Here is a 144179-nt window from a genome sequence, read left to right on the forward strand (position 1 = left end):
ATTCTTTCTTCAATCTGGTTCACTAGTTTGTGAGCCATTCTACATGCCTGTTGTATGGAGGCGGGCTCGTGTGAACTTATATCTTCTTGGATTCTTTCCGGTAATCCTTTCACAAACGCGTCGATCTTCTCTTCCTCATCTTCGAATGCTCCCGGACACAATAGGCACAATTCTGTGAATCGTCTTTCGTACGTGGTAATATCAAATCCTTGGGTTCGTAACCCTCTAAGTTCTGTCTTGAGCTTATTGACCTCGGTTCTGGGACGGTACTTCTCGTTCATCAAGTGCTTGAATGCTGACCACGGTAGTGCGTACGCATCGTCTTGTCCCACTTGCTCTAGATAGGTATTCCACCATGTTAATGCAGAACTTGTGAAGGTATGCGTAGCGTACTTCACTTTGTCCTCTTCAGTACACTTACTTATGGCAAACACCGATTCGACCTTCTCGGTCCACCATTTCAATCCGATCGGTCCTTCGGTTCCATCAAATTCCAAAGGTTTGCAGGCAGTGAATTCTTTGTAGGTGCATCCTACACGATTTCCTGTACTGCTAGATCCAAGGTTATTGTTGGTATGTAGCGCAGCCTGTACAGCGGCTATGTTTGAAGCTAGAAAAGTACGGAATTCCTCTTCATTCATATTCACGGTGTGTCGAGTAGTCGGTGCCATTTCCTTCAAAATAGTCAAATGGAACAAGTTAATCATACAGAATATTAAGAGTAGTTAATAGTATTTCGTAGCATAATATGAACTCATTTATAAAAGCTTTTTCTTCATATTAGCGTTTTATAAGTTTAAATTCGGGTAGTACCTACCCGTTAAGTTCATACTTAGTAGCTAATATACAATTCAACTACTACAATTCTATATGAAAAACTGATTATAATAATATTTCGCGTTCAAACTTTTACACAATATTTTACAAACTTACAATACCGCTTATTTTACATATAGCATGAAATATAGCACACAATAAATTTGATACAAGATGGTTGTGAAGATAATTCTAGCTAGTACACAAGTCGTTCAGCAAAGGCAATAAAGACACGTAATTCATACGTCCAGAAACAAGTCATGCATTCTGGTTTTACTAGGATTACTTCCCATCCTTGATCATGTGGAACATAACCGTTATGGCCGTTGATAAGACAGCGTGTTGTAACATCGTCAAAGGGACGAGGGTTACGTAATGACCAACAGTCTCGTAATAACCTAAAAACCTCATTTCTTACCCCAATTACCGACTCCGTCACTTGTGGGAACGTTTTGTTTAATAGTTGTAGCCCGATGTTCTTGTTCTCACTTTGGTGAGAAGCGAACATTACTAACCCGTAAGCATAACATGCTTCTTTATGTTGCATGTTAGCCGCTTTTTCTAAATCACGAAGTCCTATATTCGGATATACTGAGTCAAAATAATTTCTTAACCCGTTGCGTAAAATAGCATTTGGGTTCCCCGCAATATATGCGTCAAAGTAAACACATCGTAACTTATGGATTTCCCAATGTGATATCCCCCATCTTTCGAACGAAAGCCTTTTATAAACCAAGGCATTCTTGGAATGTTCTTCGAATGTCTTACAAACTGATCTCGCCTTAAATAGTTGTGCCGAGGAATTCTGACCGACTCTAGACAAGATTTCATCAATCATGTCTCCGGGTAGGTCTCTTAAAATATTGGGTTGTCTATCCATTTTGTGTTTTTATACTGTAAAATAGACAAGGGTTAGATTCATAAAAAAAATACTTATTAATACAAGCAATTTTTACATATATCATAAAGCATAAGCACACTATATTACATATATTACACCACACGAATACAACTATCTTATTCCGACTCGCTCGTTTCTTCTTGTTCGGTTTTGGTTCGTTTTGCCAAGTTTATAGGGATATATGATGTTCCCCTAATACGAGCCGTCGTTGTCCACATTGGTTTAGAAAAACCTGGTGGTTTAGAGGTTCCCGGGTCATTGTTACAACTTAAGGACTTCGGGGGTTGACGATACATATAAAGTTCATCGGGGTTGGAATTAGATCTCTCTATTTTTATGCCCTTTCCCTTATTATTTTCTATTGCCTTTTTAAATTCAGTTGGGGTAATTTCTATAACATCATCGGAATTCTCGTCGGAATCCGATTCATCGGAGAATTGGTAATCCTCCCAATATTTTGCTTCCTTGGCGGAAACACCATTGACCATAATTAACCTTGGTCGGTTGGTTGAGGATTCTCTTTTACTTAACCGTTTTATTATTTCCCCCACCGGTTCTATTTCTTCTTCCAGTTTCGATTCTTCTTCCGGTTCCGATTCTTCTTCCGGTTCCGATTCTTCTTCCGGTTCCTCTTCGGGAACTTGTGAATCAGTCCACGAATCATTCCAATTTACATTTGACTCTTCATTATTATTAGGTGAGTCAATGGGACTTGTTCTAGAGGTAGACATCTATCACATAATATCAAACACGTTAAGAGATTAATCTATCACATAATATTCATATGTTAAAAATATATAGTTTCCAACAAAAATGTTAAGCAATCATTTTTAAAGAAAACACGGTCGAAGTCCAGACTCACTAATGCATCCTAACAAACTCGAAAAGACACACTAATGCAAATTTTCTGGTTCTCTAAGACCAACGCTCTGATACCAACTGAAATGTCCCGTTCTTATTGATTAAAAACGTTCCATATTAATTGATTTCGTTGCGAGGTTTTGACCTCTATATGAGACGTTTTTCAAAGACTGCATTCATTTTAAAACAAACCATAACCTTTATTTCATCAATAAAGGTTTAAAAAACTTTACGTAGATTATCAAATAATGATAATCTAAAATATCCTGTTTACACACGACCATTACATAATGGTTTATAATACAAATATGTTACAACAAAATAAGTTTCTTGAATGCAGTTTTTACACAATATCATACAAACATGGACTCCAAATCTCGTCCTTATTTAAGTATGCGACAGCGGAAGCTCTTAATAATCACCTGAGAATAAACATGCTTAAAACGTCAACAAAAATGTTGGTGAGTTATAGGTTTAACCTATATATATCAAATCATAATAATAGACCACAAGATTTCATATTTCAATACACATCCCATACATAGAGATAAAAGTCATTCATATGGTGAACACCTGGTAACCGACATTAACAAGATGCATATATAAGAATATCCCCATCATTCCGGGACACCCTTCGGATATGATATAAATTTCGAAGTACTAAAGCATCTGGTACTTTGGATGGGGTTTGTTAGGCCCAATAGATCTATCTTTAGGATTCGCGTCAATTAGGGTGTCTGTTCCCTAATTCTTAGATTACCAGACTTAATAAAAAGGGGCATATTCGATTTCGATAATTCAACCATAGAATGTAGTTTCACGTACTTGTGTCTATTTTGTAAATCATTTATAAAACCTGCATGTATTCTCATCCCAAAAATATTAGATTTTAAAAGTGGGACTATAACTCACTTTCACAGATTTTTACTTCGTCGGGAAGTAAGACTTGGCCACTGGTTGATTCACGAACCTATAACAATATATACATATATATCAAAGTATGTTCAAAATATATTTACAACACTTTTAATATATTTTGATGTTTTAAGTTTATTAAGTCAGCTGTCCTCGTTAGTAACCTACAACTAGTTGTCCACAATTAGATGTACAGAAATAAATCGATAAATATTATCTTGAATCAATCCACGACCCAGTATATACGTATCTCAGTATTGATCACAACTCAAACTATATATATTTTGGAATCAACCTCAACCCTGTATAGCTAACTCCAACATTCACATATAGAGTGTCTATGGTTGTTCCGAAATATATATAGATGTGTCGACATGATAGGTCGAAACATTGTATACGTGTCTATGGTATCTCAAGATTACATAATATACAATACAAGTTGATTAAGTTATGGTTGGAATAGATTTGTTACCAATTTTCACGTAGCTAAAATGAGAAAAATTATCCAATCTTGTTTTACCCATAACTTCTTCATTTTAAATCCGTTTTGAGTGAATCAAATTGCTATGGTTTCATATTGAACTCTATTTTATGAATCTAAACAGAAAAAGTATAGGTTTATAGTCGGAAAAATAAGTTACAAGTCGTTTTTGTAAAGGTAGTCATTTCAGTCGAAAGAACGACGTCTAGATGACCATTTTAGAAAACATACTTCCACTTTGAGTTTAACCATAATTTTTGGATATAGTTTCATGTTCATAATAAAAATCATTTTCTCAGAATTACAACTTTTAAATCAAAGTTTATCATAGTTTTTAATTAACTAACCCAAAACAGCCCGTGGTGTTACTACGACGGTGTAAATCCGGTTTTACGGTGTTTTTCGTGTTTCCAGGTTTTAAATCATTAAGTTAGCATATCATATAGATATAGAACATGTGTTTAGTTGATTTTAAAAGTCAAGTTAGAAGGATTAACTTTTGTTTGCGAACAAGTTTAGAATTAACTAAACTATGTTCTAGTGATTACAAGTTTAAACCTTCGAATAAGATAGCTTTATATGTATGAATCGAATGATGTTATGAACATCATTACTAAATTAAGTTCCTTGGATAAACCTACTAGAAAAGAGAAAAATGAATCTAGCTTCAACGGATCCTTGGATGGCTCGAAGTTCTTGAAGCAGAATCATGACACGAAAACAAGTTCAAGTAAGATCATCACTTGAAATTAGATTGTTATAGTTATAGAAATTGAACCAAAGTTTGAATATGATTATTACCTTGTATTAGAATGATAACCTACTGTAAGAAACAAAGATTTCTTGAGGTTGGATGATCACCTTACAAGATTGGAAGTGAGCTAGCAAACTTGAAAGTATTCTTGATTTTATGTAACTAGAACTTGTAAAATATATGAAGAACACTTAGAACTTGAAGATAGAACTTGAGAGAGATCAATTAGATGAAGAAAATTGAAGAATGAAAGTGTTTGTAGGTGTTTTTGGTCATTGGTGTATGGATTAGATATAAAGGATATGTAATTTTGTTTTCATGTAAATAAGTCATGAATGATTACTCATATTTTTGTAATTTTATGAGATATTTCATGCTAGTTGCCAAATGATGGTTCCCACATGTGTTAGGTGACTCACATGGGCTGCTAATAGCTGATCATTGGAGTGTATATACCAATAGTACATACATCTAAAAGCTGTGTATTGTACGAGTACGAATACGGTGCATACGAGTAGAATTGTTGATGAAACTGAACGAGGATGTAATTGTAAGCATTTTTGTTAAGTAGAAGTATTTTGATAAGTGTCTTGAAGTCTTTCAAAAGTGTATGAATACATATTAAAACACTACATGTATATACATTTTAACTGAGTCGTTAAGTCATCGTTAGTCGTTACATGTAAATGTTGTTTTGAAACCTTTAGGTTAACGATCTTGTTGAATGTTGTTAACCCATTGTTTATTATAACAAATGAGATGTTAAATTATTATATTATCATGATATTATGATATATAATATATCTTAGTATGATGTATATACAGTTAAATGTCGTTACAACGATAATCGTTACATATATGTCTCGTTTCGAAATCATTAAGTTAGTAGTCTTATTTTTACATATGTATTTCATTGTTAATACACTTAATAATATATTTACTTATCATTTAACATAATTAACCAAGTGTATCAATATCTTAATATGATTCATATGTACCTAGTAAGACGTTGTTATAACGATAATCGTTATATATATCGTTTTCGAGTTTCTTAAATTAATAGTCTCATTTTTATGTATATAACTCATTGTTAAAATACCTAATGAGATACATACTTATAATAAAAACATGTTAACTATATATATAACCATATATATGTCATCGTATAGTTTTTACAAGTTTTAACGTTCGTGAATCACCGGTCAACTTGGGTGGTCAATTGTATATATGAAACATATTTCAATTAATCAAGTCTTAACAAGTTTGATTGCTTAACATGTTGGAAACATTTAATCATGTAAATATCAATCTCAATTAATATATATAAACATGGAAAAGTTCGGGTCACTACAACAAGTGATTAAAATTATATATTCTACGTTGAGTTGTACCACTGGCATATCTCCCTGTAACTTGGTAACTACTATTTACATGCGGTATTGTAAACGCGAATCCTGTTGATGGATCTATCGGGCCTGACAACCCCAACAGGACTGGATGACCAGTATTCAACGGTTGCACAGTACTTCGTTTCGGTGACTACACTTGGTACGGTGTAGTAAGATTTCATAATAAAGGGAATATGCGACGTTGATTAAATGTTAAGTATGGTTATCAAGTGCTCAACAACTTAGAATATTTTTATTAAAACGTTTATATATGAAATCTTGTGGTCTATATTCATAACACTGCTGGCATTAAACCTATATCTCACCAACTTTATGTTGACGTTTTAAGCATGTTTATTCTCAGGTGATAACTAAAAGCTTCCGCTGCAACATGTTTAATTTAAGCAAGATCTTGAGTATGCATATTTGTGTCAAAAATAAAACTACATATCGGAGGATTTGTAATGTAAAATATGTTGGAAGTCGTATTGTTATTATCACATGTAAAGTTTGTAAGTCTAAGATTATCGCTAAACGATAATCATTATTATCTTGTTTAAACCTTGTATTTGTAATAAAAGTTATGGTTTGTATTGTAAAAACGAATGCAGTTTTTGAAAAACGTCGCATATAGAGGTCAATACCTCGTGATGAAATCATATGTTATTGTATTCGTCCTTATGGTTAAGGTCGGGTTATGACAGATCACTCCTCCAACAATAACAACGACCACAACAACAACAATCAAGGGGCCGGTAACTCAAGCGAAGGGTGCTCCTACAAAGCCTTCATGGGGTGCAAACCTCATACTTTTGATGGGACCGGCGGACCGGTTACTCTCACTCGATGGTTCGAACAAACGGAGGCCGTCTTTAGCATAAGCGGTTGTCGGGACCAAGATAAGGTCAAATACTCCACTCACACTTTCGCCGGTGTCGCTCTCACATGGTGGAACACCTATGTACAATCGGTGGGTACCGATAAAGCTCACGCCCTATCTTGGGCCGACTTGAGAGAAAAGATGATTGTCGAATATTTCCCTCGTGAAGAAACCCGAAGTCTCGAACAAGAGCTAAGAACTTTGAAGGCGGTCGGAGATGATCTCAAGGCTTATAATCAACGATTTTCCGAACTAGCCTTGATGTGCCCAAATCTTGTGAACCCCGAAGCTTTAAGGGTTGAACTTTATATGGATGGTCTTCCAAAGAGCATCAAACACGGAGTAATGTCATCCAAACCCACTAATCATCAAGAAGCTTTGAACATAGCCCGCAAATTGATAGAAACGGTGGACGAAATTGTTGTGCCGGCACCTAAAGCCGAGGATAAGTTGGGTAACAACAAAATAAAGTGGGAAGCCCCCCAACCAAGCAACAACAACTTTGCTAAGAAGCCTTACACCTCCGACGGCAAGAAGGGTTATGCCGGGAACCTACCTCTTTGCAACAAATGCAACAAACATCACTTTTTTGAATGTGGAAAGTTAATTTGCCATCGGTACCAAGGAGTTGGTCATAAGGCCAATGAATGTAAAAGTGTTGCCCCCATCGCTCGAAAGGGGCCCAATGCACCAAAAATGGGCACTTGTTATGAATGTGGCCAAACGGGCCATTATAGAAATGCATGCCCGAAGAGGAAAGATAACCCCAATACGCACGGCCGATCTTTCAACATCAACACCGAGGAAGCCCGAGATGACAATGAATTAGTCACGGGTACGTTTCTTCTCATCAACACTTATGTTACTTGTTTATTCGATTCGGGTGCCGATAAATGCTTTGTATCCAAGACTTTGATTCATTCTTTTAGCACTCCATCACTCCCACTAGATACCACTTATACCATTGAAGTGGCCAACGGGAAACTATTGAGTGCCGACACATATTACCGGGGGTGCACATTAAACATTTTGGGTAATGAGTTCGAAATTGACTTGATACCCATGGAACTAGGAAGCTTTGATGTAATAATCGGTATGAATAGGTTAGCCAAAACGAAATCTCACATCCTTTGTGATCTTAACGCAATCCGAATTCCTATCGAGAATGGTGAACTTTTGATTGTTTATGGTGATAAGAGTTGCACCGGACTCAACCTCGTTTCGTGCCTTAAAGTTAGAAAACTACTCCGTAAGGGTTGTTTTGCGATCCTTGCTCATGTTAAGAAAGTCGAGTCCGATGAGAAGCACATCGATGATGTGCCAGTTGTTAGTGACTATTCCGATGTATTTCCCGACGAATTGCCGGGTCTTCCACCTCATCGACCAGTTGAATTCCAAATCGATCTTATTCCGGGAGTCGCACCCGTAGCACGTGCACTATATAGACTCACTCCATCCGAAATGCAAGAATTGCAAAGTCAAATCCAAGAACTACTTGATCGTGATTTTATCCAACCTAGCCATTCACCATGGGGCGCTCCTGTGACGACCCGGGAATTTCCGACAAAATTTAAACTTAAACTTTATATGATTTCGAAATGATAAGCAAAGCCTATTAGGTTGAGTCTCAAAAATTTTGAACTGTTTTCATATGTGCAATTACCCTTCGACTATTTTCGACGATTCACGTGAAATGTCCCGTTCTTATTGATTAAAAACGTTCCATATTAATTGATTTCATTGCGAGGTTTTAACCTCTATATGAGACGTTTTTCAAAGACTGCATTCATTTTAAAACAAACCATAACCTTTATTTCATCAATAAAGGTTTAAAAAGCTTTACGTAGATTATCAAATAATGATAATCTAAAATATCCTGTTTACACACGACCATTACATAATGGTTTACAATACAAGTATGTTACAACAAAATAAGTTTCTTGAGTGCAGTTTTTACACAATATCATACAAGCATGGACTCCAAATCTCATCCTTATTTAAGTATGCGACAGCGGAAGCTCTTAATAATCACCTGAGAATAAACATGCTTAAAACGTGAACAAAAATGTTGGTGAGTTATAGGTTTAACCTATATATATCAAATCATAATAATAAACCACAAGATTTCATATTTCAATACACATCCCATACATAGAGATAAAAATCATTCATATGGTGAACACCTGGTAACCGACATTAACAAGATGCATATATAAGAATATCCCCATCATTCCGGGACACCCTTCGGATATGATATAAATTTCGAAGTACTAAAGCATCCGGTACTTTGGATGGGGTTTGTTAGGCCCAATAGATCTATCTTTAGGATTCGCGTCAATTAGGGTGTCTGTTCCCTAATTCTTAGATTACCAGACTTAATAAAAAGGGGCATATTCGATTTTGATAATTCAACCATAGAATGTAGTTTCACGTACTCGTGTCTATTTTGTAAATCATTTATAAAACCTGCATGTATTCTCATCCAAAAAATATTAGATTTTAAAAGTGGGACTATAACTCACTTTCACAGATTTTTTACTTCGTCGAGAAGTAAGACTTGGCCACTGTTGATTCACAAACCTATAACAACATATACATATATATTAAAGTATGTTCAAAATATATTTACAACACTTTTAATATATTTTGATGTTTTAAGTTTATTAAGTCAGCTGTCCTCGTTAGTAACCTACAACTAGTTGTCCACAGTTAGATGTACAGAAATAAATCGATAAATATTATTTTGAATCAATCCACGACCCAGTGTATACGTATCTCAGTATTGATCACAACTCAAACTATATATATTTTGGAATCAACCTCAACCCTGTATAGCTAACTCCAACATTCACATATAGAGTGTCTATGGTTGTTCCGAAATATATATAGATGTGTTGACATGATAGGTCGAAACATTATATACGTGTCTATGGTATCTCAAGATTACATAATATACAATACAAGTTAATTAAGTTATGGTTGGAATAGATTTGTTACCAATTTTCACGTAGCTAAAATGAGAAAAATTATCCAATCTTGTTTTACCCATAACTTCTTCATTTTAAATCCGTTTTGAGTGAATCAAATTGCTATGGTTTCATATTGAACCCTATTTTATGAATCTAAACAGAAAAAGTATAGGTTTATAGTCAGAAAAATAAGTTACAAGTCGTTTTTGTAAAGGTAGTCATTTCAGTCGAAAGAACGACGTCTAGATGACCATTTTAGAAAACATACTTCCACTTTGAGTTTAACCATAATTTTTGGATATAGTTTCATGTTCATAATAAAAATCATTTTCTCAGAATAACAACTTTTAAATCAAAGTTTATCATAGTTTTTAATTAACTAACCTAAAACAGCCCGCGGTGTTACTACGACGGCGTAAATTCGATTTTACGGTGTTTTTCGTGTTTCCAGGTTTTAAATCATTAAGTTAGCATATCATATAGATATAGAACATGTGTGTAGTTAATTTTAAAAGTCAAGTTAGAAGGATTAACTTTTGTTTGTGAACAAGTTTAGAATTAACTAAACTATGTTCTAGTGATTACGAGTTTAAACCTTCGAATAAGATAGTTTTATATATATGAATCGAATGATGTTATGAACATCATTACTACCTCAAGTTTAGTAGGTAAACCTACTAGAAGTGACAAGAAATGCTCTAGCTTCAAAGGATCTTGGATGGCTTGAAAGTTCTTGAAGTAGGATCATGACACAAAAACAAGTTCAAGTAAGATTTTTACTCGAATTAAGATAGTTTATAGTTATAGAAATTGAATCAAAGTTTGAATATGAATATTACCTTGAATAAGAAAGATAACCTACTGTATATAACAAAGGTTTCTTGATCTTAGATGATTACTTGGAATGGATTAGAAAGCTTGGAAGTAAATTAGTAAACTTGAAGGGATTTTTGAAGTGTTCTTGAAGTGTTCTTCCTATGATGATTATAGCTTGATTCTTGAAGTGATTTTTGATGAAGATGATGATTAACTACTAGAAAAATACGTTCATAATAGTGTGTGTGTGTTGAGAGAGAATTAGAAAGAGAATTGGAAGTGAAATGGAGTGAATGATGAGTGGTAATTGGTGAGTGGTGAGTGGGGTTAAAAGGAGTTCTAGTTAGTTAACTAGCTCATGGTAGAAGTTAAAATTGATTAGTCATACATGACATAATCAAGAGTGGAATCCCATGCTAGTTCCTATTGGTATATACCCATAGTAAGTACGTTTTGAAGCTGTGTATAATACGGGTAATAATACGACTAGAATTCTTGATGAAAGAAAAGAATGGGAAAGTAACTGTAACCATTTTCGTTAAGTATGAGTGTTTTGATATATGTCTTGAAGTCTTCCAAAAGTATTTTAATACATCTAAATACACTACATGTATATACATTTTAACTGAGTCGCTAAGTCATCGTTAGTCGTTACATGTAAGTGTTGTTTTGAAACCTTTAAGTTAACGATCTCAATTAATGTTGTTAACCCATTGTTTATTATATTTAATGAGATGTTAAATTATTATATTATCATGATATTATGATATATTAATATATCTTAATATGATATATATACATTTAAATGTCGTTACAACGATAATCGTTACATATATGTCTCGTTTCGAAATCCTTAAGTTAGTAGTCTTATTTATATGTATATAACTCATTGTTAATATACTTATGGAGATACTTACTTATCATAATCTCATGTTAACCATATGTATATCCATATATATATCGTCATGTCATTTTTACAAGTTTTAACGTTCGTGAATCGCCGGTCAACTTGGGTGGTCAATTGTCTATATGAAACATATTTCAATTAATCAAGTCTTAACAAGTTTGATTGCTTAACATGTTGGAAACATTTAATCATGTAAATATCAATATCAATTAATATATATAAACATGGAAAAGTTCGGGTCAATACATCACGAACCTCTATTCGTAAATAGATACACATATATAATATAGATTGAAATAATGTATGATTTAAATGTAAGAATTAAGTTGTAAAATAACAAACGATATAATTAAGTTGTTATTAAATGAATATATACACTTAATTTAGAATTATAGATTTTATACGTAGACTTTTATCTGTAACTAAAACAATGGAGCACGATATATTACTCCATGAAAACTGTCAGTAGATAAACTGGACTTATTTAATCATTTTCTTTAGGCATATTTTAAGAATTCAATTATGCAAAGAGTGTTACTGTGTTTTTGGTCCCATCATACTTTACACATACATCATGCATATATTAAAAAACATATATGTTTACAATTCGTATTTTATCGTCATATTAGATACTATCCATCTCATATCCCTTTAGATATATTTGCATTATTTTCTTTCTAACATACCTACATGGAGCTACCCCACACACTAACTTAACATTACCACTATCCGAGTACTGTGTTCGATATTATCAATTTAATGAATGATATTATATATATATATATATTATACGTATACTTGTATGAATAAAAAGATCACAAAACCCACTTGATTGACATTACACTCACTTTCTGTTTTCAATCACATCCCTTCTCTATTAAATTATTCTTGAACAACTGGATAGTCATTACTTTATGATGCAATTGTTTCATCTTTTTGGATTTACATACATATGTACATACAAGTGAACACGGACTTAGTAAACTACAAAATAAATGTGATTTGTTTTGATTTTGGACCCACCCTTAACTTTTACACCTTCATGGATGATACATGCATCGATATATCACCCAACAAATGCAGAAGTGTTACAAATTTTCACTATTATATATACATTCATATCATATATCCTCACCAATGTATCTATCTTCTGCACTAACTATCATCACCATTGACTCACTTTTAAGTCTATCATCAAACACTCCATCAATCACCAAAGGCCACCATACACCACCATTGTTGCAAACATTTTGAAGAACCCAACACCCATGTTTCCAAGAATCAATTGCAATTTTTCTTACTTAAACTCTTGTCTCAGTTGAAGCTAAACTCGACCCTCAGCTAGAACCACCACCATGCCACACTCGTCCCCTGCTACTACTACTACTATAACAGCATGCATGTTTCAACCATCATTAAAGAACAACCCTGCAACTTCATCTTTTAACTGCTGAGGACTGCTGCTCCTGGTTACCTGTTCCTGTTTAAGTGAAACTCCCATAACCACCATCAATAATCTTAAATATCAAAGGTATTCCACTATTACTCTTCTAAAATTTTCTTTTCTCTTCAATTCAAAAACAATTAACATTTAAAGTTAAGATAAAACTACGCAGTATAACGAATACACTATAACTAAATACCTAATAACAACATTACCAATTTCATGATTTAGACTATAGACAATTCGATCAACTTAGTTCCAATTTACTCACCATCATTTTGTTTCCAGTTGATTCATCGGTTACCACAACCACCAAAACATAAACTCTTTTGTTACTGCTACATTTGAACTGCTCGTTCTCATTGCGACTATGTTTGATGAAATCCATCACCATTATCGAAACTGCTGCAACCAGTTGGCTTTTTTTTTTTGTTCGAGTGATACTACTGATAAGGCTAAAAAGGAACATATATTTCATAGCAATATCCCTCCTAAATAATAGGTTTTCATATGTAATTGTATTATATTTTCATTGTAATTGTTTAAATAAATAAGTGCGAAGACAAAAGGCGAAAACGAAGATTTGAAGACGCAAACGTCCAAAAAAGCTCAAATGTACAAGATACAATCCAAGTGGTTCAAATTATTGATGAGAAACGTCTAAAAATGATAAGAGTACAAGTTACAAAACGCAAAGTACAAGATATTAAATTGTACGCAAGGACGTTCGAAAATCCGAAACCGGTACCCGAGCCAACTATCAACGCTCGACGCAACGGAGCTGAAAGTACAAGTCAACTATGCACAAGAATATAATATAATATTTAAATAATTCATAATAAGAATAATAATAAATAATAAAAAGTTGTTAATTGAGCATAGTTAAGGGGTCATAAGTGAAAATTTCAAATCAACATTTGCCTATAAAATGGAATTCACGTAGTAATGAAAATGTACACCTTTTTCCAATCTTCTTTCTTTCTTATGTAATTTATATTTATATTTATAATATTAAGTTTAATTTAAGATTAATAATAATTGGGTTATTGTAAGAAATGTTTTACGGGTTTTAAAGTAGGAACTCTGTCCGTGTAACGCTACGCGATTAATAATCACTGTAAGTTATGTTCTTCCTTTTTAAATTAATGTCTCGTAACTAAATTATTATTATGCTTATTTAAGCCAAAGTAATCGTGATGTTTGACTAAATATTAAGACGGGGTTATTGAATTTTGTACCATAATTAAGGTTTGGGCAAAAGACCGACACTTGTGGAAATTGGACTATTGACTATTAATAGATGGGGGGTATTGTCTAATTGAGTGACAACTCATTGGAGTCTGTCGAACCTATCTTCAAATTAATTATCCTAATAATTAATAATGATTATGGTTGTCCTATTTAGTGACGTTCATATGGAATCTATTATAATCATTTAATTAATTATTCGGGTTGGGTAATTGATTATTCAAACTGATCAAGTGGGTAAATTAATATTCATATCTAATCAAAACAGGGGTAGATTACATACAGTGATAACTGGTGTAATTGTTGACAGAAGTGATAACTGCGTCACAGTTTAAATCCTTAATTAGTTGGAATATTTGACTTCGGGTATAAGGGTAATTTGACGAGGACACTCGCACTTTATATTTATGACCGATGGACTATTATGGATAAAAACCAGATAGGTATCAAATAAACCATGACAAAGGACAATTAACCCGAGTAACAATTAATTAAAATCAAAACGTTAAACATCATGATTACGGAAGTTTAAATAAGCATAATTCTTTTATTATATTTCTCATCGTATCTTTATTTACTGTCATTTTATTACTCGCAATTTTATTTACTGTCATTTTATTTATTGTCATTATTTTACGCACTTTAATTATCGTCATTTATCTTTACGCTTAAAATATAGAATCGACAAACCGGTCATTAAACGGTAAAACCCCCCTTTTATAATAATATTACTACTTATATAATTATATATATTTTATATAAATATAGTTAAAAATATAGTAAGTATCACCAGCTCCCTGTGGAACGAACCGGACTTACTAAAAACTACACTACTCTACGATTAGGTACACTGCCTATAGTGTTGTAGCAAGGTTTAGGTATATCCCATCCGTAAATTAATAAAACTTGTGTCATATTTTGTAGTATTTTGTATTAAAAATAATACTATTTCGTACCCTCACGCTACATCATCAAGTTTTTGGCGCCGCTGCCGGGGAGCGCTAAAACGCTATATTTTTAATTATAATAATATTGAAATAAAATATAATAATATAATAATATTGAAATAGAATATAATAATATAATAATATTGAAATAGAATATAATAATATAATAATATTTTAGAATATATTTTGAATCGTAAAAGTTTTAAAAAGTCGTATTTATTAAATACTTCAGGGGTATATTATGTAAATTGTAATTAATAATTTCTATCATGTCGCTTTCATGTGAATAGTAAATTAATTAATTTCTTTTCATTTACTATTCATGAATAGTAAATGAATTAAAAAAAAAAGTTTTGAAAAAAAAATAATAATTATAAAAAAAAAGTATTAATTTGTAAAAAAATCATTTTTTTTTAAAAAAAAAAATTGTAAAAAAAAAAACGTTTTTTTTTAGAAAAAAAAATTCGTTTTAAAAAAAAAAAAAAAAAAAAAATTGTAAAAAAAAAAAACGTTTTTTTTTAGAAAAAAAAATTCGTTTTTAAAAAAAAAAACGTAAAAAAAAAAAAAACTTAAAAAAAAAAAAAAAAAAAACTTAAAAAAAAAAAACAAAAAAATTATTAAAAAAAATATATATATTTTTTAAGATTTTGTCTATAAAAAAAATTTTTGTTTTTTTTTAGTTTTATTACCTTTAGATTTTTAGACTATAGTCGCAACTTTTAGTATTAAGTTTAGTTTTGCCATAGTTATTTTTACTTCTAGAATTTTTAGGCTTTGCCGTAAAATCCCTTAAGTGCTTATTCCTTAGATTAAGTTTTAGGTGCTTTAGAATTTTACGACGCCGTATTTCGCACTACTTTCTTATTTTTATTTTTCGACCTTTTTATTTTTCGACCTTTTTCGACGCGCAATCTTTTTCTTTCTTATTTCTCGCCATTCTAGTTTTTAGGACTTAGATTTTTTTCTACTTCTTCTCTAAATTTCTTAAAATTACGAAAATTTATTTTAAGTGGTTAAATTGATAGACATCAAAATTTTCTGGTTCGTAGTAATAGTTGGATTTGTACGTAGACCGGGTTATTGGAGCCAAACAGTACTCAATTATATTGAGACCAAACGAATCCTGCCCCTCTGCTGCATCTTTTGGCTATTCGAAACGTGGGCAAAATCAGAAAAGTCTATTGATTGGACAACTTATATAAGTTTTTCTTATTTTTATAACTAATAGGATATTCTGTGAATGCACCGAGCAAAACGTTCACCACCTTTCATACGTTCACCACCTGTAACTCGATCAAGACATCTAGCAAATATTGTCGCCGTTGATTTTTCTTTAGAATCGTCATCTAGTCGAACAAGAACTCCAACTCAAATTTCCGATAATCCATCTTTTGAACCCGACTTCACAATTAAGAACCCGGAGCATATTCAAGGACAATTCCAAGATCCTGAACCACTAATTATTCCTCCTGAGCCACAAACCATTAAATCAGAATCCTCTAGTGATTCGTATTCAACAAATTCAATTATGGAAGTAACGGAACCTCTAAGTATGGAAGATCGAATGAGAGCCACACGCACGGGCCAAGGTCACGCCATTATTAAGCCAGAAGTTAATGCGCCAGATTATGAAATCAAAGGACAAATTCTACACATGGTAACTAACCAATGCCAATTCAGTGGTGCACCGAATGAAGATCCTAACGAACACCTTCGTACGTTTAAAAGAATTTGTACACTATTCAAAATCCGAGAAGTGGAAGATGTGCAGATCTATCTCATGTTGTTTCCCTGGACTTTAAAGGGAGAAGCCAAAGATTGGTTAGAATCGTTACCTGAAGGGGCGATTGACACATGGGATGTTTTAGTTGAAAAATTTCTTAAACAATTCTTTCCGGCATCCAAAGCCGTGAGACTTCAAGGAGAAATTGTTACGTTCGCGCAAAAGCCAAATGAAACATTATATGAGGCGTGGACAAGATTCGGAAGGATGTTGAGAGGATGTCCTCAACACGGATTAGATACTTTTCAAATAGTACAAATATTCTACCAAGGCGTAGACGTTGCTACACGAAAAGACATCGACATAACAGCTGGTGGTTCCATTATGAAGAAAACCGCAACTGAAGCTTACAAAATTATTGATAACACAGCCTCCCACTCTCATGAGTGGCATCAAGAAAAAGATATTTTTCGTTCATCTAAAGCGGCTAGAGCCGATTCTAGCCATGACTTTGATTCCGTTTCCGCAAAAATAGATGCTTTCGAAAGACGAATGGAAAAGATGAATAAAGATATTCACGCAATACGAATCAGTTGTGAGCTATGCGGTGGACCACACTTAATGAAAGATTGTAATGTTGAACCAACCATGGAACAACGAGAGAATGTTTCCTATATGAACCAAAGGCCTGGAAATAATTATCAAAATAATTATCAACCGCCAAAGTTAAACTTCAATCGAAATCAAAACATTCTTTACAATCCAAACGGACCCAACAACAACTCGTACAACCAACAAGGTCCGAATAACCAACCAACTCAAAACAACACTTTCAATCAACAAAGACCTAGCTTGTATAAAACACCACAACAACCCGAAGAGAAAAAGCCAAATCTAGAAGAAATGATGGCAAAGCTGATTGAATCTCAAACACAATTCATTACATCTCAAACCCAAACGAACGAAAGGTTTGATCAGTCATTAAGAACTCAACAAGCTTCCATTTTGAATCTTGAAAAACACGTAGGTACTTTTGCTAGCATGATGAGTGAGAGGGAACAAGGAAATCTACCGAGTAATACTGAAGTAAATCCTCGGAATGAGAATGTTAACATGGTGTCAACAAATTCTGAAAAACCAGCTCCAGAAGTTGGGAAGGTTTTAGATGTGAGTAACAATGAAGAAGTTACACCACCACCACCAGAGTATGTAAAGCCAGTGGTGGCACCATATAAACCACCCATCCCGTTTCCAAGAAAAGGAGTTGAGTATGAGCAAGTAATAGGTAATAAAGTTGGTGATACCATTGGAAAGAAGAAGAAGAAGAAGTATAAGAAAGTGCAAGAAACAAAAACCGTAGAAGTAAACCCGGTGAAGACAGTTCCACCAAAACCTCCACCTAGGGTAGGTGATCCGGGTGAATTTATTGTTCCTTTTCTACTTAGTGATTGTGTCATGTATGATGCACTAGCAGATTTAGGTGCAAGTGTGAGTGTTATGCCTCTTTCATTATATAAGAGATTAGGTGTAGGTGAGTTAAGTCCAACAGATATGAGTGTTCGACTCTTTGATCAAACCATTAAGCACCCAGTTGGAATTGCTGACAACCTACCCGTTCAATTAGGTAATTTAACCTTTCTAGTCGAATTTATTGTCATTGACATAGAAGAGGACCCAAACATTCCTCTAATTTTAGGTCGGCCATTCTTAGCGTCCACCAAGGCGTTATTTGATGTAGGAAATGGAAGAATGACACTTAAAAGTGGTGACAAATTGATCACCTTTATGATTCGAAAGTCTAAATCTCCACCAGCCAAAACCGTTGAACCAGTAAAAGCAATTGGTAAGAACCATGTGCTTTTACCAACTCCAACGGTAATACTTAGCAATAATGAAACGCCTAAGTGTGGGGAAAATGAAGTAACACCTAATGATGACATGATAACAAAGAACCCCGTTGTTGATACGAAATTAAATGATCCCGTTATTAATAGTTCAATGAAGAAACTTATTAAACGGATTCGCGATGCTAAAACCAAGGGGAACTTTAAGTTATGTAACCGGTTAGTATCCAATCTATCACCTAAAGAAAAGGAGAAACTAGTTGAAATTGTGGATATTACACAGGAATCCGACCAATGGCTTAAAGAAAAAGTCACGGATATGCAAGTTGATTATGGACCAAGAGAAATTAACGATGAAGTTAATCACAATTTTGACACCACGGCTACCTAAGTGTGGGGAGATTCAAATGTTCTAAAAAGAAAATGCTATCTAGAGTTAATTGTTCTGTTCTCGTGTAGTTCCGAGAATGGAATCCGATTGGTCTTTTCCGCTAGCAGACACTAAAGAACTAGTTTTCTCCCTCCATTCTGAATTTTTGTTTTGTAGGTCTTATATGAAATTAATATGCTTTTAAGTTTTGTGTGATATTTAAAAACAAAATTTACTTTAATTCATTAAGTTGAAAAAATGATTTCTAAAATTCGTCGTGAGTTGAAGACTAGGTCATTAAACTGAAATTACTTTACCCGAGGGCGGGGCGACAAATTTTGTTATCATTATTTTTAATTTTATTGATTTAAAGTATGCCAAAAATATTATACTTTATAAATTTTTGAAAAGTGGGGTTATAAACCAAACTTCAAAAATATATATATATATATATATATATATATATATATATATATATATATATATATATATATATATATATATGTTTGTATTTTATCTTATGTACAAAACAGGGTAAAACAATGCACTTTCAAAGACTGTCATTAAAGTTAAGCAAAAGGTACTAATTTTGACGACAAGACGCAAAACAACAAATATGATATAACAAATGAAGGAATGAACGATGAGGCGCCATCTATCATTCGACGAGCTTTGTAATTACAAACTCGGTATTTTTAATCACTTTTCTACGCTAATCACCCTCATGAATTATAGTCTGATTTCATGCAAATGAGGGCATTGCATGATCTTAAGTGTGGGGAAGGGTTATAAATTCTCTCAGGTTTATACTTGGTTTATTTGCCAAATTTTGTGAAAATTTGAAAAATTTTCAATTAAATGAAGTCAAAATCATGTTTATACATATTTATGAACGGTGAAAACTAGGTGTTAATACCGAAATTATCGTTACCTCGAAAAGGACATAAATTGAGAAACAACTTAAAACGCTTGAATTCATTTAAAATGGAATAAAGGAGAATAAAAAGGCAAAGAAAGAAACTAAGTGTGGGGAGAATGTACCAAGTTATTCAATTAAAAACTATCTATCACATATTTTTGTACAAGATTATTGCAGGTACTTTTGTTTTGGATAATACTAATCAGTTTTACCCGATTTACTATAATGTATTTGAAAGAAAGATGGATCTACACGATGAATCAATTCCATCATTAAAAGGAAGTAAAGTCTTCCGAAAAATACACGCGCTTCTTGATTTAGGTCATGAAGTTGTCGTCCAGACCAGCTGTAGGTTGACGAAAAATCTAGAAAAGTCATCACTAAAATCAGCAGGAAATCCACGGACCTCAGCATCAAACAGGGTTGCCAAGTGGTCAGATTTATCCTAACCATGAGAAGGATTTATCTCGTACAATGGGGAGGCACCGTGCAAATTAGCTTGATAAGACTAATGAATCAGATCCCCAGAAAAGGATAATCTCCTTAAAGATTAAAAATCAGCTTTTAAGACTGATAATACTCAATCCTAGAGAATGACCTTAAAGATTGAGAATTCAAACTCATGGAATTCGATGATATCTAAACTCGAGCTTGAACGAGAAAATATTTTGATCAAAACTACAAACTGATTTGTTTTCTGAAAACCCATTTTCAATGCGTTCATTACCATTGAACGTAAAATCCTAAGAAATTCACCTGGAATTCATTAGGTCACCTGAACCAAATCGGGTGTCAACCGTAAGAACGGTGGTTGCATAGCATGGTCGGAGACAGGACCTTGTGCCAGACCAAAAAATTATAGGATGATCTTTACTATCGCTCCTACCAAGGATAGTTCTAGCATCCAACACGTTAATAAGACCATAATCATCTGCATGTCACGGGACATTGCCTTAACAGTTTCTTGTTCATCGCTTTCCTTTACAACCGGACGGTAGTTTGCCGAAAGGTAATATACGGGACAAGTAAACTGGACGTGTTGCTTTCCTAATACAAGGTTAGCAAGTGGGTAACACAAAACCACAAGTGTTGAGCTAAAATTTTCAAATCTGAAACCCACACAACCCACAAAAATATTTTGCAAACACCGGTGAAGGGTTATTCCGGAAAACTTATCTAGGGTAAAAGCTAGATTAAATTTTCAAAAAGATCAAATGTTTTCATAAAGATTCAATTTCCTTAAGGATCTACATTTTAATAGTCATGTGGGACTGTAAACCACCTTTCAAATGTGCACTTTGCTTTGGAAACCGAAAGTAAATCGGCTATTTGATTGCAAGTGTCGTTGACCTAAACCCGAGGCAACTGTGGATGACACACCCACCTTTAACCATCATTACTGTCATTGTTTATACCGCTATATCAAAATCACTGATGTACAAAGTGTGATGAATAAAAAAGTGATTCATGTATGTTTTTATTTCAAGTTCTGTATTGCTTGAGGACAAGCAACGCTCAAGTGTGGGGATATTTGATAAGGCTAAAAAGGAACATATATTTCATAGCAATATCCCTCCTAAATAATAGGTTTTCATATATAATTGTATTATATTTTCATTGTAATTGTTTAAATAAATAAGTGCGAAGACAAAAGGCGAAAACGAAGATTTGAAGACGCAAACGTCCAAAAAAGCTCAAATGTACAAGATACAATCCAAGTGGTTCAAATTATTGATGAGAAACGTCTAAAAATGATAAGAGTACAAGTTACAAAACGCAAAGTACAAGATATTAAATTGTACGCAAGGACGTTCGAAAATCCGAAACCGGTACCCGAGCCAACTATTAACGCTCGACGCAACGGAGCTGAAAGTACAAGTCAACTATGCACAAGAATATAATATAATATTTAAATAATTCATAATAAGAATAATAATAAATAATAAAAAGTTGTTAATTGAGCATAGTTAAGGGGTCATAAGTGAAAATTTCAAATCAACATTTGCCTATAAAATGGAATTCACGTAGTAATGAAAATGTACACCTTTTTCCAATCTTCTTTCTTTCTTATGTAATTTATATTTATATTTATAATATTAAGTTTAATTTAAGATTAATAATAATTGGGTTATTGTAAGAAATGTTTTACGGGTTTTAAAGTAGGAACTCTGTCCGTGTAACGCTACGCGATTAATAATCACTGTAAGTTATGTTCTTCCTTTTTAAATTAATGTCTCGTAACTAAATTATTATTATGCTTATTTAAGCCAAAGTAATCGTGATGTTTGACTAAATATTAAGACGGGGTTATTGAATTTTGTACCATAATTAAGGTTTGGGCAAAAGACCGACACTTGTGGAAATTGGACTATTGACTATTAATAGATGGGGGTATTGTCTAATTGAGTGACAACTCATTGGAGTCTGTCGAACCTATCTTCAAATTAATTATCCTAATAATTAATAATGATTATGGTTGTCCTATTTAGTGACGTTCATATGGAATCTATTATAATCATTTAATTAATTATTCGGGTTGGGTAATTGATTATTCAAACTGATCAAGTGGGTAAATTAATATTCATATCTAATCAAAACAGGGGTAGATTACATACAGTGATAACTGGTGTAATTGTTGACAGAAGTGATAACTGCGTCACAGTTTAAATCCTTAATTAGTTGGAATATTTGACTTCGGGTATAAGGGTAATTTGACGAGGACACTCGCACTTTATATTTATGACCGATGGACTATTATGGATAAAAACCAGATAGGTATCAAATAAACCATGACAAAGGACAATTAACCCGAGTAACAATTAATTAAAATCAAAACGTTAAACATCATGATTACGGAAGTTTAAATAAGCATAATTCTTTTATTATATTTCTCATCGTATCTTTATTTACTGTCATTTTATTACTCGCAATTTTATTTACTGTCATTTTATTTATTGTCATTATTTTACGCACTTTAATTATCGTCATTTATCTTTACGCTTAAAATATAGAATCGACAAACCGGTCATTAAACGGTAAAACCCCCCTTTTATAATAATATTACTACTTATATAATTATATATATTTTATATAAATATAGTTAAAAATATAGTAAGTATCACCAGCTCCCTGTGGAACGAACCGGACTTACTAAAAACTACACTACTCTACGATTAGGTACACTGCCTATAGTGTTGTAGCAAGGTTTAGGTATATCCCATCCGTAAATTAATAAAACTTGTGTCATATTTTGTAGTATTTTGTATTAAAAATAATACTATTTCGTACCCTCACGCTACATCATCAACTACTCAGCCTGAAACCATCACACTCAACCACCTGCAAATAATAGTTTGATCTATATGATGGTGCGCTTTCCATTTAGGTTTTAAATAAAAATAGAATAACAATAACAACAACAATAATTATAAAAGAAATAAATAAAGGAACTGAATCAGGCTGCAAATCTAAATTCGTTTTCTACTAAATGATGATATTGTTATGTTCCTGTATTCTGTTGAAACAAGGCCATCAACGATTAATAGAGATCATCAAGAACTGTACCTATATATTTTGATTAATGATTCTGTTTCTGAGATCTATAACCGACCTGTTCCGGATATCAACAATCGTTACCAGACCTACTCTCACATGATTGCTGCTATCCACTTACTGTTTTATTTAGAATTTACGATTCAGTCAAATCTCAATTAATTACCATCACCACCTATTTTGAAACTTTCCTACTATTAATATTCGAATAAATTAAAAAAAAACAAATATACAGAAAGCTTATAGAGGAATGATGAAATTAAAGAATATTAAAGAACAAATTACCTATATCACCAATTATGAATCGGATAATTTAACGATTGATGGAGGATGCCGAAGGACGATGATGATTGGGATTGATGATGATGATTAACGAGGATAATGATGAATCGATGATCTTCTAAACGTTGATGATGGCTGCCTGATCGTGTGTTGATTGAGGAATTAAAGAATCATAGAACCGTTATACTTTTCTTCCTGCGTGTTGATTTTTTTCTCGATCTGTTTTCTCTCGATCTGATCTGTTTTCTCTCGATCTGTTTTCTCTCGATATGTTTAAGCCACCAACAAAAGCATAACCACCCTTTTATAAATATATTATCAAATATTATTATTATTATTATTATTATTATTATTATTATTATTATTATTATTATTATCATAACTTTTTTTGTTTATCATTATTATTATTATTATTATTAAAGTATCATTATTTTCTTTATTGTTATTAAACATTATCATTTTATTATTATTAATAGTATCATTAAAACGATCATATTTTTTTTATCATTATTATTAATTTTATTAACATTATTATTAATTATACGAATATTACTATTATTACTATTATTATCATTTTTATTATTACTAGTACCATTATTATAAAAACCATATTATGTTTAATATCAAAATTTCTACTAATATTATTATTACTATTACAATGAAAAATTAGTCATATTAAAATACACTTAACAAAACTATATTTATATCCGTATTTATTTAAATATATAAAATAAATAGATTTAATTAAGTTATTATTGAAACACATAATTAAGTAACAATTAAAATCACTAAAATTATATATAAATTTTGCTCGATTACAATTATATGTATTAATATATATACTTAATATAGGTTCGTGAATCCGAGGCCAACCTTACACTTATTCAATGTCGTTCTAAGTATTTTTACTACAAAATACAGTATGGTGAGTTTCATTTGCCCTTTTTCTCTCTTTACATTTTTGGGCTGAGAATACATGCAAATGCTTTATTAACTGTTTTACCATATTTACATGCGTGAGTTTCATTTGCTCCCTTTTACTCTTTACATTTTTGGGGCTGAGAATACATGCAAATGCTTTATTAACTGTTTTACAATATTTATATGCGTGAGTTTCATTATTCCCTTTTTAAATGCTTTCGCAATATATATTTTTGGGACTGAGAATACATGCGCTGTTTTTATAACTGTTTTACGAAATAGACACAAGTAATTGAAACTACATTATATGGTTGAATGATCGAAATCGAATATGCCCCTTTTTATTAAGTCTGGTAATCTAAGAATTAGGGAACAGACACCCTAATTGACGCGAACTCTAAAGATAGATCTATCAGGCCCAACAAGCCCCATCCAAAGTACCGGATGCTTTAGTACTTCGAAATTTATATCATGTCCGAAGGAGAATCCCGGAATGATGGGGATATTCTTATATGCACATTGTGAATGTCGGTTACCAGGTGTTCAATCCATATGAATGATATTTTTGTCTCTATGCATGGGACGTATGTTTATGAGAAATTGAAAAATGAAATCTTGTGGTCTATTAAAATATTGAAATGATTCTTTATGATAAACTAATGAACTCACCAACCTTTTGGTTGACAATTGAAAGCATGTTTATTCTCAGGTATGAAAGAAACATTCCGCTGTGCATTTGCTCATTTTAAAGACAGTATTTAGAGTCGATCATCGAAATGGAACCAGTTGTTGGTGACTTCGTCCAGATGGATTAGGACGGGTCCTTTCAGTTTGTATCAGAGCGGTGGTCTTAGCGAACCAGGTCTTGCATTAGTGTGTCTAACTAATAGTTGTTTAGATGCATTAGTGAGTCCGGACTTTGACCGTGTCTGCATGTCAAAAGTTTTGCTTATCATTTCGTGTCGAAAATTATCTGCTTATCATTCTTAGTCTAGACACATCTTACTGCATTGATTGCATGAATCGTGTATAGACAAAATTCATATCTTAGCGTATCTGTTACTGTAGACCTTGCCTGACAGATTCCGTAGAGTCCTCCGTAATTTATGAGATTTTAGTATTTTATATGCATATGTAAATTATGTATTGCAGGATACTAATCTACATCCTATAATCTAATTCTTATCAAAAATCCTTCATCTGATGGTACGAGATGAATTCCTCAACTAGTTCGAGTCCCTCAGATTTCGATAGCTATTCCGATAGTTATTTCGACAGCTATTCCGACATGGATATTCACCTAAGATCCGAAAGCGGTGTCACAAGAATGAATCAATCAATCAACTATCCCCAATTCATTTGATGCATTAGTAGTCGACTTAATCAATGGAGACACGAAGAAGGCGATCCCTTCCATCAACCGAATTCACCTTTTGATGAAGAACCTGAAGCACTTACAGGCGAACCTGTTCGTAACACCATTTTCACCCTCATTTCCCGAATATCTCGCCACGATTATATCATAACTCAGATTCTAAACATTATTCATTCTCCCGTTCTTACAGACAGTCATCCCGGAGCAATAAGTCAACGAACTACGCACCCGAGTTGTAGCGTTGAAAAATATGGTGCAAAATGTACCAGCTTCAGCAACATCAACGGCACCAACAGTACCATCAACATCAATACCAGTACCACCAACTACTCAAGTTCAACATCTCACACCTCAACATCTCATTATGTACCTCAAGCATAATCATCAATCTGCGAATCATACTACATCATTATCTTCGTTCTTCACGGCGATTATGTAATCTCTAATGTTTTAGATATTATGTATTATAGTTCTAACGATAAATCAAATGAGATTAATATCATATTGACTCATTAAAATCCATGATTACATCTGAAGAAAATATATATATGTATATATGTTCTCATAAAGATTGTAATTAAAAATTCTTTTGTACAAATTGTTGATGGTGAAAATATTTTAACGGGTAGGTAATACCCGAGGGATATTTAGATTTCACTTTAATAAGTTACACTGTACATTCTTCAAATCCGACTCAATAGTCATCTACTATCTTACTTACAACCACCGATATACGTATCCTTTCACCGCAGAATAATCATTTTTCATTCAATTTCATATTTGGATTTTGACCTAACAGAATCCAACAAGTGGCATAATGAAGAAAACATTTGACAAAATAAAATTTGTTAGAAACAAACAAATTAACTATGAGAAATTTTGTTAAGAATCCACGCTAACTGTTCCTAGCTAATTGTTCCTAGCTAACTGATTACATTTTATTTATCGCAATTTAATTATCGCAATTTACATTCTCGCAATTTTATTTATCGTCATTTAATTTCTGTTATTTACTTTATGCACTTTATTTATCGTCATTTAATTTCTGTAATTATTTTACGCACTTTAAATATCGGGACACGTATACAAGGTTTTGACATATCATATTGACACATTTATATATATTATTTGGAATAACCATAGACACTCTATATGCAGTAATGATCGAGTTCTCTATACAGGGTTGAGGTTGATTCTACAATAATATATATAATTTGAGTTGTGATCGAGTCTGAGACATGTACACGGGTCACGATACGTATTAATTAATTCAAATATTATAAATTAAACTATATATGAATTATTGGACTGTCAACTGTGGACTATCGACTGTGGACTATAAAGATTGGATAATTTAAAATGAATTAAAATATTGATTATAACATATGAAACTAAACAACTCTTCAAGTTTGCCACTTGATTTCATCTTAAACCTCATTTGTATCTTGACGATTCCAATCTGCGTTCAAACCTTTTGTGATGACCCGGGAATTTCTAATCAAACTTAAACTTAATCTTGATATGATTTCGACACGATGAGCAAAGTCTGTAATGTTGAGTCACAAATATTTTGAACTGTTTCATATATACATTCAACCCGTAACCAATTCCAACGATTCACGAACCATTAAATAATAAATAGAGATGTATATATAAATAACTAGACATGTAAATAATAAAGTAAATATATTAATAAACTATCATATGATTTAGGTTATTATTAAACTTAAACTTGTTATTCAAAATTTCTTATCTAAATATAGAGGGTAGATTGAAATACAAAAATTGTTACATTTGATTTGATAATATCATTATTATTATATTTAGTAGTAAAGTTATAATTTTAATTATATGATTAATATTAGTAATATTATTAAATATTACTATTACCAATTTTAATAAGAATTATTATTATTATTATTATTATTATTATTATTATTATTATTATTATTATTATTATTATAAATTTTAATTATTATCATTATTGTAATTGTGATTATTTTTTTTTATCATTTATTATATTAGAATTTCTATGATTATTATTAATATTATTATTATTATTATTATTATTATTATTATTATTATTATTATTAATTAGAATTATGAATATATTTATATTTATATTAATATTATAAAGAATCTATGTACAGCTAATTACGCGTTGGTTTGTTACAAATCTCTATCACATCTGATGCAATTCCATTAACTAAATTCCACAGACACCATACGAAATTGTTATCAATCATTTTCTAGCTTTATTTTTTTTGTTTTTGTCTGTTTTATGGAATCAACCTACCCCTTTGTGTACTAGTTTCCTTTTTCTATTATCAATCAATTGATTTACGCAAATGCCGAAAGTTTGAATAAAGTTATCGAGTGAGATTGAGATTTCTGCTTTATTTGTTATCCATTCTTTTCACTCATAGGGTCCATCTATCTATCTGTTTCATTTTAATTCACATTTCACATATATCATTATATTACTAATGATATTAGTACAACCATCTCTACCTCTTATATATTATATATGTACATATACATGCTTTTGAATTATGAGAAACCACCATCACTAAACACCTCCTTTTCTTTTCCTTGCCATCAACCGAACCACCTTTCATGCTTTCATGATCTTGTTCGAAGAAAGGACCACCACCATGAACCATCACAAACACCTCTTAAACACCATCGTTAACCACCCAAATAGTCACCATAAACTGCATACTACTTACTGCTATTGTATCTGTCTCTTTTGTTTCTGGTTAACCGAAAGCCATCACTTCAAACTCCCAAACCATCACTTGCACATCAACCTGCTACTACCTCTTTCTGTCATACAACAAACCGCAGCCACACGCTCGATTGTATCTACAATCATTGGGTATTGCTACTATTCTTTGCTGCTACTCGCCAATCCTTCTCTTTATGTTCTCGAAACCACCATCACACAATTCACCAAACTACTGCTACTGCAGCTCGCATACATCTGTTTCGAATCAAGAAAACACCACACAACCTATATATATATATTCGAATCATAGTTGCAAATAATTATACAAGTTGCTTGTGCGTATACCTTTTTCAATTATGGCCGATATATATCTAAAACAATGGTAGCCCCACAACAACCTAGTGCGTCAATTTAAAAAGAAAAGAAAATGGGACGTTTCTTTTCTCCTTGTATGTTAATATTCCCATTTGCAAATAAAACATTCCTTTATAGAATTGCAAAGTCGACTTTTCCTTGGTATGGGTCACCCATGTCTTTAACAAAACCGCACTATGTCTTTTTATATATTATTGAGCTACTTTGTCATACAAGAACCATCCATCAATCCTTGTCGACACAACTCCATTACTTTTCCTAATTCGTTACTTTTAGTCCACAAAAGTAGCTGTTGAATTTTTAATTACAAGAGGAATTGCTAAATTAACTTGGACCGGTTATGATTAAAGGTAATGGATAATGATGATGAATCGGTGAGATGAACGAGTATGTTGGTGAACAGATACGAAAGGGAGAATGATAATCGTAAGATAATTAGGGTAATGGATTATGACATCAAAGGACGAGTGTTGTTTAGCTGTAAAGGCGTATAAAAAAAATATATATATAAATAAATAATAAGCACCGAAACCCTTTTTAGGGTTGGCGACTTCCAGCCTGCTTCGTTTATACCAGGACATCGAAATAGAAATTTAAATTGTCGACTTTAAACTAACTGGTAGGCTCACGAAATTATGGTTGGGCCAAAAATTAGTATTGGGCCGAGGGGTTTGATTATGGGAATGGAAGGGTTAGGCGATGGTTATAGGTTAAATAGATATACATACGGTATTAAGCAAGAAAGTAGAGACGGAGCAAGGGTTAAGGGTGTTAGTAGGGCAGCGGGAGGTCGTGGGTTCGAGTCCTGTCTTGGGCTTTTCTTTTTTGATGGAAGTTTTCAAAGGGTATATATATTTTTATTTCCATTTCCATTTCCATTTCCATTATTATTATTATTATTATTATTATTATTATTATTATTATTATTATTATTATTATTATTATTATTATTATTATTATTATTATTATTATTATTATTATTATTATTATTATTATTATTATTATTATTATTGTTATTATTATTATTATTATTATTATTATTATTATTATTATTATTAGTGTTGTTGTTAATGCTAGTATTATAAGTATTATTATTAATAATATCATATTTACAAGTATTAACAAAGTCATTAACATTAGTATTTTGCGTGTATTATTAAGATTATTATAAACTGTACCCTTTAAATATTATTATTATTATTATTAGGATTATGAATATTATTATTATTACTGTTATGAAAATAATAAAACTTATTAGTATTTTCGTTAATATTAGTATTAATAACATTTTAAAATTATTAGTATTATTAATATTGACGTATGTATTATTATTAATATTAGCGTTTTCGTTAATATAAATATCAATAACAAGTGCTATCATTATTGAAAACTGATATAATTACTACTAAAAGTATCATTTCTTTAAATCTATATTTTATAAAGACTATTATTAATACTATCATTAATATCGTTAGTATTATGAAAATTATTATCATTATCAGTATAATTATTCTAGTGTTATTATAACTAGTATTTAGTAAACAAAAGAGTAATTACATAAAATTATATATTCAATATACATAACTTAACTGTCATAACCCGTCCTTAACCATAAGAACGTGTTAGATAACGTATGATTTCATAGCGAGGTATTGACCTCTATATGCGACATTTTTAAAAGAACAACTGCATATATTTTACATTACAAACCATAATTCTTATTTTTGATACAAGCTTTAGACAATAAAAAGATGATTATCGTTTAGCGATAATCTTAGACTTACAAACTTTACATATGATGATAACAACACGATTTCTAGCATATTTTACAATACAAATCCTCGGATATGCAGTTTTGTTTTTGACACAAATATGAGTACGCAAGATCCTGCTTAAATTCAACATGTTGCAGCGGAAGCTTCTAATTATTACCTGAGAATAAACATGTTTAAAACGTCAACATAAAGTTGGTGAGATATAGGTTTAATGCCGGCAGCAATATATATATATATATATAGACCACAAGATTTCATATATAAACATTTTAATAAAAATATTCTAAGTGGTTGAGCACTTGATAACCATACTTAACATTTAATCACGTCGCATATTCCCTTTATTATGAAATCTTACTACACCGTACCAAGTGTAGTCATGAAACGAAGTACTGTGCAACCGTTGAATACTGGTCGTCCAGTCCGGTTGGGGTTGTCAGGCCCGATAGATCTATCAACAGGATTCGCGTTTACAATACCGCTGTAAATAATAGTTACCAAGCTACAGGGAAGTATGCCAGTGGTACAACTCAACGTAGAATATATTTTTCAGTTACTTGTGTCCATAACGTAAAACATAAAATACATGTATTCTCATCCCGAAATATTTAGAGTTTAAAAGTGGGACTATATACTCACTTTTGTCTTGAAGATATGTAATTTCGACTTGGTCTCCGATTGATATCACGAACCTATCCATATATAATATATCAATACCTTTTCTTTTTAAAACAATCGTCACATATATATACTTATTATACTTTTAATACTTTTAATAATTTCTTAGTCCGTAGTTAGCAGTCCGATGTTAGTAATTCAATTTTAATGGTTCATTTTTAGGTGTTTAATAAACCCCCAATGAAATAAATAAAACCCCCATCGTATATGTATTGGTCGAGATTAATCTTGACCCACGGTACCGGTGTTGTCAAATGACGTGTTGCGTACATAAAGTACCGGTGTTGTCAAATGACGTGTTGCGTACAATCATGGGATCTTATGATTAATCTTCTCGTATTGTTTACGGGTGATCCTGAACCATATAAAATTAAATTATGAGTACATATATATAAAATATCATGTTATTTTAAAAAGATGTGATTTATTTAATTTTCTCCAATTATTTTCGTAGCTAAACTAGTCTTGGATATCCGATTTTGTTTTGGTCGTAGTTTCTTCGTTACAACTCCGTTTTCGTTGGTTCAACTTGCCACTTCCTTGGATCGAGTCCCTCTTTAAGACTATGAACTGTAAATACCTTAGTTTGTATTCGAAATCACAGGTCATAGGTCAAACTTTAGTGAAACTTATGAAGTTAATCATTTTCCATCATGTAAACAACCTTAAATGATTATTTTTCTAAAAATACTTATACTTTGAGTTAAATCATGAAATTTTTATGTGTTATCATATTCATAGTAAAAATTATGTTTCCAGAAAATAAACCTCCAATTCAAAGTTTAAGATGGTTTTTAATTATCCAACCCAAAACAGCCCCCGGTTGCACTCCGACGTCGTAAAAACAGTTTTTAAGATGTTCTTTGAAAAACCAAGTTATACCTTGTTAAATTAGCATATATTTAAGTTATATTACAGGTCTTGAAGTATTTTAAAAGTTAAGTTAGAAGGATCTATTTACTTTGCAAACAAGTTTGAAAACATTCAAACTATGTTCTTGTTGTTAAAATTTTATACCACAAAATAAGATAGCTATATATATATGAATCGAATAAGGTTATGAACAAAGTTACTACCTCAAGTTACTTGGACAAGATTGCTGTAAAAGAGGAGTAAGAACCTAGAACCAAAAGGGTGATGGAATTGGATGAAAGATTGGAAGTAAGTTTGTGTTCTTGGAAGGATTCTTGAAGTGTTTTTGTAAGAGTTTTCTTATGGTGATTAAGTGATGTTTTTATGGCTAGATCTTCATGGATATTAGCTGAATGGTTATGGAGGTTAAGGCTCTTAAAAGTGTGTGTGTTTTAGTTAAAGGAAATGTGTAGTAAAATGAAAATGGAATGGAGTATAAATGGTGGTGTAAAAGGTGTATAAGTTTGTAATTTTGTGAAAAAATCTTTTAATCATGTGAAATTGTCATACTAGATAACAAAAGTAGTTACCTTATACATAAGGCATTGAACAAGGGCTGGTTGGTGGTGATTTGATGTGTATATACCAATAGTAAATACGTATAGAGGTTAGGTATGATACGAGTACATGTACTCTAGATATACGTATAGAAATCTTGTGAAAAATGGAATGAGAATTCAAATATAGCTATCTTTTGTGAATATACTTATATTGTTTTATGTATTTAAGTCCTTAAAAGTGATTAAATACATTACTTATACGATATATGTATAATCATTATAGGTCATAAGTATTTATGTCAAATAACGTTACGTATGGTTATCGTTTTGAAAACTTAGGTTAGTAGTTTCAAAATATACTTGTAACTTATTGTTATTAATACAAAATGAGGTATTAAAACATTCTTAGATCATGTTAAATATGTATATATACATATATATACACAAACGTATAATTATCATATGTTATATAGTTCGTGATATCATCGGTCAAACTAGACGGTCAAACGTTGTGTAAAACTCTTTTCGAAGGCATAAGTCTCAACAATTTGGATTGATTGTCATGTTGGTAAGGTTTAATTTATGTAAATATTAATCTTATAAGTATAGAATGATCGAAAAAGTGCGGGTCATTACAGTACCTACCCGTTAAATAAATTTCGTCCCGAAATTTTAAAATTGTACCTATTTTGCGTCATCGAGAAACAAGTGTGGATACTTTTGTTTCATCTGATCCTCTCTTTCCCAAGTAAACTCGGGACCTCTTCGAGCATTCCAACGAACCTTAACGATCGGTATGCTGCTCTGCTTGAGCCGTTTAACTTCACGATCCATGATTTCGATTGGTTCTTCGATGAATTGTAGTTTCTCGTCGACATGGATTTCTTCAAGAGGAATGGTGAGGTCTTCCTTTGCAAGACACTTCTTAAGGTTTGAGACGTGAAAGGTATTATGTACTCCGGCGAGTTGTTGCGGTAACTCGAGTTGATAAGCTACCGGTCCAATGCGTTCGCTGATCATGAACGGGCCTACATATCTTGGGTTCAGTTTACCTCTTTTACCGAAACGTATTACACCTTTCCATGGTGACACCTTTAACATAACCATGTCACCGATCTGAAACTCTAATGGTTTCCTTCGGACATCGGCGTAGCTCTTTTGGCGACTACGGGCTATTTTCAATCTCTCCTTAATTTGTACTATCTTCTCAGTCGTTTCGTGTATGATCTCGGGACCAGTTAATTGTCGATCTCCTACTTCATTCCAACAAATAGGAGATCTACACTTCCTTCCGTACAATGCTTCGAATGGTGCAGCTTTAATGCTCGCATGATAACTATTATTATACGAGAATTCTGCTAATGGTAGATATTTATCCCATCCGTTTCCAAAATCGATCACACATGCCCTGAGCATGTCTTCAAGAGTCTGAATTGTTCTTTCACTCTGCCCGTCGGTTTGCGGATGATATGCGGTACTCATATCCAAACGAGTTCCTAGTGCCTCCTGTAGTGATTGCCAGAACTTTGAGGTAAATCTACTATCACGATCAGATATAATGGAAATAGGTATTCCATGCCTTGAAACTATTTCCTTTATATATAATCGTAATAATTTCTCCATTCTATCCGTTTCCTTTATAGGCAAGAAATGTGCAGACTTGGTGAGACGATCAACAATCACCCAAATGGTGTCGTATCCCCAGGCAGTCTTTGGTAACTTCGTGATGAAATCCATGGTAATACCATCCCATTTTCATTCTGGGATTTCTGGTTGTTGAAGTAACCCTGACGGCTTCTGGTGTTCTGCTTTGACCTTGGAACAAGTTAAACACTCCCCAACATATGTTGCAACGTCTGTCTTTAAATTAGGCCACCAATAACGTGTCTTAAGATCTTGGTACATCTTTCCAACTCTCGGATGTATCGAGTATCTTGTCTTATGTGCCTCATTCAATATCAACTTCCTTAATCCACCCAACTTCGGTACCCAAATACGGTTTGCAAAATATCGAATTCCGTCTTCCCGTATAACGAGTTGCTTCTCATACTTCTTCATTATTTCATTTCTTATGTTTTCTTTAGTAAGTGCTTCTCGTTGAACTTCTTTGATTTGTGAGTTGAGATTCATACAAATTTTTATGTTCATCGCTCGTACTCGAATTGGTTCTCGTTCCTTTCTGCTTAGTGCGTCAGCCACCACATTCGCTTTCCCTGGATGATAACGAATTTCACAATCATAGTCGTTTATTAACTCGACCCACCTACGTTGCCTCATGTTCAGCTGTTTCTGATCAAAAATATGTTGAAGACTTTTATGATCAGTAAACACAGTGCATTTAACCCCATACAAGTAGTGTCTCCATATCTTTAATGCAAACACGACTGCTCCCAGTTCTAGATCATGCGTCGTATAATTCCGCTCGTGAATCTTCAATTGTCGGGATGCGTATGCAATAACTTTCTTCCATTGCATAAGAACGCAACCAAAACCTTGTCACGAAGCGTCACAATATATTTCAAAATCATCGTTCCCTTCTGGTAACGATAAAATAGGCGCCGTAGTTAACTTCTTCTTTAGTAATTGGAATGCACTCTCCTGCTCAGATGTCCATTCATATTTCTTCCCTTTTTGCGTTAACGCTGTCAACGGCTTAGCTATTCGGGAAAAATCTTGAATAAACCTTCTATAATAACCGGCTAAACCCAAAAATTGGCGTATCTGCGTTGGTGTCTTAGGAGTCTCCCATTTTTCAATGGCTTCAATTTTTGCTGGATCAACCTGAATTCCTTTGCTACTAACAACGTGGCCAAGAAATTGCACTTCTTTCAACCAGAAAGCACATTTATAAAATTTAGCACATAGCTGTTCTTTTCTTAACAACTCTAATATCAACCTTAAATGCTGCTCATGCTCTTCCTCACTCTTGGAATAGATAAGAATATCATCAATGAAAACGATAACAAACTTATCTAGATATGGACTACAAACTCGATTCATGAGGTCCATGAATACAGCTGGCGCATTCGTCAATCCAAACGGCATGACCAAAAATTCGTAATGACCGTAACGTATCCGAAAAGCAGTTTTCGGTATATCTTCTTCTTTGACGCGTAATTGATGATAGCCCGATCTTAGGTCAATTTTCGAGTACACACATGATCCTTGGAGTTGATCAAATAAGTCGTCAATTCTCGGTAGTGGATACCGATTTTTGATAGTTAACTTATTTAATTCACGATAATCTATACACATTCGGAAAGATCCGTCTTTCTTCTTGACGAATAAAATTGGAGCTCCCCACGGTGAAGTACTTGGTCGTATGAATCCACGATCCAGTAATTCTTTTAACTGACTCTGAAGTTCTTTTAACTCGGACGGTGCAAGTCTATATGGAGCACGGGCAACCGGTGCAGCTCCTGGTACAAGATCTATTTGAAATTCTACAGATCTAAATGGAGGTAATCCCGGCAACTCTTCCGGAATACTTCAGGAAAATCTCTTGCCACAGGCACGTCATTGATGCACTTCTCTTTTTCTTTCTTTTCGACTTTATTAACATGTGCTAAGATAGCATAGCACCCTTTCTTCAAGCATTTTTGAGCTTTCAAATAACTAATGAGTTTTAGCTTTGAGTTACCCTTCTCTCCATAAATCATTACTGGCGTTTTATCCTTACGAGGAATGCGAATTGCCTTCTTGGCACACACAACTTCAGCTCCTACTTTGGACATCCAGTCCATGCCGATTATTACATCAAAACTTCCTAATTCTACGGGTATCAAGTCAATTTTAAACGTTTCTCCGGCTAAATTTATTTTACAATCACGACAAATTTTATCGGCTTTAATTAGTTTACCATTAGCTAACTCAATCATGTACTTAGCATCTAGAGGTAATGATGAACAATTCAATTTAGCGTGAAAGTCTCTACACACGTAACTTCTATCAGCACCAGTATCAAATATAATAGATGCGGATAAGTTATTAATGGTAAACGTACCCGTAACAAGCTCCGGGTCTTCACACGCCTCTCTAGCATTAATAACAAATGCTCTCCCTCGTGCAGGTCCGATATTCTTCTATGGATTCGGGAACTGGCTCTTATAATGACCCTGTTTCCCACATCCATAACAAGTAACAGTAGCCAAAGTAGTTCTATTTGCATTAGTGGCAGGAGTCTTGGTACCATTTGTATTTGTAACGAGAGCCCTACAATCTTCAGCAAGATGACCCTTTCGATTACATTTGTTGCATACCACATTACAGTAACCAGAGTGATGTTTGTGGCATCAGTTGCATAAAGGATTTTGTCCTTTATAACCAAAGCTTAAACCACTACCCGCACCTTGCGTGATTTCTTGTTTCTTAAAAGATTGTTGTTGGTTACCTCGATCATAATTTCCATTCCACTTTCTTTTGTTACCTGATACCTTCACATCAGTATTGGATACTTTCTTATCCATGATGACCTGATCCATTAGCTCGTTTGCCATGGTTATAGCTTCATGAATTGTCTTAGGTTTCGATGCTGTAACATTTACCTTGACCTTTTTGGGCAAACCATCTTTGTACATTTCAATCTTCCGTTCTTCGGTTGGAACCAATTCAGGACATAGCAAAACTAATTCCATGAATCGCTGATTGTAGTTGGTGATTTCAGTACCAACAACCTTCAGGCTTCGTAATTCATCTTCCAACTTTCTAACCTCGTTCCTTGGACAATACTCGTTGATTAACATTATTTTGAATTCTTCCCATGGAGTATCATAAGCTACATCTCCTCCTACAGCCTTCACATAATTTTTCCACCACGTGAGTGCACTATCTTGTAAAGTGCACGATGCATACTTGGTCATGTCCTTTTCAACACAACCACTGATTTTAAACACAGTCTCCATCTTTTCTATCCACCGGGTTAAACCGATCGGTCCTTCCGTTCCACTGAATGATGAGGGCTTGCAAGCTTGAAAAGTTTTGTAGGTGCATCCTACACGAGGATTTGGGTTAACTGCAGCAACTCTTGCAGCCTCGACCCATAACATTCTGTCGTTCACTCGCTGATTGATGAGTTCCTGGATTTCTTGTTCCGTCATTCGGTTCAATCGCGCCATAATCTTCAATAAGAATGAGAAAAAAAAAATAATTATTCACATGGAATATTATAGATGTAGTATGTATTTACAGTACATCGTAGCTTATTAATAATATGAACCAGTTATTATTATAAAAGCCTTTTCTTCTTATTAGCATTTTATAATTATATCTAGGGTAGTACCTACCCGTTAAAGTTCATACTTAATAGCTTAGTACGAAAATCAATTACTACCACCCAAATAATACTTAACCATGGAAAATTATTGCATTTCACACTTCACTATTTTACATATCTTATCTTACATCGAACATTAAGCAAACCACACTAATAATATTATACAAAACATTATATGATCCCATGGTTTAATACGGCAGCGCATCGTTTGGTCTATTTTCTAAGACGTTTAGGTTCAAGGAATGGCCTAACGCTTATCCTAGCTGTCTGCCTATATTTTGGCGGTGGGGCTGAAGAACTGGATGCCGGGATAGAACGAATAGGAATAGCGGGAATAGGGGTGGTAGTGTCTAGTGGAGTTGGTGCCACATCATCCTTACTAAACTCAGGATTTGAATTTTCTAATTCATTAGCCTTTCGTTTCTTTCCTAATTCGAACTTGTCTTTCGTAATTTCTTGTATTTCTTCCTCGGGTTCACTTTCCTCCTCGGGTTCACTTTCCTCCTCGGGTTCACTTTCCGGGTTCCCTATAGTTGGTTCATCCGGAATTTGTGAGTCTTCCCCAAAGATATCATTTTCGTCATCGGATAGGTTAATGACTGGAACACCATCTGAAGATTCTGGTTCGGAGTCGCTGAATGTGATAACAAGTTTTGAGCCCGACATCTATCACATAACAACTAACCCATTAGTACTACATAATATTTACATATAAATTTTAACCAACAATGATAAGCAATGGTTTTTAAATCAGACCCGGTCAAAGTCCAGACTTACTAATGTATCCTAACGACTTATTAGTTAGACACACTAATACAAACCTGGTTCGCTAAGACCACCGCTCTGATACCACATGTCATAACCCGTCCTTAACCATAAGAACGTGTTAGATAACGTATGATTTCATAGCGAGGTATTGACCTCTATATGCGACATTTTTAAAAGAACAACTGCATATATTTTACATTACAAACCATAATTCTTATTTTTGATACAAGCTTTAGACAATAAAAAGATGATTATCGTTTAGAGATAATCTTAGACTTACAAACTTTACATATGATGATAACAACATGATTTCTAGCATATTTTACAATACAAATCCTCGGATATGCAGTTTTGTTTTTGACACAAATATGAGTACGCAAGATCCTGCTTAAATTCAACATGTTGCAGCGGAAGCTTCTAATTATTACCTGAGAATAAACATGTTTAAAACGTCAACATAAAGTTGGTGAGATATAGGTTTAATGCCGGCAGCAATATATATATATATAGACCACAAGATTTCATATATAAACATTTTAATAAAAATATTCTAAGTGGTTGAGCACTTGATAACCATACTTAACATTTAATCACGTCGCATATTCCCTTTATTATGAAATCTTACTACACCGTACCAAGTGTAGTCATGAAACGAAGTACTGTGCAACCGTTGAATACTGGTCGTCCAGTCCGGTTGGGGTTGTCAGGCCCGATAGATCTATCAACAGGATTCGCGTTTACAATACCGCTGTAAATAATAGTTACCAAGCTACAGGGAAGTATGCCAGTGGTACAACTCAACGTAGAATATATTTTTCAGTTACTTGTGTCCACAACGTAAAACATAAAATACATGTATTCTCATCCCGAAATATTTAGAGTTTAAAAGTGGGACTATATACTCACTTTTGTCTTGAAGATATGTAATTTCGACTTGGTCTCCGATTGATATCACGAACCTATCCATATATAATATATCAATACCTTTTCTTTTTAAAACAATCGTCACATATATATACTTATTATACTTTTAATACTTTTAATAATTTCTTAGTCCGTAGTTAGCAGTCCGATGTTAGTAATTCAATTTTAATGGTTCATTTTTAGGTGTTTAATAAACCCCCAATGAAATAAATAAAACCCCCATCGTATATGTATTGGTCGAGATTAATCTTGACCCACGGTACCGGTGTTGTCAAATGACGTGTTGCGTACATAAAGTACCGGTGTTGTCAAATGACGTGTTGCGTACAATCATGGGATCTTATGATTAATCTTCTCGTATTGTTTACGGGTGATCCTGAACCATATAAAATTAAATTATGAGTACATATATATAAAATATCATGTTATTTTAAAAAGATGTGATTTATTTAATTTTCTCCAATTATTTTCGTAGCTAAACTAGTCTTGGATATCCGATTTTGTTTTGGTCGTAGTTTCTTCGTTACAACTCCGTTTTCGTTGGTTCAACTTGCCACTTCCTTGGATCGAGTCCCTCTTTAAGACTATGAACTGTAAATACCTTAGTTTGTATTCGAAATCACAGGTCATAGGTCAAACTTTAGTGAAACTTATGAAGTTAATCATTTTCCATCATGTAAACAACCTTAAATGATTATTTTTCTAAAAATACTTATACTTTGAGTTAAATCATGAAATTTTTATGTGTTATCATATTCATAGTAAAAATCATTTTTCCAGAAAATAAACCTCCAATTCAAAGTTTAAGATGGTTTTTAATTATCCAACCCAAAACAGCCCCCGGTTGCACTCCGACGTCGTAAAAACAGTTTTTAAGATGTTCTTTGAAAAACCAAGTTATACCTTGTTAAATTAGCATATATTTAAGTTATATTACAGGTCTTGAAGTATTTTAAAAGTTAAGTTAGAAGGATCTATTTACTTTGCAAACAAGTTTGAAAACATTCAAACTATGTTCTTGTTGTTAAAATTTTATACCACAAAATAAGATAGCTATATATATATGAATCGAATAAGGTTATGAACAAAGTTACTACCTCAAGTTACTTGGACAAGATTGCTGTAAAAGAGGAGTAAGAACCTAGAACCAAAAGGGTGATGGAATTGGATGAAAGATTGGAAGTAAGTTTGTGTTCTTGGAAGGATTCTTGAAGTGTTTTTGTAAGAGTTTTCTTATGGTGATTAAGTGATGTTTTTATGGCTAGATCTTCATGGATATTAGCTGAATGGTTATGGAGGTTAAGGCTCTTAAAAGTGTGTGTGTTTTAGTTAAAGGAAATGTGTAGTAAAATGAAAATGGAATGGAGTATAAATGGTGGTGTAAAAGGTGTATAAGTTTGTAATTTTGTGAAAAAATCTTTTAATCATGTGAAATTGTCATACTAGATAACAAAAGTAGTTACCTTATACATAAGGCATTGAACAAGGGCTGGTTGGTGGTGATTTGATGTGTATATACCAATAGTAAATGCGTATAGAGGTTAGGTATGATACGAGTACATGTACTCTAGATATACGTATAGAAATCTTGTGAAAAATGGAATGAGAATTCAAATATAGCTATCTTTTGTGAATATACTTATATTGTTTTATGTATTTAAGTCCTTAAAAGTGATTAAATACATTACTTATACGATATATGTATAATCATTATAGGTCATAAGTATTTATGTCAAATAACGTTACGTATGGTTATCGTTTTGAAAACTTAGGTTAGTAGTTTCAAAATATACTTGTAACTTATTGTTATTAATACAAAATGAGGTATTAAAACATTCTTAGATCATGTTAAATATGTATATATACATATATATACACAAACGTATAATTATCATATGTTATATAGTTCGTGATATCATCGGTCAAACTAGACGGTCAAACGTTGTGTAAAACTCTTTTCGAAGGCATAAGTCTCAACAATTTGGATTGCTTGTCATGTTGGTAAGGTTTAATTTATGTAAATATTAATCTTTTAAGTATAGAATGATCGAAAAAGTGCGGGTCATTACATTAACTATATTAATATTTTTATATACAAAATGAATACATTTAATTAAATAATGAAATATATATATATATATATATATATATATATATATATATATATATATATATATATATATATAAGTTATTAATATAAAAATTTATCACTAATAATAATATATATATTTATTTGGTTACGTTTATATATATATATATATATATATATATATATATATATATATATATATATATATATATATATTAATGAATACACAAATGATATAGGTTCGTGAATCCGAGGCCAACCTTATACTTGTTCAATGTCGTCATATGTATTTTTACTACAAAATACATTAGGTGAGTTTCATTTGCCCCCTTTTACTCTTTACGTTTTTGGGCTGAGAATACATGCAAATGATTTATTAACTGTTTTACAATATTTATATGCGTGAGTTTCATTTGCTCCCTTTTACTCTTTACGTTTTTGGGCTGAGAATACATGCAAATGATTTATTAACTGTTTTACAATATTTATATGCGTGAGTTTCATTTGCTCCCTTTTTAAATGCTTTTGCAATATATATTTTTGGGACTGGGAATACATGCGCTGCTTTTATAAATGTTTTACGAAATAGACACAAGTACGTGAAACTACATTCTATGGTTGAATTATCGAAATCGAATATGCCCTTTATATTAAGTCTGGTAATCTAAGAATTAGAGAACAGACACCTTAATTGACGTGAACTCTAAAGATAGATCTATCTGGCCCAATAAGCCCCATCCAAAGTACCGGATGCTTTAGTACTTCGAAATTTATATCATGTCCGAAGGAGGATCCCGGAATGATGGGGATATTCTTATATGCATTTTGTGAATGTCGGTTACCAGGTGTTCAATCCATATGAATGATGTTTTGTCTCTATGCATGGGACGTATATTTATGGGAACTGAATATGAAAATCTTGTGGTCTATTAAAATGATGATAATGGTTATTTATGTTAAACTAATGAACTCACCAACCTTTTGGTTGACACTTTAAAGCATGTTTATTCTCAGGTACGAAAGAAATCTTCCGCTGTGCATTTGCTCATTTTAGAAATATTACTTGGAGTCATTCATGGCATATTTCAAAAGACGTTGCATTTGAGTCATTGAGTTCATCAAGATTATTATTAAGTCAATTATGGTTGGATATATTATGAAATGGTTTGTATGCCGTCAACTTTCATTGTAAAGAAAGATTGTCTTTTAAAATTGAATGCAATGTTTGTAAATGTATCATATAGAGGTCATGTACCTCGCGATGTAATCAACTGTTGTGAATCGTTTATAATCGATATGGACTTCGTCCGGATGGATTAGGACGGGTCTTTACAGTTGGTATCAGAGCAGTGGTCTTAGCGAACCAGGTCTTGCATTAGTATGTCTAACTGATAGTTGTTAGGATGCATTCGTGAGTCTGGACTTCGACCGTGTCTGCATGTCAAAAGTTTTGCTTATCATTTTTGTCAAAAATTATCTGCTTATCATCCTTAGGAAATCACTTACTCATTACTCTTAGTCTAGACACGTTTTACTGCATTGACTGCATGAATAGTGTATAGATAAAATTCATATCTTAGCGTATCTGACAATTCATATCTTAGCGTATCTGTTACTGTAGACCTTGCCTGATATCTCTCGTAAATTTCTCCTTAATTTAAGGGATCCTGGTACTATATATATCTATGCAAACTATGCATTGAGAATACCATCCAACTATCAATTTCAGTCAATAAACTCTTCATACCAAAAATCTTTCCTGAGATCGCGTAAGATGGCCTCTACGAATCGACCAAGTTCCTCTGACTCTGAAGACAGCGTGACAGGAGCACACCAACCAATCAACTACCGGGATTACTGGAGAAAATGGGGGTGGGTTCGCGACATACTCACCCTATGGAGAGGGGAAGAAGGTACTCCATATCATGAACCGAATCTACCACCTAACCTTGGAGTACTCGACCCGCTCACCGGCGAACCTGTTCGCAACACCGTGTATACCCTTTTTGCCAGAATTTTTCGTCTTGAGACTACCATTAAAGGAACTAGAGAAGATATCCGATCTCTACCTCACACTGATAACCAACCAGGGTTAGTAGAAGAAGTTAAAGAACTCCGAGCTCGAGTGTTAACTTTAGAGAGCACGGTGCACAATTTGCAAGCACCAGCCGTATCACCAACACCAGTAACATCACCAACCTTAGCACCAACAGCATTAGTACCACCACCAACAACACCCGCATCACCAGCTTCGACATCTCATTTGTAACATCCCGCGTTTTTCCGTTAAAATTATTTTAACACTGTCTTTTTTTTTAAATAATATCTTTCGTTATTTATATTCGTAGATTCCGTTAACAAACGTTCATAATATTCTCGTTATTTAATTATAACATCACTCGTTTACTCGAGCGTTTTTAAAATATTTCGTTTGGTTAATTCCCGCACCCGCTTTGAAACTTGAGGGACCAAAGTTGGCTAGTGGGCAAACTAGTTGACTAGGTCAACTAGTCAACCCACCACTACCACCACACATTCAATCCCACCTTCTTCCTCTTTTCTCTCTACTTCCCTTTCATGAACTCAAACACCAAAATCACAAATTCATCATCTAAATTCGGATCGGGAAGCAAACAACAAAACAAATTACATATTTGGAATCCTCTCTTCATCCTCTACAATTTGATACCAACTTCATCTCGTTTGGGTAACATTTCTAAAACTCTAGATTTCTTTAAATTCGTGTTTTTGACTTGAAATTGTGTTAGTTAGTGTCTATGGCTCGGGTATAACATGAAATTATGTTATGTTTGCTCGATTTGTTGATTGGGAGTAACTAGTATGAACTTTGAAATGGGTGTGCTTAATCTTTGATTTTGGATGATTAAATGTTGTTTAATTGTTAAAGTTCATGTATTAAATGTGTTACTAGCATCATTAGCTTCAATTTGATGTGTAGGTTGATTAAGGAAACTTCAAAAACCCGATTAAGGATTTTGTGATGTTTGACTAGGGTTTGATAGACTTTGAAATGAATTTTTGATGCGTTGAATGCTTGTTAATGTTGTTAGTAAGTGTTTAGATGCAATGTATGCTTAATTACCTTCGAAACGGCATATCGTATGTGTAAATTGGATTCCCGAATCATAAAATACGTTTTACGAACTTGAAACTTTGAAAATAAACCTTTCTTGATCAATTGACGAGTTTTCGGTTATTGTAAATGATGTTTTTGATTGATGATATGTGGTTAGTTGTATTCCTCGTCAAAATACCTTTTCGACGATATATGATAGGCATTATAAGTGTTTGCGGGTCAAGAGTTGGGTTGGAAAATGTTTTGGTTCGTGCATACTTGGAAAAACTGACCAGAAATCTCTGCCCAGATGGTGGCGCGGCGCGCCCCATCCCCGCGCGGCGCGCGGATTGGCCTGGCCAGATTCTGCCTTGTTTGTCACTTTTCACGCGAAATGTTTGACTAGCTATCGACCTCCGATTCACATGAAACTTGTTTTAATATACTTGTATATGAATATTTAGCATAGAAAAATAGTTCGGGACCCGACCCGAACGCGTTGACTTTTTCGTTGACTTTGACCAAGTTTGACCTTTAGTCAAACTTAACCAAACTTTTATACAATCATTCTAACGTGCTTTTATACTTGTTTCTTGTATGAAACTTGACAACGTGATTCACATGCCATACTTAATCGAGTCGTAACGAGCCATAGGACTAATTGAACACATTTCACCCGACTTTGTGTCGTAACCGGTTAATGGATATAACTTACTTGTTTAGGTCAAGGCTAAGCAACTATCATGCACACGTTTACTTTGTGAAGTACTTTTATACTCGTGCACTCGAGGTGAGATCATAGTCCCACCTTTTCAACAACTTTTATACTTTTAAATCGTGGGCTGAGAAAACATTTACTTTGTTACATCTTGTACTGCTTACTTTTATGTTTTGAACACAAGTGTGAAAACAAACATTCCACGTGCGAGTTAGAACAAAAATGCCTCAATTCGATTATCATTAGTTACACTTGCAGGGTGTAAGCGAGAACTTATATTGTGTGGCCATACGGGTTTAACAAACCCTCATTCGGACGGTTCGCTACCGTTATGCGGATGAAATATATTTTTGTGTTTTAGTGTGGGATCTAGCACTGTGTGATGGGGTAACGTTGGTTAAGTCTTGATAATTGGGTGCTCGCGAACAATACTTTTGGAATGCAAACGATTTTGATAATCAACTATGGGAATACTAAATCTTGTGGTTCAAAAACAACGTTTACAAATACATCTATGATTTCACCAACGTTTTTCGTTGACAGTTTTCTATATGTTTCTCAGGTTCATACTTGGCTATTTGATACATGCTTCCGCGTACACTCATACTTGCTTGGGGTCAAGCATACATGCATACACTCTGATTATTTGCTTGGAGTCAAGATACACACATACATACGCTAGTGATAGCACTTTTGGATTCAAACTTTTGTTTACATACTTACGCTATTTATAGCAACTGTGTTTTTCAACTTATATTATGTCGCAAGTTATTTCATTTATACTTTATGACTTTTGTAAACTTAGACTTGTTGTCGAACGGTTTTGTAAACTAAACTTGCAAGTCTTGTACCTTTCAAATGAATGCGACATAATTTTGGTCAAACGAGTCTCATATAGGGACTACGACCACGCAACGGGACCTAAGTTAACGGCGCCGTCAATAACGGTTTTGGTCGGGTCGTTACAAGTAGTATCAGAGTGTTGGTTGTAGGGAACTAGGACGTGCATTAGTGTGTCTAACAGAGTCGTTAGGACGCATTAGTGAGTCTAGACTACAACCGGATAGTTAGCATTTACATTCTGACATACATTTGCTATAGATAGCACTTACTTGACTACTTGTGCATTATACTTGAATCATTCTTAGGAAAACTTTTTAATGGTACCCAACCTTCATCATACGAACTCGTATTCTGCCACTTTGGTTCGGGAACTCTGACTCCTTGATTGTTATTCACCCCGTCTCATCTTACTATCCATGAGTATTGTAAAGTCACTGTCACTACTCTAGGTGAGTATCGTCATCACTATTTATCGCTACGGTTGCGTACTACTCGCTATCATGACTCGTTACTCTTTTCATACCTAACTACGTTATTGTCTGATTCGAACCGCATTGACGTGAACAATCACTTATACACTTCCCTCGGGGAACGCATCTTTAGAGTTGCACTAATTCTTTCGATTCAATACGAATCATGTTTGAGACGTCGTTACATTTTGTTCATTTTAGATTTTCACGATGACGCGAACTTGAACTCATGGAGTGATGTGGGAATGGAGGTATGATTTGGCGTAATATAACGACACTCGATCAACGTGGTTATATTACGGTAAGACATACCAAAGTTCTAGTGACACGTGATGGTGGTTAGACTCGATCAACCTAAACACCACCATGTGCCATGTACATGATTTCATCTATTCATGTTTGGACATCTGAAAACTCCGAGAATATTGATAACAACCATGCCGGGGACACACCTTCGATTTTTGTCGAACTATACTTATGCTTCCGAATGAATTACCGATTCCTTTCGACTTCAACCGTATGTTACACGTGTATACTATCTCGTCCTCGCACAGTCTTATTGACTAACTACATTTTACTTGTTATGCTCGTATCGAGGCGGAAACTTCTCTCGCCTTACACTCGTAATTCTGGTTCAGGAAATCTTTTATTTTAAATTCTCAATGGAGAGAGACTCTTCACGTTATACTAGTATTCGCCTCGAGGGTGAGTAGTCTCGATGAACGTTTTCAGAAACCGATGAGAACTTGCTCCGACAAACGTTTTTGGAAACAGATAAATCTTCCGCGACGCGAATTTTTTTTTTTCTTGAGAAACTTGTCCTAACAAACTTGTTCAAATATACCTTACGGAATGTACTTTGTTTCGGATCGAGATCCTCGTTTCACTTCTAGATTTCGGAGTGCCTTACAAAAAGCCTCGGGACCACGTTTAGACATGAGTACCGCGTACCATCCAAAACCCGACGGACCGAACAAACATACGATTTAAACCTTGGAAACCATAATACAAGTTTGTATTACCAACTTCAAATTTACTTGAGAAAAGTATTTTTCTTTAACCGAATCCTCGTACTACAATGATTTTCATTCGAGTATTGACGCCACGCCTTCGAAACCTTATATGACCGGAAACGTCATTCTCCTTTTGTCGAACCAAGTAAACGATGACCAATTCACCGGGACCGGGATTATTCATGAGCAACCGAGAAAATTTATTCATATTCAGGTAAAAAAAAAAACCTACGCGACTCGTAATCACCAAGAGCTACGCCGATGTTAGATGTAAACATTTCAAATTCCACGTGGGAAACCGCGTCACGTTAAGAGTCGCACCTTGGAAAGGTGCAATCCGTTTCGGGAAAACGTAGGAAGCTAAATCCGCGATATTTTGATCCTTTAAATTCTTGGGGTGTTTTGGACCCGTCGCTAGCCGTTTAGACTTTTCCGACTCATTTTGGGTCTCCGTTTATCCTACATTCGATGTATCAACTCAAAGACGTGTTTTGCGAAACAAGAACTTGTCATTCCTTTTCGATAAGCTTACTATCGACGATAAACTTCATTCCTAGGAGGACCGGTTGAAACCATGAATCGTGAAACAAAAACCTTCAAACAACATACGACCCCGACCTTCAAGTTCGTTGAAATGCCCAAGGACGTACCTTCACTTATCCGTATAATTTACAACGCAAGATCTCGAGGAAGAAACAACAACTACTACTTCCAACTAAATTTCGGGACGAAATTTCTTTTAAGGTGTAGGTAATGTAACATCCCGCGTTTTTCCGTTAAAATTATTTTAACACTGTCTTTTTTTTTAAATAATATCTTTCGTTATTTATATTCGTAGATTCCGTTAACAAACGTTCATAATATTCTCGTTATTTAATTATAACATCACTCGTTTACTCGAGCGTTTTTAAAATATTTCGTTTGGTTAATTCCCGCACCCGCTTTGAAACTTGAGGGACCAAAGTTGGCTAGTGGGCAAACTAGTTGACTAGGTCAACTAGTCAACCCACCACTACCACCACACATTCAATCCCACCTTCTTCCTCTTTTCTCTCTACTTCCCTTTCATGAACTCAAACACCAAAATCACAAATTCATCATCTAAATTCGGATCGGGAAGCAAACAACAAAACAAATTACATATTTGGAATCCTCTCTTCATCCTCTACAATTTGATACCAACTTCATCTCGTTTGGGTAACATTTCTAAAACTCTAGATTTCTTTAAATTCGTGTTTTTGACTTGAAATTGTGTTAGTTAGTGTCTATGGCTCGGGTATAACATGAAATTATGTTTTGTTTGCTCGATTTGTTGATTGGGAGTAACTAGTATGAACTTTGAAATGGGTGTGCTTAATCTTTGATTTTGGATGATTAAATGTTGTTTAATTGTTAAAGTTCATGTATTAAATGTGTTACTAGCATCATTAGCTTCAATTTGATGTGTAGGTTGATTAAGGAAACTTCAAAAACCCGATTAAGGATTTTGTGATGTTTGACTAGGGTTTGATAGACTTTGAAATGAATTTTTGATGCGTTGAATGCTTGTTAATGTTGTTAGTAAGTGTTTAGATGCAATGTATGCTTAATTACCTTCGAAACGACATATCGTATGTGTAAATTGGATTCCCGAATCATAAAATACGTTTTACGAACTTGAAACTTTGAAAATAAACCTTTCTTGATCAATTGACGAGTTTTCGGTTATTGTAAATGATGTTTTTGATTGATGATATGTGGTTAGTTGTATTCCTCGTCAAAATACCTTTTCGACGATATATGATAGGCATTATAAGTGTTTGCGGGTCAAGAGTTGGGTTGGAAAATGTTTTGGTTCGTGCATACTTGGAAAAACTGACCAGAAATCTCTGCCCAGATGGTGGCGCGGCGCGCCCCATCCCCGCGCGGCGCGCGGATTGGCCTGGCCAGATTCTGCCTTGTTTGTCACTTTTTACGCGAAATGTTTGACTAGCTATCGACCTCCGATTCACATGAAACTTGTTTTAATATACTTGTATATGAATATTTAGCATAGAAAAATAGTTCAGGACCCGACCCGAACGCGTTGACTTTTTCGTTGACTTTGACCAAGTTTGACCTTTAGTCAAACTTAACCAAACTTTTATACAATCATTCTAACGTGCTTTTATACTTGTTTCTTGTATGAAACTTGACAACGTGATTCACATGCCATACTTAATCGAGTCGTAACGAGCCATAGGACTAATTGAACACATTTCACCCGACTTTGTGTCGTAACCGGTTAATGGATATAACTTACTTGTTTAGGTCAAGGCTAAGCAACTATCATGCACACGTTTACTTTGTGAAGTACTTTTATACTCGTGCACTCGAGGTGAGATCATAGTCCCACCTTTTCAACAACTTTTATACTTTTAAATCGTGGGCTGAGAAAACATTTACTTTGTTACATCTTGTACTGCTTACTTTTATGTTTTGAACACAAGTGTGAAAACAAACATTCCACGTGCGAGTTAGAACAAAAATGCCTCAATTCGATTATCATTAGTTACACTTGCAGGGTGTAAGCGAGAACTTATATTGTGTGGCCATACGGGTTTAACAAACCCTCATTCGGACGGTTCGCTACCGTTATGCGGATGAAATATATTTTTGTGTTTTAGTGTGGGTTCTAGCACTGTGTGATGGGGTAACGTTGGTTAAGTCTTGATAATTGGGTGCTCGCGAACAATACTTTTGGAATGCAAACGATTTTGATAATCAACTATGGGAATACTAAATCTTGTGGTTCAAAAACAACGTTTACAAATACATCTATGATTTCACCAACGTTTTTCGTTGACAGTTTTCTATATGTTTCTCAGGTTCATACTTGGCTATTTGATACATGCTTCCGCGTACACTCATACTTGCTTGGGGTCAAGCATACATGCATACACTCTGATTATTTGCTTGGAGTCAAGATACACACATACATACGCTAGTGATAGCACTTTTGGATTCAAACTTTTGTTTACATACTTACGCTATTTATAGCAACTGTGTTTTTCAACTTATATTATGTCGCAAGTTATTTCATTTATACTTTATGACTTTTGTAAACTTAGACTTGTTGTCGAACGGTTTTGTAAACTAAACTTGCAAGTCTTGTACCTTTCAAATGAATGCGACATAATTTTGGTCAAACGAGTCTCATATAGGGACTACGACCACGCAACGGGACCTAAGTTAACGGCGCCGTCAATAACGGTTTTGGTCGGGTCGTTACATCATTCTGTACCTCGAGTATATTCATCGTTCTACGTATCGTTCTATCTATGTTATTTTCGTTCGACATGGAGATTATGTAATCTCTAATGTTTTAGAGATTATATATTCTTGTTCTAATGGTAAATCAAATGAGATTAATAGCACATTAACTCATTAAATCTGTGATTATATCTGAAGAAAATATATGTATATATGTTTTCATAAAAATTGTAATTAAAAATTCTTTTGTACAAACTGTTAATGATGAAAATATTTTAACGGGTAGGTAATACCCGAGGAATATTTAGATTTCATATTAATAAGTTACATTGTACATTCTTCGAATCTGATTCAATAATCATTTACTATCCTATTTACAACCACAGATATACGTATCCGTTTACAGCAGAATAACCATTTTCCTTCAATTTCATATTTGGATTTTGACCTATCAGAATCCAACAAATGGCATAATGAAGAAAACATTAGACAAAATAAAATTTGTTAGAAACAAACAAATTAACTATGAGAAATTTTGTTAAGAATCCACGCTAACAAAATCCTAGCTAACTATTCCTAGCTAACTGATTACATTTTATTTATCGCAGTTTATTTATCGCAATTTAATTATCGCAATTTTATTTATCGTCATTTAATTTCTGTTATTTACTTTACGCATTTAATTTATAGTCATTTAAATTCTGTTAATTATTTTACGCACTTTAAATATCGGGACACGTATACAAGGTTTTGACATATCATATCGACGCATCTATATATATTATTTGGAATCACCATAGACAATCTATATGCTGTAATGATCGAGTTCTCTATACAGGGTTGAGGTTGATTCTCAAATAATATATATAATTTGAGTTGTGATCGAGTCTGAGACCTGTACACTGGTCACGATATGTATTAATTAATTCGAATAATATGTATTAAATTATTGAACTGCTGACTGTAGACTATCAACAAAGAACTATCAACATTGGACAATTAAAAATGAATTAAAATATTGATTATAACATATGAAACTAAACAATTTTTCAAGTTGCCACTTGATTTCATCTTAAACCTCATTTGTATCTTCACGATTACATTCTGCGTTCAAACCTTTCATGATTCTTGAAAACACCTCCATAGATAGGATGAACCAACCGCACTTCATCTATTGAAGAAAAGATTTATACATATAGTTATGCACCTGAGAAACTCTCGGCAACTGAGTAAAAGTTTAACACGTAGCCGTGTTAGATCCTTTGGCATTTATTGGCAAAATTAATTTTGCGATCCCTCTTCAAAGTAGCCAATTTTGTCACAGCTCCAGCAAGTCAACTTCGACTTTTCATTCGAAGTAGCCTTACTATAATCCTGATATATATACGATTACCCTTTTGATACCGAAGAATTCTTTTATATCCCACCATATAATCAGTAGACGTACCAACAACCTCGTTGCCCCTTGGCTTAAATCTCTCCAATAAATCACTATATTTATCTATTAAATTCTTATCATATACTCATCTGCATCTTGTAACGAGGACTGCCATACCAATTACCGGGAATCTGCAATCGGTACTTTGAAAACTCGCAGCATATCTACATCAATAGTTATATGTATAACATTCATCTCTTAAGAATTATGATCTTTCATTCTGAAATTCCGAAAAGCACTCAGTCTACAAATCAACACTCTGAATGTTGAAAAAGATGAATGAAGCAGCAGAAACCGTAAATAACTGAAAATGACCTTAATCATCGGAAGTTTGATGATAAAGTATAGTATGTTGGAAAGGCTCAGAAAAGTTAGAACTGGCAAACGGATTGAGTTAACCATGAAGGAGACCAAGGACAAATACAAGGACCCTACCCTATATTCAAAGAATCCAGATAATTCTGGATCCGTTGAAATCTTTAAAGAATATCTTGCTCCGAAGTCAGGTTAAAATCTTGTGGAAAATCTTTCTCCATCAACCATCGAACTTAGAAATTCCAAAATATCATCATCAATATCTTCAATATTTCTGAGGATATTTTCATAAATATTCTCGTCCGAAATTATATACCTCCCCGTGCTTCCTGTGTATTATTATATTGGAAACATTCAATAGAAAATTTAGTACCGAAAAGCAGATTATGCGAAACTATGAAGAAAGCCGTGGACAAATCACAAAGAATAAGTTTGACTTCAAAGAATTCAAATGATTCAATGTCTACTAAAGTCTTTAGTGAATATCTTGCTCTTTACTCTAAACCCTTGCAGACAATAGTTTCTATCATCCTCTGATCTTAGATAATCCTAGATATTATCGTATCTTTCATTATAAATATCCTCCATATTTCTGGAGATATTTTTATAATTATTCTTATCTGAAATCATTAATCTCTTCGTGCTATTAGTATTACATCATATAGAAACTGTTTGTTTCTATATTCTGTAAACTTTCGAGCTTAAAATATGAATGTTATTGAAGTAATGTTGGGAACTGAAGCATGAGTTAGTATAATATAATGACACTTGATCAACGTGATTATATTAAAGTAAGTCATGCTGAGTTTCTAATAGGACGTGATGATTCACAGATCCTAACGTCATCACGTGCCATGTTACATAACACTTTCATTATGCTTAACTTCTGAACATATCAAGAAAGTATATTCTTGATAGTTCTATTCTCAGTGACTCTGGTAATTTGACAAATCAAATCGTGTTAATTACGTTCTTTCTGGTTTAGAACATTATAGTCATTCGAAACTCCATACTTACGAATTCTGGACCATTACAAGAGATGTCCAATCGTAAAAAGAAGAAACGAAGGGACAAAGCTCCAAAAGAAATAGAAATTGGAGTATAAATCGAAGCAAAGAGGAAGGAGTATTAACTGGGGATGACAATGATTAAAGAAGATAGAATCAGGGACTTCGAAATATCAGGGAAGATATACAGCTCAATAACAACACATAAAATACAAACCGTGAATATCAGTGCGTATAGCAATATAAAGACACGGGAGGATTATAAATACAATAATCACTAGAGCATAGTAGAAATAAACAGATTCTTCCGGTGGGAGTAGGAAAAGAAGAACGATCATTACGATAGTCAGAATAAGAACATGGATTAGAACCGGATTAAGCATTGTTATAATCTTTTGGATTTATGAACTGAGAAAGAAGGTATAGAAGTGGTGGAAACTAATGGAACGAAAAAGGTAAATTTATAATGGAAATATCAGACAGAGTAATAGAGGCTGATCACCGCATTTAATTATAGAGATCTTAATTTTCTTATTCACCGAAGAATCAAATCTTTTAGATTTCGAAGATTTTCTTCAAATTCCTTGAATTCCGGAATTCAACAAAGACAACGTCAAAAGTTAAGACGCACCTTACTTTCTAAATTCAACCCTGGCTTCGTCAAAAGTTAAGACGAATCCTTATTTTTCCTATTTCAATCTTTTGTGATAGCTTCATTCGTACTCTTCGAATAATCGAATTATTTTATCCATATTACTCAATGATGATAAAACTCAATTTATCAACTTATATTCGTCATGAAAACATTTTTATTGTTAGCCATGACCACCTTACTCAAATTTCGGGACGAAATTTCTTTAACGGGTAGGTACTGTGATGACCCGGGAATTTCCAATCAAACTTAAACTTAATCTTGATATGATTTCAACACGATGAGCAAAGTCTGTAATGTTGAGTCACAAATATTTTGAACTGTTTCATATATACATTCAACCCGTGACCAATTCCAACGATTCACGAACCATTAAATAATAAATAGAGATGTATATATAAATAACTAGACATGTAAATAATAAAGTAAATATATTAATAAACTATCATATGATTTAGTTTATTATTAAACTTAAACTTGTTATTCAAAATTTCTTATCTAAATATAGAGGGTAGATTGAAATACAAAAATTGTTACATTTGATTTGATAATATCATTATTATTATATTTAGTAGTAAAGTTATAATTTTAATTATATGATTAATATTAGTAATATTATTAAATATTACTATTACCAATTTTAATAAGAATTATTATTATTATTATTATAAATTTTAATTATTATCATTATTGTAATTGTGATTATTTTTTTATCATTTATTATATTAGAATTTCTATGATTATTATTAATATTATTATTATTATTATTATTATTAATTAGAATTATGAATATATTTATATTTATAATAATATTATAAAGAATCTATGTACAGCTAATTACGCGTTGGTTTGTTACAAATCTCTATCACATCTGATGCAATTCCATTAACTAAATTCCACAGACACCATACGAAATTGTTATCAATCATTTTCTAGCTTTATTTTTTTTTTTGTTTTTGTCTGTTTGATGGAATCAACCTACCCCTTTGTGTACTAGTTTCCTTCTTCTATTATCAATCAATTGATTTACGCAAATGCCGGAAGTTTGAATAAAGTTATCGAGTGAGATTGAGATTTCTGCTTTATTTGTTATCCATTCTTTTCACTCATAGGGTCCATCTATCTATCTGTTTCATTTTAATTCACATTTCACATATATCATTATATTACTAATGATATTAGTACAACCATCTCTACCTCTTATATATTATATATGTACATATACATGCTTTTGAATTATGAGAAACCACCATCACTAAACACCTCCTTTTCTTTTCCTTGCCATCAACCGAACCACCTTTCATGCTTTCATGATCTTGTTCGAATAAAGGACCACCACCATGAACCATCACAAACACCTCTTAAACACCATCGTGAACCACCCAAATAGTCACCATAAACTGCATACTACTTACTGCTATTGTATCTGTCTCTTCTGTTTCTGGTTAACCGAAAGCCATCACTTCAAATTCCCAAACCATCACTTGCACATCAACCTGCTACTACCTCTTTCTGTCATACAACAAACCGCAGCCACACGCTCGATTGTATCTACAATCATTGGCTATTGCTACTATTCTTTGCTGCTACTCGCCAATCCTTCTCTTTATGTTCTCGAAACCACCATCACACAATTCACCAAACTACTGCTACTGCAGCTCGCATACATCTGTTTCGAATCAAGAAAACACCACACAACCTATATATATATATATATATTCGAATCATAGTTGCAAATAATTATACAAGTTACTTGTGCGTATACCTTTTTCAATTATGGTCGATATATATCTAAAACAATGGTAGCCCCACAACAACCTAGTGCGTCAATTTAAAAAGAAAAGAAAATGGGACTTTTCTTTTCTCCTTGTATGTTAATATTCCCATTTGCAAATAAAACATTCCTTTATAGAATTGCAAAGTCGACTTTTCCTTGGTATGGGTCACCCATGTCTTTAACAAAACCGCACTATGTCTTTTTATATATTATTGAGCTACTTTGTCATACAAGAACCATCCATCAATCCTTGTCGACACAACTCCATTACTTTTCCTAATTCATTACTTTTAGTCCACAAAAGTAGCTGTTGAATTTCTAATTACAAGAGGAATTGCTAAATTAACTTGGACCGGTTATGATTAAAGGTAATGGATAATGATGATGAATCGGTGAGATGAACGAGTATGTTGGTGAACAGATACGAAAGGGAGAATGATAATCGTAAGATAATTAGGGTAATGGATTATGACATCAAAGGACGAGTGTTGTTTAGCTGTAAAGGCGTATAAAAAATATATATATATATATATATATAAATAAATAATAAGCACCGAAACCCTTTTTAGGGTTGGCGACTTCCAGCCTGCTTCGTTTATACTATGACATCGAAACAGAAATTTAAATTGTGGACTTTAAACTAACTGGTGGGCTCACGAAATTATGGTTGGGCCAAAAATTAGTATTGGGCCGAGGGGTTTGATTATGGGAATGGAAGGGTTAGGCGATGGTTATAGGTTAAATAGATATGCATACGGTATTAAGCAAGAAAGTAGAGATGGAGCAAGGGTTAAGGGTGTTAGTAGGGCAGCGGGAGGTCGTGGGTTCGAGTCCTGTCTTGGGCTTTTCTTTTTTGATGGAAGTTTTCAAAGGGTATATATATTTTTATTTCCATTTCCATTTCCATTATTATTATTATTATTATTATTATTATTATTATTATTATTATTATTATTATTATTATTATTATTATTATTATTATTATTATTATTATTATTATTATTGTTATTATTATTATTATTATTATTATTATAATTAGTGTTGTTGTTAATGCTAGTATTATAAGTATTATTATTAATAATATCATATTTACAAGTATTAACAAAGTCATTAACATTAGTATTTTGCGTGTATTATTAAGATTATTATAAACTGTACCCTTTAAATATTATTATTATTATTATTAGGATTATGAATATTATTATTATTACTGTTATGAAAATAATAAAACTTATTAGTATTTTCGTTAATATTAGTATTAATAACAATAAAATTATTAGTATTATTAATATTGACGTATGTATTATTATTAATATTAGCGTTTTCGTTAATATAAACATCAATAACAAGTGCTATAATTATTGAAAACTGATATAATTACTACTAAAAGTATCATTTCTTTAAATCTATATTTTATAAAGACTATTATTAATACTATCATTAATATCGTTAGTATTATGAAAATTATTATCATTATCAGTATAATTATTCTAGTGTTATTATAACTAGTATTTAGTAAACAAAAGAGTAATTACATAAAATTATATATTCAATATACATAACTTAACTATATTAATATTTTTATATACAAAATGAATACATTTAATTAAATAATAAAATATATATATATATATATATATATATATATATATATATATATATATATATATATATATATATATATATATATATAAGTTATTAATATAAAAACTTTATCACTAATAATAATATATATATTTATTTGGTTACGTTTATATATATATATATATATATTAATGAATACACAAATGATATAGGTTCGTGAATCCGAGGCCAACCTTATACTTGTTCAATGTCGTCATATGTATTTTTACTACTAAATACATTAGGTGAGTTTCATTTTCTCCCTTTTACTCTTTACGTTTTTGGGCTGAGAATACATGCAAATGATTTATTAACTGTTTTACAATATTTATATGTGTGAGTTTCATTTGCTCCCTTTTACTCTTTACGTTTTTGGGCTGAGAATACATGCAATTGATTTATTAACTGTTTTATAATATTTATATGCGTGAGTTTCATTTGCTCCCTTTTTAAATGCTTTTGCAATATATATTTTTGGGACTAGGAATACATGCGCTGCTTTTATAAATGTTTTACGAAATAGACACAAGTACGTGAAACTACATTCTATGGTTGAATTATCGAAATCGAATATGCCCTTTATATTAAGTCTGGTAATCTAAGAATTAGGGAACAGACACCCTAATTGACGCGAACTCTAAAGATAGATCTATCGGGCCCAACAAGCCCCATCCAAAGTACCGGATGCTTTAGTACTTCGAAATTTATATCATGTCCGAAGGAGGATCCCGGAATGATGGGGATATTCTTATATGCGTTTTGTGAATGTCGGTTACCAGGTGTTCAATCCATATGAATGATGTTTTGTCTCTATGCATGGGATGTATATTTATGGGAATTGAATATGAAAATCTTGTGGTCTATTAAAATGATGATAATGGTTATTTATGTTAAACTAATGAACTCACCAACCTTTTGGTTGACACTTTAAAGCATTTTTATTCTCAGGTACGAAAGAAATCTTCCGCTGTGCATTTGCTCATTTTAGAAATATTACTTGGAGTCATTCATGGCATATTTCAAAAGACGTTGCATTTGAGTCGTTGAGTTCATCAAGATAATTATTAAGTCAATTATGGTTGGATATATTATGAAATGGTTTGTATGCCGTCAACTTTCGTTGTAAAGAAAGATTGTCTTTTAAAATTGAATGCAATGTTTGTAAATGTATCATATAGAGGTCATGTACCTCGCGATGTAATCAATTGTTGTGAATCGTTTATAATCGATATGGACTTCATCTGGATGGATTAGGACGGGTCTTTACACCTTTCATGATTCTTGAAAACACCTCGATCAAGAGGATGAAACAACCGCACTTCATCTACGGAAGAAAAGATTGATGCATGTAGATATACACCTGAAAACACTCAGAACCTCAGTAAACGTTTAACACGTATCTATGCTAGTTCCTTTAGCGTTGTTATTACCAAAAAAAAAGCTTTACAATCCCTTTTCAAGTAGCAAATTTTGTCACAGCTCCAGCAAGTCAACTTCGACTTTTCGTTCGAAACAACCTTATTATAACCTTGATATAAATGCGTGCTCTTTTATTGTTGCCAGGGAACCTTTTATATTCCAACATATTAGCAGCAGACGTACCAGCAACCTCGTTAGTTCTTGGCTTAAATCTCTCTGATAAATCATTATATTTATTCATAGAAACCCTATCATATACTCATCCACATCTTGTAACGAGAACTGCCATACCAATTACCGGGAATCAGCAATCAGTACTTTGAAAACTCACAGCATATCTACATCAATAGTTATATGTATAACATTTATCTCTTAGAATTATGATCTTTCATTCTAAAATTCTAAAAAGCATTCAGTCTACAAATCAATACTCTGAATGTTGAAAAAGCTGAATGAAGCAGCAGAAACCGTAGACAACCGTAAAAGACCTTAATCATCGGAAGTTTGATGATAAAGAATAGTATGTTGGTAAAGCTCAGAAAAGTTGGAACTGAAAAACGGATTGAGTTAACCACGAAGGAGACCAAGGTCAAATACAAGGACCATACCCTATATTCAAAGAATCCAGGTAATTTTGGATCCGTTGAAATCTTTAGAGAATATCTTGCTCCGAAGTCATGTTAAAATCTTGCGGAAAATTTTTCTTCATCAACTTTCGAACTTAGAAATCCCAAAATATCATCATAAATATCTTCGATATTTCTGAAGATATTTTTCATAAATATTCTTGTCCAAAATTATCTACCTCTTCGTGTTTTCTATATTCCATTATATAGGAAACTTCTGTAAAATATAAGTGTAAATTATGAATGAATTGTGAGAAGTGTTGGAAATTGAAGCATGGGTTAGTATAATATAATGACGCCCGGCCAACGTGATTATATTACAGTAAGTCATGCTAAGTTTCTAATGAAACGTGATGATGGTTCACAGTAGATAATAACATCATCATGTGCCATGTTACATAGCTCTTTCATTCTGCTTAACTTCTGAACATATTAAGAAAGTATATTCTTGATAGTTCTATTCTCAGTGAATCTGGTAATTTGACAAATCAACTCGTGTTATTACTTTCTTTCTTACTTAGAATATTATGATCATTCAAAACTCCATACCTACGAATTCTGGACCATTATACGCTTGACTAAAAGTCAGGAAGAAGAAACTAAAGCATGAAACTCCGAAATATAAGGAAAAAATATAAAGTCCGATAACAACACATAAATTACAAACCGTGTATATCAATGTTTATCGCAACATAAAGACACGAGAGAACTAAAAACACTATAACCCCAAGGGCGAAGTAGAAGAAAACAAATTCCTCCGATGGAACTGGAAAAGAAGAACGATCATTGCGATAGTAAGGAAAAGAACAATGATCAGAACTGGATTAAGAATTTTCACAATCGTTTGAATTTAGAAATTGAGTATAGAAGTGGCAAAAACTAATGGGACGAAAAAGGTAAATTTATAATGGAAATATCAGACGTGGTAATCGGAACAGATCATCGCATTTAATTATAGAGATTTTAATCTCCTTATTCGTCGAAGAATCAAATCTCCCAGATTTCAAAGATTTTCTTTTAAATCCCTTGAATTTGGAATTCAACCCTGACTACGTCAAAAGCTATGATGAATTTTTACTTCTTTATTTCGCTCTTTTGTGATAACTTCACTCTACTCTTCGAATAATTGAATTATCTTATCCATATTACTCAACAATAATAAACTCTATTTATCAACTCATATTCGTCATGAAAACATTTTTATTGTTAGCCATGACCACCTCACTCAAATTTCGGGACGAAATTTCTTTAACGGGTAGGTACTGTGACGACCCGGGAATTTCCGACAAAATTTAAACTTAAACTTTATATGATTTCGAAATGATAAGCAAAGCCTATTAGGTTGAGTCTCAAAAATTTTGAACTGTTTTCATATGTGCAATTACCCTTCGACTATTTTCGACGATTCACGAACCTCTATTCGTAAATAGATACACATATATAATATAGATTGAAATAATGTATGATTTAATTGTAAGAATTAAGTTGTAAAATAACAAACGATATAATTAAGTTGTTATTAAATGAATATATACACTTAATTTAGAATTATAGATTTTATACGTAGACTTTTATCTGTAACTAAAACAATGGAGCACGATATATTACTCCATGAAAACTGTCAGTAGATAAACTGGACTTATTTAATCGTTTTCTTTAGGCATATTTTAAGAATTCAATTATGCAAAGAGTGTTACTGTGTTTTTGGTCCCATCATACTTTACACATACATCATGCATATATTAAAAAACATATATGTTTACAATTCGTATTTTATCGTCATATTAGATACTATCCATCTCATATCCCTTTAGATATATTTGCATTATTTTCTTTCTAACATAACTACATGGAGCTACCCCACACACTAACTTAACATTACCACTATCCGAGTACTGTGTTCGATATTATCAATTTGATGAATGATATTATATATATATATATATATATATATATATATATATATATATATATATATATATATATATATATATATATATATATATATATATATATATATATATATATATATATATATATTATACGTATACTTGTATGAATAAAAAGATCACAAAACCCACTTGAATGACATTACACTCACTTTCTGTTTTCAATCACATCCCTTCTCTATTAAATTATTCTTGAACAACTGGCTATTCATTACTTTATGATGCAATTGTTTCATCTTTTTGGATTTACATACATATGTACATACAAGTGAACACGGACTTAATAAACTACAAAATAAATGTGATTTGTTTTGATTTTGGACCCACCCTTAATTTTTACACCTTCATGGATGATACATGCATCGATATATCACCCAACAAATGCAGACGTGTTACAAATTTTCACTATTATATATACATTCATATCATATATCCTCACCAATGTATCTATCTTCTGCACTAACTGTCATCACCATTGACTCACTTTTAAGTCTATCATCAAACACTCCATCAATCACCGAAGGCCACCATACACCACCATTGTTGCAAACATTTTGAAGAACCCAACACTCATGTTTCCAAGAATCAATTGCAATTTTTCTTACTTAAACTCTTATCTCGGTTGAAGCTAAACTCGACCCTCAGCTAGAACCACCACCATGCCACACTCGTCCCCTGCTACTACTACTACTATAACCGCATGCCTGTTTCAACCATCATTAAAGAACAACCCTGCAACTTCATCTTTTAACTGCTGAGGACTGCTGCTCCTGGTTACCTGTTCCTGTTTAAGTGAAACTCCCATAACCACCATCAATAATCTTAAATATCAAAGGTATTCCACTATTACTCTTCTAAAATTTTCTTTTCTCTTCAATTCAAAAACAATTAACATTTAAAGTTAAGATAAAACTACGCAGTATAACGAATACACTATAACTAAATACCTAATAACAACATTACCAATTTCATGATTTAGACTATAGACAATTCGATCAACTTAGTTCCAATTTACTCACCATCATTTTGTTTCCAGTTGATTCATCGGTTACCACTACCACCAAAACATAAACTCTTTTGTTACTGCTACATTTGAACTGCTCGTTCTCATTGCGACTATGTTTGATGAAATCCATCACCATTATCGAAACTGCTGCAACCAGTTGGCTTTTTTTTTGTTCGAGTGATACTACTCAGCCTGAAACCATCACACTCAACCACCTGCAAATAATAGTTTGATCTATATGATGGTGTGCTTTCCATTTAGGTTTTAAATAAAAATAGAATAACAATAACAACAACAATAATAATAAAAGAAATAAATAAAGGAACTAAATCAGGCTGCAAATCTAAATTCGTTTTCTACTAAATGATGATATTGTTATGTTCCTGTATTCTGTTGAAACAAGACCATCAACGATTAATAGAGATCATCAAGAACTGTACCTATATATTTAATTAATGATTCTGTTTCTGAGATCTATAACCGACCTGTTCCGGATATCAACAATCATTACCAGACCTACTCTCACATGATTGCTGCTATCCACTTACTGTTTTATTTAGAATTTACGATTCAGTCAAATCTCAATTAATCACCATCACCACCTATTTTGAAACTTTCCTACTATTAATATTCGAATAAATTAAAAAAAAACAAATATACAGAAAGCTTATAGAGGAATGATGAAATTAAAGAATATTAAAGAACAAATTACCTATATCACCAATTATGAATCGAATAATTTAACGATTGATGGAGGATGTCGAAGGACGATGATGATTGGGATTGATGATGATGATTAACGAGGATAATGATGAATCGATGATCTTCTAAACGTTGATGATGGCTGCCTGATTGTGTGTTGATGGAGGAATTAAAGAATCATAGAACCGTTATAATTTTCTTCCTGCGTGTTGATTTTTTTCTCGATCTATTTTTTCTCGATCTGTTTTTTCTCGATCTGATCTGTTTTCTCTCGATCTGTTTTCTCTCGATATGTTTAAGCCACCAACAAAAGCATAACCACCCTTTTATAAATATATTATCAAATATTATTATTATTATTATTATTATTATTATTATTATTATTATTATTATCATTTTTTTTTGTTTATCATTATTATTATTATTATTAAAGTATCATTATTTTCTTTATTGTTATTAAACATTATCATTTTATTATTATTAATAGTATCATTAAAATGATCATATTTTTTTTTATCATTATTATTAATTTTATTAACATTATTATTAATTATACGAATATTACTATTATTACTATTATTATCATTTTTATTATTACTAGTACCATTATTATAAAAACCATATTATGTTTAATATCAAAATTTCTACTAATATTATTATTACTATTACAATGAAAAATTAGTCATATTAAAATACACTTAACAAAACTATATTTATATCCTTATTTATTTAAATATATAAAATAAATACATTTAATTAAGTTATTATTGAAACACATAATTAAGTAACAATTAAAATCACTAAAATTATATATAAATTTTGCTCGATTACAATTATATGTATTAATATATATACTTAATATAGGTTCGTGAATCTGAGGCCAACCTTACACTTATTCAATGTCGTTCTATGTATTTTTACTACAAAATACAGTATGGTGAGTTTCATTTGCCCTTTTTCTCTCTTTACATTTTTGAGCTGAGAATACATGCAAATGCTTTATTAACTGTTTTACCATATTTACATGCGTGAGTTTCATTTGCTCCCTTTTACTCTTTACATTTTTGGGGATGAGAATACATGCAAATGCTTTATTAACTGTTTTACGATATTTATATGCGTGAGTTTCATTATTCCCTTTTTAAATGCTTTCGCAATATATATTTTTGGGACTGAGAATACATGCGCTATTTTTATAACTGTTTTACGAAATAGACACAAGTAATTGAAACTACATTATATGGTTGAATGATCGAAATCGAATATGCCCCTTTTTATTAAGTCTGGTAATCTAAGAATTAGGGAACAGACACCCTAATTGACGCGAACTCTAAAGATAGATCTATCGGGCCCAACAAGCGCCATCTAAAGTACCGGATGCTTTAGTACTTCAAAATTTATATCATGTCCGAAGGAGAATCCCAGAATGATGGGGATATTCTTATATGCATATTGTGAATGTCGGTTACCAGGTGTTCAATCCATATGAATGATATTTTTGTCTCTATGCATGGGACGTATGTTTATGAGAAATTGAAATATGAAATCTTGTGGTCTATTAAAATATTGAAATGATTCTTTATGATAAACTAATGAACTCACCAACCTTTTGGTTGACAATTGAAATCATGTTTATTCTCAGGTATGAAAGAAACATTCTGCTGTGCATTTGCTCATTTTAAAGACAGTATTTGGAGTCGATCATCGCAATGGAACCAGTTGTTGGTGACTTCATCCAGATGGATTAGGACGGGTCCTTTCAGCTCTGATTTTGTTCGTTAAAAAGAAAGACGGATCCCTACGAATGTGCATTGATTATCATGAACTAAACAAATTGACGGTTAAGAACCGATATCCTCTTTCTCGCATCGATGACCTCTTTGATCAATTACAAGGGTCTTGTGTATATTCGAAAATCGATCTCCGCTCGGGTTATCATCAACTAAGGGTTAAGGAGGAAGATGTCTCCAAAACCGCTTTCCGAACTCGTTATGGTAGTTATGAATTTCTTGTTATGCCATTTGGTCTCACTAATGCACCGGCAGTGTTCATGGATCTTATGAACCGCGTGTGCAAACCGTATCTCGATAAATTCATTATTGTGTTCATCGATGACATCTTGGTCTATTCTAAAAGCAAAGAAGAGCACGAACAACATCTCCGACTTGTGCTCGAACTTTTAAGACAAGAACGACTCTATGCCAAATTCTCCAAGTGTGAATTTTGGTTGAAAGAAGTTCAATTTCTTGGTCATGTTGTAAGTGACCAAGGTATTAAAGTCAATCCATCGAAAATCGAAGCCATTAGTAAATGGGAGACTCCTACAACACCTACTCACATTCGTCAATTCTTGAGTCTTGCCGGATACTACCGTAGATTCATCAAGGATTTCTCTTTGGTTGCTCGTCCTCTAACCGCATTAAATCACAAGGGAAATAAATTCATTTGGGCGACCGAACAAGAATCCGCATTTCAAATCTTTAAAACAAAGCTAACCACCGCTCCTATCTTTTAACTTCCCGATGTAGTGACCCGAACTTTTCCATGTTTATATATATTAATTGAGATTGATATTTAGATGATTAAATGTTTCCAACATGTTAAGCAATCAAACTTGTTAAGACTTGATTAATTGAAATATGTTTCATATAGACAATTGACCACCCAAGTTGACCGGTGATTCACGAACGTTAAAACTTGTAAAAACTATATGATGACATATATATGGATATATATATAGTTAACATGATACTATGATAAGTAAACATATCATTAAGTATATTAACAACGAACTACATATGTAAAAACAAGACTACTAATTTAATGATTTTTAAACGAGACATATATGTAACGATTATCGTTGTAAAGACATTTAATGTATATATATCATATTAAGAGATATTCATACATGATAATATCATGATAATATAATAATTTAAAATCTCATTTGATATTATAAACATTGGGTTAACAACATTTAACAAGATCGTTAACCTAAAGGTTTCAAAACAACACTTACATGTAACGACTAACGATGACTTAACGACTCAGTTAAAATGTATATACATGTAGTGTTTTAATATGTATTTATACACTTTTGAAAGACTTCAATACACTTATCAAAATACTTCTACTTAACAAAAATTCTTACAATTACATCCTCGTTCAGTTTCATCAACAATTCTACTCGTATGCACCCGTATTCGTACTCGTACAATACACAGCTTTTAGATGTATGTACTATTGGTATATACACTCCAATGATTAGCTCTTAGCAGCCCATGTGAGTCACCTAACACATGTGGGAACCATCATTTGGCAACTAGCATGAAATATCTCATAAAATTACAAAAATATGAGTAATCATTCATGACTTATTTACATGAAAACAAAATTACATATCCTTTATATCTAATCCATACACCAACGACCAAAAACACCTACAAACACTTTCATTCTTCAATTTTATTCAACTAATTGATCTCTCTCAAGTTCTATCTTCAAGTTCTAAGTGTTCTTCATATATTCTACAAGTTCTAGTTACATAAAATCAAGAATACTTTCAAGTTTGCTAGCTCACTTCCAATCTTGTAAGGTGATCATCCAACCTCAAGAAATCTTTGTTTCTTACAGTAGGTTATCATTCTAATACAAGGTAATAATCATATTCAAACTTTGGTTCAATTTCTATAACTATAACAATCTTATTTCAAGTGATGATCTTACTTGAACTTGTTTTCGTGTCATAATTCTGCTTCAAGAACTTCGAGCCATCCAAGGATCCATTGACGCTAGATCCATTTTTCTCTTTTCCAGTAGGTTTATCCAAGGAACTTAAGGTAGTAATGATGTTCATAACATCATTCGATTCATACATATAAAGCTATCTTATTCGAAGGTTTAAACTTGTAATCACTAGAACATGGTTTAGTTAATTCTAAACTTGTTCGCAAACAAAAGTTAATCCTTCTAACTTGACTTTTAAAATCAACTAAACACATGTTCTATATCTATATGATATGCTAACTTAATGATTTAAAACCTGAAAACACGAAAAACACCGTAAAACCGGATTTACGCCGTCGTAGTAACACCGCGGGCTGTTTTGGGTTAGTTAATTAAAAACTATGATAAACTTTGATTTAAAAGTTGTTATTCTGAGAAAATGGTTTTTATTATGAACATGAAACTATATCCAAAAATTATGGTTAAACTCAAAGTGGAAGTATGTTTTCTAAAATGGTCATCTAGACGTCGTTCTTTCGACTGAAATGACTACCTTTACAAAAACGACTTGTAACTTATTTTTATGACTATAAACCTATACTTTTTCTGTTTAGATTCATAAAATAGAGTTCAATATGAAACCATAGCAATTTGATTCACTCAAAACGGATTTAAAATGAAGAAGTTATTAGTAAAATAAGATTGGATAATTTTTCTCATTTTAGCTACGTGAAAATTGGTAACAAATCTATTCCAACCATAACTTAATCAACTTGTATTGTATATTATGTAATCTTGAGATACCATAGACACGTATACAATGTTTCGACCTATCATGTCGACACATCTATATATATTTCGGAACAACCATAGACACTCTATATGTGAATGTTGGAGTTAGCTATACAGGGTTGAAGTTGATTCCAAAATATATATAGTTTGAGTTGTGATCAATACTGAGATACGTATACACTGGGTCGTGGATTAATTCAAGATAATATTTATCGATTTATTTCTGTACATCTAACTGTGGACAACTAGTTGTAGGTTACTAACGAGGACAGCTGACTTAATAAACTTAAAACATCAAAATATATTAAAAGTGTTGTAAATATATTTTGAACATACTTTGATATATATGTATATATTTTTATAGGTTCGTGAATCAACCAGTGGCCAAGTCTTACTTCCCGACGAAGTAAAAATCTGTGAAAGTGAGTTATAGTCCCACTTTTAAAATCTAATATTTTTGGGATGAGAATACATGAAGGTTTTATAAATGATTTACAAAATAGACACAAGTACGTGAAACTACATTCTATGGTTGAATTATCGAAATCGAATATGCCCCTTTTTATTAAGTCTGGTAATCTAAGAATTAGGGAACAGACACCCTAATTGACGCGAATCCTAAAGATAGATCTATTGGGCCTAACAAACCCCATCCAAAGTACCGGATGCTTTAGTACTTCGAAATTTATATCATATCCGAAGGGTGTCCCGGAATGATGGGGATATTCTTATATATGCATCTTGTTAATGTCGGTTACCAGGTGTTCACCATATGAATGATTTTTATCTCTATGTATGGAATGTGTATTGAAATATGAAATCTTGTGGTCTATTGTTACGATTTGATATATATAGGTTAAACCTATAACTCACCATCATTTTTGTTGACGTTTAAAGCATGTTTATTCTCAGGTGAATATTAAGAGCTTCCGCTGTTGCATACTAAAATAAGGACAAGATTTGGAGTCCATGTTTGTATGATATTGTGTAAAAACTGCATTCAAGAAACTGATTTCGATGTAACATATTTGTATTGTAAACCATTATGTAATGGTCATGTGTAAACAGGATATTTTAGATTATCATTATTTGATAATCTACGTAAAGTTTTTTAAACCTTTATTTATGAAATAAAGGTTATGGTTTGTTTTAAAATGAATGCAGTCTTTGAAAAACGTCTCATATAGAGGTCAAAACCTCGCAACGAAATCAATTAATATGGAACGTTTTTAATCAATAAGAACGGGACATTTCAGTTGGTATCCGAGCGTTGGTCTTAGAGAACCAGAATTTTGCATTAGTGTGTCTTATCGAGTTTGTTAGGATGCATTAGTGAGTCTGGACTTCGACCGTGTTTACTTGAAAAATGATTGCTTAACAAATTTTGTTGGAAACTATATATTTTAACATGTGAATATTATGTGATATATTAATCTCTTAACGCGTTTGATATTATGTGATAGATGTCTACCTCTAGAACAAGTCCCATTGACTCACCTAATAATAATGAAGAGTCAAATGTAAATTGGAATGATTCGTGGACTGATTCACAAGTTCCCGAAGAGGAACCGGAAGAAGAGTCGGAACAGGAAGAAGAATCGGAACCGGAAGAAGAATCGGAACCGGATGAAGAAATAGAACCGGTGGGGGAAATAATAAAACGGTTAAGTAACAGAAAATCCTCAACCAACCGACCAAGGTTAATTATAGTCAATGGTGTTTCCGCCAAGGAAGCAAAATATTGGGAGGATTACCAATTCTCCGATGAATCGGATTCCGACGAGAATTCCGATGATGTTTTAGAAATTACCCCAACTGAATTTAAAAAGGCAAAAGAAAATAATAAGAGAAAGGGCATAAAAATAGAGAAATCTAATTCCAACCCCGATGAACTTTATATGTATCGTCAACCCCCGAAGTCCTTAAGTTGTAACAATGACCCGGGAACCTCTAAACCACCAGGTTTTTCTAAACCAATGTGGAAAATGACTGCTCGTATTAGGGGAACATCGTATATCCCTAGAAACTTGGCAAAACGATCCAAAACCGAAGAAGAAGAAACAAGCGAGTCGGAATAAGATAGTTGTATTCGTGTGGTGTAATATATGTAATATAGTGTGCTTATGCTTTATGATATATGTAAAAATTGCTTGTATTAATAAGTATTTTTTTATGAATCTAACTCTTGTCTATTTTACAGTATAAAAACACAAAATGGATAGACAACCCAATATTTTAAGAGTCCTACCCGGAGACATGATTGATGAAATCTTGTCTAGAGTCGGTCAGAATTCTTTGGCACAACTATTTAAGGCGAGATCAGTTTATAAGACATTCGAAGAACGTTCCATGAATGCCTTGGTTTATAAAAGGCTTTCGTTCGAAAGATGGGGGATATCACATTGGGAAATCCATAAGTTACGATGTGTTTACTTTGACGCATATATTGCGGGGAACCCAAATGCTATTTTACGCAATGGGTTAAGAAATTATTTTGACTCAATATATCCGAATATTGGACTTCGTGATTTAGAAAAAACGGCTAACATGCAACATAAAGAAGCATGTTATGCTTACGGATTAGTAATGTTCGCTTCTCACCAAAGTGAGAACAAGAACATCAGCCTACAACTATTAAACAAAACGTTCCCACAAGTGACGGAGTCGGTAATTGGGGTAAGAAATGAGGTTTTTAGATTGTTACGGGACTGTTGGACATTACGTAACCCTCGTCCCTTTGACGAATTTACAACACGCTGTCTTATCAACGGCCATAACGGTTATGTTCCACAAGACCAAGGATGGGAAGTAATCCTAGTAAAACCAGAATGCATGACTTGTTTCTGGACGTATGAATTACGTGTCTTTATTGCCTTTGCTGAACGACTTGTGTACTAGCTAGAATTATCTTCACAACCATCTTGTATCAAATTTATTGTGTGCTATATTTCATGCTATATGTAAAATAAGCGGTATTGTAAGTTTGTAAAATATTGTGTAAAAGTTTGAACGCGAAATATTATTATAATCAGTTTTTCATATAGAATTGTAGTAGTTGAATTGTATATTAGCTACTAAGTATGAACTTAACGGGTAGGTACTACCCGAATTTAAACTTATAAAACTCTAATATGAAGAAAAAGCTTTTATAAATGAGTTCATATTATGCTACGAAATACTATTAACTACTCTTAATATTCTGTATGATTAACTTGTTCCATTTGACTATTTTGAAGGAAATGGCACCGACTACTCGACACACCGTGAATATGAATGAAGAGGAATTCCGTACTTTTCTAGCTTCAAACATAGCCGCAGTACAGGCTGCGCTACATACCAACAATAACCTTGGATCTAGCAGTACAGGAAATCGTGTAGGATGCACCTACAAAGAATTCACTGCCTACAAACCTTTGGAATTTGATGGAACCGAAGGACCGATCGGATTGAAACGGTGGACCGAGAAGGTCGAATCGGTGTTTGCCATAAGTAAGTGTACTGAAGAGGACAAAGTGAAGTACGCTACGCATACCTTCACAGGTTCTGCGTTAACATGGTGGAATACCTATCTAGAGCAAGTGGGACAAGACGATGCGTACGCACTACTGTGGTCAGCATTCAAGCACTTGATGAACGAGAAGTACCGTCCCAGAACCGAGGTCAATAAGCTCAAGACAGAACTTAGAGGGTTACGAACCCAAGGATTTGATATTACCACGTACGAAAGACGATTCACAGAATTGTGCCTATTGTGTACGGGAGCATTCGAAGATGAGGAAGAGAAGATCGACGCGTTTGTGAAAGGATTACCGGAAAGAATCCAAGAAGATATAAGTTCACACGAGCCCGCCTCCATACAACAGGCATGTAGAATGGCTCACAAACTAGTGAACCAGATTGAAGAAAGAATTAAAGAACAGACTGCTGAAGAGGCCAATGTGAAGCAATTCAAAAGAAAGTGGGAGGAAAACGGTGATAAGAATCACCAATACAACAACAACAGCAATTACAACAATAATCGCAACAATTATCCCAACAATCGCAACATCAATCGCAACTACAACAAACGGCCCAACAACAACAACAACAACAACAGCAACTACAACAATCATCCCAACAACAATAATAACCGCAACAACAACAACAATCAGAAGCAGCTATGCCAAAGGTGTGAAAAGTATCACTCGGGGTTCTGCACCAAATTTTGCAACAAGTGTAAAAGAAATGGTCATGGTGCGGCGAAGTGTGAGGTCTACGGACCAGGGGTTAATAGAACGAAGGGAACAAATGGTGTCGGAACGAGTAATGGCAGAGCAAGTAGTGTCGGAGCAAGTTATGCCAATGTAGTTTGTTATAAATGTGGAAAACCGGGCCACATTATTAGAAATTGCCCGAACCAGGAGAACACGAATGGACAAGGCCGCGGAAGAGTTTTCAATATTAATGCGGCAGAGGCACAGGAAGACCCGGAGCTTGTTACGGGTACGTTTCTTATTGACAATAAATCTGCTTACGTTTTATTTGATTCGGGTGCGGATAGAAGCTATATGAGTAGAGATTTTTGTGCTAAATTAAGTTGTCCATTGACGCTGTTGGATAGTAAATTTTTACTCGAATTAGCAAACGGTAAATTAATTTCAGCAGATAATATATGCTGGAATCGAGAAATTAAACTGGGTAGCGAAATATTTAAGATTGATTTGATACAAGTAGAGTTAGGGAGTTTTGATGTAATAATCGGTATGGACTGGTTGAAAGAAGTAAAAGCAGAGATTGTTTGTTATAAAAATGCAATTCGCATTGTACGAGAAAAAGGAGAACCCTTAATGGTGTACGGAGAAAAGGGCAACACGAAGCTACATCTTATTAGTAATTTGAAGGCACAAAAACTAATAAGAAAAGGTTGCTATGCTATTCAAGCACACGTCGAGAAAGTACAAACTGAAGAAAAGAGCATCAATGATGTTTCCATTGCAAAAGAATTTCCCGATGTATTTTCGAAAGAATTACCGGGATTACCCCCACATCGATCCGTTGAATTTCAAATAGATCTTGTACCAGGAGCTGCACCAATAGCTCGTGCTCCTTACAGACTCGCACCCAGCGAAATGAAAGAACTGCAAAGCCAATTACAAGAACTTTTAGAGCATGGTTTCATTCGACCAAGCACATCACCGTGGGGAGCTCCTGTTTTGTTTGTCAAGAAGAAAGATGGTACATTCAGGTTATGTATCGACTACCGAGAGTTGAACAAACTTACCATCAAGAACCGCTACCCACTACCAAGAATCGATGACTTATTTGATCAACTACAAGGCTCGTCTGTTTATTCAAAGATTGACTTACGTTCCGGGTATCATCAAATGCGGGTGAAAGAAGATGATATTCCAAAGACTGCTTTCAGAACACGTTACGGTCATTACGAGTTTATGGTTATGCCGTTTGGTTTAACTAATGCACCAGCTGTGTTCATGGACCTTATGAACCGAGTGTGTGGACCATACCTTGACAAGTTTGTCATTGTTTTCATTGATGACATACTTATTTACTCAAAGAATGACCAAGAACACGGTGAACATTTGAGAAAGGTGTTAGAAGTATTGAGGAAGGAAGAATTGTACGGTAAGTTTTCAAAGTGTGCATTTTGGTTGGAAGAAGTTCAATTCCTCGGTCACATAGTGAACAAAGAAGGTATTAAGGTGGATCCGGCAAAGATAGACACTATTGAAAAGTGGGAAACCCCGAAAACTCCGAAACACATACGCCAGTTTTTAGGACTAGCTGGTTACTACAGAAGGTTCATCCAAGACTTTTCCAGAATAGCAAAACCCTTGACTGCATTAACGCATAAAGGGAAGAAATTTGAATGGAATGATGAACAAGAGAAAGCGTTTCAGTTATTGAATAAAAAGCTAACTACGGCACCTATATTGTCATTGCCTGAAGGGAATGATGATTTTGTGATTTATTGTGACGCATCAAAGCAAGGTCTCGGTTGTGTATTAATGCAACGAACGAAGGTGATTGCTTATGCGTCTAGACAATTGAAGATTCACGAACAAAATTATACGACGCATGATTTGTAATTAGGCGCGGTTGTTTTTGCATTAAAGACTTGGAGGCACTACTTATATGGGGTCAAAAGTATTATATATACCGACCACAAAAGTCTTCAACACATATTTAATCAGAAACAACTGAATATGAGGCAGCGTATGTGGATTGAATTATTGAATGATTACGACTTTGAGATTCATTACCACCCGGAGAAGGCAAATGTGGTAGCCGATGCCTTGAGCAGGAAGGACAGAGAACCCATTCGAGTAAAATCTATGAATATAATGATTCATAATAACCTTACTACTCAAATAAAGGAGGCGCAACAAGGAGTTTTAAAAGAGGGAAATTTAAAGGATGAAATACCCAAAGGATCAGAGAAGCATCTTAATATTCAGGAAGACGGAACCCGGTATAGGGCTGAAAGGATTTGGGTACCAAAATTTGGAGATATGAGAGAAATGGTACTTAGAGAAGCTCATAAAACCAGATACTCAATACATCCTGGAACGGGGAAGATGTACAAGGATCTCAAGAAACATTTTTGGTGGCCGGGTATGAAAGCCGATGTTGCTAAATACGTAGGAGAATATTTGACGTGTTCTAAGGTCAAAGCTGAGCATCAGAAACTATCAGGTCTACTTCAACAACCCAAAATCCCGGAATGGAAATGGGAAAACATTACCATGGATTTCATCACTAAATTGCCAAGGACTGCAAGTGGTTTTGATACTATTTGGGTAATAGTTGATCGTCTCACCAAATCAGCACATTTCTTGCCAATAAGAGAAGATGACAAGATGGAGAAGTTAGCACGACTGTATTTGAAGAAAGTCGTCTCCAGACATGGAATACCAATCTCTATTATCTCTGATAGGGATGACAGATTTATTTCAAGATTCTGGCAGACATTACAGCAAGCATTAGGAACTCGTCTAGACATGAGTACTGCCTATCATCCACAAACTGATGGGCAGAGCGAAAGGACGGTACAAACGCTTGAAGACATGCTACGAGCATGTGTTATTGATTTCATAAACAGTTGGGATCGACATCTACCGTTAGTAGAATTTTCCTACAACAACAGCTACCATTCAAGCATTGAGATGGCACCGTTTGAAGCACTTTATGGTAGAAAGTGCAGGTCTCCGATTTGTTGGAGTGAAGTGGGGGATAGACAGATTACGGGTCCGAAGATTATACAAGAAACTACCGAGAAGATCATCCAAATTCAACAACGGTTGAAAACCGCCCAAAGTCGACAAAAGAGCTACGCTGACATTAAAAGAAAAGATATAGAATTTGAAATTGGAGAGATGGTCATGCTTAAAGTTGCACCTTGGAAAGGCGTTGTTCGATTTGGTAAACGAGGGAAATTAAATCCAAGGTATATTGGACCATTCAAGATTATTGATCGTGTCGGACCAGTAGCTTACCGACTTGAGTTACCTCAAAAACTCGCGGCTGTACATAACACTTTCCACGTCTCAAATTTGAAGAAATGTTTTGCTAAAGAAGATCTCACTATTCCGTTAGATGAAATCCAAATCAACGAAAAACTTCAATTCATCGAAGAACCCGTCGAAATAATGGATCGTGAGGTTAAAAGACTTAAGCAAAACAAGATACCAATTGTTAAGGTTCGATGGAATGATCGTAGAGTACCCGAGTTCACCTGGGAGTGTGAAGATCAGATGAAGAAGAAATACCCGCATCTATTTCCAGAAGATTCGGCAACACCTTCAACAGCTTAAAATTTCGGGACGAAATTTATTTAACGGGTAGGTACTGTAGTGACCCGAACTTTTCCATGTTTATATATATTAATTGAGATTGATATTTAGATGATTAAATGTTTCCAACATGTTAAGCAATCAAACTTGTTAAGACTTGATTAATTGAAATATGTTTCATATAGACAATTGACCACCCAAGTTGACCGGTGATTCACGAACGTTAAAACTTGTAAAAACTATATGATGACATATATATGGATATATATATAGTTAACATGATACTATGATAAGTAAACATATCATTAAGTATATTAACAACGAACTACATATGTAAAAACAAGACTACTAATTTAATGATTTTTAAACGAGACATATATGTAACGATTATCGTTGTAAAGACATTTAATGTATATATATCATATTAAGAGATATTCATACATGATAATATCATGATAATATAATAATTTAAAATCTCATTTGATATTATAAACATTGGGTTAACAAAATTTAACAAGATCGTTAACCTAAAGGTTTCAAAACAACACTTACATGTAACGACTAACGATGACTTAACGACTCAGTTAAAATGTATATACATGTAGTGTTTTAATATGTATTTATACACTTTTGAAAGACTTCAATACACTTATCAAAATACTTCTACTTAACAAAAATGCTTACAATTACATCCTCGTTCAGTTTCATCAACAATTCTACTCGTATGCACCCGTATTCGTACTCGTACAATACACAGCTTTTAGATGTATGTACTATTGGTATATACACTCCAATGATCAGCTCTTAGCAGCCCATGTGAGTCACCTAACACATGTGGGAACCATCATTTGGCAACTAGCATGAAATATCTCATAAAATTACAAAAATATGAGTAATCATTCATGACTTATTTACATGAAAACCAAATTACATATCCTTTATATCTAATCCATACACCAACGACCAAAAACACCTACAAACACTTTCATTCTTCAATTTTCTTCATCTAATTGATCTCTCTCAAGTTCTATCTTCAAGTTCTAAGTGTTCTTCATATATTCTACAAGTTCTAGTTACATAAAATCAAGAATACTTTCAAGTTTGCTAGCTCACTTCCAATCTTGTAAGGTGATCATCCAACCTAAAGAAATCTTTGTTTCTTACAGTAGGTTATCATTCTAATACAAGGTAATAATCATATTCAAACTTTGGTTCAATTTCTATAACTATAACAATCTTATTTCAAGTGATGATCTTACTTGAACTTGTTTTCGTGTCATGATTCTGCTTCAAGAACTTCGAGCCATCCAAGGATCCGTTGAAGCTAGATCCATTTTTCTCTTTTCCAGTTGGTTTATCCAAGGAACTTAAGGTAGTAATGATGTTCATAATATCATTCGATTCATACATATAAAGCTATCTTATTCGAAGGTTTAAACTTGTAATCACTAGAACATGGTTTAGTTAATTCTAAACTTGTTCGCAAACAAAAGTTAATCCTTCTAACTTAACTTTTAAAATCAACTAAACACATGTTCTATATCTATATGATATGCTAACTTAATGATTTAAAACCTGAAAACACGAAAAACACCGTAAAACCGGATTTACGCCGTCGTAGTAACACCGCGGGCTGTTTTGGGTTAGTTAATTAAAAACTATGATAAACTTTGATTTAAAAGTTGTTATTATGAGAAAATGGTTTTTATTATGAACATGAAACTATATCCAAAAATTATGGTTAAACTCAAAGTGGAAGTATGTTTTCTATAATGGTCATCTAGACGTCGTTCTTTCGACTGAAATGACTACCTTTACAAAAACGACTTGTAACTTATTTTTCCGACTATAAACCTATACTTTTTATGTTTAGATTCATAAAATAGAGTTCAATATGAAACCATAGCAATTTGATTCACTCAAAACGGATTTAAAATGAAGAAGTTATGAGTAAAACAAGATTGGATAATTTTTCTCATTTTAGCTACGTTAAAATTGGTAACAAATCTATTCCAACCATAACTTAATCAACTTGTATTGTATATTATTTAATCTTGAGATACCATAGACACGTATACAATGTTTCGACCTATCATGTCGACACATCTATATATATTTCGGAACAACCATAGACACTCTATATGTGAATGTTGGAGTTAGCTATACAGGGTTGAGGTTGATTCCAAAATATATATAGTTTGAGTTGTGATCAATACTGAGATACGTATACACTGGGTCGTGGATTGATTCAAGATAATATTTATCGATTTATTTATGTACATCTAACTGTGGACAACTAGTTGTAGGTTACTAACGAGGACAGCTGACTTAATAATCTTAAAACATCAAAATATATTAAAAGTGTTGTAAATATATTTTGAACATACTTTGATATATATGTATATATTGTTATAGGTTCGTGAATCAACTAGTGGCCAAGTCTTACTTCCCGACGAAGTAAAAATCTGTGAAAGTGAGTTATAGTCCCACTTTTAAAATCTAATATTTTTGGGATGAGAATACATGAAGGTTTTATAAATGATTTACAAAATAGACACAAGTACGTGAAACTACATTCTATGGTTGAATTATCGAAATCGAATATGCCCCTTTTTATTAAGTCTGGTAATCTAAGAATTAGGGAACAGACACCCTAATTGACGCGAATCCTAAAGATAGATCTATTGGACCTAACAAACCCCATCCAAAGTACCGGATGCTTTAGTACTTCGAAATTTATATCATATCCGAAGGGTGTCCCGGAATGATGGGGATATTCTTATATATGCATCTTGTTAATGTCGGTTACCAGGTGTTCACCATATGCATGATTTTTATCTCTATGTATGGGATGTGTATTGAAATATGAAATCTTGTGGTCTATTGTTACGATTTGATATATATAGGTTAAACCTATAACTCACCAACATTTTTGTTGACGTTTAAAGCATGTTTATTCTCAGGTAAATATTAAGAGCTTCCGCTGTTGCATACTAAAATAAGGACAAGATTTGGAGTCCATGTTTGTATGATATTGTGTAAAAACTGCATTCAAGAAACTGATTTCGATGTAACATATTTGTATTGTAAACCATTATGTAATGGTCATGTGTAAACAGGATATTTTAGATTATCATTATTTGATAATCTACGTAAAGTTTTTTAAACCTTTATTTATGAAATAAAGGTTATGGTTTGTTTTAAAATGAATGCAGTCTTTGAAAAACGTCTCATATAGAGGTCAAAACCTCACAACGAAATCAATTAATATGGAACGTTTTTAATCAATAAGAATGGGACATTTCACCCGAAGGCAATGACGATTTTGTTGTGTATTGCGACGCCTCGAAACATGGTTTTGGGTGTGTGTTGATGCAACGAACGAAAGTCATTTCTTATGCTTCTCGACAACTCAAAATTCATGAACGAAACTACACGACACATGATCTTGAACTCGGAGCCGTTTTCTTTGCACTTAAAATGTGGAGGCACTATCTTTATGGAACCAAGAGTACTATCTTTACCGATCACAAAAGCCTCCAACACATCTTCGATCAAAAGCAACTAAACATGAGACAATGAAGGTGGATTGAAACTTTGAACGATTACGATTGTGAGCTTCGTTACCATACGGAAAAGGCAAATGTAGTAGCCGATGCCTTAAGTCGAAAGGAAAGAGCGGTGCCTCTTCGTGTCCGAGCTTTAAACATCACCATTCACACCAACCTTAATAGCCAAATTCTGGTAGCCCAAGATGAGGCTCTCAAGGATGAAAACGTTTCACACGAGCTCTTGAACATTCTCGTCTCTCGATTCGAAGTTAGGGAGACCGGACTTCGATATTTCGCCGGAAGGATTTGGTTGCCTAGATATGGGGACCTGCGAAGCCTTATTTTAGATGAAGCCCATAAGTCACGATACTAGATTCACCCCGGTGCCAATAAGATGTACCACAACCTTAAACAACAATATTGGTGGCCGAACATCAAAAGGGACGTAGCTACTTATGTTTCCAAGTGTTTGACATGTTCCAAGGTCAAAGCCGAACACCAAAGACCGTCCGGACTACTTCAACAACCCGAGATCCCGCAATGGAAGTGGGAAAGGATAACGATGGATTTTATCATCAAACTACCAAAAACGACGGGCGGATATGATACCATTTGGGTTATTGTTGATCGTCTCACCAAATCCGCACACTTTCTCGCCATGAAGGAGACCGACAAAATGGCGAAACTTGCACAACTTTACATCAAGGAGATCGTAGCCCGACACGGTGTACCTTTATCGATTATCTCTGACCGAGATGGCCGTTTTGTTTCTAGGTTTTGGCGTACCTTGCAAGAAGCGTTGGGAACGCGTTTAGACATGAGCACCGCATATCATCCCCAAATCGATGGGCAAAGCGAATGCACCATTCAAACCTTGGAGGAAATGTTACGAGCTTGCGTGGTTGATTTTGGAAAAGCTTGGGACAAGCACTTACCTCTCGCCGAGTTCTCTTACAACAATAGTTATCACGCGAGTATTAACGCTGCACTATTCGAAGCTTTATATGGTCGAAAATATCGTTCACCTCTTTGTTGGGCCGAAGTAGGAGACACACAAATCACCGGACCCGAACTCATTCATGAAACAACCGAGAAGATCGTTCAAATCCGAGATAGGCTTAGGACAGCCCGAAGTCGTCAAAAGAGCTATACCGATAAACGACGCAACGACCTCGAATTTCAAGTCGGTGACCGGGTAATGTTAAAAGTCGCACCTTGGAAAGGTGTAATCCGTTTTGGGAAACGCGGGAAGCTAAATCCGCGGTATATTGGTCCTTTCGAAATCTTGGAGCGTATTGGAACCGTTGCTTACCGTTTAGATCTTCCGCCTCAATTGAACTTCGTTCATCCTACCTTCCATGTATCTAACTTGAAAAAGTGTCTTGCCGAACCCGATATCGCCATCTCCCTCGAGGAACTTACTATTGATGACAAACTTCATTTTGTGGAGGAACCGGTTGAAATTGTGGACACCTCCGTCAAAACGTTAAAACAAAGCCGAATTCCAATTGTCAAAATCCGTTGGAACGCCAAAAGGGGACCCGAGTTCACTTGGGAAGACAAGATCAAATGCAAAGGAAGTATCCTCATCTATTCGTGAATTCGGAAACGCAAGATCCTAAGGAAGAAACAACGACTACTACGTCTACTTAAATTTCGGGACGAAATTTCTTTTAAGGAGTAGGTAATGTAACATCCCGCTTTTTTCCGTTTACTTTTCCGTTATACTATTTTAAACTCCTTTATATGCTTATAACATCTCCCATTAATACGCGTTTTAAATTATCTCGTTTAGGTAATTCACGCACCCGAACGAAAGTTGAGGGACTAAACTTGACAAGGGATCAAACCCTTGACTAGGTCAAAGGGTCAAACCCCTTTCATCCATTCATTTTCATCCTCATCTTTTACTACTTCCTTTTTCTCTCAAAGAACACCAACAAGAATAATCATCCAAATTCGAGCTAGCGGGTGTTTTGCAAAACAAATTACATTTTTGGAATCCTTGCAACTTCCTCTCCGATTCCATACCAATTTCATTATGAAAGGACTCGTTCATATACATTATAAACGATTCACAATAGTTGATTACATTGCGAGGTATTTGACCTCTATATGATACATTTTACAAACATTGCATTCGTTTTTAAAAGACAATCTTTCTTTACATCGAAAATTGACAGGCATGCATACCATTTCATAATATCCACTATCCAACTATAAATTGATTTAATAATAATCTTTGATGAACTCAATGACTCGAATGCAACGTTCTTCGAAATATGCTATGAAAGACTCCAAGTAATATCTTTAAAATGAGCAAATGCACAGCGGAAGATTTCTTTAACACCTGAGAATAAACATGCTTTAAAGTGTCAACTAAAAGGTTGGTAAGTTCATTAGTTTATCATAATCATTTATTTCCATCATTTTAATAGACCACAAGAATTTCATTTCCAGTTCTCATAAATATACGTCCCATGCATAGAGACAAAAATAATCATTCATATGGTGAACACCTGGTAACCGACATTAACTAGATACATATAAGAATATCCCCTATCATTCCGGGATCCTCCTTCGGACATGATATAAATTTCGAAGTACTAAAGCATCCGGTACTTTGGATAGGGTTTGTTAGGCCCAATAGATCTATCTTTAGGATTCGCGTCAATTAGGGTGTCTGTTCCCTAATTCTTAGATTACCAGACTTTAATAAAAAGGGGCATATTCGATTTTAATAATTCAACCATGGAATGTAGTTTCAATTACTTGTGTCTATTTCGTCAAATATTTATAAAAGCGCATGTATTCTCAGTCCTAAAAATATAAAGGGTAAAAAGGCAAATGAAACTCACCATACTGTATTTCGTAGTAAAAATACATATAACGTCATTGAACAAGTGCAAGGTTGGCCTCGGATTCACGAACCTAAATTAATTATATATATTTATGTGTTGGTCAATATTTGTCTAACAAATTATGTCAAGTCATAGTGTACCACAATCCTAATGCTCGAGACTAATATGCAAAAGTCAACAAAAGTAAATTTGACTCAAAATAATTTCTAAAAATCTATACATGATTAATATATAGTTTAAATATCGTCATTTTATATTTTTAAATATTTTTAAATATTTTTAAAAGATTTATTAGAGTAAATAATATAATTTATTTATTAATAAATAAAATTTTATATTAAATTTATATAATAAAATATACTTTTATATATATTAAGTAATAAAATTTATAGGGTTCATTTAATATTATAAAGATTATATGATAGGTATTATTAAAGTAAGTTATTACACGTAGTAAAATATGTTTGTATCACATATTTATTTGATAAAATAATATCTATAATGATAGTAAGTAAAAGTTGTATTATTTTGTAATAATAATTATTATTATAAAAATATCAATATTACTAAGATGACATTATGATAAAACGATAATTCTAATTATGATAACTTTAATATTTACGATAATTTTTAATATTATCTTTAAAATAATAATTCTATTTAAAATAATAATAATAATGATATTTTATAGTAACAATGACATTTCTATTAAAATGATAATTTTTGTTAAAATGATAGTTTTAATACTAACGATACTTTTAATAATAATAGTAATGATAAAAATAATAAGAACGATAATTTTATCTAAATCAATATCTTATAATATTTTAATTTCATCATGATACTCTTACCCATTATTTCCTAATCGTTTCGTTTAATAGCTTTTAATCTTCTTTTATATCGTGTTCATAATAATGATAATAATAGTAATCAAAATAATTAGGTGTTACAAATATTTGTTTTAATTACACTAATATTAATAATGATAGTTACTATAACATTATTAACGATAATACTAATAATTATCTTAATGATAATATAGTAATAATAATAATAACAATAACAATAACCATTTTTAAATAATGATATATATTAATAATGATAATAATAATAATAATACTAATAATAATAATAATAATAATAATAATAATAATTGGATAATAATAATAATACTAATTATAACTTTAACGATAATAACAATAGTAATAATAATAAAAAAATAACAATTTTTAATGATAAATCCCTTTTATTGATAATGATAATAATAAGATAAAACTATAACGACGATAAAAAATGACGATAATAATAATCATTTTTAATAAAAATATCGAAAATTCAATTGATTATAACTTCTAATCCGCTCATCGAAACCATTCGATATCTAAAGGAAAAGTTCTTAATTTTTCGCTAGCTTTCCAAGGACATGCATATCTTATACCTTATCTCAACCGTAAGTGTAACTAATTCAAGATTCAACCTAACCTGTCTATGGGCAATATCAAAAGTACAAGCATGCATAATCCTAAATACTCGAGCACTAGTCAGGGATACACTATGAGTATGTAAAAGTTAAATTATGAGTACTCACGTATCAATATTGAGATTCAATATTGCAGGAAAGGTACGTAGACGCAACGGAAATGATAAACACTATATTGACCTCACGAGCATACCCATGAACCATACTCAATCACCTCCATAGCTATAACCCATAATTTCCTTAATCCTATGCTACTCGAAAAACAATTTCGAAATCACTCGGACAGCACTCCGTCGTAATATTTTATGTATACTAATAATATCTTGAAATAATACGGAGTAAATATATATATGTAAATCGATTGAGAGAGTTTAGAGAAAAATATTTTCAAGTTTCTATGAAATTATGAAACCTATTGAATTCTATTTATAATAGATTTTTGAATTATTAAAGTGAATTATTAAAGTATGAATTATTAAAGTAAATTATTAAAGTATGAATTATTAAAGTGATTATTAAAGTATGAATTATTAAAGTGAATTATTAAAGTATGAATTATTAAATTGAATTATTAAAGTTAAAGTAAAGTAAAAATAAAGTAAAGGTAAAGTTTAAGTATAGTAAAAATATAAAACTATGTACGTATAATACGCGTATAAATATATATAATATTAATTTAAATTGTTATATATATTTAATAAAATAAAATATAAATATCGTTATCTTTATCGTAATGAGTTGTCAAAAGTGGTTCTAGATATTTATAAAAGTTATATACGTTTTAATAATAAAATTCTTTTTAAACTGAAAACGTTTTTGTACGATTGAAACTAAATAGATCAATCGAGTCTTTATGAGATTCAATCTTCCACTATCCTTTGTCTAGTTCTCAATGATTGACAATTTGTTCTTATTTATAAATCACTTTACCAATTTTCAAATATTGTTAAAATGAAAAGATTTCTCAAATCAACGTGGGCCTTTCAACAGAGACTTGTAATCATAATTCAATATATCTGATAATTCAATCATTTGATCTTATCTTCTAGTTCCATTGATAAACATTTTGAAACAGATATAATCATATAAAGTATTTAATCTAATATTTTGTTTACGTTTCAAGTTATAATATATATACACATATACATATATAATCATATTCGTTTAATGGTTCGTAAATCGTTGGAACTTGGTCGAGGTTGAATGAATGTATGAACATAGTTTAAAATTCTTGAAATTTAACTTAACAAATATTGCTTATCGTGTCGGAAACATATAAAGATTAAAGTTTAACTTTGGTTGGAAATTTCCGGGTTGTCACAGTACCTACCCGTTAAAGAAATTTCGTCCCGAAATTTGAGTGGAAAGGTCGTGAATGATAATAAGTATGTTTTCATGATGCATACGGGCTGAAAATTAGAGTTTTATCATCAGCGAATAATTTGGATAAACTATCCATTTATATGAAGCGTACGAATGAAGCTAACATAGAAGAGTGAAATGAGTAAGTGTAGATTCATCTTATAATTTGACGTAGATATGATTGATTCCCAGATTTCAAGGGATTTGAAGAAAATCTTCTTAATAAGATTTGACTCTCCGGTAATCAAGGGAATTAGGATCCGCTTTAAATGCGATCGTCCATTTTTATTGTTCTGTCAGAGATTTTCTTATAAATTCACCTCCTTCGTTTCCTTACAACTCACACCTTCTGTTGATGCATTTTATACAAGTCCCTAGACATCTACCCACGTCCATTGCAGGTACAACAGTTTACAGGCCACCATGATTGCTCGTTATTATCCTATCCGTGTTTGTATGTGGTTATAGGAACTGCAGGAACGAGATTTAGATGTTTGACTATGTTAGACTTAGTCAGACGTACGAGTGAAGCCTCACTAGTACGGCTGACAGGCTCATACGCACGGTTGATGCTGAGCTAAGTCATAATTACAACCTAAATGAGAAGACACGAGTGAGTGATCATCCATACGGCTGATGAAGCCAACTCGTACGTGTGATGAATGAATCGTATGGGTGAGTCAACAGCAAGGGTATATAAAGTCTTATGTTCTTCATTTTAGGTTAAGCCTCTCATTTGTTACACACACTCAGATCTAGTGAGCTCCTCCGATTCTCTCTTAGTCCAAATCACCCAGGTGGTGAATAATAGCTCTAGGTGTTGATCTAATCACACTTGATTTAGTTGTGGTTTGACTAAATTAATCAAAAAAAACTTAACCTATTCACTAGAGGGTTTGATTCACTTATTCTGCCATTGTGTGAGTTAAATATGTTGATTTCTAAGTTCCTAGTCATGTTTCATCACCTTCTATTCTTTCCCCCTCAACTCATATTTTAAAGTATTTATTAATATGCTCCATCTAGTTCTGATTCTCGATATACTTCTAACTTTCATATCGGTCATTCTTCTTTTTCATCTACCGCCGGAAGAATCTATTTACTTCTACTATACGCTTGGGTTTATAGTGTTTCTAGTTTTCCCGTGTCTTTATATTGCTATATGCATCGATATATATGGTTTATAATTTCTGGTTTGTTATTGGGCTTTATATGTTCCCTTATATTTCAAAGTCTCTGCTTCATCTACCGCCAGAAGAATCTATTTACTTCTACTATAATCTTGGGTTTATAGTGTTTCTAGTTCTCCCGTGTCTTTATATTGCTATATCCATCGATATATATGGTTTATAATTTTTGGTTTGTCGTTGGGCTTTATATGTTCCCTTATATTTCAAAGTCTCTGCTTCTGTCTTCTATAATCATTATCATTCACAGTTAATGCTCTCTTTTATTTGTTGCAATTTATACCCCAATTTCTATTTCGGAGTTTTGTCCTTTCGTTTCTTCTTTTTGCCATTAAGCACCGCTTGTAATGGTCCAGAATTCACAGATATGAATTTTGGAATGAACATTGTTAATGTTCTAGGAAGGAAATTGTGATGGCACGATCTTGACTTGTCAAATTACTAGAATACCTTGGAAAAGGCCGAATCATCAAGAAATATTTTCTTGATATTTTAGAGGTTAAATAGAATACAAGAGTCGTATAACATGGCACATGATGATGTTATGATCTGTGAATCATCACGTTCTATTTAGAAACTCAGCATGACTTACTGTAATATAATCAGGTTGATCAAATGTCATTATATTATACTAATTCATGCTTCAGTTCCCAACACTACTTCAAAATATTCCTATTTTAAACTTGAATGTTTCAGAATTTAGAAATTAAAATAGTTTCTTTTATGATGTAATACAGATAGCGTGAAGAGGTAAATGATTTCAAATAATAAAAATTAAGAAAATATCTTCAGAAATATGGAGGATATTTATAATGAAAGATATGATGATATTTTAGAATTTCTAATATCAGAGGATGATGAAGAATATTGTCCGCATGGGTTTAGAGTCAGGAGCAAGGTATTCGTTAATGACTTCAGCAGGTACTGAATCATTTAGATCTTTTGAAGTCAGGTTCAGTCTTTGTAATTTGTCCATAGCCTCCTTCCTACTTTGCTCAATCCGTTTTCCAGTTCCAAAACTTCTCTTTTTCTGCGCTTTGCCAGCACACTTCATCATTATCATCCAGCTTTTACCGTTTAAAGTAATTTATACTTTTTGCTGCTTCATCAGTATTTTTTTTTCCATTTTCGGAGAACCAATTCGTAGTTCGGAGTGTTTTTCAGAAACTTCACATTCAAATTAACTCTAGAAGATAGACGTTATATAGACATGCTGCGAGATTTCAAAATACTGATTGCTAATTCCCAATGATTCGTATGACAATTCTCATTACAAGATGCGAATGAGTAAATGATGGGGTTTCAATAAATAATTATAATGACTTTTTGGAGAGGCTAAAGTCAAAGGATAATGAAGTTGTTGGTACATCTGCTAATAATGTGGTGGAATGTAAAAGGTTCCCTGGTAACGATGGTGTATATCTCAAGGATATAATAAGGTTAGTCTGACTGAAAAGTCGAAGTTGACTTGCTGGAGCTGTGACAAAACTGGCTACTTTGAATAGGAGTCGCAAAGTTATTTTTGCTAATAAATGCCAAAGAATCTGACGCGGATACGTTGTTTAAACTTTTACTTTGGTTTCAAGAGTTTTTCGGGTACATAACTGTGGGTAACATGTGGTTGGATCATCATCTCGATTGCTCATCATTCGAAGTGTCTTCAGAAATTTTCGAAGGGTTTGAACACAGATTGTAATCGTTAACATACATTTGATGTTCTAACACAGTTTTGAAGTCAAAATATAGCTTGTGAAAGATGTAAGGATCTAAGAGTGATGATTTTGGTCATATCTCGAGTTGAATTTTGAGATTTCAAAATCAGAATATTTAATTAAATTTTGAATGAGTATGGTTGTTTTGATTTCTATAAAAGAATGTATATTGTTGTGAAAGTAGGGAGTATAATGGATGATTTGTTGAATCAGATTAGAAGAATGTAACGGATTATTTGTGAATTTATATATCTCTCGGGTATTACCTACCCGTTAAAAAAAATTTCACAATTAATATTTTGTACAAAAGAATTTTATTACAGTCTTTATGAATATATATATATATATATGTATATTTTCTTCAGACGTAACATAGATTTAATGAGTTAATGTTAAATTAAACTCATTTGATTTACGGTTGAAACTAGAATTGAATAATCTCTAAAGGCTTTAAAAAGTACATAACTTTTACGCAGTATATCTTTAATGACATTGAAATTATGAATCAATACTTCGTTATTTGTTGATGTATGATGTTCGGTTCGTGGAATTCTTGTGAATTTCGCAAAGTACGAATGATGTTATCTGAAAAGTTTCGGGTACATCGATGATGAAAGTGTAAAATCAAATATATACTTGATTTATTATGAATTGGAATTTGTTGAATTGCGACAGAGATTGTAGTTAACGCTGATTAAGTTGCGGCCGAAGGACGTACATTATTGCATATTTGTAATATGAATTAACCGAGTAGTTAAGATTTACACACAATAGCTTAGCACGGAAAGATTTATTTCAAAATATATATATATATATATATATATATATATATATATATATATATATATATATATATATATATATATATATATATATATATATATATATATATATATATAATATATATATAATTTCTTCAGAGGGAATGAGTTAATTCTTCATAACTCGTTGACACAATATACACGTTATTGATTCGTAATGATGTCCACAGTGATTCTTGAACTGACGAAGTTTGTGATGTTATCGGTGTTGTTAATTCGGATGTTGATTGTACTGACGATGCTGGTAACGCTGACGGTACTGTTGATGCTGTTGGTAAAGCAAGTTTAGCTTGTTAATCACACACCATTTTTGTCAGGGTTTCTACTCTTCCTTCTATCATTTTGGTTCGCTTAACTGATTCATGGTTAGGGCGAGATTAGATAATCTCTAAGACTTTAGAGATTACATAATCGCCGCGGAATGTTTCTCCAATGAAGTTATGAATTAATACTTCGTCAGTTATTGTTGTTGGTACTCCTTGGTATCTATGGTGCATATGACGTTGATGCTCGTAGGACAGATTGTGAAGTTGAGGTTTACGACGCGGTTGTGGTTGGAGGTGGTAATGGTACTGTTGGCGTTGATGATGGTGGACCTGGTTATGCTGCTGATGCTGTTGCTGGTGTTTGTAATCTCTGCACCATATTCTCCAAAGCCACTACCCGAGCGCGAAGCTCGTTGACTTCTTCTATTACACCAGGGTGATTGTCGGTTCGGACGAGCGGATAAATAAAATCTAAAATTTGATGTAATATATAATCGTGACGAGATACTCTGGAAATGAGCGAGAACATGGTATTTCGGACAGGTTCGCCGGTATGTGCTTTAGGTTCTTCGTTAAGAAGGCAATGTGGTGGATGGAAGGGATCACCTTCTTCTTGTCTCCAATGATTGAGGAGGCTACGAACCCATCCCCAATTCATCCAGAATAGGTGATGACTAATTGGCTGATCTATTCCGGTCACACTGCTTTCGGAGCTTGAATGGGATTCCATTTCGGAATCTGAGTGACTTGAACTGATGACGAATTCCATTTCGTACGATTGGATAAAAGATTTTTTTTTCTTTTCGATATGAAATGATTTTGGCTAACGGATGGTATTCTAATTACATAGAATATATATATATATATATATATATATATATATATATATATATATATATATATATATATATCAAAAGATTTCGTAGATTACGGAGGACTTTGCGGGATATGTCAGGCAAAGTTTAAAGTAACAGATACGATAAGATATGATTTAGAAGATATGCTAAGATATGAATTTTTGTCTATACACTATTCATGCAATCAATGCAGCAAGACGTGCCTTAGACTAAAAATGATAAGCAGGTAATTTCCTGAGGATGATAAGTAGTTAATTTTCGACACAAAATGATAAGCGAAACTTTTGACATGCAGACACGGTCGAAGTCCAGACTCACTAATGCATCCTATCGACTTATCAGTTAGACACACTAATGCAGACCTGGTTCGCTAAGACCACCGCTCTGATACCAACTGAAAGGACTCGTTCATATACATTATAAACGATTCACAATAGTTGATTACATTACGAGGTATTTGACCTCTATATGATACATTTTACAAACATTGCATTCGTTTTTAAAAGACAATCTTTCTTTACATCAAAAATTGTTAGGCATGCATACCATTTCATAATATCCACTATCCAACTATAAATTGATTTAATAATAATCTTTGATGAACTCAATGACTCGAATGCAACGTTCTTCGAAATATGCTATGAAAGACTCCAAGTAATATCTTTAAAATGAGCAAATGCACAGCGGAAGATTTCTTTAACACCTGAGAATAAACATGCTTTAAAGTGTCAACCAAAAGGTTGATAAGTTCATTAGTTTATCATAATGATTTATTTCCATCATTTTAATAGACCATAAGAATTTCATTTCCAGTTCTCATAAATATACGTCCCATGCATAGAGACAAAAATAATCATTCATATCGTGAACACCTGGTAACCGACATTAACTAGATACATATAAGAATATCCCCTATCATTCCGGGATCCTCCTTCGAACATGATATAAATTTCAAAGTACTAAAGCATCCGGTACTTTGGATAGGGTTTGTTAGGCCCAATAGATCTATCTTTAGGATTCGCGTCAATTAGGGTGTCTGTTCCCTAATTCTTAGATTACCAGACTTTAATAAAAAGGGGCATATTTGATTTCGATAATTCAACCATGGAATGTAGTTTCAATTACTTGTGTCTATTTTGTCAAACATTTATAAAAGCGCATGTATTCTCATTCCAAAAATATAAAGGGTAAAAAGGCAAATGAAACTCACCATACTGTATTTCGTAGTAAAAATACATATAACGTCATTGAACAAGCGCAAGGTTGGCCTCGGATTCACGAACCTAAATTAATTATATATATTTATGTGTTGGTCAATATTTGTCTAACAAATTATGTCAAGTCATAGTGTACCACAATCCTAATGCTCGAGACTAATATGCAAAAGTCAACAAAAGTAAATTTGACTCAAAATAATTTCTAAAAATCTATACATGATTAATATATAGTTTAAATATCGTCGTTTTATATTTTTAAATATTTTTAAAAGATTTATTAGAGTAAATAATATAATTTATTTATTAATAAATAAAATTTTATATTAAATTTATATAATAAAATATACTTTTATATATATTAAGTAATAAAATTTATAGGGTTCATTTAATATTATAAAGATTATATGATAGGTATTATTAAAGTAAGTTATTACACGTAATAAAATATGTTTGTATCACATATTTATTTGATAAAATAATATCTATAATGATAGTAAGTAAAAGTTGTATTATTTTGTAATAATAATAATTATTATAAAAATATCAATATTACTAAGATGACATTATGATAAAACGATAATTCAAATTATGATAACTTTAATATTTACGATAATTTTTAATATTATCTTTAAAATAATAATTCTATTTAAAATAATAATAATAATGATATTTTATAGTAACAATGACATTTCTATTAAAATGATAATTTTTGTTAAAATGATAGTTTTAATACTAACGATACTTTTAATAATAATAGTAATGATAAAAATAATAATAACGATAATTTTATCTAAATCAATATCTTATAATATTTTAATTTCATCATGATACTCTTACCCATTATTTCCTAATCGTTTCGTTTAATAGCTTTTAATCGTCTTTTATATCGTGTTCATAATAATGATAATAATAGTAATCAAAATAATTAGGTGTTACAAATATTTGTTTTAATTACACTAATATTAATAATGATAGTTACTATAATATTATTAACGATAATACTAATAATTATCTTAATGATAATATAGTAATAATAATAATAACAATAACAATAACCATTTTTAAATAATGATATATATTAATAATGATAATAATAATAATAATAATAATAATAATAATAATAATAATAATAATAATAATAATAATAATAATAATAATAATAATAATAATAATAATAATAATAATAATAATAATTGGATAATAATAATAATACTAATTATAACTTTAACGATAATAACAATAGTAATAATAATAAAAAAATAACAATTTTTAATGATAAATCCCTTTTATTGATAATGATAATAATAAGATAAAACTATAACGATGATAAAAAATGACGATAATAATAATCATTTTTAATAAAAATATCGAAAATTCAATTGATTATAACTTCTAATCCGCTCATCGAAACCATTCGATATCTAAAGGAAAAGTTCTTAATTTTTCGCTAGCTTTCCAAGGACATGCATATCTTATACCTTATCTCAACCGTAAGTGTAACTAATTCAAGATTCAACCTAACCTGTCTATGGGCAATATCAAAAGTACAAGCATGCATAATCCTAAATACTCGAGCACTAGTCAGGGATACACTATGAGTATGTAAAAGTTAAATTATGAGTACTCACGTATCAATATTGAGATTCAATATTGCAGGAAAGGTACGTAGACGCAACGGAAATGATAAACACTATATTGACCTCACGAGCATACCCATGAACCATACTCAATCACCTCCATAGCTATAACCCATAATTTCCTTAATCCTATGCTACTCGAAAAACAATTTCGAAATCACTCGGACAGCACTCCGTCGTAATATTTTATGTATACTAATAATATCTTGAAATAATACGGAGTAAATATATATATGTAAATCGATTGAGAGAGTTTAGAGAAAAATATTTTCAAGTTTCTATGAAATTATGAAACCTATTGAATTCTATTTATAATAGATTTTTGAATTATTAAAGTGAATTATTAAAGTATGAATTATTAAAGTAAATTATTAAAGTATGAATTATTAAAGTGAATTATTAAAGTATGAATTATTAAAGTGAATTATTAAAGTATGAATTATTAAAGTGAATTATTAAAGTTAAAGTAAAGTAAAAATAAAGTAAAGGTAATGTTTAAGTATAGTAAAAGTATAAAACTATGTACGTATAATACGCGTATAAATATATATAATATTAATTTAAATCGTTATATATATTTAATAAAATAAAATATAAATATCGTTATCTTTATCATACTAGTTAAGTAATGAGTTGTCAAAAGTGATTCTAGATATTTATAAAAGTTATATACGTTTTAATAATAAAGTTCTTTTTAAACTGAAAACGTTTTTGTACGATTGAAACTAAATAGATCAATCGAGTCTTTATGAGATTCAATCTTCCACTATCCTTTGTGTAGTTCTCAATGATTGACAATTTGTTCTTATTTATAAATCACTTTACCATTTTTCGAATATTGTTAAAATGAAAAGATTTCTCAAATCAACGTGGGTCTTTCAACAGAGACTTGTAATCATAATTCAATATATCTGATAATTCAATCATTTGATCTTATCTTCTAGTTCCATTGATAAACATTTTGAAATAGATACAATCATATAAAGTATTTAATCTAATATTTTGTTTACGTTTCAAGTTATAATATATATACACATATACATATATAATCATATTCGTTTAATGGTTCGTGAATCGTTGGAACTTGGTCGAGGTTGAATGAATGTATGAACATAGTTTAAAATTCTTGAAATTTAACTTAACAAATATTGCTTATCTTGTCGGAAACATATAAAGATTAAAGTTTAAATTTGGTTGGAAATTTCCGGGTTGTCACACATTACATTTGGGTAACTTTCTAAAATCACTAGATTTTGTGTTCTTGATGTTTTTAACTTATAAAGTTGTTAGTTAGTGTCTATGGCTCAAGTCTAACATGAATATATGATTTATATGCTCGATCTCGTTATTTTAGTGTAACTAGAATGAACATGAATAGTGTGTGTTTGATTTTGAGTTTTGGATGATTTAATGTTGTTGTTATGATAAAGTGCAAGTATTAAATGTGTTCCTAGTATCACTAGCTTCAATTTGATGTGTAGGTTGCTTTAGAAAACTTCATGAACTTGATTAGTGATTTTGGTGAAATTGGGTTAGGGTTTGATGAACTTGAAATGGACTTTTGATGCTTGGAATGACATGAAATGTTATTAGTAAGTATTAGGTTGTATTGTATGCTTGATTACCTTCGAGACGGCATATCATTCATGTAAATTGGTTCCCGAATCATTGATTTGCATTTATGAACATGAATGCATTAAATGATTGAACATTCAATGTGATTTGGTTGTTGTAAAGGTAAATGTGATTGATGAAATGCGTTTAGATGTTTTCCTCGTCAAAATACCTTTTCGATGATATAAGATACATGTTTTGGTTGTTTGCGGATCATAAAATGTGATAGTTTGGTTTTTGGTTCGTGCACTTAGGAGTTTTCTGCATCAGACTTGAATACCAATTTGGACGCCGTCCAGATCCTTGGACGCCGTCCCAGATTTAAAAGATGGACGCCGTCCAGATCTTTGGACGCCGTCCCAGCCTTCAAAGCTGGACGCCGTCCAGATACACTGGCAGGCTACTGTCTTCGTTGGTCATTTTACGAAAAATGTTTGCTATGCTATGGAACTACGATTCACATGTAACTTGTTCTAACATGCTCATATATGATTATAAACCTTAGAAAAATAGTTCGGGACACGACCCGAACGTGTTGACTTTTTGTTGACTTTGACCCGACCTAAGTTGACTTTTAATCAAACTTAACCAAATGTTTGTGCAATCGTTCTAACATGCTTTTATACTTGTACCTTGCATGAAACATGACAATTTGATTCACATGCTATTATGATCGAGTCTTAACGAGCCATAGGACTAATTGAACACTTTGACCTATCGTGTTTACCGATATTAATACAAACCTATTTGTTTAGGTCAAGACTAGCATTGTTCTTTGCACACGTTACTTGTTGAAGTACTTATTTTCTCTTGCGCTCAAGGTGAGATCATAGTCCCACTTTTACTCTTTTACACTTACATTTGGGATGAGAAAACATAAACGTTTCTTTTTACTAAGTGAACACAAGTACAGGAAAACAAACATTCTACATACGAGTTTGAACAAAAATCCTCAATTCGATTATCATTAGTTACACTTGCCGGGTGTAAGCGAGAACTTATGTTATATGGCCATATGGGTTTGACAAACCCTCGTTCAAACGGTTCGCTACCGTTTACGAATGAAATATATTTTCGAGAAACAGTGTATGTTCTAACACTATTGTGATGAGGTTCTATGGAAGGAATGTTACGCATTGATAATTGGGTGCTCGTGAAACAAACTTTTGGAATGTATTACTATTATATCAATGTTACAAATCTTGTGGTTCATTAGTACTTACTTACTCAAACCTATGATTTCACCAACATTTTCGTTGACAGATTTCTATGTTTTTCTCAGGTCCTTGAATATTTATGTGATACATACTTCCGCTCATTACTTTTGATAATTGCTTGGATGTCGAGTAAACATGCATACGTGGAGCGTATTTTGGCTACTTTCATTTGTGTCGCATATGTTTAAATTGTACTTTAAACTTTGTTATGTAACTAGTTGTCAAACTACCTTGTAAACCTTGAAACATCTTTACTTTTGGAATGAATGCGACATACTTTTGGTCAAACGTTGTTTTAAAGACTTATGACCATGTAACGGGACCTAAGTAGACGGCGCCGTCAATGACGATTTTGTCGGGTCGCTACAAACTGTAGGTGTATGAACAAATTATTCTAGTATTTATTTTTCAAACTTACAATTAATGCCGATATGCTTCCAAAAACATCATTTTTTCCCTGTAATTCTTCACTCCTTATCTCAATTTCTCTAATATATATTCACACCAATTAAGCTCCTTGATTTTATTTTCATTTTCAATGTTGGACAGAATGTTTGGTTGGCATTTGTGTTTTGGTTTCCTTCAACCATTGTTGTTGTGAACAATACTAAGAAATTTAACTTCCATCCAGCTTCATTTGAGTCCTTTATCATTTCTGCTACATTCGCTGTGGTAATTTTTCTGTCTTTGTATTGATCTCTAAATATCTTAGTCATCTTGTCTCTTTTCCTTACCCTTATGCTTGTTTTTATTTTTTTTCTTCCCATGGATACCCCAAACAACTTGTACAGACTATCCTCTGTTATACTTATATTTCCATTTGGCAACTCAATCTTTCTTGTTTGATAGTTAAATTTTTTGAAACGGAAATATGCTAACTTTGACGGCAATTCACAAAAATCCATTTCTAGCATTTGTCCAAAACCAATTCTTGTAACTGCTTGTCTCTGATCCTCATTCAACGCTTTTATAGTTTCGTAGAAAGATTGTGGAGACATTCTTATTTTTAGTGTTACTTCATTTTTAGTTTGTTTGCTTGCTTCCTTGTATGTTTCATCTCCAAATCCATCTCCAAATCCATCTTTATCTTCTTCGTTGTCTTCTTCTTCGTTGTCTTCTTCTTCTTCTTCTTCTTCTTCTTCTTCTTCTTCTTCTTCTTCTTCTTCTTCTTCTTCTTCTTCTTCTTCTTCTTCCTCCTCCTCAATCTCAATAGGATCCTCTTCTCTTGCTGCTTTTCTTTTCTTTTCATTTTTTTCTTCTCTATTATTGTTTAGATTCTTCAAGCCCTTTTTGTTTGTTATTGGTTCTACTGTAATTGTTATTATTATTTTTTTAATATGTTTTCTTTGTCATATTTCAATAATATAAAAGAAATGAGAAATTCTTAATAACATACATTAAATGTATGTGTTATATAATTGAACAATGCTAAATCTATACATAATTTAACAATTCTAATTTTTTTATTACCTTTATACTGTTTTGATCTCTTTAAATCTCTCAATCTTCTACTCGATCTTGTTGGTAGTCTTTTCCTTGTACCTTTCTTCTCCGAGATAATCGTAATATCATCTGAATCAGATACATTTTCTTCTTCTTCTATATTTACATCACTTTCTGTCATTATAAATGAATAATGAATCATTAACATACACTAAATTAGAAATTCTTAATAACATACATTAAATGTAATTTTCAATATAATTGAACAATTCTAAATCTATACATAGTGTGTTTATTAATAAAATTTATATAATTTTAACAAAAATAATTTTGTATATCTAACCTTGTTTATTCACTTCTTTGGTTGGTTTCTCAGTCGTTCGTATCTGTTCTTCGTCATTTGTTTCATCCACTTGTGTCTTTTCTGTAGCTTTTTTTTTTTCTTATTCCAGATAGTGCATACCTTCTTTTGCTTGATCTAGTACCCGTATCACCAGATTTGTATGATGTGTCCATTGTAGGTTGTTCATCTTTAACATTCATTAACGTATAATCAATACTACTTTTTCAATCTAATTTCATTTTGATTCTAATAGCAGTGAATTTGATTGTACATCAGTTTGTATAATCTATTTGATGTATCTTTATATATAGATACATTTGATGCATGTTTATATAAAATACATTTGATGTTTGATTAATTTTGAACTTAAAGCAGTTTGTAGCTGTCATTTTAGTTTTTGTATATGAATTGTCTATCTATATTTTTGCAGAATATACGAAAATAAAAAACAATGAATCAAGTGAAATTTGTATTTTTATACCTTCAATTTTGCTTCCGTCGTTGTTACTCGACATTTTTCTTCTTTTTTGCGGAGTTTGTCTGAAGTTGTTTTTTTAGGGTTTTCTTAACCTTGAAATGTTTTTTAAAGTGTATACAATCTTTGGGGGGTTTTTGGTTGGTTTTACCGTACTTTAGTGGTGCTTCTTGCGTGAGTTGAATTTTTTTGGGGTTTTTGGGTGTTTTTTTGGGTGGTCATACCGTACTTTAGTGGTGCTTCTTGCGTGAGTTATATTATTTTTTAAATTTTTTGTATTTTTAATGGACAGTCTAATACGAGTAGTATTTTTTTGTTAAATACTATTACTTTTTTTTATAGCATTTTAAACTTTTTTACCGTTTTATTTTTATTTTTTCTAACTCATTTAATTAGATTTAAGAAACTTTTAACAAACATTTGATGTATTATAGTGTTATGCTTTTTTGTACGATTAGTATATACATTCATTTGATGTATCAAAACATTTTCTACATAGAAATATATAAACGCTACAACAAGATATTAAAGATTCATAACATAAACCAACATCAGAATTAACATAACTTTTTTTTTTTTATTAAGGATGCTTTGAAATACAATTTATTCAACAACAAATATTAAGCTTAAAACATCCTTCAAAATACCATACACTTCAACATCAAACTTATTCATTTAACTACAACCTTAGTTATTAGGTTCAAAACAATCACTGACACTGGTTTCCATAATTTCTTTCAAATGGATTATATCGATTTATTTTTCTTTGATCTCTTTCCAAAGTGATTGCATCTTTGCAATGTTTCTGTTTACCTTCTGAAGATGTTCTTTAATGAAAGCCTTGTCTTTTTCTGTTTTTCCAGGGAATGTTGCTGGATGGATGAAGTTTGGTGGTGGTATAATGCTTGAATCCATTCTTTGTTGTTTTTTGACTCGTTTGTTTGTAAAATAAGGTAGTTTTTTTTAGTGGGTTTTTTTTTTCTTTTTTATGTAGTCAATTGAGTGAGTTTTTATATGTGGTTTATTAGGTATGTATATATAGGCAAATGTGGTTGTTAAAAAGACAAAAAAAAAAAATTAAATATAAAAAAATGGAATTTTGTTTATATTTTTTCTATTTGATAGTACAAGCATGCTCTGTAAATATTCGCATCTACAGTTACTCTATCATGCTTTTTCAGTCATAAATGTATTGGGAAAGGAAAAAAAATCTTTTTGTAATGATAACACGTCACATTTTAAATATTTCACCAGTAAAATTAATTAAGTTAGGTAACATACATTTAATGTATATTATTTATTAACAACTTAATTTTATCAATCTTTAACAAACATTCGATGTTTTTTATATTTTATACTTGATCAAGTTATCTTACAGTAATTATTAAACATTTACTTTATTTTTTTTACAACTAAAATACTGAAGATAACAAAATAACAATTTTTTACAACTTTAATACTGAATATAACAAAAGATAACATATATTCATTCATATTTTGTTTTTAAAATGAACATATGTAAAATTTTGAATCCATAGATTCAATTAGCAAAAGATAAAATATAGAATTATGCTAAACCATATCAAAAGATAAAATTCTAGAATAAAAGATCAAATACATGCACATTCATCCAAATTTCTCGATGTATTTCTTGTAATCAACAAGAAATCGGAGTATGTGCTCGTTTTCTTCCTCGAGTTTTTTGTACTTTTGATAAAGTTTTTTGTAGGTATACTTCTCCCTATTTAATTTACCAACATAGTGTGTGAGTCTTTCTCTCTCCGAATTTTGTTCCATGTAATTCGAAAGTCATGGGATGACAACGTAAGGTGATGGCAGGCATGGCAGTAGTGATTCTGGTTGTGGAGGTGGTGCTTGTTACTGTGGTGGTCGCAGTGGTGATACTGATGATGGTAGTGGTTGATATTCTGACTGCCCTGCTGTTGATGGTGAGCCTCTGTTTCTCTTTCTTTTTTGTTGTCCTGAATCGCCTGATGTAAAGACCCGTCCTTATCCATCCGGACGAAATCTTCAACAATTGGTCCCATTGCGATGATCGACTCCAAGTAATGTCCTTAAAATGAGCTAATGCACAGCGGAAGACTTAATTTGTACCTGAGAATAACATGCTTTAAAACGTCAACATAAAGTTGGTGAGATATATAGGTTTGATGCTAGCAGCGTTATAACTATGGACCACAAGATTTCATATATTTAAACATAATATACTCGCAAGTGTATGTAAAAGTAGTTGAGCACTTGGTAACCATACTTAACATTTAAATCATCGCAGCATATTCTTAAAAAATCGCTACACCGTACCAAGTGTAGTATACAGAAACGAAGTACTGTGCAACCGTTGAAAACTGGTCGTCCAGCCCGGTTGGGGTTGTCAGACCCGATAGATCTATCAACAGGATTCGCGTTTACATTCCTCATGTAAATATTAGCTACCAAGTATAAAGAAATATGTCATGGTACAACTCAACATAGAATTTATTTTTAATCACTTGTGTCCATAACGTAAATCATAAAATGCATGTATTCTCATCCCAAAATATTTAGAGTTTAAAAGGGACTATATACTCACCTAATGTATTTTGTAGTAAAAATACATATAACGATATTGCACAAAAGTAGGGTTGGTCTCGGATTCATGAACCTATATCATATATATATATATATATATATATATATATATATATATATATATATATATATATATATATATATATATATATATATATATATATATATATATATATATATATATATATATATATTAACACACATATTAATATTTAAACAAGTTTATGTATTAGTAATATTAGTATAGTTATGTAATAAATATATTTTATATAGATAGTATCTGTTGTGGTAATGATAATAATAGTTTTAATAATTAGGATAGTTGTTAATAATAATGATAATCTTAAAAGAATGTGAATACTTTAATAATAATACTAATAATAATAGTGTTAAAAATAATAATAACGATAATAAGAATGATAATACTTATAATAATAATAAAAAATAATAATTTTAATAAAAATAGTTTTGTTCATAATAATAAATAAAAATATAATTTTAATGATAATGCTAATAATAATACTAACTTTATAATAATAATAATAATAATAATAATAATAATAATAATAATAATAATAATAATAATAATAATAATAATAATAATAATAATAATAATAATAATAATAATAATAATAATAATAATAATAATAATAATAATAATTCTAATACTCATTTTGATAATAATAGTAATAAGTATAGTATTTATATTAACAATAATAATAATTAGTACCTTGGAAGTTTTTCAAAAAAAAAGATGAGAATAAACTGCCTGAAGCGGGACTCGAACCCACGACCTCTAGCTAACCCATAAACACCTTAAACCATTACGCTACACTTCCATTTCTGTTTTAATCTCATTGTTAATTTCTTATAACCATTTTCTATTTGTTTCAATTTCCATCTTCTTCAATTATCATACTACGTATCTTTACCATAATCATATCATAACACTCGGTCCACTAGAAAACATAAACGTCCTTGGCCCAACAGAAAGCCCAAGTATTCGGCCCAACAGGCCCAAGCTTTTAACAAAAATCCAGCGCCTTCTGATATTAAAAAAAATCGTGGGGACTGGGTTCGAACCCAGAACCTCCTGCTTAGCAAGCAACACCTTGAACCATTGAGCTGTTACTTGATTTTCTGAAAATATTCGTATCTTAATTCCATTAAGTCGTTTACCGTTCTCATCTATTTCTTAATTTCATCATCATCGTTAAACCTATATACAGTCATCATCATTATCGAGCATACTTTCTTCATCATGATGATCATCAACTTATCTAACCCTCGTCATCATCATTCAAATCACCTTATGTACCCTCACCGATTCTTATTTTATATATTTTTTTATTTATTTATTATTTTCTTTTTTTTACCATTTTACGGATTCATCATACATATCACTCATCATTATTGTTTTCTTAATCCCGATCATATTACATCTACTTCCACCATCGTTTTACACCTCCATCCTTCCTTCCATCATCGTCATCATCATTGAGCATCATCATGCATCATACCGTTACCTTCGATGTTATAACCGAAATAGAAACTTACGAGTAGAAGCAGTAGAACTAGGAGGGTGGTGATGATGAGTTTACGAGAGAAATAGAGAGAGAGAGAGAGAGAGAGAGGGGGGGGGAGGAAAGGTGGTGGCGGTCAAAGGTGTTAGAAAGTGGTGGTTGTAGGTGATGCTAGGACCGAAGGTGAGGTGGTGGAAGATGATATTGGAATGGCAGGTGAGATGGTGAAGGTGGAGGACTAAGTGATTAGGGAGAAGAAGGTGGTGATGATCGATGCTTCGGTTAAGGTGGCCGAAGATAGTGATCGAATGATTATAGGATGGCGGTATTAGCAGCTCGATTAGAAGATAGTAGCTTGTAGTTGTGATGGTTGTAGAAAAGGAAAAAAAAATTGCTCTTGGTGTGTCTTAATGACTTAGTATTAGTATTAGTTTAGTAGGAAGAACAAAGAAAGTTGGGGTGAATAATATCTTATATAAATATATATATAGATATATATGTGTTACATGTGTGTCCTTATGTTGACAGCAAACCACGAGAATATATATATACATATAATTGGAATTGTGAATAATCATACTACTTTAACTAATTTAATGGCATCCAGCTCACAAAAAGTAAGCCTTAGTTAAATCCGTGATTTATATCTTAAATTTTACCTGCCGACAGTTCAACACATGTGACTATATTGTGTCCATTGCTAAACAGTTAGTGTATAAAATTGTTCCTAAAAATTCCAAATTTTTAGATTAAGTGTGTTTAATTATTCCACTCATTAACTGTTTGAAACCTACTCAAAAAGGTTCAATAATTATATATTTTCTGTTCCGATTTATGTGTACGGAGTACTAAAACTTAACTCAGGGTATGTACTTATATCTTTAACAAACTTAAAATTGATAAAACTTAATCATGGACCAACGTGTAATTTCAACTTCTCATAATTTCGAGTTCAAACTCATTTCATATCGATCATAAAAATTGACCTGTCATGCGAGCTTAATCCCAACTCAAAATTAAATATTTTTAAAATTAATCAAATAGATTCTAAATATACTTTTAATAAAGCTAAAATTTATATAACTCTTTTTATTATATCATAAGTTGTTTACATATTAAATTTTATTAATTAAATCTTATATCACAATATTATATATATATATATATATATATATATATATATATATATATATATATATATATATATATATATATATATATATATATATATATATATATATACTTTTATATTTATTTTTATATGCTTATTTATATCTAAATACAAATAGTTATTCGTGAATCGTCGGAAATAGTCGAAGGGTAATTGATTATCCGAATATAGATTTCAAACTTTCTAGACTCAACATTAAGGTTTTTGCTTATCGTGTCGGAAACCTATAGAGATTAGAGTTTAAATTTGGTCAGAAATTTCCGGGTTATTACACCGGATGATGATGATGATGTCAAGTAAATACTCATCTTTTTGGGTTTTTTAGGTTCTAGGGTTTTCTTATTTGATAGAGAGAGATTGGTAAAAAAAAAAGTAATGTGTGACTTTACACCTTTAATCGCCTCTTTAAATAGAACGTGTCTTGGTGTATTTGTTGGGATTTGTTAACAAAATAATATAATATGTAATGTAATGTAATTCTAAATTCTATTTCTAATTCTAACCTTTTTCGTTTTATTATATAAATATGTTATGTTTTTGACATTCGTTGTTTTTTAAGATAAACTGGATGTATCTTAATGTTTTCTTTTGTTTTTTTAATGAATTTTTTTTATAATTCTAAATAAAAAAATAAAAAATAAAAAACGTTACACATAATTCATAACATTTAACATTAAGTTAAACTAGATTCATAACATACTAGCTTTTTATAATAAAATATGCACACATTTATTTCATTTTTAAACATGGATGTATTTTTTCCAACATAATATGATGAACTTCATCATCAAAGTTTATCCATTAAACTTCAAACTAAACTACTTTTTTGAAATACTAGAAATGATTTTTTTTTCAACATATTCCTCCATTTTTGGATATTCCAATAGTGGTAGTTCATATCCCTCCAAATTTTTTCCATTTCTTCAATGTTGTTGTTAACTTTCTGAACATATATTTCAATGAAAGCTTCATCTAGGCCAGTTTTTGCAAAGTGTTCATTTAGTTGAATCTTTCCTGGTGGTGGTGGGATGCTTGAATCCATGAATTCTTTTTTACTTGTTGTTTTCTTCTTGTATGCATCAATAATTTTCATCATTTCTTCATTTTTATCCTGAAGTTTTTTGTACCTTTCATAAAGTTTTTGTATGTATATTTTTCTTGGTTTGCCTTGTGAATCATGTCAACAAGGATTTCAGCTCCTTGAACTTCAGGTTATGGATCTGGTATTGTCAAGTAGGCAGAAGGTGGTGTTATTATATATGGTGGTGGTGGTTGTGGTGGTGGTGGTGATGGTGCTTTTGATGTTGTTGCCATATTTTTTTATGTGTTTGAGTTTGTTGTGGAGTTTTTGGATGAGAAAGATGAAGACATTGTTTAGCTATTTTAAATTTGTTATTGTTTTTGGGTTGATAGAGAGACTGATGGTTAATACATTATAAATAAATTATATAGAGGTCCTCTTTTTTAGGATTCCTTTTGTTGTGAGTAGTTAGTTAATACAGTAATATTATTTATTATTATTATTATTATTATTATTATTATTATTATTATTATTATTATTATTATTATTATTATTATTATTATTATTATTATTATTATTATTATTATTATTATTCAGTATAATTAACATATATGGAGTAATTTTTTAATCAATATAACTAGCGATTTTTAAGTTTTTTATCCTACATTTTATGTATGTTAAGTTCTAACATAGAATTGATGCATCATATATTTTTATTTAAGATAGCCCATCCTATTTACAAAGACTCAAAGGTATACACTAAGGTCTAACCATATATGTTCATTTAAAATCATAATTTTCATATTAACAATATATGATACAATTGATGTATGATATATTCTTTTCTTACATGTTCATTTTTTTTTTATTATTCTTAACCAAAAGATAATATTCATACTAACCAAAAGATTCAAAACATAATATTCATACTAAAACAAACTTCATTGATAAATCTTTATACAACAAATGAAGGATTTACGAGATTATCAGTAAAAATGCAGAAGAGGTTAGATCTGATGTATCATACTTTTGCTAATAGTATTTTTTGTTTTGGAAGTAAGTATAACTCTCCGTTCTTGCGCGTTCACGAAGCAATTCTTTTTTTTTTCTTCAGTGTTATGAAGATTAAAGCTGAATGTCTTTAAAAACTTCTTCTTTAAGCAGATTTTTGTCACTAAGAATTATCTTCGTTGCATATTTCTTTCTTAGTTTTTCAACTTGAGCATCCAGTTGCAATTCATCATCCATTAAATCACAATCATAATTTTCTTCCCCCATGTAGCTTTCAATAATCCTCATCATTAACACTGAATATCCCAAGTTATCTGATCTTGTTCCCCATTTCATCATCCTTCGTTTCGGTTGAGAAGATTTGATCAATTCAGCGTTGACGTGTCCAAACTCTTTTAGATACTTTGAAAACAAAAATATCTGCACTTTGATTTTTTCTTAGTTAATTTTCTATGATTTTTTCCCTGCAAACAGTTTGTTGATATCGATTTAAATATTAATATAATTTCTTACCAAAACCTTTGGAGAACAGCCATATGTGAATTCTATCGAGTGTACAGCTCTGCAATGGTCTAAGATCTCAATCTTTGATGTCATCAAATTGAAACACATTATGAAATTCATTGCATTTTTCACGAAAGGGATGATCACCTAGAATAATTTCAATTTTTCAAAATGCCAGCTGTATGCGTATTTTTTTAAAAGAACATTTCTGTTATTCTCATCCTTCTTATTTTTCATTACTAACAAATAATCTATATTTAATTTTCTATATTTTATATATTACAAAAAAAGTATAAAGTTTACCAGTTCAGTATCAGTAAATTTGGAATCTTTGCCCTCCCATGTTAATTGTCGAATAACATTTTCCTTGAATTTAATATATGTCTCATGTTTGTACCCATTCTCGTTGAGCATATCTCCAGTCTTCAGTCAATGTATAATGAAAAAAAATAATCAGAACAACATACATTCAATGTATGCTTAAAAATAATAACATACATTATATGTATCTTACCAATATTGAAGCCTCTATCAGATGTCTTGTATGTTTTCTCATTTTGTCCATTTTTTCTTCATGGTTTATTATCAATGTCCAGCAATCAATAATAGAGACTGAGATTCTTGATGGGTGTAGCAAACTTCCAATCTAAATTCTGTTCAGCACCTTACCTTTTTCAGATTTGAATACTTGTTTCCTGTTATTTAAATCAAATTCGGTCATTTTCAAATATATGATTATAATGCATTTATGTTATATATATTAATAGTTTTAAAATAAACTTACGTTGGTAGATCAACGAAACAGTACATGAATGTTGACAAATCATTCTCTATTTTAGTAACTTCACCAGGTGCATCAACTATTTCGCATGTTTGTTGTTGGTGTGGGCTTTGAACCAAATTGAAGTCGATTACAAGGTCAAAAGATGGTATGCATGAATCTTCAATCATTTTTTATTTTCCTTTAGATTCCAAATTTGTAGTATTATCAGCATACATAAGCTTATACAAATCTGTCTTTGTAATTCCTGTAAGTGGTTCAACTTAATCTTGAATTGTAATCTCTCGATCAACTGGTTCAGTTACTTCATTTTCATCACCTGCATATCTTTTAATTAATTTTGTAATCTTTGTTTTCCATTCACCAATCTCTTTACTCTTTCCATACATATTATTTGCAGTTTCAAAAACATTCTTTATTCCTTCAATTTCTTCAACAATATGTTCGTATATGAGATCCAAACTTGTAATGTATTGCTGTATATTTTTTAAACTCATATTAATAATGTTTTTATTTATATTCATCAACGAAATAATAAAACTATATTTTTTACCTGTTCAGAACCTAGTGTTGGTAGGCATTCATAATTCAGTTGGCCCAAATCTTGCTTACAATCTTCATTCAACTTATTTTCACTCTCATTATTATCATCATCGTCATCATCTACTAAACCTTCACCAAATTCACCATTTTCCATCTCCATTTCAAGTCTTTTCTTTATGTCTTCAGATGACCATCTTTCAATGACTGCAACTTTTCGTTTATATTCAAATCCTTCAAATTTGACTCTATCCAAATATAGTAGCTGTTATCCAAAAACTAATTGTCAGTTTTTACATATTTATGTATCATATAATTACATAATCATATTCAACGATTTTTACTTAAACGTTTACTTACAATCAGAAACGATAATGGCCCGTTATAAAACTGTTCTTTGCTCCATCCATTCTTGCTCTGAAGTAGAGATTGGTATATATATTCACACCAATCTAGTTTTGATACATCAGTTTCACTTTTGATACTTGGTAAGAATTTTGTGTTGCATGTTCCAAGGTGTGTCCCTTCAGCCATTGTAGTCACAAAAACAACAAGAAAATTTAATACAAACATTCTGCCAGCTTCTGTGTGTTCTTTCATATATTCAACCACCTCTCCTGATCTAATCCCATATTTCTTTTTTGTGAATTGATTTTTCCAGGAAATTGTTATTGGATCTTCTGGGTCACTTCTATCCAATCTTTGAATCTTTGATCCTCTAATCGGAACAACAAGCACATCATGAATGGTTTTCTTTGAAATTTTTATTGATCTATTTTTCAGGTTCAGTGTTGATGATTTTTTATCAAACTTATCTACAAGATAGTAACCAAGCTTCAACTTATTTTCAGAAAACTTCAACCCTAAGATCGACCCAAATCCAATTTCTTTCACTTTTCTTTTTTGTTCATCATTCATCTGTTGTATTGCTATATATACGCACTTTGGTGATAATCTTGAGGTTATGCTATCTTCATCTGTAAATTTATAAACATTTTGGTACTTCAAGCAGTTTTTTACAAAACTAATAAGTGTTTAAGATGAATCTTACCCGATTCTTTTTTGTATTTTAATTGAGGATGTTTCGAGTCATCACTTGAACTTGCTTTCTTTTTGTCTCCATCTTCCTTCTTCTCATTACTTGCACCGTTGTCTGTCTTATCACTTTTGTTTTGATATGTTGTTCTTTCCTGTATTTTGTCTTCACTTTTACCTACTTCAATAATTTTTATATACATTCTGTAAATTCAGTTATCAAATTAAAAGATTAAAACAATAACAGGTGTCATTTTCTTAAAAATGATTACTACCTTGTTTCTCTATTTTCTTGATCTTTGGTCTTTTAAAGTCATCATCTGAATCAACTATGCTTTCTTCTTCCCTTTCCTTGTTATTATTTTCACCCTCAACTTCTTTATCCTTTTTTTAGTATACTTTCTTTTTTCCTTCTTTGTTCCACTAGTTCCTTCTCCGAAATTATTATTATATACAATAGATACAGGTTTTTTATTTGGTATTATGTTAAACCAGTTTAAAGCCCGCGAATTCACGGGGTTTTTTTAATATACATATCCATTTTTTCATTTTTGAATGGTTGTTAATACAGTGTAAATGTATATACTATACTATACTAATAAAATTGAATATAATTAAACTTAATATGTATAATGTTGCTTTAAAAAAATTTATATTGGAAGTATTAGTAACAATATTATGATTTTCTATCGTATACAATCGGGCTTGTTTCGACAAGGTTATTCTAAGATTGTAATCTCTTAATGTGTTGATGAATGATAAAGAGAGTAGTTGTCTTCTAGTTGGTTAATAATATCTTTTGGATGTCATTAAACATAAGAGCTCTTAATTGATCTGCCTGCAATGTTAAAGGAAAGAAATGCATTAGTTTAATAATATTTATATGTTGTAATTTTCAAGTGATGATATAAGTTGTTAAATGATGTTTAAATGTGTAAAATATGTATTAATTACCTCAGCTAAATAGTTTTGCATAGTGTATAATTTTCCAATCTGTTGAAACATATTGTTTTGATAATTTGACATAGTTTCATTGTCGCCTTTATTAAAAAAGTTTTTTGCAACGAATGTTTCGGATAGATTTTTTTTCAATTTTTCAACTTTGTTTGTAATTATGTTCTCCTTTTTGATTGTTTCTTCTTTAAGAACTATAATGCGTTCTGGTTGATCTTTGTATAGCTCAACGTGGTTCAATACAAGCTGCAAAGAAGTAATGACAATAAAGATTATGTAATTTGTGAAAAATATAATGATATAAATGTATTTTGTAATTACTAATTAATACAGTTAATATATCAGAGGGTCGAATTCCACCAATCCAAATAACACAAGTTAGACTTTGAGGCATCCAGGTGACATTAATAATAGACATTACACATTTTTTTTCCGATGTTTTTTTTTTTGCGTAATAGGTGATCGTAATGTTCAGTAAATTGCTTTATTATCGGCTCAATGTGTGAATCTGAATTGTTTGTAAAAAAGTGTCTTTGTAGTTGTTAATAAGCTTCTCAAATGTTGTGCTCCAATCTTTATAATAGCTACCAAAGTTTGTAATGTCTACAATGAAAAGTAAATAATTAAGTAACATGATGAATAATATAAAAGTTTGTAATGTGTACAATGATAATTAAATAATAAAGTAATGTGGTGAATAATATAAGTATAAGTAAAATTACCTGATGTATAATCCAATCGACTATTTGCCTGTTGTAAATACTAAAATTAGTAACGTATATGTAATTGTTGTATTGAACTGATTTCAAAAAAAGTTATACAATATAGGTTATTGTCAAACCTTAATTTCTGATTGAATCAATAATGCAATCTTTTCTTCTTGCTTTTGTAACTTTCGTTCTAAGTCATTGACATAAGCCTATAAATGTTAAAAAACATTAGTTTGGAATTTTTTTAATATATGAAATAGTTAATTGGGGCTTTTTTGTAATGTATAATAGATTTAAATGAGAAACCTTTTTGCGTGCTCTTGTTTTTTTTTTTTGGCAAATTGAGCGTTTTTGGCCTTTTTAATGCGTAACTAAATAATGAATAAGGATATTAGGTGAAATTTTATATAATATTTTATTATAATAGTATTGAAATTTATTTTTTAAAATTACCTTTTGAGCTTCATTATGGATATCTTCTTCTGTATTGTTTGACTTAGGTTGTTGATCATTTGTAATATAATGAATGTGTTATAATTCAGTAGGCTTATAACTACCTTTAGTGGTTTGATTCTTGATGTTATAATTCAGTAGGCTTATAACTACCTTTAGTGGTTTGATTCTTGATGTTATAATTCAGTAGGCTTATAACTACCTTTAGTGATTTGATTCTTGATTTAGAATACTAATAATGAAGTGTAAGAACAAAGATGATAATGGAGAGAAAGAAAGAAACACTTTGTAAGTGTGAGAAATGGTGCAAGTTTAATGCTTGCATTCATGAGTATTTATAGCCTAAAATCTCAATATAAAAATACATACTTTGTGTACCAAAATTGACTATATGTATACACCAAAATTGACTATCCATATCTATATTATTATTATTATTATAACACTCCCCCTTGGATAGCAATTTTATTTTGTTGAAGATCAACTATAAATTACTGCCTCGTTAAAAACCTTGCTAAAGAAAACCCAGTGGGAAAAAACTTTAGCTAAGGGAAAAAGAGTGCAGCATGGAGTTGACTCCCCCTCAAGTAGACATCGCTTCAGCTGTTACATCTTTTGAACATGTCTCATGCCAATGTTATGAACGTGTGTTCTGAAAATAGCAGTTGGAAGTGCTTTCGTGAAAAGATCAGCAGAGTTTTTGCTAGATTGCACATATCTCATTTCAATCTGGTTGTCCTTAATGAGATTTTGAGTGTATGAGAAGAATCTAGGTGGTATGTGTTTTGTTCGGTCACTTTTGATATACCCTTCTTTCATCTGTGCTATGCAAGCTGCATTATCTTCATAGATAGTTGTTGGACTTTTATCGCGTTCTAGTCCACAAGAATCAGTAATGAGTTGTGTCATTGATCTCAACCAAAAACATTCTCGAGTAGCTTCATGTAATGCAATCACTTCGGCATGATTTGACGATGTAGCAACAAGTGTTTGTTTTTGAGAACGCCATGATATTGCAGTACCTCCATTTAGGAATACATATCCAGTTTGAGATTTAGCTTTATGTGGATCAGATAAATAACCTGCATCTGCATAACCAACCAAATCTTGTTTTGATTCGTTAGAATAAAATAATCCTAAATCAGTAGTTCCTCGAAGGTATCGAAATATGTGTTTGATCCCATTCCAGTGTCTTTTGGTAGGAGCAGAGCTGAACCTTGCCAACAAATTAACTGCAAAAGAAATGTCAGGTCTTGTACAATTTGTAAGATACATAAGAGCTCCAATTGCACTAAGATATGGTACTTCTGGTCCAAGAATGTCTTCTTGATCTTCACATGGACGAAATGGATCAGCTTCAACATTGAGTGATCTAACAACCATAGGAGTACTTAATGGTTTTGCCTTGTCCATATTGAAACGTTTCAAAATCTTTTCAGTATATGTTGTTTGATGTACAAGTAAACCATTAGGCATATGCTCAATTTGTAAACCAAGGCAATACTTGGTTTTTCCGAGATCTTTCATTTCAAATTCTTTCTTTAGAAGTTGAATGGCTTCATGGATCTCTTTATTTGTACCTATGATGTTAAGATCATCAACATAAACAGCTATGATCACATATCCGGATGTTGTTTTCTTAATGAAAACACAAGGGCAAGTAAGATTATTTGTATACCCTTTGCTTATCAAGTAATCACTTAATCGGTTATACCACATACGTCCCGATTGTTTTAACCCATATAAAGATCTTTGTAATTTAATCGAATACATTTCTTTGGGTTTTGCATTTGATGCTTCTGGTACCTTAAATCCTTCAGGTATCTTCATATATATATCACTATCAAGTGATCCATATAGATAAGCAGTCACAACATCCATGAGATGCATTTCTAAATTTTTAGAAACTGCCAGACTGATTAAGTACCTAAAAGTAATTGCATCCATAACAGGAGAATAAGTTTCTTCATAATCAATTCCCGGTCTTTGAGAAAAACCTTGAGCTACAAGTCTAGCTTTATACCTTGTAACTTCATTTTTCTCATTTCTTTTTCGGACAAAAATCCATCTGTATCCTACAGGTTTCACATCTTTAGGAGTGAGAATGATGGATCCGAAAACTTTTCTTTTATTGAGTGATTCTAATTCAGCTCGTATTGCTTCTTTCCATTGAGCCCAATCATGTCTATTTTGACATTCAACCATAGATGTTGGTTCTGGATCATCATCATTATTCATGATGTCATATGCAACATTAAATGAAAATTTCTCATCAAGATTTTTCATTTCATTTCGGTTCCATAATATTTTTGAATATGCATAATTGATTGCAATTTCTGTATTGACATCATCAATCTCCTCTGCAGTAGGAGTACTGATTTGTGGTTCTTCTTGAACACTTTCTTTTACTTCATTATCAGCTGATTTTCTTTTTCGAGGATTTTTATCCTTTGAACCGATTGGTCTTCCACGTTTCTGACGTGGCAAAGATTCATGAGTGACGTTATTGCCAGCTTTTGGAATTTCAATTCGAGCTGGAGTATTTACTGCTGGTATATATGATTTTGTCACCGTTTTTGTATCTGTAAATGCATCAGGCAATTGATTTGCAAGTTCTTGTATATGCATTATCTTTTGAACTTCTGTCTCGCATTCTTTTGTGCGAGGATCAAGATACTTTAATTGAGGTTCACACCATGAAACATCATTTTCTTTATTTTTCATTTCTCCCCCTAATCTAGGGAACAATGTTTCATTAAAATGACAATCAGCAAAACGTGCTGTAAAAACGTCACCTGTCATAGGTTCAATATACCTTAATATTGAAGATGTTTCATATCCAACATATATTCCCAACCTCCTTTGAGGACCCATTTTTGTACGTTGTGGTGTCGCAATTGGAACATACACTGCACAACCAAATGTTCTAAGATGGGAAATATTTGGCTCTTGACCAAAAGCAAGTTGTAGGGGGGAATATTTATGACTTGCACTTGGTCTGATGCGAATCAATGCAGCAGCATGTAAAATTGCATGACCCCATATAGATACAGGGAGTTTTGTTCTCATTATCAATGGTCTAGCGATTAACTGTAAACGTTTAATCAATGACTCGGCTAAACCATTTTGTGTATGCACATGAGCAACAGAATGTTCAACAACAATTCCTATAGACATGCAATAGTCATTAAATGCTTGAGATGTAAATTCACCAGCATTATCAAGTCTCACCCTTTTAATGGTGTAATCAGGAAAATGAGCTCTCAATTTAATAATTTGGGCAAGAAATTTTGCAAATGCCACATTACGGCTTGATAACAGACAAACATGAGACCATCTGCTAGATGCGTCTATTAGAACCATGAAATATCTAAATGGTCCACATGGTGGATGAATTGGTCCACATATATCACCTTGAATTCTTTCAAGAAACATTGGTGATTCTTTCTCATCCTTAAGTGGTGAGGGTCTAGTTATCAATTTTCCAAGAGAGCAAGATGTACATGGAACCATTGTATCATGATGGATTTTTCTATCCTTTAGTGGATGTCCATGAGTACATTCAATAATCCTTTTCATCATTGTTGATCCTGGATGGCCTAATCTGTTATGCCATAAACTGAATACACCAGGATCAATATATTTTTCGTTAACTACCATATGTATTTCTGGTACATTTATATGTGTATAATGTAATCCAGAACTAAGTCTTGGCAGTTTTTCAACCACATGACTCTTGTCAGTGATACTTAAATATTTCTCATTTTCTGTTGTCACTGACTGATAATCATACCCGTTAAGGTATATGTCGGAGAAACTCAATAAATTTCTGCTTGACTTGGGAGAAAATAAGGCATCATTTATTAAAAATTTTGTACCATTTGGTAGTATGAAATTTGCCTTTCCTATCCCTTTTATCAAGTTAGCAGGTCCTGATATTGTATGTATAGTTCCTTCCGTTGGTTTTAGATCAATAAAATATTTCTCGGATTTAAGTATAGTGTGTGTAGTTCCACTGTCTGCTATACAGAGATCTCCACCACTTGATTGATGTTGTATTCCAGCAAAATTCATATTGAACTTCATATATAAGAAATAAATAGTGAGTACATTAATATTACACAATATTTTAAACGCAAATAGATAGTACTGAAACATTTAGCAAACATAATGACAAAGACAGACGATATTAAATTGTTTATTTTTCAAAAGACACACAACTTAAACATTCAAGAAATCTTCATATAAATCAGATGGTTTCTCAGTGACTGTTGGATCAATATTATCCACAAAATTTACTTCCTTTTCTTTACCTTTCAGCGAATCCTGATACATCTTAACAAGATGTTTAGATGTTCGGCAAGTATTAGCCCAGTGGCCCATTCTACCACATCTGTAGCAAGATTCTTCATAATTTTTAGAAGAATTTTCTTCAACATCTTGTTTAATGGGCTTGTTTTGTGGTTGATATTTATATTTTCGTGGATTACTATTTCTTTGACCACCACGGCCACGACCACGACCACGTCCACGCCCATTACCATTACCATAAGGATGGTTTCTACCATAGTTATGGCTTTTGGCATGATGATGGTGATGGTTATTATAACCACGACCTTGCCCGCGTCCTTGTCCCTGTTTATAATTATTTGCAGTATTTGCTTCAGGGATTGCAAGTGTACCAGTAGGACGGGATTGCTGATTTTTCATTAATAGCTCATCATTTTGCTCTGCAACTAAGAGATATGAATTAAGTTCAGGATATGTTTTGAACTTTAGCATTCTCAAATTTCTTTGCACTGTGATGTTTGCAGCATTCATTGTGGAGAAAGTTTTCTCCATCATGTCTGCATCACTAATTTCATGTCCACAGAATTTAAGTTGTGAACATGTATTATACAGAGCTGAGCTGTATTCATTTACTTTCTTAAAGTCTTGGAACCTTAATGTTCTCCATTGTTCCATTGCAGCTGGAAGTAAAATTTCTCTTTGATTATTGAATCTGCTTTTGAGACCTTCCCATAAAACATGGGGATCTTCTACAGTCACATAATTATTTTGTAAGCATTCATCAATATGTTGATGAATAAAGCAACATGCCGTAGCTTGTTCTTTTTCAGAACAAGTGTTGTTTTCATTTATGGTTTCAAGAATGCCCATTGATTTAAGATGCATTTTTACTTTTATAACCCATGGCATGTAGTTGTTTCCAGTTGATTCTAAAGGAGTAAATTTAAGCTTTTCCAGATTCGACATTTTCTATTATCAAAAATTAAAACAAACATCATGATAAATTAGAGTCAATTTATATTCATAAGTATATAAACATTAAACATAAATTTAATATAACATAAATGATAAGTAGGTGACAGTGTCGACCATGTGTAAGCAATCATAAATAAATGTTATATAACAAAAATATAAATATTAGTAAACATAAATGAAAATTTGGCGACAGTGTCGACCATATATTTTTCCAGGTGGTATAACCGACCTATATCATTCTGGTGGTATAACCGACCATATATCATTTTGGTGGTATAACCGACCATATATCATTTTGGTGGTATAACCGACCATATATCATTTTGGTGGCAGAGCCAACCATATTTAGTATTAAGATTATCGTGCTGATAACGTGTTATAATTCAGTAGGCTTATAACTACCTTTAGTGGTTTGATTCTTGATGTTATAATTCAGTAGGCTTATAACTACCTTTAGTGGTTTGATTCTTGATGTTATAATTCAGTAGGCTTATAACTACCTTTAGTGATTTGATTCTTGATTTAGAATACTAATAATGAAGTGTAAGAACAAAGATGATAATGGAGAGAAAGAAAGAAACACTTTGTAAGTGTGAGAAATGGTGCAAGTTTAATGCTTGCATTCATGAGTATTTATAGCCTAAAATCTCAATATAAAAATACATACTTTGTGTACCAAAATTGACTATATGTATACACCAAAATTGACTATCCATATCTATATTATTATTATTATTATAACAGAATGTTGTTTGTTTGGGTTGTCATTTTTTTTTTTGAGTCAACCGTATGTCCCTGCAAGTAATTTATTTTGCACAATCACCAATTCAACATCTTTTAACTACATAAGTGATCATAACATGTGATGATAGAATTCAACATACAATATCATTATTTTTAACAATAATCTTAGAAAACGCATTAAATGTAAGTAAATGTAACAATTAAATCAAGTATTGAGAATTTAAAAGTTACCCAGAGGTAAGTTTCGTAATGATATGAAAGTTTATGATTATACACATTGTTTGAAACTATCTTTTGAAGATGTTGATGTCCGTAATTTTGTTCTTAAAGACCCTAAATGGTTTTTGAAAGAAAATGTTCCATATGAACATACAGATATCTTGTACTATAAGGATGATTATGATCCAGATTTGTCTGCAACATATCTAAGTTCTGAAGGTAGGTGGAATGGTTTAAAAGAAACATTGAATGGTGTTAGTAGGCGTATTTCTCTTTATTTGATATTTGAAGATGAAGAGAGTATTGCTTGGAGTGTTGTCTTTGAAAGTGAGCTTAATGAAAAGATGAACCAACTGGGCCTTTTTATGATACTGATGGGCGCTATTTTGAAGATTCAGATTAAATTTATGTTTTTTTTTATTTTTATATATTCTAAGTTAAATGTTTTTAAATTTTAAAGATTTGGTACGCTGGCTGATTGTCAAATGTACTTGCTTATTATAATCTAAGTGTTTTGATTGTCAACCAAGCTTGTTCATTTTAATTCCAGTATTTCTCCTTTTTTATGGTGAATAACCTGTGTTAAACAAAAACATATAGTCTGTAAATAAGAAAGAAGTTTCATGTTAGTTTTATATTTGTATATTTTATTAAAGAGATTTTACATGTTTATAAGAAATACCTGGACAGTTTCTTTTAAGCAATGGTAGTCAATCTAACCCATAATAATCTGATTAATCTGCAGAAAACGAATTTATTAAATAAAAGTTACATCTTTATAATAATTTTTGGTCAAACTTAATGTTTAAAAAGTGCTGTGTGCTTCTGAAATATATCAAACATAATGTTTAAAAACTGCACCATACTTCTGAATTGAAGAGTTTCTTGTACTGTTTCTTTGAAGGCATGGTACTCAATTTAACCCAAAAGTACATAGCACGATTTTTTAAGATGAATCAATATTGTGTAATGCAATTGTCTTTTAACATAAAAGCATAATTAACTTCATAATTTAAAATAAAAGAATAAAGTAAAATGCATAATAAACCTGGATTAGGAAGTAACGATACATGCTTAATTTTGGTTTGATATACTTTTTTAATTATTTATTTTTTTAATGATCGTAGTCAATCTCACCCATAATAAGCTGATTAATCTTTAGAGGACCAATTTATTAAATAAAAGTTACATGTTTATATGAAATTTTGGTCAAACATAATGTTTAAAAAGTGTTGTGTGCTTCTGAAATATATATGTTTAAAAACTGCACCATACTTTTGACTTGCAGAATCACCCTGAAGTAGGTTGTACAGTTTCTTTCAAGGAACTGTAGTTTACCCTTTTAAGTTTCCTGTACTGTTTCTTTGAATGCCTGATACTCAATGTAACTCAATACTACATGAGCAGTCTGCAGAGCACGAGTTTTTAAGATGAACCAATATTTTGTAATGCAATTGTCTTTTAACATAAAAGCAGGATTAACTTTAGAATTTAACATAAAAGCATAAAGTAAAATGCAGAATAAACCTGGATGAGGAAGGAACGATTCATTCTTAATTTTGTATTTATATATTTTTTTAATTTTTAATTTTTTTAATGCACCTGTATTACTAACTTTGCACTTCAGGTTATTTAATAGATTTTGTATAGAGATAACACTGAAGTTAATATTCTTCAAATTAGTGTAACTGACAGTTGTTTGCAAAGGTTGCTGATGATGACTATCGATTTTAATTGTTTTATTTTATGTCTTCTTGTATTGATATTTTCAATCTACACAAGTAACCTACAAACAAAGAATTGATGTTAGGTTTAGTCAAGCTTCTGTTAGAAATTCAATAACCTGATCAAGCTTCTGTTGTTGATTTTCATAAAAAAAACCGTCTAAAAAACTAAAATGAAGCAATGTAAAGACACAAGATTCATGTATAAATTGCAAAGTTCCTAAAATGATAAAACATTAGAGTTGGAAGATATTTATATGTGTTTTATACGGATCACAAAACTTCTTTATAAACTACATTTTTTGTGGTTGTAGCATCATTGCCGTTTTCATCTAAAATGATAATGTAACATCCCAATTAATTAAGTTATTATTTTATATAAATTAATTATCAAGTATTTGGATGGTATGATTTAAATTAAATAAATGGCAATAGTTAATGTTTGTTAGTTAAGTTGGAAGGGACTAGAGGTGTAAAGTTAGAATTAAGGACCTCCCTCATTATAGTTTTGGTGGGGAGGGTAGAAAGTGCAATTTTAACAAAGTTAATTTAATAAAAGAAGTGAAAATGCTGAAAATTAGAATTAGTTGCAAAAAAATTGAGCAGAGTGTATCCTTGTGTGTGTGTGTCGACATTTACAAGAAGAAGAAGAAGAAGAAGAAGCTTCAATTGAAAGGATTTTGTTCATGCAATTGAAAAATTGTGTAATCTAGTGTGCTCTAATCATCCTAGCAAGTTTTAATTCTTCAAATTTCTCTTCTTTGTGCACAATTAGGGTTCTTGAACCCCTAGAGACAAGGTATGAATGTTTATGTCTAAGTATTACTATTATTGGGTGTTTGTGATGAATCTTAAGCTCAAAAGTTGTTGTATGATGAAAATGTGCACACTTGTATGATTTAAAACGAATTTGTTAGTAATTTTGGGAGTAAGTTCATGTATGAACTTGCATTTTGAGTAAAGGATATGAATATGGTAAATTTGGTGATGTTTTAGCTTAGAATCAAGTCATGCACACTAAGTGTTTGATGAAATGCCTCAATGAAATGTTTATGTGTTTTAGTTGATAATTATAAAGAAGAAAGTTCATGTATGAATTGTTGTTATTGTTGTAAGTAATGGATTTTGGATAATTGATGATTTAGGGTTGCTAGTAATAGAAATGGGTTTATGCACACTTGATGCTTAATGAGATATTTGAAAGAATTGCATGTTATGATTATAAGAGATGAGCTAGAGATTTGTATGATTAAGGAAATGATGTTGGCTTGATAATGTTGTTATATTGGAAAAAGGTAAGTTAAAATGTTATGTATGTAAATGTTCATGTGTATATTGGAGTAATTAAGGGGTTAAGTAAATGTGTAGGTGTATGAATGTGTTGAAAGCTTGTGAAAGTTGTAATTTTGTTGAATTATGATATTGATAAGACTAGCTCATGTGTAGGTGCTAATCAAGGCCAAGGAGCTTCAAGTAACCAAGGAATTTCGTTTAATCAAGGTGAGTTTATAGGGGGTAAAATGGGCGGGTCAAGAGTGGCTTAGTGTTCTCGGATTGCATCCGTGCAAGAGAGTAACGACTAAGTGCACTAGTCGAGTAGCTTAGATAAAATTATTAGGTTCGCCTAATATTTGTATCTATGGATTGATGTTTAGCTTAGGCAAGATTATTACATTGCTAGTAATCTTGTCTATGGTATGGTTTAGCTTAGACACTTTGGATGTCTATGTGCATAGGTATGATTGTAATGTGATTAAGGTAGCTTAGACATATGTATATGTCTATGGTTGTGTTAGCTTAGACATGATTACTAAGGTTGGCCTTAGTAAGTTATGTCTATGGTAAGCAATGGGTCGGATCCGAAAGTAAGTAAGCAACCGTTTGGTTGAAAGACATAGTAATGTGATGATTATGCCCAATGTAATATGCTATATTATTCGCCTATAACTCACTAAGTGTAAAAGCTTACCCCCGTGTTGTTTTATGTTTTTAGGAACCAAAAGCCATCGTGAAGGTAAGGAACCCGTTTGAAGGTAGCGGAGCATTGACATTAGAGTAAGTGGTAATGCAAGTCCCTGTTTTGAACCAAGCTCTTTTGGTACCGCTTATCAACGCCAAGCCTTTTGTACTTGACAATTATGTTTTCGTTATGTTTTGGGACCAAATGATGTTGTTAAATTGTGTGAACATGTGTTCTTGATTCAAAAGAGTTTAATAATGTCGAATGATGCTTGAAACTGGTTTAGTCAAGTTTAAATATGTCTTGTGATGTTAAAAATGTGCTTTGGGCTATTGAATTGGGTAAAGTGTGATTTTGTTAATAAGTTGCAGGTTTGTGCCAGTTCGTGGGTTATGTCGCGCCGCGGCATTAAACGTATTTTGGTAACAGAAAGGCAGCTAAGCATTAGATAAAAATCCTTTATATGTCGCGCTGCGACAAAAGGAGCCGTGCCGCGGCAAATGCCTTGACCTGGGCAGGCACCCTTTTTATAAAAAAAAAAAAAAGAAAAAAAATTCTATCGTTTAAATGGCGTTAAAAGTTGGTATCAGAGCTATGATTTAAGGGACTTGGATAACCCATGATAGGGATTATCTAGGCTTAAGCCATTGTTGTTAAAGGATAACCGGTTTAGGACTTGCATGATAGTTAAGGTTGAATGATTGTGCCATGCTCCATAGGATAAAGTTGTTGACAAGACATGTAGTGTAGTGCTAATATCGTGGTTGTTGTAATTAAAGAGTTTAATACTCATTAACTGTAGTGACCAGAACTTTTTCATGTTTATATATATTAATTGAGATTGATATTTACATGATTAAATGTTTCCAACATGTTAAGCAATCAAACTTGTTAAGACTTGATTAATTGAAATATGTTTCATATAGACAATTGACCACCCAAGTTGACCGGTGATTCACGAACGTTAAAACTTGTAAAAACTATATGATGACATATATATGGATATATATATATAGTTAACATGATACTATGATAAGTAAACATATCATTAAGTATATTAACAATGAACTACATATGTAAAAACAAGACTACTAACTTAATGATTTTTAAACGAGACATATATGTAACGATTATCGTTGTAAAGACATTTAATGTATATATATCATATTAAGAGATATTCATACATGATAATATCATGATAATATAATAATTTAAAATCTCATTTGATATTATAAACATTGGGTTAACAACATTTAACAAGATCGTTAACCTAAAGGTTTCAAAACAACACTTACATGTAACGACTAACGATGACTTAACGACTCAGTTAAAATGTATATACATGTAGTGTTTTAATATGTATTTATACACTTTTTAAAGACTTCAATACACTTATCAAAATACTTCTACTTAACAAAAATGCTTACAATTACATCCTCGTTCAGTTTCATCAACAATTCTACTCGTATGCACCTGTATTCGTACTCGTACAATACACTGCTTTTAGATGTATGTACTATTGGTATATACACTCCAATGATCAGCTCTTAGCATCCCATGTGAGTCACCTAACACATGTGGGAACCATCATTTGGCAACTAGCATGAAATATCTCATAAAATTACAAAAATATGAGTAATCATTCATGACTTATTTACATGAAAACAAAATTACATATCCTTTATATCTAATCCATACACCAATGACCAAAAACACCTACAAACACTTTCATTCTTCAATTTTCTTCATCTAATTGATCTCTCTCAAGTTCTATCTTCAAGTTCTAAGTGTTCTTCATATATTCTACAAGTTCTAGTTACATAAAATCAAGAATACTTTCAAGTTTGCTAGCTCACTTCCAATCTTGTAAGGTGATCATCCAACCTCAAGAAATCTGTGTTTCTTATAGTAGGCTATCATTCTAATACAAGGTAATAATCATATTCAAACTTTGGTTCAATTTCTATAACTATAACAATCTTATTTCAAGTGATGATCTTACTTGAACTTGTTTTCGTGTCATGATTCTGCTTCAAGAACTTCGAGCCATCCAAGGATCCGTTGAAGCTAGATCCATTTTTCTCTTTTCCAGTAGGTTTATCCAAGGAACTTAAGGTAGTAATGATGTTCATAACATCATTCGATTCATACATATAAAGCTATCTTATTCGAAGGTTTAAACTTGTAATCACTAGAACATAGTTTAGTTAATTCTAAACTTGTTCGCAAACAAAAGTTAATCCTTCTAAATTGACTTTTAAAATCAACTAAACACATGTTCTATATCTATATGATATGCTAACTTAATGATTTAAAACCTGGAAACACGAAAAACACCGTAAAACCGGATTTACGCCGTCGTAGTAACACCGCGGGCTGTTTTGGGTTAGTTAATAAAAAACTATGATAAACTTTGATTTAAAAGTTGTTATTCTGAGAAAATGATTTTTATTATGAACATGAAACTATATCCAAAAATTATGGTTAAACTCAAAGTGGAAGTATGTTTTCTAAAATGGTAATCTAGACGTCGTTCTTTCGACTGAAATGACTACCTTTACAAAAACGACTTGTAACTTATTTTTCCGACTATAAACCTATACTTTTTCTGTTTAGATTCATAAAATAGAGTTCAATATAAAACCATAGCAATTTGATTCACTCAAAACGGATTTAAAATGAAGAAGTTATGGGTAAAACAAGATTGGATAATTTTTCTCATTTTAGCTACGTGAAAATTGGTAACAAATCTATTCCAACCATAACTTAATCAACTTGTATTGTATATTATGTAATCTTGAGATACCATAGACACGTATACAATGTTTCGACCTATCATGTCGACACATCTATATATATTTCGGAACAACCATAGACACTCTATATGTGAATGTTGGAGTTAGCTATACAGGGTTGAGGTTGATTCCAAAATATATATAGTTTGAGTTGTGATCAATACTGAGATACGTATACACTGGTCGTGGATTGATTCAAGATAATGTTTATCGATTTATTTCTGTACATCTAACTGTGGACAACTAGTTGTAGGTTACTAACGAGGACATCTAACTTAATAAACTTAAAACATCAAAATATATTAAAAGTGTTGTAAATATATTTTGAACATACTTTGATATATATGTATATATTGTTATAGGTTCGTGAATCAACCAGTGGCCAAGTCTTACTTCCCGACGAAGTAAAAATCTGTGAAAGTGAGTTATAGTCCCACTTTTAAAATCTAATATTTTTGGGATGAGAATACATGCAGGTTTTATAAATGATTTACAAAATAGACACAAGTACGTGAAACTACATTCTATGGCTGAATTATCGAAATCGAATATGCCCCTTTTTATTAAGTCTGGTAATCTAAGAATTAGGGAACAGACACCCTAATTGACGCGAATCCTAAAGATAGATCTATTGGGCCTAACAAACCCCATCCAAAGTACCGGATGCTTTAGTACTTCGAAATTTATATCATATCCGAAGGGTGTCCCGGAATGATGGGGATATTCTTATATATGCATCTTGTTAATGTCGGTTACCAGGTGTTCACCATATGAATGATTTTTATCTCTATGTATGGGATGTGTATTGAAATATGAAATCTTGTGGTCTATTATTATGATTTGATATATATAGGTTAAACCTATAACTCACCAACATTTTTGTTGACTTTTTAAGCATGTTTATTCTCAGGTGATTATTAAGAGCTTCCGCTGTCGCATACTTAAATAAGGACGAGATTTGGAGTCCATGCTTGTATGATATTGTGTAAAAACTGCATTCAAGAAACTTATTTTGTTGTAACATATTTGTATTGTAAATCATTATGTAATGGTCGTGTGTAAACAGGATATTTTAGATTATCATTATTTGATAATCTACGTAAAGTTTTTTAAAACCTTTATCTATGAAATAAAGGTTATGGTTTGTTTTAAAAATGAATGCAGTCTTTGAAAAACGTCTCAAATAGAGGTCAAAACCTCGCAACGAAATCAATTAATATGGAACGTTTTTAATCAATAAGAACGGGACATTTCAGTTGGTATCTGAGCGTTGGTCTTAGAGAACCAGAATTTTGCATTAGTGTGTCTTATCGAGTTTGTTAGGATGCATTAGTGAGTCTGGACTTCGACCGTGTTTACTTGAAAAATGATTGCTTAACAAATTTTGTTGGAAACTATATATTTTTAACATGTGAATATTATGTGATATATTAATCTCTTAACGCGTTTGATATTATGTGATAGATGTCTACCTCTAGAATAAGTCCCATTGACTCACCTAATAATAATGAAGAGTCAAATGTAAATTGGAATGATTCGTGGACTGATTCACAAGTTCCCGAAGAGGAACCGGAAGAAGAGTTGGAACCGGAAGAAGAATCGGAACCGGAAGAAGAATCGGAACCGGATGAAGAAATAGAACCGGTGGGGGAAATAATAAAACGGTTAAGTAAAAGAAAATCCTCAACCAACCGACCAAGGTTAATTATAGTCAATGGTGTTTCCGCCAAGGAAGCAAAATATTGGGAGGATTACCAATTCTCCGATGAATCGGATTCCGACGAGAATTCCGATGATGTTATAGAAATTACCCCAACTGAATTTAAAAAGGAAAAAGAAAATAATAAGGGAAAGGGCATAAAAATAGAGAAATCTAATTCCAACCCCGATGAACTTTATATGTATCGTCAACCCCCGAAGTCCTTAAGTTGTAACAATGACCCGGGAACCTCTAAACCACCAGGTTTTTCTAAACCAATGTGGAAAATGACGGCTCGTATTAGGGGAACATCATATATCCCTAGAAACTTGGCAAAACGAACCAAAACCGAAGAAGAAAGATAGTTGTATTCGTGTGGTGTAATATATGTAATATAGTGTGCTTATGCTTTATGATATATGTAAAAATTGCTTGTATTAATAAGTATTTTTTTTATGAATCTAACTCTTGTCTATTTTACAGTATAAAAACACAAAATGGATAGACAACCCAATATTTTAAGAGACCTACCCGGAGACATGATTGATGAAATCTTGTCTAGAGTCGGTCAGAATTCTTCGGCACAACTATTTAAGGCGAGATCAGTTTGTAAGACATTCGAAGAACGTTCCAAGAATGCCTTGGTTTATAAAAGGCTTTCGTTCGAAAGATGGGGGATATCACATTGGGAAATCCATAAGTTACGATGTGTTTACTTTGACGCATATATTGCGGGGAACCCAAATGCTATTTTACGCAATGGGTTAAGAAATTATTTTGACTCAATATATCCGAATATTGGACTTCGTGATTTAGAAAAAGCGGCTAACATGCAACATAAAGAAGCATGTTATGCTTACGTATTAGTAATGTTCGTTTCTCACCAAAGTGAGAACAAGAACATCGGGCTATAACTATTAAACAAAACGTTTCCACAAGTGACGGAGTTGGTAATTGGGGTAAGAAATGAGGTTTTTAGATTGTTACAGGACTGTTGGACATTACGTAACCCTCGTCCCTTTGACGACGTTACAACACGCTGTCTTATCAACGGCCATAACGGTTATGTTCCACAAGACCAAGGATGGGAAGTATTCCTAGTAAAACCAGAAAGCATGACTTGTTTCTGGACGTATGAATTACGTGTCTTTATTGCCTTTGCTGAAGGACTTGTGTACTAGCTAGAATTATCTTCACAACCATCTTGTATCAAATTTATTGTGTGCTATATTTCATGCTATATGTAAAATAAGCGGTATTGTAAGTTTGTAAAATATTGTGTAAAAGTTTGAACGCGAAATATTATTATAATCAGTTTTTCATATAGAATTGTAGTAGTTGAATTGTATATTAGCTACTAAGTATGAACTTAACGAGTAGGTACTACCCGAATTTAAACTTATAAAACGCTAATATGAAGAAAAAACTTTTATAAATGAGTTCATATTATGCTACGAAATACTATTAACTACTCTTAATATTCTGTATGATTAACTTATTCCATTTGACTATTTTGAAGGAAATGGCACCGACTACTCGACACACCGTGAATATGAATGAAGAGGAATTCCGTACTTTTCTAGCTTCAAACATATCCGCAGTACAGGCTGCGCTACATACCAACAATAACCTTGGATCTAGCAGTACAGGAAATCGTGTAGGATGCACCTACAAAGAATTCACTGCCTGCAAACCTTTGGAATTTGATGGAACTGAAGGACCGATCGGATTGAAACAGTGGACTGAGAAGGTCGAATCGGTGTTTGCCATAAGTAAGTGTACTGAAGAGGACAAAGTGAAGTACGCTACGCATACCTTCACAGGTTCTGCGTTAACATGGTGGAATACCTATCTAGAGCAAGTGGGATAAGACGATGCGTACGCACTACCGTGGTCAGCATTCAAGCACTTGATGAATGAGAAGTACCGTCCCAGAACCGAGGTCAATAAGCTCAAGACAGAACTTAGAGGGTTACGAACCCAAGGATTTGATATTACCACGTACGAAAGACGATTCACAGAATTGTGCCTATTGTGTCCGGAAGCATTCGAAGATGAGAAGAGAAGATCGACGCGTTTGTGAAAGGATTACCGGAAAGAATCCAAGAAGATATAAGTTCACACGAGCCCGCCTCCATACAACAGGCATGTAGAATGGCTCACAAACTAGTGAACCAGATTGAAGAAAGAATTAAAGAACAGACTGCTGAAGAGGCCAATGTGAAGCAAGTCAAAAGAAAGTGGGAGGAAAACGGTGATAAGAATCACCAATACAACAACAACAGCAATTACAACAATAATCGCAACAATTATCCCAACAATCGCAACATCAATCGCAACTACAACAAACGGCCCAATAACAACAACAACAACAACAACAACAACAGCAACTACAACAATCATCCCAACAACAATAATAACTGCAACAACAACAACAATCAGAAGCAGCTATGCCAAAGGTGTGAAAAGTATCACTCGGGGTTCTGCACCAAATTTTGCAACAAGTTTAAAAGAAATGGTCATAGCGCGGCGAAGTGTGAGGTCTACGGACCAGGGGTTAATAGAACGAAAGGAACAAATGGTGTCGGAACGAGTAATGGCGGAGCAAGTAGTGTCGGAGCAAGTTATGCCAATGTAGTTTGTTATAAATGTGGAAAACCGGGCCACATTATTAGAAATTGCCCGAACCAGGAGAACGCGAATGGACAAGGCTGCGGAAGAGTTTTCAATATTAATGCGGCAGAGGCACAGGAAGACCCGGAGCTTGTTACGGGTACGTTTCTTATTGACAATAAATCTGCTTACGTTTTATTTGATTCGGGTGTGGATAGAAGCTATATGAGTAGAGATTTTTGTGCTAAATTAAGTTGTCCATTGACGCCTTTGGATAGTAAATTTTTACTCGAATTAGCAAATGGTAAATTAATTTCAGCAGATAATATATGTCGGAATCGAGAAATTAAACTGGTTAGCGAAACATTTAAGATTGATTTGATACCAGTAGAGTTAGGGAGTTTTGATGTGATAATCGGTATGGACTGGTTGAAAAAAGTGAAAGCAAAGATTGTTTGTTACAAAAATGCAATTCGCATTATACGAGAAAAAGGAAAACCCTTAATGGTGTACGGAGAAAAGGGCAACACGAAGCTACATCTTATTAGTAATTTGAAGGCACAAAAACTAATAAGAAAAGGTTGCTATGCTGTTCTAGCACACGTCAAGAAAGTACAAACTGAAGAAAAGAGCATCAATGATGTTCCCATTTCAAAAGAATTTCCCGATGTATTTCCAAAAGAATTACCGGGATTACCCCCACATCGATCCGTTGAATTTTAAATAGATCTTGTACCAGGAGCTGCACCAATAGCTCGTGCTCCTTACAGACTCGCACCCAGCGAGATGAAAGAACTGCAAAGCCAATTACAAGAACTTTTAGAGCGTGGTTTCATTCGACCCAGCACATCACCGTGGGGAGCTCCTGTTTTGTTTGTCAAGAAAAAAGATGGTACATTCAGGTTGTGTATCGACTACCGAGAGTTGAACAAACTTACCATCAAGAACCGCTACCCACTACCGAGAATCGACGACTTATTTGATCAACTACAAGGCTCGTCTGTTTATTCAAAGATTGACTTACGTTCCGGGTATCATCAAATGCGGGTGAAAGAAGATGATATTCCAAAGACTGCTTTCAGAACACGTTACGGTCATTACGAGTTTATGGTCATGCCGTTTGGTTTAACTAATGCACCAGCTATGTTCATGGACCTTATGAACCGAGTGTGTGGATCATACCTTGACAAGTTTGTCATTGTTTTCATTGATGACATAATTATTTACTCAAAGAATGACCAAGAACACGGTGAACATTTGAGAAAGGTGTTAGAAGTATTGAGGAAGGAAGATTTGTACGCTAAGTTTTCAAAGTGTGCATTTTGGTTGGAAGAAGTTCAATTCCTCGGTCATATAGTGAACAAAGAAGGTATTAAGGTGGATCTGGCAAAGATAGAAACTGTTGAAAAGTGGGAAACCCCGAAAACTCCGAAACACATACGCCAGTTTTTAGGACTAGCTGGTTACTACAGAAGGTTCATCCAAGACTTTTCCAGAATAGCAAAACCCTTAACTGCATTAACGCATAAAGGGAAGAAATTTGAATGGAATGATGAACAAGAGAAAGCGTTTCAGTTATTGAAGAAAAAGCTAACTACGTGTCATAACCCGTCCTTAACCATAAGAACGAGTTAGATAACGTATGATTTCATTGCGAGGTATTGACCTCTATATGCGACATTTTTAAAAGAACAACTGCATTTATTTTACATTACAAACCATAACTCTTATATTAATACAAGCTTTAGACAATATAAAGATGATTATCGTTTAGCGATAATCTTAGACTTACAAACTTTACATGTGATGATAACAATACGATTTCTAGCATATTTTACATTACAATTCCTCGAATATGCAGTTTTATTTTTGACACAAATATGCATACTCAAGATCTTGCTTAAATTCAACATACTGCAGCGGAAGCTTCTAATTATTACCTGAGAATAGACATGTTTAAAACGTCAACATAAAGTTGGTGAGATATAGGTTTAATGCCAGCAGCAATATATATATATATATATATATATATATATATATATATATATATATATATATATAGACCACAAGATTTCATATATAAACATTTTAATAAAAATATTCTAAGTGGTTGAGCACTTGGTAACCATACTTAACATTTAATCACGTCGCATATTCCCTTTATTATGAAATCTTACTACACCGTACCAAGTGTAGTCACGAAACGAAGTACTGTGCAACCGTTGAATACTGGTCGTCCAGTCCGGTTGGGGTTGTCAGGCCCGATAGATCTATCAACAGGATTCGCGTTTACAATGCCGCTGTAAATAGTAGTTACCAAGCTACAGGGAAGTATGCCAGTGGTACAACTCAACGTAGAATATATTTTTCAGTTACTTGTGTCCATATCGTAAAACATAAAATACATGTATTCTCATCCCGAAATATTTAGAGTTTAAAAGTGGGACTATATACTCACTTTTGCCTTGAAGATATATATATTTTGACTTGGTCTCCGATTGATATCACGAACCTATCCGTATATAATATATCAATATATTTTCATTTTAAACAATCGTCACGTATATATACTTATAATACTTTTAATGTCTTCTTAGTCCGTAGTTAGCAATTCAATTTTAATGGTTCATATTTAGGTGTTCAATAAATAAATAAAACCCCCATCGAAATAAATAAAACCCCCATCGTATTTGTATTGGTCGGGATTAATCTTGACCCATGGTACCTATATTGTCAAGAAGACGTATTGCGTACAATCATGGGATCTTATGATTAATCTTCTCGTATAGTTTATGGGTGATCCTGAAATATATAAAATTAAATTATGAGTACATATATATAAAATATCATGTTATTTTAGAAATATGTGATTTATTTAATTTTTCTCCAATTATTTTCGTGGCTAAACTAGTTTTGGATATCCGATCTTGTTTTAGTCATAGTTTCTCCGTTACAATTCCGTTTTCGTTGGTTCAACCTGCCACTTCCTTGGATCGAGTCCTTCTTTAAAAATATGAACTGTAAATACCTTAGTTTGTATTCGAAATCACAGGTCATAGGTCAAACTTTGGTGAAACTTATGAAGTTGATCATTTTCCATCATGTAAACAACCTTAAATGATTATTTTTCTAAAAATACTTATACTTTGAGTTAAATCATGAAATTTTTATGTGTTAACATATTCATAGTAAATATCAATTTTCCAGAAAATAAGCCTCCAATTCAAAGTTCAAGATGGTTTTTAATTATCCAACCCAAAACAGCCCCCGGTTGTACTCCGACGACGTAAATTCAGTTTTTAAGGTGTTCTTTGAAAAACCAAGTTTTACCTTGTTAAGTTGGCATATCCTTATGATATATTACAGGTCTTGAAGTATTTTAAAAGTTAAGTTAGAAGGATCTATTTAGTTTGCAAACAAGTTTGAAAACATTCAAACTATGTTCTTGTTGTAAAAATTTTATACCACAAAATAAGATAGCTATATATATATGAATCGAATAAGGTTATGAACAAAGTTACTACCTCAAGTTACTTGGACAAGATTTCTGTAAAAGAGGAGTAAGAACCTAGAACCAAAAGGGTGATGGAATTGGATGAAAGATTGGAAGTAAACTTGTGTTCTTGGAAGGATTCTTGAAGTGTTTTTGTAAGAGTTTTCTTATGGTGATTAAGTGATGTTTTTATGGCTAGATCTTCATGGATTTTAGCTGAATGGTTATGGAGTTTCTTAAGAGTGTGTTTTTGGTTAAAGAAATGAGGTAGTAAAATTTGAAAATGGAAGATGTATTTAAGGCCATAAAAACATGATTAATGGAAAAACATGGACAAAATTTCATGTTGTATTTTTATGTAATTAGTCATACTAAACATCAAAAGTAGTTACCTTATACATAAGGCATGAACAAGAGAGTTACCTTATACATAAGGCATGAACAAGGGCTGGTTGGTGGTGATTTGATGTGTATATACTAATAGTAAATACGTATAGAAGCTAGGTATGATACGAGTACATGTACTCTAGATATACGTATAGAAATTTTGTGAAAAATGGAATGAGAATTCAAATATAGCTATCTTTTGTGAATATACTTATATTGTTTTATGTATTTAAGTCTTTAAAAGTGATTAAATACATTACTTATACGATATATGTATAAACATTATTGGTCATAAGTATTTATGTCAAATAACGTTACGTATGGTTATCGTTTTGAAAACTTAAGTTAGTAGTTTCAAAATATACTTATAACTTATTGTTATTAATACAAAATGAGGTATTAAAACATCCTTAGATCATGTTAAATATGTATATATACATATATATACACAAACGTATAATTATCATATGTTATATAGTTCGTGATATCATCGGTCAAACTAGACGGTCAAACGTTGTGTAAAACTCATTTCAAAAACATAAATCTCAACAATTTGGATTGCTTATCATGTTGGTAAGGTTTAATTTATGTAAATATTAATCTTATAAGTATAGAATGATCGAAAAAGTGCGGGTCATTACAGTACCTACCCGTTAAATAAATTTCGTCCCGAAATTTTAAAATTGTACCTATTTTGCGTCATCGGGAAACAAGTGTGGATACTTTTGTTTCATTTGATCCTCTCGTTCCCAAGTAAACTCGGGACCCCTTCGAGCATTCCAACGAACCTTAACGATCGGTATGTTGCTCTGCTTGAGCCGTTTAACTTCACGATCCATGATTTCGATTGGTTCTTCGATGAATTGTAGTTTCTCGTCGACATGGATTTCTTCAAGAGGAATGGTGAGGTCTTCCTTTGCAAGACACTTCTTAAGGTTTGAGACGTGAAAGGTATTATGTACTCCGGCGAGTTGTTGCGGTAACTCGAGTCGATAAGCTACCGGTCCAATGCGTTCGATGATCTTGAACGGGCCTACATACCTTGGGTTTAGTTTACCCCTTTTTCCAAAACGTATTACACCTTTCCAAGGTGACACCTTTAACATAACCATGTCACCGATCTGAAACTCTAATGGTTTCCTTCGAACATCGGCGTAGCTCTTTTGGCGACTACGGGCTGTTTTCAATCTCTCCTTGATTTGTACTATCTTCTCAGTCGTTTCGTGTATGATCTCGGGACCAGTTAATTGTCGATCTCCTACTTCATTCCAACAAATAGGAGATCTACACTTCCTTCCGTACAATGCTTCGAATGGCGCAGCTTTAATGCTCGCATGATAACTATTATTATACGAGAATTCTGCTAATGGTAGATATTTATCCCATCCGTTTCCAAAATCGATCACACATGCCCTGAGCATGTCTTCAAGAGTCTGAATTGTTCTTTCACTCTGCCCGTCGGTTTGCGGATGATATGCGGTGCCAGAACTTTGAGGTAAATCTACTATCACGATCAGATATAATGGAAATAGGTATTCCATGCCTTGAAACTATTTCCTTTATATATAATCGTAATAATTTCTCCATTCTATATGTTTCCTTTATAGGCAAGAAATGTGCAGATTTGGTAAGACGATCAACAATTACCCAAATGGTGTCGTATCCCCAGGCAGTCTTTGGTAACTTCATGATGAAATCCATGGTAATACCGTCCCATTTCCATTCTGGGATTTCTGGTTGTTGAAGTAACCCTGACGGCTTTTGGTGTTCAGCTTTGACTTTGGAACAAGTTAAACATTCCCCAACATATGTTGCAACGTCTGTCTTTAAATTAGGCCACCAATAATGTGTCTTAAGATCTTGGTACATCTTTCCAACTCCAGGATGTATCGAATATCTTGTCTTATGTGCCTCATTCAATATCAACTTCCTTAATCCACCCAACTTCGGTACCCAAATACGGTTTGCAAAATATCGAATTCTGTCTTCCCGTATAACGAGTTGCTTCTCATACTTCTTCATTATTTCATTTCTTATGTTTTCTTTAGTAAGTGCTTCTCGTTGAACTTCTTTGATTTGCGAGTTGAGATTCATGCGAAATTTTATGTTCATCGCTCGAACTCGAATTGGTTCTCGTTCCTTTCTGCTTAAAGCATCGGCCACCATGTTCGCCTTCCCGGGATGATAACGAATTTCACAATCATAGTCATTTATTAACTCGACCCACCTACGTTGCCTCATGTTCAACTGTTTCTGATCAAAAATATGTTGAAGACTTTTATGATCAGTAAACATAATGAATTTAACCCCATACAAGTAGTGTCTCCACATCTTCAATGCAAACACGACTGCTCCCAATTCTAGATCATGCGTCGTATAATTCCTCTCGTGAATCTTCAATTGTCGGGATGCGTATGCAATAACTTTCTTCCGTTGCATAAGAACGCAACCAAAACCTTGTCGCGAAGCGTCACAATATATTTCAAAATCATCGTTCCCTTCAGGTAACGATAAAATAGGCGCCGTAGTTAACTTCTTCTTCAGTAATTGAAATGCGTTCTCCTGCTCCGAGGTCCATTCGTATTTCTTCCCTTTTTGCGTTAATGCTGTCAACGGCTTAGCTATTCGGGAAAAATCTTGAATAAACCTTCTATAATAACCGGCTAAACCCAAAAATTGGCGTATCTGCATTGGTGTTTTAGGAGTCTCCCATTTTTCAATGGCCTCAATTTTAGCTGGATCAACCTGAATTCCTTTGCTACTAACAACGTGACCAAGAAATTGCACTTCTTTCAACCAGAAAGCACACTTAGAAAATTTAGCGTATAGCTGTTCTTTTCTCAACAACTCTAATATTAACCTTAAATGCTGCTCATGCTCTTGCTCACTCTTGGAATAGATAAGAATGTCATCAATGAAAACAATAACAAACTTATCTAAATATGGACTACAAACTCGATTCATGAGGTCCATGAATACAGCTGGCGCATTCGTCAATCCAAACGGCATGACAAAAAATTCGTAATGACCGTAACGTGTCCGAAAAGCAGTTTTCGGTATATCTTCTTCTTTGACGCGTAATTGATGATAGCCCGATCTTAGGTCAATTTTCGAGTACACACATGATCCTTGGAGTTGATCAAATAAGTCGTCAATTCTCGGTAGTGGATACCGATTTTTGATAGTTAACTTATTTAAATCACGATAATCTATACACATCCTAAAAGATCCATCTTTCTTTTTAACAAATAGAATCGGAGCTCCCCACGGTGAAGTACTTGGTCGTATGAATCCACGATCCAGTAATTCTTTTAACTGACTCTGAAGTTCTTTTAACTCGGACGGTGCAAGTCTATATGGAGCACGGGCAACTGGTGCAGCTCCTGGTACTAAATCTATTTGAAATTCTACAGATCTAAATGGAGGTAATCCCGGCAACTCTTCCGGAAAAACTTCAGGAAAATCTCTTGCCACAGGCACGTCGTTGATGCACTTCTCTTTTTCTTTCTTTTCGACTTTATTAACATGTGCTAGAATAGCATAACATCCCTTTTCTAAACACTTCTTGGCTTTCAAACAGCTAATGAGTTTTAGCTTTGAGTTACCCTTCTCTCCATAAATCATCACCGGCATTTTATCCTTACAAGGAATGCGAATTGCCTTCTTGGCACACACAACTTCAGCTCCTACTTTGGACATCCAGTCCATGCCGACTATTACATCAAAACTTCCTAATTCTACGGGTATCAAGTCAATTTTAAACGTTTCTCCGGCTAAATTTATTTTACAATCACGACAAATTTTATCGGCTTTAATTAGTTTACCATTAGCTAACTCAATCATGTACTTAGCATCTAGAGGTAATGATGAACAATTCAATTTAGCGTGAAAGTCTCTACACACGTAACTTCTATCAGCACCAGTATCAAATATAATAGATGCGGATAAGTTATTAATGGTAAACGTACCCGTAACAAGCTCCGGGTCTTCACACGCCTCTCTAGCATTAATAACAAATGCTCTCCCTCGTGCAGGTCCGATATTCTTCTCTGGATTCGAGCACTAGCTCTTATAATGACCCTGTTTCCCACATCCATAACAAGTAACAGTAGCCAAAGCAGTTCTATTTGCATTAGTGGCAGGAGTCTTGGTACCATTTGTATTTGTAACGAGAGCCCTACAATCTTCAGCAAGATGACCCTTTCGATTACATTTGTTGCATACCACATTACAGTAACCAGAGTGATGTTTGTGGCATCGGTTGCATAAAGGATTTTGTCCTTTATAACCAAAGCTTAAACCACTACCCGCACCTTGCGTGATTTCTTGTTTCTTAAAAGATTGTTGTTGGTTACCTCGATCATAATTTCCATTCCACTTTCTTTTGTTACCTGATACCTTCACATCAGTATTGGATACTTTCTTATCCATGATGACCTGATCCATTAGCTTGTTTGCCATGGTTATAGCTTCATGAATTGTCTTAGGTTTCGATGCTGTAACATTTGCCTTGACCTTTTTGGGCAAACCATCTTTGTACATTTCAATCTTCCGTTCTTCGGTTGGAACCAATTCAGGACATAGCAAAACTAATTCCATGAATCGCTGATTGTAGTTGGTGATTTCAGTACCAACAACCTTCAGGCTTCGTAATTCATTTTCCAACTTCCTAACCTCGTTCCTTGGACAATACTCGTTGATTAAAATTGTTTTGAATTCTTCCCAAGGAGTATCATAAGCTACATCTCCTCCTACAGCCTTCACATAATTTTTCCACCACGTGAGTGCACTATCTTGTAAAGTGCACGATGCATACTTGGTCATGTCCTTTTCAACACAACCACTTATTTTAAACACAGTCTCCATCTTTTCTATCCACCGGGTTAAACCGATCGGTCCTTCTGTTCCACTGAATGATGAGGGCTTGCAAGCTTGAAAAGTTTTGTAAGTGCACCCCACACGAGGATTTGGGTTAACTGCAGCACCTCTTGCAGCCTCGACCCATAACATTCTGTCGTTCACTCGCTGATTGATGAGTTCCTGGATTTCTTGTTCCGTCATTCGGTTCAATCGCGCCATATTCTTCTATAAGAATGAAAAGAAAATAATTATTCACATGGAATATTATAGATGTAGTGTATATTTACAGTACATTATAGCTTATTAATAATATGAACCAGGTATTATTATAAAAGCCTTTTCTTCTTATTAGCGTTTTATAATTATATCTAGGGTAGTACCTACCCGTTAATGTCCATACTTAATAGCTTAGTACAGAATCAATTACTACCATCTAAATAATACTTAACCATGGAAAATTATTGCATTTCACACTTCACTATTTTACATATGCTTATCTTACATCGAACATTAAGCAAACCACACTAATAATATTATACAAAACATTATATGATCCCATGGTTTAATACGGAAGCGCATCGTTTGGTCTATTTTCTAAGACGTTTAGGTTCAATGAATCGCCTAACGCTTATCCTAGCTGTCTGCCTATATTTTGGCTGTGGGACTGAAGAACTGGATGCCGGGATAGAACGAATAGGAATAGCGGGAATAGGGGTGGTAGTGTCTAGTGGAGTTGGTGCCACATCATCCTCACTAAACTCGGGATTTGAATTTTCTAATTCATTAGCCTTTCGTTTCTTTCCTAGTTCGAACTTGTCTTTTGTAATTTCCTGTATTTCTTCCTCGGGTTCACTTTCCTCCTCGGGTTCACTTTCCTCCTCGGGTTCACTTTCCGGGTTCTCTATAGTCGGTTCATCCGGAATTTGTGAGTCTTCCCCAAAGATATTATTTTCGTCATCGGATAGGTTAATGACTGGAACACCATCTGAAGATTCTGGTTCGGAGTCGCTGAATGTGATAACAAGTTTTGAGCCCGACATCTATCACACAACAACTAACCCATTAGTACTACATAATATTTACATATAAATTTTAACCAACAATGATAAGCAATGGCTTTTTTTAAATCAGACCCGGTCAAAGTCCAGACTTACTAATGTATCCTAACGACTTATCAGTTAGACACACTAATGCAAACCTGGTTCGCTAAGACCACCGCTCTGATACCACATGTCATAACCCGTCCTTAACCATAAGAACGAGTTAGATAACGTATGATTTCATTGCGAGGTATTGACCTCTATATGCGACATTTTTAAAAGAACAACTGCATTTATTTTACATTACAAACCATAACTCTTATATTAATACAAGCTTTAGACAATATAAAGATGATTATCGTTTAGCGATAATCTTAGACTTACAAACTTTACATGTGATGATAACAATACGATTTCTAGCATATTTTACATTACAATTCCTCGGATATGCAGTTTTATTTTTGACACAAATATGCATACTCAAGATCTTGCTTAAATTCAACATACTGCAGCGGAAGCTTCTAATTATTACCTGAGAATAGACATGTTTAGAACGTCAACATAAAGTTGGTGAGATATAGGTTTAATGCCGGCAGCAATATATATATATATATATATATATATATATATATATATATATATATATATATATATATATATATATATATATATATATATATATATATAGACCACAAGATTTCATATATAAACATTTTAATAAAAATATTCTAAGTGGTTGAGCACTTGGTAACCATACTTAACATTTAATCACGCCGCATATTCCCTTTATTATGAAATCTTACTACACCGTACCAAGTGTAGTCACGAAACGAAGTACTGTGCAACCGTTGAATACTGGTCGTCCAGTCCGGTTGGGGTTGTCAGGCCCGATAGATCTATCAACAGGATTCGCGTTTACAATGCCGCTGTAAATAGTAGTTACCAAGCTACAGGGAAGTATGCCAGTGCTACAACTCAACGTAGAATATATTTTTCAGTTACTTGTGTCCATATCGTAAAACATAAAATACATGTATTCTCATCCCGAAATATTTAGAGTTTAAAAGTGAGACTATATACTCACTTTTGCCTTGAAGATATATATATTTTGACTTGGTCTCCGGTTGATATCACGAACCTATCCATATATAATATATCAATATATTTTCATTTTAAACAATCGTCACGTATATATACTTATAATACTTTTAATGTCTTCTTAGTCCGTAGTTAGCAATTCAATTTTAATGGTTCATATTTAGGTGTTCAATAAATAAATAAAACCCCCATCGAAATAAATAAAACCCCCATCGTATTTGTATTGGTCGGGATTAATCTTGACCCATGGTACCTATATTGTCAAGAAGACGTATTGCGTACAATCATGGGATCTTATGATTAATCTTCTCGTATAGTTTATGGGTGATCCTGAAATATATAAAATTAAATTATGAGTACATATATATAAAATATAATGTTATTTTAGAAATATGTGATTTATTTAATTTTTCTCCAATTATTTTCGTGGCTAAACTAGTTTTGGATATCCGATCTTGTTTTAGTCATAGTTTCTTCGTTACAATTCCGTTTTCGTTGGTTCAACTTGCCACTTCCTTGGATCGAGTCCTTCTTTAAAAATATGAACTGTAAATATCTTAGTTTGTATTCGAAATCACAGGTCATAGGTCAAACTTTGGTGAAACTTATGAAGTTGATCATTTTCCATCATGTAAACAACCTTAAATGATTATTTTTCTAAAAATACTTATACTTTGAGTTAAATCATGAAATTTTTATGCGTTAACATATTCATAGTAAATATCAATTTTCCAGAAAATAAGCCTCCAATTAAAAGTTCAAGATGGTTTTTAATTATCCAACCCAAAACAGCCCCCGGTTGTACTCCGACGACGTAAATTCAGTTTTTAAGGTGTTCTTTGAAAAACCAAGTTTTACCTTGTTAAGTTGGCATATCCTTATGATATATTAAAGGTCTTGAAGTATTTTAAAAGTTAAGTTAGAAGGATCTATTTAGTTTTCAAACAAGTTTGAAAACATTCAAACTATGTTCTTGTTGTAAAAATTTTATACCACAAAATAAGATAGCTATATATATATATATGAATCGAATAAGGTTATGAACAAAGTTACTACCTCAAGTTACTTGGACAAGATTGCTGTAAAAGAGGAGTAAGAACCTAGAACCAAAAGGGTGATGGAATTGGATGAAAGATTGGAAGTAAACTTGTGTTCTTGGAAGGATTCTTGAAGTGTTTTTGTAAGAGTTTTCTTATGGTGATTAAGTGATGTTTTTATGGCTAGATCTTCATGGATTTTAGCTGAATGGTTATGGAGTTTCTTAAGAGTGTGTTTTTGGTTAAAGAAATGAGGTAGTAAAATTTGAAAATAGAAGATGTATTTAAGGCCATAAAAACATGATTAATGGAAAAACATGGACAAAATTTCATGTTGTATTTTTATGTAATTAGTCATACTAAACATCAAAAGTAGTTACCTTATACATAAGGCATGAACAAGAGAGTTACCTTATACACAAGGCATGAACAAGGGCTGGTTGGTGGTGATTTGATGTGTATATACCAATAGTAAATACGTATAGAAGCTAGGTATGATACGAGTACATGTACTCTAGATATACGTATAGAAATTTTGTGAAAAATGGAATGAGAATTCAAATATAGCTATCTTTTGTGAATATACTTATATTGTTTTATGTATTTAAGTCTTTAAAAGTGATTAAATACATTACTTATACGATATATGTATAAACATTATTGGTCATAAGTATTTATGTCAAATAACGTTACGTATGGTTATCGTTTTGAAAACTTAAGTTAGTAGTTTCAAAATATACTTATAACTTATTGTTATTAATACAAAATGAGGTATTAAAACATCCTTAGATCATGTTAAATATGTATATATACATATATATACACAAACGTATAATTATCATATGTTATATAGTTCGTGATATCATCGGTCAAACTAGACGGTCAAACGTTGTGTAAAACTCATTTCTAAAACATAAATCTCAACAATTTGGATTGCTTATCATGTTGGTAAGGTTTAATTTATGTAAATATTAATCTTATAAGTATAGAATGATCGAAAAAGTGCGGGTCATTACATTACGGCACCTATATTGTCATTGCCTGAAGGGAATGATGATTTTGTGATTTATTGTAACGCATCAAAGCAAGGTCTCGGTTGTGTATTAATGCAACGAACGAAGGTGATTGCTTATGCGTCTAGACAATTGAAGATTCACGAACAAAATTATACGACGCATGATTTGGAATTAGGCGCGGTTGTTTTTGCATTAAAGACTTGGAGGCACTACTTATATGGGGTCAAAAGTATTATATATACCGACCACAAAAGTCTTCAACACATATTTAATCAGAAACAACTGAATATGAGGCAGCGTAGGTGGATTGAATTATTGAATGATTATGACTTTGAGATTCGTTACCACCCGGGGAAGGCAAATGTGGCAGCCGATTCCTTGAGCAGGAAGGACAGAGAACCCATTCGAGTAAAATCTATGAATATAATGATTCATAATAACCTTACTACTCAAATAAAGGAGGCACAACAAGGAGTTTTAAAAAAGGGAAATTTAAAGGATGAAATACCCAAAGGATCGGAGAAGCATCTTAATATTCGGGAAGACGGAACCTGGTATAGGGCTGAAAGGATTTGGGTACCAAAATTTGGAGATATGAGAGAAATGGTACTTAGAGAAGCTCATAAAACTAGATACTCAATACATCCTGGAACGGGGAAGATGTACAAGGATCTCAAGAAACATTTTGGTGGCCGGGTATGAAAGCCGATGTTGCTAAATACGTAGGAGAATGTTTGACGTGTTCTAAGGTTAAAGCTGAGCATCAGAAACCATCAGGTCTACTTCAGCAACCCGAAATCCCTGAATGGAAATGGGAAAACATTACCATGGATTTCATCACTAAATTGCCAAGGACTGCAAGTGGTTTCGATACTATTTGGGTAATAGTTGATCGTCTCGCCAAATCAGCACACTTCCTGCCAATAAGAGAAGATGACAAGATGGAGAAGTTAGCACGACTGTAATTGAAGGAAGTCGTCTCCAGACATGGAATACCAATCTCTATTATCTCTGATAGGGATGGCAGATTTATTTCAAGATTCTGGCAGACATTACAGCAAGCATTAGGAACTCGTCTAGACATGAGTACTGCCTATCATCCACAAACTGATGGGCAGAGCGAAAGGACGATACAAATGCTTGAAGACATGCTACGAGCATGTGTTATTGATTTCGGAAACAGTTGGGATCAACATCTACCGTTAGCAGAATTTTCCTACAACAACAGCTACCATTCAAGCATTGAGATGGCACTGTTTGAAGCACTTTATGGTAGAAAGTGCAGGTCTCCGATATGTTAGAGTGAAGTGGGGGATAGACAGATTACGGGTCCGGAGATTATACAAGAAACTATCGAGAAGATCATCCAAATTCAACAACGGTTGAAAACCGCCCAAAGTCGACAAAAGAGCTACGCTGACATTAAAAGAAAAGGTATAGAATTTGAAATTGGAGAGATGGTCATGCTTAAAGTTACACCTTGGAAAGGCGTTGTTCGATTTGGTAAACGAGGGAAATTAAATCCAAGGTATATTGGACCATTCAAGATTATTGATCGTGTCGGACCAGTAGCTTACCGACTTGAGTTACCTCAACAACTTGCGGCTGTACATAACACTTTCCACGTCTCGAATTTGAAGAAATGTTTTGCTAAAGAAGATCTCACTATTCCGTTAGATGAAATCCAAATCAACGAAAAACTTCAATTCATCGAAGAACCCGTCGAAATAATGGATCGTGAGGTTAAAAGACTTAAGCAAAACAAGATACCAATTGTTAAGGTTCGATGGAATGCTTGTAGAGGACCCGAGTTCACCTGGGAGCGTGAAGATCAGATGAAGAAGAAATATCCGCATCTATTTCCAGAAGATTCGTCAACACCTTCAACAGCTTAAAATTTCGGGACGAAATTTATTTAACGGGTAGGTACTGTAGTGACCCGAACTTTTCCATGTTTATATATATTAATTGAGATTGATATTTACATGATTAAATGTTTCCAACATGTTAAGCAATCAAACTTGTTAAGACTTGATTAATTGAAATATGTTTCATATAGACAATTGACCACCCAAGTTGACCGGTGATTCACGAACGTTAAAACTTGTAAAAACTATATGATGACATACATATGGATATATATATAGTTAACATGATACTATGATAAGTAAACATATCATTAAGTATATTAACAATGAAATACATATGTAAAAACAAGACTACTAACTTAATGATTTTTAAACGAGACATATATGTAACGATTATCGTTGTAAAGACATTTAATGTATATATATCATATTAAGAGATATTCATACATGATAATATCATGATAATATAATAATTTAAAATCTCATCTGATATTATAAACATTGGGTTAACAACATTTAATAAGATCGTTAACCTAAAGGTTTCAAAACAACACTTACATGTAACGACTAACGATGACTTAACGACTCAGTTAAAATGTATATACATGTAGTGTTTTAATATGTATTTATACACTTTTGAAAGACTTCAATACACTTATCAAAATACTTCTACTTAACAAAAATGCTTACAATTACATCCTCGTTCAGTTTCATCAACAATTCTACTCGTATGCACCCGTATTCGTACTCGTACAATACACTGCTTTTAGATGTATGTACTATTGGTATATACACTCCAATTATCAGCTCTTAGTAGCCCATATGAGTCACCTAACACATGTGGGAACCATCATTTGGCAACTAGCATGAAATATCTCATAAAATTACAAAAATATGAGTAATCATTCATGACTTATTTACATGAAAACAAAATTACATATCCTTTATATCTAATCCATACACCAACGACCAAAAACACCTACAAACACTTTCATTCTTCAATTTTCTTCATCTAATTGATCTCTCTCAAGTTCTATCTTCAAGTTCTAAGTGTTCTTCATATATTCTACAAGTTCTAGTTACATAAAATCAAGAATACTTTCAAGTTTGCTAGCTCACTTCCAATCTTGTAAGGTGATCATCCAACCTCAAGAAATTTTTGTTTCTTACAGTAGGTTATCATTCTAATACAAGGTAATAATCATATTCAAACTTTGGTTCAATTTCTATAACTATAACAATCTTATTTCAAGTGATGATCTTACTTGAACTTGTTTTCGTGTCATGATTCTGCTTCAAGAACTTCGAGCCATCCAAGGATCCGTTTGAAATGTCCCGTTCTTATTGATTAAAAACGTTCCATATTAATTGATTTCGTTGCGAGGTTTTGACCTCTATATGAGACGTTTTTCAAAGACTGCATTCATTTTTAAACAAACCATAACCTTTATTTCATCAATAAAGGTTTAAAAAGCTTTACGTAGATTATCAAATAATGATAATCTAAAATATCCTGTTT

The sequence above is a fragment of the Rutidosis leptorrhynchoides genome, chromosome 11, assembly GCF_046630445.1.
Source record: "Rutidosis leptorrhynchoides isolate AG116_Rl617_1_P2 chromosome 11, CSIRO_AGI_Rlap_v1, whole genome shotgun sequence".
Lineage (NCBI taxonomy): Eukaryota > Viridiplantae > Streptophyta > Magnoliopsida > Asterales > Asteraceae > Rutidosis > Rutidosis leptorrhynchoides.